Raw genomic sequence first — 144,179 nt, 5'->3', positions numbered from 1 at the left:
TTTGTTTTGTTTTTGTTTTGTTCTTTTGATGGCTGTGCACATTTGGCACCTTTCAGGGGGAGGGAGGAACGGTCCCTCTTCTCCTTCCTCCGCTGCCGGGCCAATTAGAAAGCACGGCGTGCCTCGCTTAATGGCTGCACCTGTTAGCCGATCGGAATATTGGCTGGGGTGACAACATTGCGGGCTCCCTGAACAGGCAAGTGTCCCTATATAAAAAGTCAGCAGCTGCAATATTTGTAGCTGTTGACTTTTAAATTATTTGTGGGGTGGGCGGACCTCTGCTTTAAAGAGGAAGTAAAGGCTATTTTTTTTTTTTAAATGCAACCTGCAAGGCAAAGGCATAATGAGCTAGTATGCATAGCATACTAGCTCATTATGAATAACTTACCTGAGAACGAAGCCCCCAAAGCGGTCCTCCATCTTCGCCGCTGCCATGTATCCCGGAGTGACTTCCGGGTCTCGCTGCTCCAGCCGCGATGATGTCACTCCCGCGCATGCACACGGGAGCCAACACGAGCGGCATATCGCCATGATCTGCGGCCTGCTCAGTGCGCCGTAGACAGCGGTGCCTGTCTTTTTGAAAATATTTCTTGGACCTACAGGTAAGCCTTAATCTAGGCTTACCTGTAGGTAAGAGTGGTTTGTAAGGGTTTACAACCACTTTAACACAGGGGATTGCCAGAAAAATGATAAAGTGGGTATACGACCACATTTAAGGGCCAGTCCACCCCAGAATCGCAAGCACGTTCCCCTGCTGTGTGATATGTCAGGCCATTCATTTAAATGGCTACAAATGACATCAGATCACACAAAAGGCAGTGCATGCATTACTTTTTTTTTAAAACGTGCGGGACCAAATTGCACAGTACTGTGGTACCTTGTGATCTGGTGATGGCAAACAGTGCGTTTGCGTTGCCTTTATCACAAAGGCAGCGTGTTATGAACATAATAACGTGCTCATGCAACACGTTCTCTGGACCACTGAGGATCCCAAATCCTTGCTTTGTACCCCTGGACCGCACAGTAAAAACATGCTGACAGAGGATGTAACGCCCTCCCCATCCAAACCAAGCCTTGTATGTGTCATGTGTGGGCTCACTATGTATGTAGTCCTCCGCTGGTCACACATCAATAACAATTGTGTTATTCTCCTAGTCCTGTCAGAAATCAGATTGCACATACAGAATCATAGCAGGCTCATACCTTTCTCTGATTGCCATATGTCCTCCTCACATGAGTATTGATTCCGGCGTCCAGTTTCCATAGCAACTACCAGTCACATGATAAGTTCTGGCTGGAGGTAAAGCTGACACCGATCTACAGAACGTGGAGTGTTGTCATCATGCCAGGAGACCAAAACACCTCACATCAGTCAGGATCTCACTACTACAAACGGATCATCAACGTACTGCCCTCCTCATCCCATACAGTGTTTTCTTTACAAATGGCGCCTGCGCTCCTCCTCAGACCGGACACACGACTGGCTGTCCTTCCCAACTATAATACTAATACTTGACCACAGAATTCGAAAGCCCCGCGACACCATTCCTGAAAGGCCAAGTTTACATGACGTCAATGGCAACGGACGAGCGTGACTCCGCCCAGGCCTGGCACATGCGCAGTGCCGGGGGAGGTAGGAGAGAGATGGAACCGCGGGAGGGCGCGCGCCGCTTGGTAAGCGGGAATCGTGGCGGCAACAGTGCGGATGAGGAGAGCGGGTGACGTCATCACTGAGCAGTGTGATGTACCGTGACTGAAGTGAGGTTTCCCGGATCAGTACGATGGTGGGAGTGAAGGATTCCATTCATTTTATGTGTACAAAGGCAGAAATACTATCCGCTGTAGATTTTTCTATAGACCGGAAGACTATACCTCCTTACATTTTGAGATGGGAATGAGGGACACCTACTTACAAACGTATGTAGGCATAGGACACACCCCCGGACACACCCCCTTAAAGGAGAATTAACCCCCAAAAAAAGGTTAATTAAGTCCATAAAGACTTTTTTTGCCACTTCTATTCCTTTATATTGGCTTTTAACATTTACAAATGCAGCGATTATGAATTTGGATGAAAGGTTTAGCACTGGGAAAGACTTTTTGAAAGATAAAAAGTGCATTTTATATACAACTATATAGATCCGACCAAAATGAGGAGGGAAGAAGGACAGAGGGACTTTGCTCCAAATCAGGGACAGTTGGGAGCTATGCGAAGACCCCTTTCACACTGAGGCAGTTTTCAGGCGTTGTAGTGCTACAAATAGCACCTGAAAACTGCCCCCTATTTATCTTAATGAGTGCTTTCACACTGGGGGGGTTGCGTTTGTGGGACGGTAGAATAAGTCCTGGAAGCAGCATCTTTGGGGCCTGTTTGGAGCGCTCCAAAAACGCCCCTGCCCATTGAAATGAATGGGCAGCACTTCCAAAGTGCCGCAAAGCAGTTTTTTTTTTTCTTTAAGGTCATGTCACGTGACCTTAAAAAACAAAAGTAACCCAAAAAACGCAGCTAAAGCACCCCAAAAACTACCAGCGCTTTAGCGGCTGTTTTAGCAGCGCTTCAGTGTGAAAGGGGTCTAAGGGCCAGTTAACACTGCTGCGTGGTGCGTAGGGTTGCCACCTCATCCCTTCAAACCCGAACACATATTAATTACTCAGGTTCTGAGGCTAATTGAATGCAGGTAAGACACTAAGTGAGTTTAATTACCACCTTAATCAGCCACAGAACCTGTGTAATTATTAGGTGTTCAGGTTTAAAGGGATGAAGTGGCAACCCTAGTGGTGCGCGATCACATGTGATTCGCACTGCAGTGCAAATTGCATGCAATGCGATTTCAGCCATACAGATAGTGAAGACTACACTTGCACAGGACCCTATTTTTTTTTTGGTCTGCACCAGAATCAGATCTCATGGACGTTTCAAACCCATGCAATCCGATTCATGTTTGAACTGGCAGTTCACGGTGCGATATGCGAGCTGAAATGGGGGTGTCATTGGCACTCCCGGCAGTTGGCATATGGCAGTTTGAACTGCTGTGCGATGTGGGAACCCGCAGTGAATTTTGCAGGGTTTCCGCATCACACAAGTGTGAACCGGCACTAATAGCCTGTACTTTGCCTATTTTCTGCGTCAGGCTTTTATACCAAAGTTCTTCCACCTTCTGTATTGCTCCTGTATGACCTAAGGCTCCATTCACAGCTGGGCGTTCTGGAATTGCGGAAGGAAATTCCGGGTGTGTTTGCGATGCCGTTACTTTTTAATGGCGCCCCAATTGCAGTGCGATTTTGCTGTGTGATAAATCGCAAACGCTGTCGCCCAAAAGAGGCTCCTGCTCCTTTTTTTGACTGACAAGCTTTGCACATTGCGATTTTGCTGCAGTTGCAGCAAAATTTATCGTGGCAAAATTACACCAAGATTGGGGTGCCATCAAGAAGTAACGGCATTCATTTATGCACTTCCAGATCCTTGGATGTGAGCCAAATTTAGGACATGTCCCATCTCGCATATCATATAGAGAATGGAGAATTATTACCTTTTTCCCTTTTCCAATCTAAGCACATTGTCCAATTATTTGTTTAGACATGTGCAGCTTGCGCACACCTTTGCCAGTCAATTTTTTACACAAACCCATACAACTAGAGCAGTGATGGCGAACCTTGGCACCCAAGATGTTTTGGAACTACATATCCCATGATGCTCAACTACACTGCTAATTGCCAGAGCATCATGGGAAATGTAGTTCCAAAACATCTGGGGTGCCAAGGTTCGCCATCACTGAACTAGAGTGTTCAGACCTTGAGCTTTTCCTTCGATCGGACTCTCTTGATAAATCAGCTTGATGTTATATTCCCATTTATTGATGGTGGCATTTCCTGATCTAACATCTCTTAGGAACAAGTGGGCTAGTGACATCCCGCAGCTGAATGATGAGGATTGGACAGATATCTGGGATGATCCATTTTAAACAACTGGTCTCCCTTATGCTGGCCATACATGGGTTCGAAATTTGAAAGGACTTTCTTTTTCGAAAATCTTATCTAAGAATTTTCGTACGAATTTCGCACCATTAATGGGCTGCAGCAACGGCCGATTTTCGTGCAGCCATCAAATTTTAATAATCGGAAATGTTGTAAATTTTTTGAAAAAACAAACAATTTTCTAATCGATGATGGGAGAATCTTGCGAGAAAAAGAAATACGCATGTGCAAGAAAAGAAAATTCCCGGAAAGAAAAGAAGATTCCCAGACACAAATTATTTTCTGTAGGAACATGATTTGAAATTGAAGGTTTGGTTGGTCGAATTTCGAAATCAATGGTGGCATCATCGGATCGCAAAACGCACAAATTTTCTGATTTTCAAAATAAAGTTCTTTCGAAATTCGACCCGTGTATGGCCAGCATTAGAGATAGGCAAATTCAATTTAAAGCAGTTATATAGTCATTTTTGTAACTTTTACCTACAGGTAAGCCTATGATATAATAAAGCTTACCTGTAGGTAAAAAGAATATCTCCTAAACCTATACGGTTTAGGAGATATTCCCCTTGCAGTGAGCTTGCATGCGCACCGGGGATTCTTGGCTGAAAGTCTGGCAGATGCGAGACCCTGCCGGGAAGAAAACTCCCACGTGCATGCGCGGGAGTGACGGCATTGTGGCTCTGGCCACTCACAGCGCCAGAGCCGCGATACCCGGAAAACACGCCGAGGGAACAAGCGCCTCATTCTAAGGTAAATATTTCATAATGAGCTAGTATGCGGTGCATACTAGCTTATTATGCCTTTTCCTTTACATGTAAAAAGAAAAAACGTCAGCAGGTTTACTCCCGCTTTAAAATCCCCCATCGAGGATTCACATCCTACTTCACACCAGCCAGGATGCACCAGCTCAATTCTAGCCTCCCCTCCACGTTTTGGCACTGTAACCAAGCTGAAGGGCCCTGAGATCCAATCTTTCTGAGGAGCAGTCGTTGATGTTATCAATGCACTCACACAAACCTTTTTTTCTCCTTCTAAAACCTACCTGCTGGGACTGGAAGAGGGTCTCACAAACAGCAGTGCTACAGTGGGAAAAAATAATTATTTGATCCCCTGCAGCCTTTGCAAGTTTGCCCACTTACAAAGAAATGAAGGGTCTATAATCTTTTTTTTTATCATAGGTGCATTTTAAATGATAGAGACAGAATATCAACCAAAAAGCACATAAAACAAATGCTATAAATTAAGTTGCAGTTCAGTGAGTAAAATAAGTATTTGATCTCCAAGCAAAACATGACTTCGTATTTGATGGAGAAACCCTTGTTGGCAAGCACAGAGGTAAGACGTTTCTTGTAGTTGGTGACCAGGTTTGCACACATCTCAGGAGGGAATTTGTCCGCTATTTACAAGTCTTCTATAAATCCTTAAAGTCGTTGTATACCCCTTTTTTTTTTTTTTAATATTTTTTACCTACAGATAAGCCTATAATAAGGTTTTCCTGTAGGTAAAATGAATATCTCCTAAGGTGTACTGCGTCGCAACGTTTAGGCGCAGTACAACTTGCGATTCTCTTTCTGGGCAATGTAGGCCCAGTGTGGTTGCCATTGCGCAGGCACAATGGTCGCTTTTTGTCCGCTCCTGATTGGCGCCAAAGATTGACCAATCGGGTGGGGGGCTTTAAAGATAGACGCCGCTAGTCCTCCTTTGTTGGTATATTGGGGCGCTGTTTTGTTGGACTGTCTTCCTGGAGGTAAATTTTTATTCTGGCAATCTTTGTTGTTCTCTTGGCTCTGACCCTGAGTTTTGGATGGAAGTTTATAAATACTATCATTCATTGGGATATGTTTTGTCCCATTAATTAGACTTATGCACGCTATTTGTGTGGATATACCTCTGTTGGTGCTTACCTCCTATCCAAGCCTGCTGAAGCCCTGGACTGTATCTGATTGGTCTCAGATTTCAGGGTAAGCTTTGAACCTTATTTATTGAGGTTTCTCTATGAATTTTGTCTGTATTTTTTATTTTTATTTCTATTATTTTTTCCATCACTGTTTTTTCTTTCATATAAATTCTCCTTTTTTTCAATTTAGTCAACTTCAGCATATTCGCTCTTTTTGGACTAATTATACTTCATTGGTCTCAACAGCGCCCCTTTGTATGACACTGATTTTTGCATTTTGGTATGTATTGAGGCAATTTAGCCCCTTTGTTATGCTATATTTGAGCTGTTTATAGCCTTATGTTTGTTTTTTCCTTTAACACCTTTTATGAGGCTTCCCCTTTAGTCCTCTACAGCCATATAGTGGCAGTGTGGGGTTGCTGCCCCGTTGACGGTGGACCGCATCCTCCTTGCCCTGACGGGCTTCTAGGGTATGTGTGGGTGATTTTTTGTGAATGCAGGGCTTAGTTTCCACCATGTGGCGTTCTATCTCTGGGGGGGGTGGGATGTCTGGGAGGGGATCAGACTTGTTTCACCATGCCGCACAATCGTCTAGTGATGCGCACAGTGTTGATGCTTCATTCCTCAAAATTAATGTTTATATGTGTTCTTTTCTTTTTTTCTTAGAGCAACAACGGTTTCATGTCATGTTCTATTCCCCCGATGAAGCCAATGTTTTGGCGAAACCAGTAGGAACAAATTGACTTGCTGTTGTAACTTACCATCATCTTCCTGGTCAACAGTACACTGTAAAATGCTCCCTTATCATATGTGATTCAGTATGCTGTATTATGAATTTTTAATCAATTAATAAAATTGACTACTTTTTTATTCTGAATATATTGTATCAAGTTGTTTGTGGCACCGTAATAATCCCCTCTTCTCCCTATTGTATTACATTTTTGGGATGAGGTGCCTTATCTATTAAGGACATACCAACCACTATTTCTCTGTTATGTACTTGCCTCCATTCATCTTTCATCACCTCTCACCAGCTTCCCTATCTCTGCTGAAGAAAAGCACCCCCACAACATGATGCTGCCGCCACCATGTTTCACGCCACACATAACATAGCTTTTAGGCCAAACAGTTCAATTTTGGTCTCATCTGGCCAGAGCACCTTCTTCCACATATTTGCTGTGTCTCCCACATGGCCTCTTGCATCTGGGAGACATGGGACTTCTTATGGCTTTCTTTCAACAATGGCTTTCTTCTTGCCACACTCCCATAAAGGTCAGATTTGTGGAGCATGACTAATAGTTGTCCTGTAGACAGATTCTCCCACCTGAGCTGTGGATCTCTACTGCTTCTCTGATTAATGCTCTTCTTGCCCGGCCTGTTAGTTTAGGTGGATGGCCATGTTTTCATAGGTTTGCAGTTGTGCCATACTCTTTCCATTTTTGAATGATGGATTGAATGGTGCTCTGTGAGATGAAGCTTGGGATATATTTTTAGAACATAACCCTTCTTTAGTCTGGGTTCACACTGAACATGGATGCAGCTGACAGCAGGGGGTCCGGGTGCATCCCTGTTCTCCATTTTGGGGATGAATCGGGCCCAAATTTTTGCCTGAATTCGAACCTGAAACTGAGCCAAAGAGGCACAAGGCACCTGTGCGATGCGCTCCACAGATGCAGCGAAACCCAAATCTAATTCGCACTAGTGTGAACACAGCCTTCTCCACAACTTTATCCCTGACCTGTCTGGTATGTTCCTTGGCCTTCATGATCCTGTTTGTTCACTAAGATTCTCTAAAAAAACATCTGAGGGCTTCACAGAACAGCTGTATTTATACTGAGATTAAATTACACACAGGTGGACTCTATTTACTAATTAGGCGACTTATGAAGGCAATTGGTTCCACTAAATTTTAGTTAGGGGTATCAAAGTAAAGGGGGGGGGGGGGGATGAATACAAATGCACGCCACACTTAAGCATTTTTGAAAACCATTTATCATTTTTCTTCCACTTCGCAATTATGTGCCACTTTGTGTTGGTCTATCACATAAAATCCCAATAAAATACATTTACGTTTTTGGTTGTAACCTGACAAAATGTGGAAAATTTCAAGGGGTATGAATACTTTTTCAAGGCACTGTATCCTAGCTGAGAGAAGACATCTCCTTAATGGAAACACAAGAGTAAAAATCTGACAGAGGATCTATCCTTTCCCTGCACTGCCCAAAACTAACAGAAACTGTCTGGTTCTATCTCAATAATAATATTTCTATTTGTGTCAGCTAGATATAGCATTGGCATTAATGAGTTTAGCATGCAAGCTTGTCATCTGATATTCAGTAGGATCATTTATTTTCATTGCCCTGTCATTTAGAAACACATGTATCACATTCCCGGCACATGGCTTTTATCCTCCCATGCCTTTGTGTCATCCATTGCTCCTCAGTAAATGTAGTAATGCACTTTCTCAAAATTCTGAAAATCTTCAAAGGAGCCAAGTGTTTTATATAACTTGCTGAACTCTGCAGAAAAACCCTTGAAGTCTTCACTGTTTTCTTCAGATTTAGCAGTTTTGTACATTTTATTTTAGAGGCATGATTGGTTGAACAGTCCAGGAATAATCCAGTCATTGCTGACACTGACAGACATATGGCACGGTAGTACATTTTATTCTCAAAGAGAAACCAATTATGATCAGATTGGAGAAAATCCCAGGCAACTGCTACAATTTTATGTTTAAATATTTAACTGCAGTAAAACAAGATATTTGAAAACAAAGCCAAGTGATTCATCATTTTACAAGGTGTTTTCGCCGAAGATAGGTTTGACGGTACAGGGTTATTATGTTACAGAAAATACATTTAAAAAGGGTAGAACTAGAAATGACGGGGAGAGAAGAGCTGCAGATATGCTCAACGCTGGATCGAATGAGGGCTCAGGTAATTATAAGGGGGAGTGAGGGGCCAAAGTCGATGCCTAAACTTTTTTTTTTTATCTTAATGTAAGGAATGCATTAAAGTGGTTGTAAAGCCACTAAGATGTTCATACCATATTCTCTGTTAGATAACATGTGCCCCAATGTACATGCTTTAAAAAAAAAAAAAACATTCTACCTTATTTAAAAGCACCTCCTGGCACTCACGTGACTGCTTGCCTTTCTCTTCTCCCAGTCTAACAGCTACAGCGGGTGGGGCCGAGAACTCCCCCTGACATCAGCCAGGAGGAGAAATGCGAGCAGTCACCTGAGGGCTGGGAGGCGCTCTGAAATAAGATGGAAATCATCGTATTTTTTTATAAAGCATATACAGTGGGGCAAATATTTTTATTGAACATAGCGTACGGTATGAACATCACATTGTTTTATAGCAGTGGGGATGGGGGGCAGCATGGCAATGGTACAAGCTGACAGGCGGGGGAGGAGGACAGAGGAGAGCTGCAGATGATGAAGGCACTTAAACTGACCACGCTGTCAGGGCTCAGAGCCATGATAAACCGTGGTCAGTTCACAGGGGAGAGAGCAGAACCAGGCAGGATCAACCAGGTATTTTAGATCAGTGGTCCTCAACCCTGCCCTCAAGTTCCCCCAACAGGCAATGTTTGCAGGTTTTCCTTTATCTTGCACAGGTACTTTAAATCAGTCAATTGCTTGGTATTTTGTACAGCTATTTTATCTAAGCGAAATTCCCAAAACATGGCCTGTTGGGGGTACTTGAGGATAGGGTTGAGAACCACTGTTTTAGATGATACAAAGGGCCAAATCACACAGAACACACTGTGCTGTATAACATGCTTTAAGGGAACAAGAGGTTTTTTTTTTTTTGTTAGGGTTACAAACACTTTAAAACGGAGTTCCAGCCTCAAAAAAAGTTTTTTTTTTTTTTAAGTCAGCAGCTACACATACTGTAGCTGCTGACTTTTAATAAGGATACTTACCTGTCCAGGGAGCCCACGATGTCGCGCCCCCCCCCCCAGGCAGATTTGTCCACCGGCTCGGCTGCAGGCGCAGCCATTATAACTAAGGGAAACCGGAAGTGGAGCCTTCAGGTTTCCTTCTTGGCATGCACGAGTCGCGTGGCGCTTTCTGAATGGCCACCTCATCTTCTGCTGGAACTCCACTTTACGGTAAAAATGTTTGGGCTTTAGAGCCACTTTAATTAAGCAGGTAAGACTGGAAAATGGGTAAGGTAGAAGTTGGGGAAGGACCCTGCAGTAGAATGACCCCCACCCGATGATCCCCCAGCGTGGCTGCCATTTTTTTCATTTTATTAGGTGCCAAGCCATGTGGATTCTGCCCTGTGATATTGTTTGGTCAGAGTATGGTGGTCTGAGCAATAAGTGAATAGTTTAGTTTGATATTTTGGCTTTGGGTTGTAAATTGAACACCTAATATATGTTAGGTCAGAATATAAGGTGTGAGCACTGGAGTGTTGGTAAAAGGGTATGCACAAGTGGTGAAAGAACATTTCGGAGATTTAAGGAAAAAAAAACAAACCCAGCTCAACTTACCAACCTGCCTGCAACAAACCGAATCATCCTAACAGTTCAGGTTAAAAACAGGGGTTTTGTTTGCACACATTTTCAAACACAAGCGTAAGCTAAAACAAACCACTCCAGTATTATCTGCAGTCCTAACTCTATACATTTTGACAGCCGCCGTAGTAGGAGCACATATTGTATATAATAATGGATAGATTGAGGGCAGGTATGCCTGGAGGAAGCCCATCCCTCCTAAAGGCGCAGGGGTGCACTGGACACCCAGCAAATAGCACAATGGCATCAAAGGCGTCAAGTGTGCCCCCTCATCAAACAACCATCAGTACAAACAGCATTTGCCCCAACCTATAACTGGCCAGTTATAGGTGTGAGCAGGTGGCGTCTTTTTGCGACACCTGTGTTGCCATTGTGCTGGGTGTTCAGTGTGCTCCTGTACCTTTAACCCGTTCCCGACCAGCGCACGCCGATGTACGTCAGCAGAATGGCATGGGCAGGCATATTTTCGTACAGGTACGTCCAAGCTTCAATGCCGCCCTGCCATCGCGCCGCCGGCGCCGCTCTCGCGTGCCGGTCGGGACCCCCGTGAGTCCGGTCCTGCCGACTCGATCGCCACGGGCATACCCGCGATCGTCTCACGGGATGGCTGAATGGAGAAATGCCGTTGTAAACAACATTTCTCCATTCTGCCCAGCGACTAGTGACACTGATCTCTGCTCCATGTGATTGGAGCAGAGATCAGTGTTCACTAAATGAAAGCCCAACCCCCCACAGTTAGTAACACACCCCTAGGAACACTTAACCCCTACACTGCCACCCACTGGTTAACCCCTTCACTGCCAGTGTCATTTACACAGGAATCACTGCATTTATATAGCAGTGATTGCTGTATAACTGACAATGGTCCCAAAAATGTCCGATATGTCCGCCATAATGTCGCAGTCACAATAAAAATCGCTGATCGCCGCCATTACTAGTAAAAAATAAAAATAATAAAAAATTATTAATAAAAATGCCATAAAACTATCCCTATTTTGTATACGCTATAACTTTTTACCAAAAATATGTAGAAGAATACGTATTGGCCTAAACTGAGGGAATTTTTTTTTATATATATATATATATATTTTTTTTTGGGGGATATTTATTATAACAAAAAGTAAAAAATAATGCGTTTTTTTCAAAATTGTTGCACTATTTTTGTTTAAAGTGCAAAAAATAAAAACCGCAGGGGTGATCAAATACCACCAAAAGAAAGCTCTATTTGTGGGAAAAAAAGGACGTCAATTTTGTCTGGGAGCCACGTCGCACGACCGCGCAATTGTCAGTTAAAGCAAGGCAGTGCCGAATCTAAAAAAGTGGTCTGGTCTTTGACCAGCAAAATGGTCCGGTCTGTAAGTGGTTAAGAAGGGGTGGCTCCCCTTCAGTCCACCTGCTCTCACCTATCCATCAGAATGCATGTGCCTCCACTGTGGGGACACTTACAAGTTAGTGTTAGGTACCACAGATATTGGGGTGCCTTGACGGGGCTCTGTGGCTTACGCACGCATTTGCAAATGTGTGCAGACTAAACCCGTTTTTAACGCATACTGTTAGACAGGTTACTTGGTTGTCTGTGGGCTGGTGGTAAGTAAAGCTTGGTTTTTCCTCGGTTTATCCTTGGGTTTGTTTGTATCTATAACTGGCCTTAACTGCCAAACAACAACAAAGAAAAATTCCCTGCTCAACTTACCAGGCAGTCTGCAACAAACCAAATTGTCCTAACAGCTCACGTTTAAAAATGAGTTTAGTTTGCACACATTTTCAAATACATGCCTAAGCTGCAGAGGCTGTGACAAGGCACCCCGGTATTATCTGCAGTTTAACTATAAGTTTATATAAAATATATATATAATTTATAGACAGGACAATTCGGTCTGTTGCAGGCTGGTTGGTAAGTTGAGCTGGGAGCTTTTTCTTTGTTGTTGTTTGACATGAATCCCACTTCCATGTGCTCCTTGCTGTTAAGGCAAGGTCTAGATAGGGGCAGGTGCCATTTGTACTATGCAGCACTGGTTTGTTATATACAGTCCTAATTTTTGTCTATCTTTGTTTATACAGGCAGGGGATTTCTTCAGGTTCTGGATTACTTTCCGCATGATATAGATTCCTATTGGTTGTCCAGTGGGTCCCCTCAGAATCCAGGAGTGAAAAAAATAAAAACTGCAGGATAAGTTAGAGTGGGGGTGATACTTTGCTCAGGGTGTGACTGTCAGAAGGGATCTTTTTGGAGTTTTGTAATACAATATTTCCAAACAGCTTTGTATAAATAGGGTAAAAATGTATATAAGAAAAGAGTAAAATACAGCACACACTATTTACTGTATCTCTGCCCCTTTGCCAGTGTCCTGTCTAGGATCTGTAGGGACAGTATTACCTCTGTACCTTCTGTTCTGGATTTTGGAATAACAGATTCTATTCACACATCTTTTAAAGTGAAAAATTCTTTATGCCAAGCTTGGCACAAAGTAATTATCCATATTGTATATCTAGGGGGCCCCTGGGGATGCCAACAACTACATACAGCAATAGGCATGAGCTTGTGTCCTGCTGGCACGGCTTCACTTCTGAACATGGGGGGTAAGTTCCACAATACAAACTGTACTCCGATTGGACAAGGTGGAGATCATGATGTCATACCCTCTTCCTCATCCAACCAGAGAACACCTTGTACACATTTAGTAAAACCACAAGGCATTTTCTGAATGTCAGCAGTGCAATTCAGAGACACCCCCCCCCCCCCCGCCTCCATTGAGTGGGCAGGGGGGAAGCTGCTTGAGCAGGACCCGGGAGATTGAAGCTATCACTGTATGTAGTGCAAATACCACACTGGGGATTAGCATCCATAGCAACTAGATATAAAATATAAATGCATTGCACCAAGCTGGACCAATGTGTAAGTTGGCACTAAAAATAATTCTTGAAGTTCTGTTTTAAATGTAGATAGAAAGCACATATCTTACTGCAGTTATAGATTTATTAAAATCATTGCATGAATTTTAAATGCAATTGTGTAAGTCACCAACTTTGACATAAGCCTCTTGTAAACCCTTTGTAGAGTAGATGCATTAGGGGGTGGTTAGTCTCTGCTTTAGGCACATGGGCTGAGAAGGAACATCCTGCCACAAGGTGAAATTAAAGCTCAACAGCGTGCTTGCTGCTCCCGCAGTGTCCAGTTGCAGGCTGTGGCAAAAAAGGGACCTAATTGTATTGCTTTAAGTGTTCGTGAAGATAATTTTTTTTTTTTCCCCCTTTTTTTGGACAGAGGGGTCTTATACTGTAGCTGCCTGTCCCCTCCAAGGATATTTACTGTCCATTTGTCCTGGTGAACACAGCCATCAAGATTGAGAATAAGAAGAAAATCTAGAGCACTAGTAGGCACATACAGAGAAACCTTCCAATGGGGAAACTTGTTCTGGTGACAGCTGGCTAAAGCCCCTTACACACTATCAGATGTTATGTTGATTTTTGTCTTTAGATTTACCAAAACCATGTAGTGCAAGGACCTGCCTGATTGTATAAAAATCCTAAGGTTTGACCCCATATTATATGGTTTTGGTAAATCTGAAGGAAAAAAAAAAAAAAATCTGCAGAAAATCTGATAGTGTGTATGGGGGTTAAGGCTGAATTTTCCTCACTTAAAAAAGAAAAAGATGGTAACACGGATGGTTGAAGAAAGTGACTTTATCTTCAACAGAGAAATGTCGAGTCACCAAACTGGCTTTGCTGTCTTTCAGGGCTACCAAAGCCAAGAACTGGGGGACAAAAACACCAATCTTTTTCCAGGTAAAATTGCTCCCATATATTTCAACAGTGTACTTGGTTTATATCAAGTTCAGCTTTTTATTGCTACTTCTGTGTCTTTTGGACAGACTTCCCTTCATTTACTTTGACTCTCTGTTGCTTAGACAGAAAAGGGAGTGCCTGTCACCATTTCCACCACGATCTGTCAGTGTGGGGAACATCTAGCAGAGTCTAAAGGTGGTCTCAGAGAGCAACTACAGGGTTGTGTTTATTGTAAGGCAAATTTAAAGAGATCCCGTCAAAAGAACATTTACCTGTAAAAGCTTCACTTGTGTAGATCGCCAAAGGCCCCGAGACTGCTGTTGGACGCCACCATTTTGGATGTGACATCCTCACCACCAGCCGACTCTGAGCGGTCATAGAAAGTTTTGTAGGGGGTGGAGATGCTGGGCTGGCACAAAAGTGTGACTAAACAGAAGAGAGGGAACTGTGGCTTTGCTGGGGAATGGACTCTGTGTGGAGTGGTCAGATGTTCTATTAAATTCAAAGGCACGTTGCAGGCGAATAAGTCATTTATAGAGTAGAAAACTACTGGAAGTAATCATTTAAAATTCTTGATTTTTCTGTGCTTTTGCCTGCAATTTTTAAACACACTCAAAGGACATTTTGGTCATAATGTAAGAATACTTCTACAATACAAGATCTGTTGGTATTTCGGATGTCATGTGAAATACAGTGTGTTGAGATTATATAATCTCATCTCTTAAAAGGATAGAGCACTCCATGAAGTCTTCAAATGTTTTATTCAGTTTTTTTATTTATTATTTTTTTTTTTTTTAAATGTTGTACAATAAGATTTGATTTTATAAATTTTCATCGGATGGATACTAGACGTAAACACTGCCAGATCAATGTTTTTTGAGCTCATGCTTTCCAGGGTAGAGAATATATCTGGGGTCTTATTGACATCAGATGTCTCCGTAAAGAGAACCGGTCATGCTTCTAGTACAAGAGATGTTTACATTTCCTGTAATAGGAATAAAAGTGATCAAAAAAATAAATAAAAACATTTTAAAAAGACAGGTTGTTTTTTTTTTAACCCCTTACAAGTACCTCCCCTTTAAATCACAGCATAGCGGGCACCTGCCCTGTACTCCATGAGTGTGCCCACCCCCCCAGACTATGCTCACGATCGTGTCACAGAGCATCAGAAAGAACGAGGAGATGCCTATATAAACAAGGCATTTTCCTGTTCTGCCTAGCAACATGACAGATCTACTGCTCCCTGTCATCGGGAGCAGTGATCTCTGTCATGTTCTAGTGAGACAATCCCCACTACAGTTAGAATCACTCCCTAGAACGCACGTAACCCCTTGATAGCCCCCTAGTGTTTAACCTCTTCCCTGCCAGTGTCATTTACACAGTAATCAGTGCATTTTTATAGCACCGATTGCTGTATAAATGACAATGGTCCCAAAATAGTGTCAAAAGTGTTCGCCGTAATGTCCCAGTCCCGAGAAAAATCACTGATCGCCGCCATTACTAAAAATAAAATAAAAAATTACAAATCTATCCCCCCATTTTGTAGGCACTATAACTTTTGCGCAAACCAATCAATATACGCTTATTGCGATTTTTTTTTTTTTAACCAAAAATATGTAGAGTACATATCGGCCTAAACGGAGGGGAAAAAATAGTTTTTTTTATATAGTTTTGGGGAATATTAGAGCAAAATATTGTGTTTTTTCAAAATTGTCGAAATTATATATATATATATATATATATATATATATATATATATATATATATAAAAAAAAATGTAATATATAAGGACGTCAATTTTGTTTGGGTGCATCGCAAGACCGCGCAATTGTCATTTAAAGCGACACAATGCCAAAATCGCAAAAAGTGCTCTGGTCAGGAAGGGGGTAAAATCTTCCAGGACTGAAGTGGTTAAAGTGCATTTTTTCCAAAAAATTAAATTGCGTTTGAACTACGCAAATACTGTGTGACATATTGCAATGACCACCATTTTATTCTCTGGGGTCTCGGTTTAATAAAAAAAAAAAAAAAAAAATGTGTGTTTGAGAGTTCGAGTAATTTTCCAGTAAAAATCCTAATTTTGCATGTAGGACAGAAATGCCAGATTTTGCCTGGGCTGGAAGTGGTTAAACCTTCTGGGTGCTTTTTGATGTGTACTTTGGGTCATTGTCCTGCTGTAAGGCCTATGACCTCTGACAGAGACCCAACTGTCTGACATTGGGCCCTACATTGCACCCCAGAATTCTTTAGTAGTCTTCAGGATTACAGTATGGTATGCACAGTCAAGACATCCAGTTCCTAAAGCAGCACATCATCAGTGAACCTCCAGGTTTGACTGTAGGGACTGTATTCTTTGCTTTAAAGGCCTCATTTTTCTGAAACCAGTAGAATGATGGTCATTTACCAAAAAGCTGTAATTTAGTCTAGTCTGTGCACATTCTACCAAAAGGATTTTCACTTCCTCAGGTCAATTTTGATAAATTTTTCTCTTTTGTGCACGTCCAGGGAGATGACAGTGCCGTAGGCTGTAAACTTCACAAGGTTGCGCATAGTGGACATATGAACATTAACTGGATGTTTGACATTTTTATAGCAGCAGTTTTTGGCTGTAGACATTTTTATCTACGGTCATTAACCACTTGCCATCTGCGCTATAGCTGAAAGACAGCTACAGCGAGGACTTAATTTGCCGGGAGGGCGTCCCTGGACGTCCTCCCGTGCTCGAGCTGCCTGCGCGCCGTGCACAGCGCGCTCTGAGACTTGTCTGATCACCAATCGGAGTAGGGCAGTGATGGCAAACCTTGGCACTCCAGATGTTTTGGAACTACATTTCCCGTGATGCTCAACTACACTGCAGAGTGCATGAGCATCATGGGAAATGTAGTTCCAACACATCTGGGATGCCAAGGTTCATCATCACTGGAGTAGGGGGTCGATCCCGAATCCTTACCAAGCGATTAGCTGTCAGCCAATGACAGCTGATCATGTGATGTAAATCCAGGGGAAAAAGCCTATCACCAGTGGCTGAGAGAGGGACATCGGTCACAATCGTAGATGTTTCACCAGCATCACCTACCAGTGCCCACAGTACCACCTATAAATCACGGATAAGTGCGTCATTACCAGTGTTGCTTATCAATACCACCTAACAGTGCCACCTATCAGTGCCCATAAGTGCAGTCTCATCAGCGAATGCCAATGAAGGAAAAAAAGTTACCAGTTTTAAAAATTTTATAACTATGAAACATTTATTTTTTTCAAAAATTTGTCTTTTCAAATGGTGATTAAATACCACCAAAAGCGAGCTCCATTTGTGTTGTGTAAAAGAAATGATAAAAATTTTCATTCAAGTACAGTGTAGAATGGCTGCACAATTGTCAAAGCGTGACAACGCTGAAAGCTGAAACTTGGTCTGGGCAGGAGGGGGGTCTAAGTGCCCAGTAAGCAAGTGGTTAAACTCTCCATCATGTTATCCTATGTGTCCATGCACACATAGGCTGTTAGCAGTTTTGGGCAGTGGTGTTTTTGAGCAGTAAGGGTTCCGAGAGACGTTTTTCAGCAGTAAAAATGCTCTAATGCTGATAAACATTGCTAAACACTCAAAAACGTTATCCACCAGCGTTTAACATTTTTGATCCAATGAAAAAATAAATAAATAAAAATGCGGAAAACCGCTAAAACACTAAAAACCGTTATTGCAAAAACGTTGAAAAACTCACTACAAAGCTACTGACGTTTTTTTATAATGTTATTTTAACGTCCAGTGTGCACGAGGCCTTAGATCTCTGGAGATGGACTTGTAACCTTGAGAATGTCCATGCTTTTCAACAATTTTTGTTCTCAAATCCTCAGACAATTCTTTGCTGCTCTCTCTTCTCAATGCTCCGTGTGGCGCACAGACAAAAAACAGAAAGGTTGAGTCAATTTTTGTACCATTTTAACTGGTTGCCGGTGTGATTTCTATATGGTCAGCACCTGTTAATTGATACAGGGGAGTTTAATTACGAGAGCATCACAAACTTGGAACGCAACTATTTCTCACAATTTTGAGAAGGTACCAAAAATTGTCCATTTTTGGAGTTTTGCATGGAATGTGTCAGATTCGACTTTGTGTTGCTCCACTTTGTGTCATACCGATGAAAACAAAAGAAAGAAATACGAGAATGCCTAAACATTTGTAATTTTAACAATTTACTGGGCGAAGTGGTGCATTATCTGACAAATGCAGGGGTGCCAATATTTTTGGCCAGGACTGTAAATAGTATAAAGTAGGTGTTGGCTGCTAAATTGCAAATAAGCTTTAACCGGTTCTCGACCAGCACACGCCAATGTACGTCAGAAGAATGGCACGACTAGGAAAGTGGGCGTACCTGTATGTCCCTTTAAATTTTTCGCCATGCCATAGTGTGCGCGCCTCTGGCGGCGCACGCGCCAACCAGGACCTCTGAGGATCGCGGGTCCCGCGGACTCGATCACTACAGGGATACCTGCAATCGCCTCATGGAGAGGAAGAATGGGGAGATGCTAATGTAAACAAGCATCTCCCCGTTAATATCGCAGTCACGATAAAACAAAAAAAAAAAAAAAAAAAAAAAAAAAAACACACACTGATCGCCACCATTACTAGAAAAAAAAAAAAAGTAATAAAAATGCCATAAAACTAGCCCCCATTTTGTAAAAACTAACTTTTGCGCAAACCAACCAATAAAACGCTTATTGCAATTTTTTTTACCAAAAATATGTAGGAGTACGTATCTGCCTAAATTGAGGAATTTTATTATATATATATATATATATATATATATATATATATATATATATATTTGGGGGATATTTATTATAGCAAAATGTAAATGCATTTTTTTCAAAATTGTAGATTTTTTGCTTATAGCGCAAAAAATAAAAACCGCAGGGGTGATCAAATACCACCAAAAGAAAGCTCTATTTGCGAGGAAAAAAAAATGACGTCAATTTTGCTTGGGAGCCACGTCACACCACCGCGCAATTGTCAGTTAAAGCGACGCAGTGCTGAATCGCAAAAAGTGCTCTGGTCAGAAAGGGGGTAAAATCTTCCGGGGCTGAAGCGGTTAAGATAAAACATTTTTGCACATAGAACAGTCAGTTGTTACAGTCAATGTTTGAAAAAGAATCCCAAAAATTGTAACATACAGGCAAATGTTTACCATGGGCAACAAGACCAGATATATAAAATGGAAAAGCACCAATGTTAAATATACAGTAGTTTAATGATTTATTGTTAGCATTTACTTTTTTGTTCATAGAAATTTGTAAATACAAAACGTACATAATCTACATGAGGATTTAACATAATTTATCTCTTGCAATAGATTTTAAAAGCTTCACCATTTTCATTAAACATATTTACACTTTCTTATAAACAATCACAGTTGTCAGTCATTTTCATTCCATAAAACAAGCCAATCATTTCTGGACTGGACAGTACATAAAGGTCTTGAGCTCTAAAGACTAATTTAAAAACCATGAAAACATGCAGTTAGTACAACAGAAAAAGGTGGTAAACATTGAACAAATATAGGCAACATTAGTTACAAAGTCTAACAGATTCCTTGGGCTGATGGTATCTGCGGTCTGTAAAATGTTAACATAGAATGTTACAAATAACAGGACTACCCCTACTTAGAACAGAGGAGCAGTTTTGTCAATATGGAATCAACGTATCAAGTGGATATAAATACTTATCACTAAAAGATTCTTCCTTTAATAATGGACTATTCCATAAATGTAAAACATTTTCAATAGGTTTCTACACAAGAACACCTTGCAGATCTCCTTGCATTTACAAATTTGTGAGCACACGCTTCAATATTTATATCCAATTGTAATACTGAATTGAAAGAATATTAAATTATAATAATTGAATCTACACAGAAATAGCAGGGCAGATTCAATCAAAGTCGATTGAAGATGTAGAATTAGTCGTTTTGCCTCGATTGGTGGCACCAAGATACTTTCATGAATACGACTATTTCAACCAGTCAGATTATGAGATTACATGGTGGAAATTTAGATGCGATTGATAACATATGATCACATATTTATCATTTGAAACTCACTTGCCTGTGTTTGACATTTCGTTCAAATGGGTTTTCGGCTATAGATTAATTTTGAACCATCAGAAGTGAGGGATCATAAAAGAAATCGATCATTTATCGAAGTGTGTGTGGCCACCATAACAACCAATGTCAGTTTAGCAAGAACAAACAGTTTGTGAATGGAATGTTGATCTTAACTTCCAGACCAGCCGCCGCAGTTATACAGCGGCAGGTTGGCTCCCCTGCACGAGCCGTCGTAGCTGTACGTCAGCTCTTTAAGGACGCTTTGGTAGGCATGCGCCCGCAGCTTGTCCCCGGCAGGCGTGATGACCTCCGGGCACCCACAATCGCTCGTAACAGAGCGAGAACCAGGATCCTGGATCTCTCAGGGGAGTAGAGACAGATTGTGTGCTCCCAAGTAGGAACAGCGATCGGTCTCCTCCCCTAGTCATTCACAGCCCCCCCCCCCCCCAGTTAGAGCACACCTGGAAACACAGTTAACCCCTTCCCCGTCAATTAAATTTATACAGTAATCAATGGCTATTTTTTTAGCTCTGATCGCTGTATAAATGTCACTGGCCCCAAAAGTGTCCGATCTGTCTGCCACAATGTCGCAGTCACGCTAAAAACCACTGATCACCGTAATTAGCAAAAAAAATAAAAATAATAAAAATGCCATAATGCTAATCACCCCATTTTGTTGACTTTTGAGCAAATCAATATATGCTTATTGCAATTCTTTTACCAAAAATATCTAGAAGAATATATATCGGCCTAAACTGACAAAAATTTGTTTTTCATTTTTGGGTATATTATAGCAAAAAGTACAAAACAGTGGTTTTTTTTTTCAAAATGTTTATATTTCTATCGCAAAATATAAAAACCGCAGAAGTGATCAAATACCACCAAAAGAAAGCTCTATTTGTGTGTGGGGGGGGGGGGGATGTTTGTTTGGGTACAGTGTCGCACGACCGCACAATTTTCAGGTAAAGCGACGCAGTGCCGTATCACCAAAAATGGCCTGGTCAGGAAGGGGGTAAATTCTTCTTGGGCTGAAGTGGTTAAAGAGATCCAGTCACTCTTTTTTTTAAGCTCCAACCTCCAGTTAAAACTTTAATGTATATGTGTTTCAGGTTAATGACTCAGTAGTTAATGAAGAGGATGTCAAGATGTCCTGGAGCCCACACCTTTAAAATCAAGTCAGCAATGGCAGCTCCCATTTCTGTCCTTACAGGTTCACCTTAACAATATACGTAGTATAAATAAAGTTTTGTACTGAAAGAATGTTTAGTTCCATAAAAAGAACCTAATTTGCTGAGATGTCTAATATGCAGTGCTCCACCCTACGGTAAGTGCCGTTCTTTGCAGAAACGCGTGTTTCCTTAACGCCTACATTTGAATCCGGCTTTAACGTAAACCTACAGCCTCGAAAATGAAATAGTAATTTGCAGAGCTATTTCAGGAATGAAGTAAGTAACTTGCCACACTGACCAATGACATACATACAATATTATATATACACACACTTTAGTCTTGCTCTATAACTATTATTTTATATAACAGCAGCAGTCATGTCCAAGATCCCATGGATCAGATACTGAAAAAGTAACCGCAGCCATTCTTCAGTCAAATGTAGTAGCAGGAAAGGACATGATCTTAGTGAAAATAAAAATATACCTAAGCAGGTAGCTTCATTTTTAAGTGTTAATGGATAAGTGTTTTTCTTTCATGACTATCATTATCGGTGATCATACATATTTGTAAAAAATATCCTGCAGTTTTTAGATATATATGTTTTTACACCTCAGTAAAATGATTTTAGTCCTATTCAAAATATATGTATAAAGTTATAAATCTATGTACTTAAATTTTTTCTTTTATTACAGATTACAGTACCAAAATACTCCAATTTTCTCTACTGACTTCCAAGGTTAAATAGGTTTGCATATGGCAGTTTTCAGTAGAGATGCACCAAAATTTCAGTAGCCGAAAATGGTGTTAAAAAAGGTGGCGATAATGGCGCTGAGAACGCACTCAATTCTGCTGCAATTTTACTGTGCTTATGGCATTTTTCATAGGTCATCTGACTCAAAAAGCGCATCAAAAATGTAACACGGGTGCATGATTGTGTTTTTAATGCATTTCAACGGGGAGGTGCAATTTTTTTTTGTTTTACAGACTACAAATGCAGCAAGCAGGATTTTTAACAGATTTTTAACGCAACAGACCAGTGTGAAGACATACATAGAATTTCTTGAGCTGTTCTTGTGCCAATAATGGCCAACAAATGAATATTCATTTAAATTCATGATATTAAAAACTCAAATATAATACAATTATATATAAAAATATATATACACATTTTAAAAATCATTTTCGGCCAAGTGCATCCTGCATTTTCGGTACCAAAATCTTTATTCGGTGCAACTCTAATTTTCAGTTGTGGAAACTGACAAATATGCACAATACCAATGCAATAAATGCTGTATAAGAGGCGCATTCACTGTAGAATCATGCTGCCTTGTAAGATGTGGATCCATCATTTTAACATGGGTGTCATTTTAGGATGCTGCACAACACACTAACAGAGTAATTACTGTTATGCAGCACTCTGGACCGATTATCTTTTTTAACTTGCATTCACATTAACGTTTTTACCCTTGAAGTAAAAGAAAGAAAAAAAAAAAACTTCCCTCTAAATACACTATCTTAGCATAGAGAATAAAGAAAACAGTTTTCTCCTGAAATAAAAAAAAAAAAAAAAAATTTATATATATATATATATATATATATATATATATATATATATATATATATATATATATATATATATATATATATATATATATATATATATATATATATATATATATATATATATATATATATATATATATATATATATATAGGGAATTTTCACAGCACTGAAATATACAAGAAATGGTTACAATTTAGCATGTAACTGTAAATGTATGAAAAACTTCCATGTTCAGCATGTAATACACGGTCGAATTTCGAACCAATTTTCTTTTCAAAATCAGAAAGTTTGTTTTTTGGTGATCCAATGATGCCACCATTGATTTTCGAAATTCAACTGACCAAGCCGCCTTCAATTTCCCCTCATGTTGCTACAGAAAAGAATTTGTGGCTGGAATTTTTTTTGCTCCGTAAATTTCTTTTTTTTTTCTTTTCTTTTTACATTTCTCGCACGATTCTCCCATCATTGATTAGAAAATGGTTTTAAAAAAAAATTCCAACATGTCCGGTTCGTCAAATTTGATTTCCGCCCAAAAATAGTCTGTTGCTGCAGCCCACTAATGGTGCGAAATTCGTACGAAAATTCTTACATACGATTTTCAAAAGAAAGTTCTTTCAAAATTCGAACCGTGTATGGCCGGCTGACTGAATGCTACAACAGTTTGAGTCCTTTCTGTTTGAAAGGCTATGTGTAAACATTACTGATAACACACTATATATTGGCAGCTCCACAAATCTATACTGCAGGGGTCTCAAACTGGCGGCCCTCCAACTGCTGTGAAACTACAAGTCCCATCATGCCTCTGCCTGTGGGAGTCATGCTTGTAATGGTCAGCCTTGCAATGCCTCATGGAACTTGTAGTTTTGCAACAGCTGGAGGGCCGCAAGTTTGAGATTGAGATCCCTGCTATACTTAAATAAATATTAAACCTCTGTACAGACAAGACCTGACATTAGACAAAATAGCCACTTAGAACATCCCACATGAATGGCTAGAAATCTAGATTATGCTCAAATGAAGCTGGTTTGATGTAAGGCTGCATTTTCATTCTTTTAAAGTGGCATCATACCAAATAGAGCATACCTTTCTTACAGTCATAAAAATAAGCCTGCGTTGGTGAAACTTGCCATAAAATAACCGATTAAGTGTAACTGTAGGCATTTTAAGTCCATGCAAAAAAAGTTAAATCCTGGCCTCTATAGACACCACTGATCAAGCACTAACCTATCTAGCCCTGTAAAGAAAAAAAAAAAAAAAAAAGTGTACACATACCTTTTTGTAAGCTGCTCCGACCCAATCCCATGCTGAGCTGTCAGCTTCAGCATCGCTGTGTAGGCGGGTGCAGAGGACACGGACGACAACAGAAGCCCCATAGCAAGTCTATGAGTGACGTCACTCCCCATTCATTTTACAGCAGTTGTTAGCTGTGTCCTCTGCAGAGCTTCCGTAAAAAAAAAAATAAAAAAAAATGTATACCAGTTTTTTTCTTTACAGTGCTAGAGAGGTTAGTCTTAAAATCGGTGGTCACTATAGATGCAGGGATTTTAGTTTTTGCATGGGACTTCCACTTGGATTTTCTTTTGCATGGAAATCATTAGGGTTTCTGCCAGGTTTTCATTGCCAGAATTTTACCAATCTGATGTACAGTATGTGGTTGGGCTGGTGGCATTGCCATAAGGTTAGATTTAGACATCTAAATCTATGTAATCTTTCCTCTGAAGTGTGTTACACTTTTGGTTTGCGATTGACAGGCAGTGGAGGAGACTGACGCCTCCTTAACGCCTGTTTTAAAGTGTTACTAAACCCACAACAGTAAAATCAGTCTGTATATGCAGTAAAGCATGCTGGTTATACTCACTGTGGAACCTAAGGGGCTAATCCTCCACATTGTGTAAAAAGGCTGATCCTGTGTTCCCTGATCCTCCCCTGCTTTTACTGTCCCCAATCCATCAGCTGATAGTACAGTACATTGGAGGCACTTTGCACATGATCAGTTTAGTGTGTATTGCCATTTATTTTTTGGGGAGGATACATGTGATCAGCACTGTCCAGAGGGTCAGGGGTCATGCAGCCTCATAGGACAGTCAGGGGACAATGAAAAATCCTCCTACAAGCTTTCTTGGCTGGACACTGATCAAAGTCACAAGACTGCTACATACAGCTGATGAGAAAAGGTATTTATCAGCTTATATTTACTTTAAAAAAAAAAAATTGCATTTTCATGTACTGTGGGAGAAAAGATATAGTGAATGCAGGATTTAGTAACACTTTAACCCCCTTTTTGCCAACCGACACAGAACAAGCATTTGCATTGCACGTGGTTACGTGGGAGCATTTGCACAGTTTCCAGTTTGCCTCCTGCTAAGTAAATTTTGCCACAGACAAAGCATCACAAACATGTCTTATAAACACTGTCTGCCGTCTATTGCGGCTGAAAGGAGGGACAACAAAAGCAAATTTTTACCGACCCCATGCCTAAGACCCCTTTCACACTGGGGCATTTTTCAGGCGCCTTTGGGCTAAAAATAGTACCTGAAAAACACCTCCCCTGCAGCCATAGTGTGAGAGCCTGAGTGCTTTCACACTGGGGCGGTGTGCTTGCAGAACTTTAGAAAAAGTAGAGTATAGTCATTGGTGGGGAGGGGCTTACTCCATATTACCCTCTTCCTGCCAGCCGCATATATGCAACCTCTCAGTGGATGCGTTTTAATGGTAAATATGCAGCCCTGTGTAAACATATTTCTGTGCTGGGAGTGCACACCCCCAGCACAGGTACCAGAAAGCTCCCGATGCATACTTGCAATTGGGAGCTTTCTAATCATGTTACCACCAATCACAGCGGTCACGTAAATCGGAATACCCGTCTCCTAGCATTTAGAACCTCTTAAAAAGCCAAGAGGCAGCACAAAGGGGTTAATGCTAATGGTATTGGAATGGGATAACCAACAGCCGCATATAGGTGTGTAAATTTGATGTCCACCTTTTTGCCATATTGTGATGCAACAAATTAGCCGTTCATAGAAATGAACAGATTGTTCAGCAGACACTAAATATGCTTAATGGTTTAAAGAAACGATTGCTTCTGAATTGCACCGATCCCAGGGTGTTGCCAGCTTTAACAAGCACAACTCATGATATTTTTTTTTTTTTTTTAACCACTTCCCTCCTGGCCTATAGCAGAATGACAGCTGGTCAGTGGTTCAGTTATCCTGATTGGATGTCATATGGCGTCTTTCAGGATAACAGGCGGTGCGCGCCTGTGGCAATCGATGGTGCAGCGTGTCAGTCTGACACACCGCATCACCAATCTTGGTAAAGAGCCTCTGACGGAGGCTCTTTACCACGTGATCCGCCGTGTTCAATCACGGCTGATCAGTGTAAACAGAAAAAGCCATTTATCGGCTTCTCCTCACTCGCATCTGACAGACGCAGTAGAGGAGAGCCGATCGCTGCTCTCCTGACAGAGGTCTGCACTGATAATCAGTGCAGCCCCCCCTCGGGGATGCCCACAATGGATGGCCACCAGGTATGCCACCCTGGACCACCAGAATGCCAATCAGTGCCCATCAGCAATGCATATCAGTGCCACCTTATCAGTGCAGCCTCATCAGTGCTTGCTAGTGAAGGAGAAAATGTACTTATTTACAAAATGTTATAACAAAGAAAAAAAATTTTTTTTTCAAACATTGCGGTTTTTTATTTGTTTAGTGAAAAAAAAAAAAAAAAAAAAAAAAAAAAAAAAAAAATCAGGAAGTGATCAAATACCACCAAAAAGAAAGAATTGTTTGTGGGAACAAAATGCCAAAAATGTTGTTTGGCTACAGTTTAGCCTAACTGCTCAATTGTCATTTAAAAAGTGACAGTGATGAAAGCTGAACATTGGCCTGGGCAGGAAAGGGAGGGGGGAAATGCCCGATATTGAAGTGGTTAAACTTTGGGTCTATTCTATTAAAATAATACAAAAAAGGCCCCTGCTGCCATTCCCCTATGCACACATTGTTACAAAGTATTTTATGATCGTTCTATAAATGCATCAAAAGAAACAAATGTGATTAGTGTTGTTTTTTTTTTTTTTTTTTTTTTAATTTGCAATAATGGTGGGGAATAATATATTAAACAGACAACAGATGGGTATAGCTTTGTGTTATGCATGGTGTCAGATAAACCTTCTTGCCATGTGTTGGCATACAACCACAGTTTATTCTTGAGAAAACATGAAATCTGTGCCTTTCCAGTTACCCCATTTTATTTAGCTGCAGGAAAGTCTGATATATATCATTTTATTTTTTTCAATAATATATATATACATTATTTTACATTTATTTATTTTTTTCTCTCCATTATGCAGCAAAATAAATGAGAGTATCTGGTTTTAGACCATGTGATTTTATGGGAACAAAGCTCCTTATTTGATAATTCAATTCACTTTCATGCCAGTTTACTAAGTAACACATTAACACACAACCCCCTGTATAACAGTGTTGACAACATTCAAGTTTTGATTTCATTGTATACCGTAGCTTTATGGACTAATACATTCTGTTAATAGCCAAATGGAAAAACAATTCACAAGTACATGCATTTACAAACATTCCATTGTGTTTCTTTTCCTAAACCTGATAAACAATTCAGTAACCAAGAGAAGCTTTGGTAGGCCAAATGAACTATACATCAAGGAATGGTTTGCACAATAGAGATCCACAGGACAAACATAATGATTGTTGATGCTTCATACATAGACTATCCACCTTTAATGGTTCATCTCCTCATAGTGGTCACGTAAAGAAAGGAATCCATTTATGCAACTTTAAGGCAACATATGAATGTAAGCATGCCAAGAGTGGTTCAAATAAACAGTCTACAAATGTAGAAATAAACCCACTTAAAAGGCATTTGAGTCCCTTTAGGAAGTTTGTTCACACAGGAAGGAGGGGGATGTTCATGTTGACAAGATAACCCGTTCTAGGGCACCTACTATGTGGTCCCAGTTTTTACATAAAATTGCAAACAGTGTCACTGCAAAAAAAGTGCAAAAGATGTGGAAACGGCTCTTCATCATTGGTGCTGTGAACTTTGCAATAGTTGACACACAAACCAGAATAACAGTGATTAAGGCCACAAGTATGTTTATACATTTGCCTAAAAGTACTTTGGCATTCACGGTTTCAGACTGCACAGCTAACTGTTCTTGCTGGTGGAGCTCCAGTTTGGAGACACGGGTCTGGCAGGATTCCAAAGCTTCCTATTAAAGACAATAAAATCACAGATAATATTAAAACGGTTGATTAGCATGTTATCACTATGAAAGTCACACTGTAAACCTAGCCCAACATCCACAATGTCTACTCTTGATTTTGCAACACCTTTGTCTTATTTTTTGTTGTTATGTAGTTTGCATTATATATCATTTGGTAGAAACACATTTTTTACTCTCTGTGGCAGCTGCGGCCCTAATTCATTCGCCCGGCCTGTAATCTACATTCAGGGCACCGGATGAATGGATTCCAAGGGGAGTTTTTTTTCTCTCCCTTTTTTAGAAGTACATGATTAGAGCCTGGAGGCAGGTGAATTGCCGCTACCCCCCCAAAAAAATAAACCACCAGCTGCCACTGCTCCATGGTCTCCAATTTTTGCCATTTTAAAAAGGTAGTTTTTATACATAGACCCTTGTTACACTTATGCTGGCCATACAGAGTGAATTTCTGCCCTGCAATCATTGGTTGCAGGAAAGAAAGTCGCTCCACCCCCCCATCAACAAAGTCAGTGTTAAAAAAAGCTGAGACGTTTTATTCAATCACGGGTAGTTCCTAGGTTGGCTGAGGAAAGGGAGGACCTCCCTGAAACGCATCCCTGCAATCGGCAACCATTTCTTGACTGATGTCATCACAGTGGGTGGGCTTTTATTTGGCAGCACCTGGCAGTTTTCTCGTGGGTGCAGCACCCTGCAGTCTCTTCATCCTGAGTCACCCACTGATCCCTGTAATGTACAGCAATGTTTCTCAACTCCAGTCCTCAAGTACCCCCAACAGGTCATGTTTTCAGGATTTCCCTCAGATGAAAACAGCTGTGAAAATTACTAAGGCAGTGAAACTAATCAAATCACCTGTGCAAAATTATGGAAAGCCTGAAAACATGACCTGTTGGGGGTACTTAAGGAGTGGAATTGAGAAACATTAACGTGCAGCACCAGCTAGGTGTACTTATGTGACCTTTGAAAACAATTTGTATAGTGTGGTGCAGAACTCTGAATTTTTTAAGCATATTATCTGTTCTTTAATAAAGGGAATCACACATTTGTTTTTCCTTTAGGGCTTATTGTGCTTTCCCTTTAGTGCTTATTTGAACCGACTGGGCTACATTCCGTTAATATCTGGGAATCAGACGCAGATGAATGTAGCGATTTGGCTTACTACGTAAAGAGTAATTTGTGACCTGCTGTTATAAAGGGCCTCTGGTGAATTATCCACCTCAATACCACGCCACAGCCAAAAGATGGCTACAGCGCGGCTCTTGTTCTGGGAGGACGTCCATTGACATCCTCCTAGAACACGCCTCCTGGGCGCATGCATCGTGCACACTCTGTGCCGCCGTGTCACTTGGACACTGCTGATCACAGATCGCAGTAAAGAGCCAATCACAGCAACCCTTTACCATGTGATCGGCTGTGTCCAATCACAACTAATCACATGTAAACAAACTTGCCTGTTATTGGCATTCCTTTCCTCACACACTGTCACAGCACAAGGAAAGGAGATACTATAACTGACCATTCTGACAAGGCACATTTACACTGATAATCAAGGTAATGATCATATATGCCCGATTATCAGCACAGCCCCATCAGATCCAATCAGTCTGCTTTAGTGCTGCCTCAGTGAACAAGAAAAATTACATAGTTGCAAAATTTTATAAACTAAACCAAGAAAAGAAGGTTTTCAAAATTTTTGGGTATTTTTTAATTTGGCAAAAAATAAAATAACCCAGTGGTGATTAAATAGCAAAGGAAAGCTCTATCTGTCAAAAAAACAAAACAAAAACAAATTTCATTTGGGTACAGTTTTGCATGACTGCGCAATTGTCACTCAAAGCGTGGCTGCAAATTGGCCTGGACAGGGAGAGGGTTGAAAGTGCCCTGTATTAAAATGGTTAAAGTACGGGGGAAGTTAGTGGTATTAAGGATCACACTTTTGGAACCTTTGTGATTTATTGTGGTATCACTTCAAAGGAGTCTTTTTTTGCTTGAACACTATTCCCTTGATATGACACCATAACAAAAGCAGCCTGCTGCTCACAAAATTTTAAACTAGTATCTGATTGACACTTACCTGCATATCCCTGGACCTTTCATAAGCTTGATAAGCAACCTTTTCTTCAATGCTTGCCAGATCCTGTTTTAAATTGCTTGTCTCATGCTGGTGAAGGTCAGTCAGATCATTGAGCTGGTCCTCAAGTCTTTCATACCTATGAAAGATTAATGGAGAGGTCAATAAAATGATAGAATTCATGTTCTTTAAGATTAAGGTGGTGACTGGTTGCACAGTTGAAGTTTTAAGTCTTTCCACAGAAACCAGGCCATAGTGTCATACATGGCACTGCATAGTTCCACTCAGAGGCACTACTCACGTGTTTCTAAACCAAAAACAGATTTTCAGTGCAAACTTTTATGGTATTAAACGCTCTATATGTTTTTGCAGACAAACATTTCATATAGCATAATACAGTATGTCACTTAAAGACAAAACATACATTGGGAGTTTAAATGCTGGTCTACTTTTGGATAGAGATAATTTTGCTCTTAAAGATTTAGGCTTCATATCATCTCTGTTAACAGAAAAGGCATAGTTCAGTGTAAGGGTCTGCTCTTTAAATATCATAAATATAAAAATATTACATAATATATAATAGAGCAATCAGTATTTATAGGAAAACTTTCATCCATGATAATGTTTTATAGGGCAGAAAAGACCATGGTGCCTTCTCCTGGATCCTTGACTCAAAACCTCGACTTATGCCGAGATCAACCTACCTGCCACCCCTATCCAATGAAACAATCTCCATGTATTTTCATTATAGCAGGGGATGGGAATGATCTCTGCTGGGCAGGGCCCAACACCAAGGTCAGGGTTGTCAAGGCCACAAAAGGCTGGCTAACAAAAACGTAACAGCAGAAGACAAAACAAAATTTCTGCCCATCATTCACAGATCAAATTTTGGTCACATCCTGAAGAATCATCCAATATCTGTACTATGTTAGCTCTGCCAGCATCAACCAGCTCGACCAACTTTGATGTGGGGGAAGAAAAAAAAAAAAAAAAAAAAGGGAGCCGGGCACAAATTCTAAATAAAAATATATGAATAGGGACTGCAGACAATCACCTGTAGTTCAAGCAATTTGCCAGCAATCAAACTACAATAGCATAGATTCATCCATCTGCACTGGATGGAGGAATCTGATTTATTTTGTTCGACCTGTGGGCTGATCAAAAGAAAATCAAGCATTTATAATCAGGTTTAGGCAGGACTTTTATATAGTTTTAAAGGTTTTTAAAAGGCTGACAGGTTCATTTACCACCTGCCGACTGCCCACATTACTTTTACTGCGGGCGGCTGGCAAAACACATTTTGGCATAGATTTTGCAGAAATTTTATAATAAAAAAGGTAAAAAATATCACTTTTTCCCCCCCATAATTCTCAGTCTTTTTTCTTTAATATCGCAAAAAAATAAAAAAAACAGTGGTGCTCAAAATGGCACCAATACAAAGCTCTATTTGTGTGAAAAAATGATATCAATTTAATTTGTGTACAGTGTTGCATGAAGGTGCAATTGCCAGTTAAAGTAAGGCAGTGCTGAATAGCAAAAATGCCCTGGTCATAAAAGGGGGTAAAACCCTTTGGAGCTGAGGTGGTTAAATAGAAAGTGTGTGTGTGTGTATATATATATATATATACACACACATACACAAAAAATAAATGCACAATGTGCTGCCACCCTGCAAACATAACCAAAATGTCTCATAATACAAAATTGAAAATGTGGAGGATATTTTTGTACCATTGAAATATACTTACTAGCGTTCCAATGCAAGCTGCGATTGCACATACCATCTCATCTCCAGAAGTGTAGTCAAGTATGTCAGATAACATTTTTTGCATACTGTATTTTGCAATTAAAGTCATAAAACACTTGGCAATTAGTTAAGCTGACCCATTTCCATGTCTTCTGACTCGCATGTTCTAGACACTATGAACTTTTCTGATTAGTGATGTACTGGAACTTGTCATGAAATGCTAATGAAGGAAAAATCTGTTTTCATGGTTTAATATAGCTAAAAGGAGTGAAGACTATGTTCAAACATTAATTATCTCTATGATGACTAGTATTGAAATAAATGATAATGATTCTCTTTCATTCTCTGAACAAAGGTTTCATTTAAATGTAAAAAAAGAGTTGTTCGCTTATGAAAACTGCTAAAAAAGGAAATCATAAGAATGTATTACAGTTTCAAAGACAGCAGGAAAAAAATTAGTTCAGTTCATTAGGCACTGACAACCAGCCAACCATAAAATTAAATTAAATACATTTTAATTTGGGTAGTAGGTAGAGCTGGGCAATTTTCTCAAAAAAAAAAAAAAAAAGTTTAGGCGAGGCCGTGGCTTCTGCCTAGTCCGTGGCGTCCGGCCTCGCGGACTAGGCCAAAGCCTGACCTAAAAACTCCCGCCCGCAGCTCCTCAGGAGCTAAAAAAATTGATTTGCTGAAAATTTGAATCGATTTGACCTCAACACAATTCAAAGCGATTTTTTTCCCCAGCCCTATAGTCTTCACAGTATCTTAATTTATGGTGTTGCAGGTATTCTTTAGAACTTGCAGACAAAGAGCTGAGAACTTCACTGGATTTACCAGTGTTCTTGTTTTAAAATAATTTGGTGATCAACATACCGTGGACTAGCTTTTAATTTTTTTGTATACCGATCTCAGGTATGACTCCGGTAATGATCTATTTAAATCATTTGCATGGGAGTAAAAAAGTCAAGAAGACCTTCTAATATAGTTTAAAGCTAGAGCTGAGAGACACTGGTCATACCTACTGATGTCCTCACCTAAAATCTCCTGCCCGCAGCTCAAGACTGGCGCAGTGTCAACGCTGATCCTGGGGAGCTGCAAGCAGGCGTTTTTAGGCGAGGTCACGGCTTCGGCCTCGCAGACTAGGCCTCGGCCTCGCCTAAAAACTCCTGCCCGCAGCTCCTCGGGACCAGCGCAGTGTGTGGGGAAAAAAAACAAAAACATCGGTGTACGGTTACTTTTGCCAGTAGTTACCAGAACCTGTGTTTCCATTGGAAGGCGTCTCCTCTACTCTATGTGGCAACTTTAATATTTTCCCTCACAATAGGGACACAGAGCGTAATTAATAAAAATTGACAGTTTCTTTCCCTCCCCACTTACAAAAGAAAAAAAGGTATTGGCTGGAGTTGTACTCTAAAATGGAGCATTGCCAAATACAATTATGTGGTGTTGCGTTTAGTTTGTTGAAGTGCTTCTTCGGCCAAAACACTTCATTTTAAAAGAGTGTAGACATATTAAAAGCCTGTTAGGTTTTGATTACTGTCTGTGACCTTTACTGGGGAGATCTACCCTTTTTATTTATCCTGGTGACCACTGTCACTTGTGTGATGATCAATAAAGCTTTACAGCCGTCACTGAAACAGGAAGTGAGGGAAAATCACCCAGTGGGGACACCTGTTCCAATGACAAATGTCTTAAGCCAGCCATAGACTGTTCAAATCTCGGCTGGCATTCAAACCATGTATGGGCAGGCTGATGATCAACTTGGGTACAACTAGCCTGTAAACATTTTCATGCAATTACCGTATTGCTAGCGTTAGTATAGATTCTGAATGCACTTTGGAGAGAATTTCTCCTCTTACCTTCTGTTGTGTTGCGTTGCCATTGTTTCTTTAACCACTTTCCAACCACTGTCGGCATATACAAGTCGGCAGAATGGCATGGCTGGGCAAAGTAACATACCCGTACGCTACTTTGAAATTCCCGCCGTGCACGCCACACAAGCCCATCCCCCAGTCAGTTAGAAACACTCCCCTAAGACACACTTAACCCCTCCCCTAGTGGTTAACCCCTTCACTGCCAGTGACATTTTTACAGTAATCAATGCAATTTTAAAGTATTGATCGCTGTATTAATGCCAATTGCCCCCAAAAAGGTGTCAAAATTGTCCGATGTGTCCGCCATTTCGTAGTCATGATAAAAATCGCTGATCGCCACCATTAATAAATCCTGTATAATAATAATAATAATAATAATAAAAAAAGCCATAAAATTTTGTAGACGCTTTAACTTTTGCGCAAACCAAACACTTATTGCGATTTTTATTTACCAAAAATATGTAAAAGAATACGTATCGGCCTAAACTGAGGGAAAAAATGTTTTTAGATATTTTTGGGGGATATTATAGCAAAAAGTATAAAATGCGTTTTCAAAATTGTCGCTATTTTTTTTGTTTATAGCGCAAAAAATAAAAACCGCAGGGGTGATCAAATACCAGCAAAAGAACGCTCTATTTGTGGGGGAAAAAAAAAAAAAGACACCAATTTTGTTTGGGATCCACGTCGCACGACCGCACAGTTGTCAGTTAAAACGACGCAGTGCCGAATCGCAAAAAGTGCTCTGGTCAGGAAGGGGTTAAATCCTTCCGGGGGCTAAAGTGGTTAATGACAGGTGAACTTTACCTTGAAAGGCTAACAAGGTGCATCAAATGATATGCAGGATATGAAAAAGGAGCAAGGGTACAAGTGGAGAGAAGAGGCACTGGGAGTATTTTCTCAATCCCCATGTAGCAGCACAGGATGCAATGAGATGACAAAAAGCATCTCCATCTGATAAACCTTCAAGGCAAGGGATAATGCCCACATAAAAAAAAAAAAAAAAAATACATCTCTCTGCAAAACATGTAAAGAGTGAAGAAAGGCACAACTGAAAATTCAGACCTTGGGATATGATCAGTAGGGAGATGGGAATGAGGATGGGTAGAAAGGAAGGATCCAAAACCACCCTTTCATGCCTGACTTGTCTCCAATTCACAACATTTTTGGTCTACACCAAGCAGACATTAGATAGGAATATCTACACCAGCCTCTCACAACCTTTTCAACACAGAGGAACCTTTGAACCAACGTTCCAGTCTCAGGAAACCCCTACTAAAATTACAAACAACCTTCATCTCATGGTACATTAGTGTGATGCTCCTTATACTTGTGGTCATTGGGAAGAATTAGCCCGTTGCAGAGAGCAAAAGATCAGTGGTGTCAGCGGGAGCCAATCTGAGAGGCAGAATTTGCTCATTGCTCAAGGAACCCCTAGCAACCTCTGATGGAACCCCAACGTTCCATGGAATCCTGGTTGAGAAACCCGATCTACACCCTGGTGGGCATACCAAAGCTCATGAAAAGCTGGAAGCAAGTATCAGGTGCAGAAGCAGCAAACTATTTAGGGGGGTTCTACTTGAGCTCCCAAGTCTGCACTTTTGGTACAAGCCCCTTTCCTTGTATCACATTTTCAATTAATTTATTTTTAAAACAGAGGGTACAAAAAGGGAGAATCATTCTTTATGTAGCATCTTCACCATTCATGTAAAATTGTTTTCTTTCCATTAGGAGAACACACAAAACGGCAAATGTGGCATCTTGGTGCTTATTTTCCGAGCGATAGGAGAAGCCTGCAGGTCACGCAAGCCACCAATGGAATATCAATTTTATGAGTGGGCCGACCTTTTAAAAGATACAGGTTATTCAAGCCGTTTGTCCAAATCCTTCCTTAAACTCAATATCTTTATACAATGGTCTTTTGGTCAGAATTGCAGCAAAAATCTAAAATTTCTAGCTCAAGGGGGCCTGATAGCTCACTATAAATAGAACTATAGGCAGAGGCCAGTATTTGTTTTCTTCTGATCTTTGATAATTCTCAAATAGGATAGTGTTAATTAAATTTGTTCCTTTTTGATTGAATTTATTTCCACAATTAAAGGCTACTCTAATTACAAGGCACTCCGAACCCAAGAATCACATTAGGAAATGGAGATCAAGAGATTCACTGATGTTACAATTTTTAGGCCAGGTGTGCAGCCTTAATAATCAGAGCACCATCAACGTTAAGGATCAATAAATCTAAAACAGTTGTCCTAGATAATGTTCCATTAACAATATGGGAGGAACAACCTAAAAATATCAGAAAGGATCTAGAACACGGGTAGACAAAAGCAAGCGGCACGTAAAGGCTCTTTTCCTGGCACTCTACTCCGTCCCCATCAGCAGAGCTGCGCAGGGAAGTGTCAGTGAAACACTAATGCATTCCAATTTCAGAATTCCCCACACCGCACCGGCACTGAGGGGGAGGCACTGTGCCCCCACACATTGTAAAAGATGGGAAACATTGGTTCTGTAACTTTGCTGTAGCTGGGATCACTCAAGCTTTTGTGATGTAAAAGATTGGGTGCAGTTATGCTCTGGTGGGGGGGGGGGGGGGGGGGGAGCAGTCCCTGTTTCCAGGAGGGGGAGGACTGGCCACTGCTAAAGCCAATCACAGTCCTGCTAGCCCCGTCCAATTTTGGGGATTTTTCGGGAGGGGTGACATACATTTTTGGGAGGGGGAATAGAGGATTTCTCAGGAGGGGCAACCCAATTTTGGGGATTTTGAGAGGGGCGACCCACATTTTCAGGAGGGGAGCGGTGACCCACATTTTCAGGAGCGGCAACCCACATTTTCGGGATTTTTCGGGAGGGGAGACCAGAATTGGGTCGCTCCTCCCTGCTACATATACCGCAATTAAAGCGGAAATTCACCCAAAATGGGTAGTTCAGCTCTTCTTCTCTGAAGACATTCTCTGCCACATTAATATTTTTTGGGGGTTTGGGGGGGGGAGCAGGTACCGCTTGGATTGCATCGGCGATTTGGGTGGAAGTTCTTCTCCCTCCCTCCTTGGAAACGCGCAGTGAGCACCCGGTTGCTCAGTTAAGATGCCGGTGAAAAAAAAAAAACGAGGTGGGAGAACAGCGCTGGATTCATGGACAGGGCAGTGTCTGTTTATTAAAAATCAGCAGCCAAAGTTTTTGTAGCTGCCAATTAGTAATTTTCACACATATGGCTAAAGCTCCTATTTAACCACTTGCCAACCGCAATACGTACTGTATATATACAAACACATTGTGGTCTGCAAGTGGTTTACCAGGAATATGGCTGAAGATATGTCATAACCCAGGTGCTGTTTTTTTTTTCAGCAGGCAGTTGGCCTTCTCATGAAAACGGTCTAAGCAGCTCATGAGCCGCTGGAACAGTTTCAGAAGCGGCGGGAGGGGACAAGTGGGCCATGTTCGGTATTTATTTACTCGGCGTAACATCATCTTTCACATTTTACAATAAATAAAAAAAGTATAACGTTTGGGGGTTAGACGTAATTTTCTAGTTAAATAAAGTTTTTTTTTTTAACCCTTTCACCACAGCACTATAGCTAAATTACAGCTACAACGCGGTCTCACTTTGCCAGGGGGCTGTCATATGACGTCCTCCCCTGCTCACGCTGCCTGTGCACCCATTGTGGCTCGCATCGGCAGTGATCTGCGATCGGGGTAGAGAATCACGGCAGCTCTTTACCACCTTATCAGCTGTGCCCAATCACAGCTGATCACACGCTAAACAGAATTTGCCAGTTATTGGCAATCCCCTCCTCAGGCTGACAGTGTGTGAGAGGAGACATGATAACTGGCAAATCCACACAGGGGACATCTACACTCATAATCAGGGCACTGATCATCACTGTGCAGATTGTCAGTGCAGCCCCAACAGTGCCCACCAATGATGCCAGTCAGCACCGCCTATCAGTGATGCCAGTCAGTGCCACCCATCAGTGAAGGGGAAAAATTGGTTATTTACAAAATTTTATGACAAACAAAAAAAAAAAAAAAAAAAACTTTCCAGTCTTTTTTCATTTGTTTAGCAAAAAATTAAACTCCCAGTGCTGATTAAATGCAACCAAAAGAAAGCTCGGTTTAAAAAAAAAAAAAAAAAAAAAAAAAATTAAAAAAATTTTTTTTGGCTATGAGTGCAATTGTCATTCAAAGTGTGACCGCGCTGAAAGCTGAAGTTTGGCCTGGCAGAAAGTGAAAAATGCCCAGTAGGCTAGTGGTAAACTTGTAAACAAGAAGTGCTAGAAAATGCTTGGTCGATAATTGGTTAAGTAACACAGCCTGGGCCAGAATAATTCTCAGATTGTTACTGGACAATAAAGGAGCAGCAGAACACTGATGAAGTCATCCCTGTACTCTCCCGTCCAAAGAGTATATTCCCCCATTGAGAGCAATAAGACCCTTTTCACACTGGAGCGTTTTGCAGGCGCTATATCGTTTAAAATAGCGCCTGCAAACCACCCCAAAACAGCTGCCCCATGCACTCCAGTATGAAAGCCTGGGGGCTTTCACACTGGAGCAGTGAGCTCGCAGGGCATCAGAAAAAGTCCTGCCAGCAGCTTCTTTAGAGCTGTGAACTCACCACTCCACCGCTGCGTGCGATACCGGTGGCGTTTTGTGGGTGGATTTAACCCCTTTTCAGCCTCCCCGTATTCAACACCTTTTCAGCAGCCCCACTAGCAGCCGAATAGCGCCGCTAAAATGACGGTAAAACTGCGCTTTACTGCTGACGCCTGGGGCGGCACGGTATGAAAGAGGTCTAAAGCCCAATTGGCTTAGAGCAGAGTTAGGCAACCTGGGGCCCTCCAGCTGATGTGGATCTACATTTCCCATGAGGCATTGCAAGGCTGGCAGTTATAATTACTCCCAGAGGAATGATGGGACTCGTAGTTCTGCAACAGCTGGAGGGTCCTGGGTTGCCTACCCCTGGCTTAGAGGAATAGGGCCAGAACTCGTGCTCTCCAGGGGAGGCCAATACCAATTGCCAACATAGATTCAGGCACTTGCTAACTATATGAAAAACGCAATAATGAATACATAACTGGATGATTGGTAGACGTTTTTTCCTGCATGGAGTTTAGCTTCAACAATTACTGACCCAGAACAAAATATGTAGGCCAGGAGTTATACCTTCACTCCAACATAATTTCTGTAAGCCTTTATGTAAACCCACATTCAAAAGACTGCACAGACACAGCCCGCTGAGCACTAGCCTGGCAGCACATATGCAGCTCCAATTTATCCATTGTATTTTCAGGTCTGTGCTGGCTGTTCATACATAGGGAATTAGGAACACTGCTAGGCCACCAGGAATGGGGAGAAAGTAAACATTTACTATAGTCCAGCTTCAGTGCCATATACTCCCTACATTTTTTTTATTTTTTTTTTTAACCAAGATGAGAAAGCTACATAGGTATATTATTTTTACAAATTTCCTCCCAAACACATGTGGAAAATGTTTTTTGTAGGATCAGCCCAAGGGCTTGAGTCAACGGGCTTTTGTTTGTGTCAAGTTTTGAATTGCCAGTATTTCAGAACAAGCGGTTTTGGACATCGAGTTAGCCTACGGTTGGGCAATAATATTTTTATCGCTAGTGAGTATTGACATTTGTACATTAGAACCATGATGATAAACCCTTTATGACGCAGCATAGGGAGTGTTCCACTTGCTTTCAGTCACAGTATTATAAGACTAAAAAGTACGGGGATTATGAAAACAGGCAACCATTTTCATAATCGATTAATCAGCCAGCCGATTATTTGGCCTGCATACAGAATGCATTGTGTTTACATATCAGGAAATACAGTGCAGCACACATACAGCTCAGTACACTGTCCATATATGTCTGTAAGTGCCCAAGAACTTGTGAATGTCCTCATGGAACATGTAGTCCTGGGCAAGAAGTGTGTAGTTCTAAAAAGGCATACTTTTTTTTTTTACCTTGCTATAGGGGTAAAAAAAAATATATATATTACACTTTGCAGCTTGGTGTTGGGGCTCTCTGAAGGCAGGAGGAGCCAGACGATTCGGTGGGGGACCCCAGAAGAGGAGAATCAGGGTTGCTCTGTGCAAAACCATTTACACAGAGCAGGCAAGTATAAAACATTTTTTATTTTTATTTTAAACAATAAACAGTTTAAAAAGTCTGTGCAGGGAAGATCAGCATCTGAACCCAGAGAAGGTGGAGGCTGATAGACTAGAGGTAATAGAAGGCATTAAAAATTACATTTAGCCTAGGTTCACACTACTGCGAATTTGCCTTGCATTTTGAGGTGGACAGGTGCGCATTTACCACGAATTTCAGGAGGCAGACAGTGAACAATACGCAGAGATGTGAACTGTGTGCTGCATGTTTACTCCATGTTCAATTGAAGCCTATGAAGATAAAATTTGCACTGCACCATAGGACTTTTCATCACACATGCGATCCGATTCTGCAATCCAATTCTCCTGTGTGAGTTTGATGCAAATTCAGCCATACGATCTTCATAGCTGAAATAGCATCGCACAGATCGCATGCGATATTCACTGCAGTGAGGTGCAAATCACATCTGATATCACACCAGGACAATAAGAGTGCAGGGAACATAATGGCTTTCATTTCAATAGCTCTCTGTTCCCCGCTGTTACATACAGCCCCTCCTCTTTGTCCGGGTACTTTGAGAGACAGATCACCCGTCCAATCCTGAGACTGGTGATCTGGCTATCAAAGTTTCCTGGACAGGGGGAGGGGCTGTATTTGATGGAGCGCGGCACGGAACACACTGTTGAAATGAAAGCCGTTCTGGGCGCTCTAATCATCCTGGCGGCGGCTCTCCTCTCTTCCCCTGCACAGGTAGACTGCATTGGGGACACGGATAAAGTTTGTAATATTTAGTCAATTCTGCATAAAACATTTAAGTGTAATTTCATGAGATGAGGGCGTGTTTATGGGTGGAATGGGGGGGGGGGGGGCGGGGGAGCAGGGTAGGGGTTGGGCGGGGTAACCAACTGGTGCCAAGTAACCCTTGAGGCCTGGCTAGTAGCTCAGGGCTTGAAATTTTGAGCCCTGAAATATATATAGGATATATGAATAATATATATTACTTTCACTGTTTCACAGTATAAGAGTCCATTCACACAGGGGCAACTCCTGATCCGACTTCAGGTCGCCCCTAGTCGCCTCAGGTCGCCTCAGGTCGGACAACATTTAAAAATCAATGTACGTGAATGAGAGCCGTCTTAATGCACACTACTGAAGTCGCTCCGACTTCAGAAAAGGTTCCTGTACTACTTCTATCCGACTTGTAGGCGACCGGTACCCATTGATTTCAATGGAGATCGCCTCCAAGTCGGATCTCCGTCTATACGGAGGCGACTGACAGAATTATTAGCTCTGAAGGGGGAACTCCACGCCAAATTTCTGAAAAAAATTTGGCGTGGGTTCCCCCTCCGAGAGCATACCAGGCCCTTAGGTCTGGTATGGATTCCAAGGGGAACCCCCTACGCCGAAAAAACGGCGTGGGGGTCCCCCCCAGATCCACACCAGACCCTTATCCGAGCACGCTACCCGGCCGGCCAGGAAAGGGGGTGGGGACGAGCGGGCGGCCCCCCCCTCCTGAGCCGTACCAGGCCGCGTGCCCTCAACATGGGGGGGGTGCGGCCCCCCCCACCCCAAAGCACCTTGTCCCCATGTCGATGAGGACAAGGGCCTCTTCCCGACAACCCTGGCCGTTGGTTGTCGGGGTCTGCGGGCGGGGGGCTTATCGGAATCCGGGAGCCCCCTTTAATAAGGGGGCCCCCGGATACCGGCCCCCCACCCTATGTGAATGAGTATGGGGTACAATGTACCCCTACCCATTCCCCTGTGAAATAAAGTACAAAAAAAAAAAACACAACACAGGGAAAAAATATTTTAGTGCACAGCTCCGGGGGTCTTCCGTCTTCGGGGGTCTTCTCGCCGGACTCCTCCGCTATCTTCTTGTAGCTCTTTTGCTAGCGGAGGAGTCCGGCTTTCTTCCTCGCCGCCGGCCTCTTCTTCCGACTTCGGGGTTCTTGTCCCCCTCTTCGGTTCTTCTGCCGGGCCACCGCGCCTTCTTATAGCTCTTTTAGAGGCGGTGGCCCGGTCTTCTGTCGCCACCGTCGCCGCCTTCCGTTCTTCTCCTTCTCCTGGAGATGTTGACTCGACGAGCTCTCCGGCCACAATGCCAGGGACGCGCTCCGCTGCCACTTATATAGGGACAATGGGGCGGTGTCACATGGGTTGATGTCACATGGGTTGATGTCACATGGTGACCCCGCCCCTTACCATGTGACATCAACCCATGTAACGGCGGCGACAGAAGACCGGGCCACCGCCTCTAAAAGAGCTATAAGAAGGCGCGGTGGCCCGGCAGAAGAACCGAAGAGGGGGACAAGACCCCCGAAGTCGGAAGAAGAGGCCGGCGGCGAGGAAGAAAGCCGGACTCCTCCGCTAGCAAAAGAGCTACAAGAAGATAGCGGAGGAGTCCGGCGAGAAGACCCCCGGAGCTGTGCAATAAAATATTTTTTCCCTGTGTTGTGTTTTTTTTTGTACTTTATTTCACAGGTGAATGGGTAGGGGTACATTGTACCCCATACTCATTCACATAGGGTGGGGGGCCGGTATCCGGGGGCCCCCTTATTAAAGGGGGCTCCCGGATTCCGATAAGCCCCCCGCCCGCAGACCCCGACAACCAACGGCCAGGGTTGTCGGGAAGAGGCCCTTGTCCTCATCGACATGGGGACAAGGTGCTTTGGGGTGGGGGGGGGCTGCACGCCCCCCCTCCCCCAAGGCACCCCCCCCATGTTGAGGGCACGCGGCCTGGTACGGCTCAGGAGGGGGGGGGGGGCGCCCGCTCGTCCCCACCCCCTTTCCTGGCCGGCCGGGTAGCGTGCTCGGATCTGGAGGGGACCCCTTGGAATCCATACCAGACCTAAGGGCCTGGTATGCTCTCGGAGGGGGAACCCACGCCAAATTTTTTTCAGAAATTTGGCGTGGAGTTCCCCCTTGAGCTCATTCTCTGCTTGGCCACGGCAAAAGTCGCCTGGCCTGGGGCGACTTGTAAGTCGTCCCAAGTCAGCACAAGTCGTGTTGAAGTCGTCCCAAGTCGCGCTGTGATCTTAACTCAAGTCGTGTCCAAGTTGCCTCACTCAAGTCGCCTACAAGTCGTGTTGCCCCTGTGTGAATGGACTCTCAATGAACCCCTTATAGTAGGGATGATCTGCTCTTTTTGTACTATAAAAAGGTCTAATTTTAGTTTAACCCCATGATGACAGACGATACAAATAAAAAGCATGCTGCTAAACATCTCAGACCTGGTTTACATCTATGCATGTTTTGGTGCTCTTTGCAGAAACGCACTACAGTTCATTTAACATGGTTTCATATGGGACATGTTCACATTTATGCTTTTTTCAGCCGTTGCGTATTTGGGAAGGGTCAAGGACTTTTCAAAAACACAAAAAAAACTGTGCTTTTTTCGGTTGAATATACTTCACTGGAGAAGGTGCAGAAAACATGTATGTTTTTCAGCAACTTGCAGTTTTTAATCTGCCCAACAACAAAAGGGCCAAAGAAAAAAAAAAAAAAAGCCAAAAACCGCGAAATCGCAGCAAAATCACACGTGCAAAAATGCAAAACGCACAGCAAAAAGCACTGCAGAAACGGAAAGCTAACTGCATGGGTGTGGCCCGAGCCTTATGCTGGCCATACATGTAACGATTTTCAGGAGAGAATAGTCATACGAAAAATCTTTGTACATTCGCTGAATGAATGTCATTTGAAAATGACATTTGCTTTTAACATGCCGTTTTAAAATGAATGTCATTTCTAAACGAAAACCACATACACTGTCTGTAAAGCTTTCTTATCTGCTCCTTCAAATTTTCCTGTCACCGTGGTCCAAAAGAACGTAGATTTGACCCCACTAACGATTCGAAAATCCAACAAACGCTTTTTTTTTTAAGGAAGACATTGTTTTTGTATGGCCAGCTGATCTGAAGAGTCTGATGCCAATTACCAGATTCAACCTCCTAATAGTATATCTCTTCTGCCTGTTATTCTCAGAGTGGATTGGAGATTTTGCTCCCTAAACATATTAGTTGGTCATTTATATTTACCACTGCATATAGATATTGCCTTTTTTAAACTTTACATGTTAACTAAATTATACACTACCCTTTAAGGTTATTATTCGATTAATCGAAACAATAAATCTACCAACTAATTATTTATGAAAAAAAAAAATTTGTTGCAGCCCTACACAGAACCCCTTTTCAAAACCGTACTGCGGCCGCCCCACACATGTGTGAACCGGCTCAATTGAAAGCTGGTCCAATTTACATTATGCAAATTGGATGGGGTTAAAAATAAACATCCAATTTGCATATACGTGAACCAAGCCTTGGGGGGGGGGGGGGGGGGCGACTATTAGGCATTTTTTTTATGCCTAGTGTTTTATAAACCACCTGGTGTTTTCCTGCCCCCATAAAGTTGTGCATGCCACATACAGCCTGCCATACAAGTGAATACAAGAGTACAGCCAAACGTTGATGCTTCTTTGCCTTGGAATTTGCCAACATATAAAGATGGCACTTTTATACAGAAAAACGCAGCTTCCACATTTCAGCCTGCACAAGTTATAAAAACCATTTTAGTTTGGGAGCATTTAGGAGGCCCAAGCTCTGGTGAACGGACCATGTTATATAGATGCTCCCTTGGAGGAGCTATGCCAAAACGTGCAAGTGGGTAGACCTTCTAAAAGCAGCTCCTCTTCCTCTCAGAGACACATCTGTACGTTGGCTGAGCCACAAATAAAAGTTGCTGCGTTTAAAGAACAGGTAGGACACTGACTGCTTATCGTTCACCGTTGTATGTCATGAATGCAAAATTCCAAGTGCAAACACCAATGCAAAGAAACAGCAGCATTTACACGTACGACCATTCAATTGTGTGCAGGCTGTACAAAGCACATGCAGCTCCCCAGGCATGAGAAAGTGCCAGGAGCAATGACTTACTAAATAATAAATTAGGAATAAGAATGATGGCACTTTTATACACAAAATGACTTCTCCAGACTGAAATGTGGGAGCTGCTAGCAAAAAACATAGGATGCCCAAGCTATGGTGAACATAGCAAGTTGTATAGATGCTTCCTTGGAGGAGCTATACCAGCCAGACCTTCTTAAAGCAGCCCCTCTTCCCCTCACAGCCTACGGCTCTCTTCACACCAGCAGACCCCAAAGCGGAGCGATTTTCAATGCAACTAGGGTCCGACTTTAACAAGACTTTAAAGTGATTTTGATACGAATTTTACGCTCTCTGGCGCTAAAGTTGTGTCAAAGTCGGATCAAAGTAGTGACTTCAGAAGTGTCAATTGGAATGGCTCTCAGAGATACATAGCATTTCACATGTCCTGCGACTTTGGGTCTCACAGGTCGGATCCTAAGTCGCACAACTGTGAAAGGAACCTAAAACAGATAAGGAAAATCATACATAGCTAAATATTTACAAGCCATGTTCGTGATGCAAGCATTGTGTCAATATCAAGCTAAAGAGAGTTCATTCTGAAGCAATAAAGAGAATTTGCAAGAATGTGAAATGCTCATCACACAGATTTTGAAACATGTTGAAAAATTCCTGCAATTGTTATGGATTATTCTTTTAAACACATAAAGGAGGACTGGTTGCTTCATAATGTGTGCCCCATCTGTATGTTTGGTTGAGCTAGCATTCAGAGAACAGGTAGAACTCTGACTACCTACTGTTCACTGCACAGAATCTGTCTATTTACAGCTGGCCCAAGCCAGCTAGACTCAAGACCAGGTACTTTCAGCATACATAGATTGCACAGCATGCATAACACACATTTATGCAGTTTTATCCCTTTTTAAGGGATATTATACAGTATTTGTGCGCAAATTAAACATTTTAGTGTATTTACATTAATGTATATGCCCATTTCCAAATGCTCTTTTTTACCTTTTTGTATCTAAAGTAGGGATTTTGCAGAGTAACCACTAGAGGGAGCTCTGTGATTGACTCATCCTTATTCAGTGTCTTTGCTTAACAGCTGTTGAGATAATGTATTATTTACTTAAATAATACATTGTTTTAGAAGAGTTGGATGATTTTCAGACCTACATTGTGTGTTGGAGCAGTAAAGCTGGCTGCTTTATTGTATATGTATATCTAAAAAATGTCAAGAATTACATTTAGTTGTTAGTCTTGTTAGTCACACAAGAAGAAAGGGTTTTCTTAACAGCTTTAATACAGGGCACTTTTACCCCCTTTAGAAAAATATATACATAAAATGATTTTTCAGAAATAAAATCTGATAATTGGCATGTGCGTATGTATTCACCCCCTTTGTTATGAAGCCCATAAAAAGCTCCGGAGCAACCAATTACCTTCAGAAGTCACATAATTAGTGAAATGTCCACCTGTGTGCAATCTATATGTCACATGATCTGTCATTACATACACACACACACACACACACACACACACACACACACACCTTTCTGAAAGGTCCCAAAGGCTGCAACACCTAAGCAAGAGGCACCACTAACCAAACTGCCATGAAGACCAAGGAACTCTCCAAACAAGTAAGGGACAATGTTGTTGAGAATTACAAGTCAGGGTTAGGTTATAAAAAATTATCCAAATCTTTGATGATCCCTAGGAGCACCATCAAATCTATCATAACCAAATGTATAGAACATGGCACAACAGCAAACCTGCCAGACGGCTGCACACCAAAACTCACGGACCGGGCAAGGAGGGCATTAATCAGAGGCAGCACAGAGACCTAAGGTAACCCTGGAGGAGCTGCAGAGTTCCACAGCAGAGACTGGAGTATCCGTACATAAGACAATAAGCCGTACACTCCCTAGAGTTGGGCTTCATGGCAGAGTGGCCAAAAAAAGGCATTACTTTCAGCAAAAAACAAACATTGCATGTTTTAAGTTTGCAAGAATGCATGTGGGAGACTCCCACAGACCTTCTCTGCCATGTCTCCTCCTCTTCCACCAAGGCATCCAATAGAATTGCCTAATGCTTTTGCCAATCAGGAGACATGCCTCACTGACCTGCCTTCTGATTGGCAGGGAGGAACATTTGTGTGAAAATAGCAAAAATGAATTTGCCATGTCCCACAACAGGGCAGGATCGGGATGCAGTGTTCTGCTCCCCGACCCCACCCTGTTTTGAAGCAGATTAGAGCCTCAGGCTCTAATCATGTTCTTTAAGATACACACCCCCGCCATAGTATTTCATGTGTCCAGTGTCCTGAAAGGGGCCTGGAACATGAATAGGGAGGGCGGCAGAGGTGTTGGGGGGGGGGGGGGGGGGGTACAGCAAAACCTGTACCACTCTGCGTGTGATTTGAGGATAGGACCGAGGTTCACCTTCCAGCAGGACAATGACCCCAAACACACTGCTAAAGCAACACTTGACTGGTTTAAGGGGAAACTTTAAAATGTGTTGGAATGGCCTAGTCAAAGCCCAGACCTTAATCTAATAGAAAATCTGTGGTCAGACTTAAAGATTGCTGTTTACAAGCGCACACCCTCCAACTTGAAGGAGCTGGAGCAGTTTTGCAAGGAGGAATCCCAGTGGTAAGATGTGGCAAGCTCAGAAACTTATCCAAAGCGACTTGGAGCTGCGATAGCCATAAAAGTTGGTTCTACAAAGTATTGACTTTATTGGGGGTGTATAGTTATGCACATTGACTTTTTCTGTTCTTTTGTCCTATTTGTTGTTTGCTTCACAAAAAAAAAAAAAAAAAACACATCTTCAAAGTTGTGGGCATGTTCTGTGAATTAAATGATGCAAATACTCAAACAATCCATGTCAATTCCAGGTTGTGAGGCAGCAAAACACGAAAAATGCCAGGGGGTGAATACTTTTGCAAGGATAGATTATATATATATATATATATATATATATATATATATATATATATATATATATATATATATATATATATATATATATATATTTTTTTTTTTTTTTTAAAGAATGTATACATCTGTCAAAAAACTCCATCTTTTGCTACACTTTGCTATATGTGTCAGATTTGCCCAAGCAAACTATGTCCCTCACTCACATGTGAGGCTGTTGGATGTGTTGCATCAAACTATGTAGCTGAGGCTACATACAGCATTCCACATTGTGTCCCGGGTTGGAGCCACGACTTCCTGTCTCATACCCAGAACACACTAGAGTATCCGATCGGCGCTCAGCCAGCCAATCAAGAGAAAGCGATGAATTCTAGCAATGAATACAAAATTTCCTCCGATTGGGCGAGTCAGAGGTTGCAACATCAGCCTGCCTCTGACTCTGTATTCATTGCTAGAATACATTGCTTTCTCTGACTGGCTGAGCATCGTTCAGATATTCCCAGGACACATTGGAGGCCAAGATGGGAAGTCTCGGCTTGAACCTGGAAGACAGTGCACTATGCTGTATGTAGCCTCAGCTACATACAGTTTATATTGCACAGTGCCAGGACAAGGTCACCTAGTGCCCAGGGTGAACATACCAAACTAGCTGTGTCCCCCCCTCCCCCCCAACACGTATGAGCACTATGTATACTGAAAAATCCCCCCACAAAAACACTGAACACTAATCTGCATGCTTAGCCCCCCAAGCAAAAATTGCCCCTCCTCCCAGTATAAATCCACATCCCTGCTAAAAAAAAAAAAAAAAAAAAATCCCGCCTCCTCCTAGCACAAATCTTCTACCCCTATAAATTATTTGCCCTCCTAGTACACTTCATCCTCCCCTCCCACTTCAAATCCCCCCCCAGCACAAATTACCCCCCCCCAGAATACTTAGCCCTTGCTTCCCCCCAAATTCCACCTTCAAACACAAATCTCACCCATCTCCTTGTTGCACCCCCGTACCTCACATTTTACCACGGTGCCCAGGGAAGCCACCCCTCCTGCCCAAACCTTGTCCCGGCCCTGATACCGCACATTCAGCAGCCTCAGGTCAGGGACATTGTTCAATTGGCCCAAAAAAGTAAATGTAAAGTGTAGCAAAACAATGTCTCGCTGAAAAAAAAAAAAAAAAAAAAAAAAAAAGTCTAACGTGAAGCAAAAGCTGGGAGTTCAGCTTTAAACCATTGCAAATTCCCTTAAAGTCAAACAAACATAGAAGAATTAAAAGAAAACTTGATAAACAAGAAGTTTAACATAAATTAAATATAAATGGTTAATTACCTGTATCTTTCTTCTTGTAATGTCTGTGAAATAAATCCATAGTCTCTTTTGAACTGTAGTTTGAGTGCCTCAATGCCTTCAGCCAGCTGAGTCTGAGCCTCTCTTATTTCTCTCAGCTCTTCTAGAAATACAGCAAGTTCCCCTTGGCTGACATTAGCATTTGCCGGTCCCCCATCAAATGCCTGGTTTCCATTACTATCAGCTGAGCCAGACGTCCCGCTAGAGCACTCATCATCACTTGCATACTTGGGCTTAGTGACCATTGTGGCACTCCCACTTAAGTTCCTAGCATTGTTCTCTGGGTGAAAGTCATCGAGCGTGTTCTTTAGATGAGCAATGTTATCAGCACTTCCAAATTTATTACGAATAAGGTTTGCAAACTCCCGAGATTTGTTGAAGACAAACATTGGCGGAGTCAAAGAAACCCCCGGTACACCCATTTTACTGTGTTCTGCTGGACCAGCAGGTCTAGAACTACTGCTCACATCCCTTAGAGAATGTTGTAAATCTTTAAGATGTTCTTTGGAAAGGTCTTTTGTACTCTTTGTTGCAGAGCCATTTTGCTCTATGTCCTTTAACTTTTTATGATACTGTTCCAGTTTTTTCTGCAGCTGTGCGATTGTATGAGCCGATTTCTGGTTCTTCTTCTCGAAGACTTGTTTAATTCGATTGGCCTGTTGCTTATCAGCACTATTCACAAGTTTCAAGTACTCCGCCACATTGCCGTCACGGGCCGTTTGTTCAATTTTAATCTGTTCGGTGACTTTGAGGATTTTCTGCTTTAGGCTATCAGCAGAAAGTTTGACTTTGTGAAAGTCCAAGATGCCATCAGGTATGTCAAAGTTAAGGTTGGTATCCGATCCTCCTCGTCTGATGTTTAGAGGCAAGCTGAGCGTATTCATATCAGATCTGTCCACCTAGAAGAGGAGGATATCAATTTTATTCATGATCAGAGTTACATTTAGATTCATAAACTTAAACATTTATATATAAATTAAGTTTCATCACATTTTGGATGCCACTAAAAGCTGTGTAATATGAATGTTCCATAGCATGTTTGGATGAAAGGGGAGTTCCATACCATATTGTTTAAAAGGGTCTGTAAACCGCTAGAGACTTTTTTTTTACTTGCAAATATGCATTGTATTCTAGCACATTATGTGAATCTTACCTGAAAACGAAGCATGCCAGCAATGCAATGCTGGAGGCCACTTTCATCTTCACCCTTCTCGCTTCCGGGTTCACAGACCCGGTAATGTATCAAATAGTGTCCCCCATCGGATAGTGTCCGCCCTGTACTGCACTTGCGCAGTACGGAGGACAAGGAGAAGCCAAAAGTTTCCGAAGATAAACGGCGCCTGTGCCGTGAGTCGAGGTTCAAGCCCCACCAGGCAAGTGGACATAGAGTTAGAATAAAAAATAGCCGAGCAAAGCAAGGCCGTGCCCAAAGCGTGGCGAGCAAAGCGAGCCCATGAGGGGCCCTAGTACTATGAGCAATGGTATGTCCACTTGGATGGTGGGGCTTCAACCTGGACTCCGTGAGCAGGCGCCGTTGTTCTTCAGAGACTTTTTGAGTCTCCTTCTCCTCCTGCATTCCTTCAGAACCCTGGGACGTCATCGCAGCTCCGGCCAGTCACAGACCCGGTGTTCTGTCAAAAAGTGTCCGGCCATCGAATAGTGTCCGCCCCGTACTGCGCAGGTGCAGTGCTTGCGCAGTACGGGGCGGACACTATTCGATGGCCGGACACTTTTTGACAGAACACAGGGTCTGTGACTGGCCGGAGCTGCGATGACGTCCCAGGGTTCTGAAGGAATGCAATGGGCAGCTGTTTCTTCAGAGCACATGCGCCAGTGATGACACTGGCTGCATGTACACTAAATATCTCCAAAACGGCGCACGTTTAAGAGATATTTACACTACCTATGGGTAAGCCTTATTATAAGCTAACCTATAAGTAAATTTTAAAGGGGTTGTAAACCCTCTTTTTTTGTTTTTTAACAAAGATGTCATACTTACCTTCGCTGTGCAGTTAGTTTTGCACAAAGTGGCCCCGAACCTCGTTTTGTAGGGTCCCTCAGTGGCGTTGGTGGATCCTCCCCTCATTAAGTGTCCACGCTGGAGAAGGCTCTCCTAAGGTGGACACCCGTACCGGAGCGTTAGAGTCCCACATCTATGTCCATACACACACACACACACTGCAAGACTCGGCCCCGCCCCCTGGTGCCACATCATTGGATTAAATTGACAGCAGTCGGAGCCAATGGCTGCGCTGCTATCTATCCAATCGGGACACGATACACCAGCTAGAGCTGGTGTGCTTGTTCCCAGCCGGAGGATGACAGCGTTCCAAGTAGCAGCTGCAGCACTACAGGAGGTTTTTCACCTTAATGCATAGAATGCATTAAGGTGAAAAAACATTGAGTGCTTGTACCTATAGGTACTATAAATATCTCCTAGGAGATATTTACTGTATACACCACCGATGATGTCATCCGTGTATGCGCTCTGAAGAAACAGTGACCTGTGATGTTTCTACAGAGTCCTGGGCCATAACTGGCAGGCGTGGAATGGATGTCACACAGCTGGAGTCTGCGGACCCGGAAGGAAGACTGGTGAAGATGGATGCGGCCTCCAATGGTGACAAGGACTTTGTTTGCAGGTACGTTTTTACAATGTGCCAGTATGTGAAGCATACTAGCACATTATGCCTTTACTTTGCAGGTAAAAAAAAAAAAAAAGGGGAGGCAGCATTTACTTACACTAAGTATTTTAAAGTGGAACTTTACCCTTAAAGTGTTTGTAAACCCTTACAACACACTTGGACCTACAGGTAAGCCTTAATCTAGGCTTACCTGTAGGTCAAAGAAATATCTCCTAAACCTATACGGTTTAGGAGATATTTGCCCAAAGACAGGCACCACTGTCTACAGCGGATGCGCCGTAGACAGCGGCACGCAGGCACACTGAGCGCGGCACTGTCAACGACGGAGATGCCGCGCGTGTCGGCTCCCGTGCGCATGCGCAGGAGTGACGTCATTGTGGCTTCGCCGAATGACAGCGGCGGAGCTGCGAGACCCCACCGAGAAGATGGATGCGCCGGACTACAGGGGACAGCAGTGACTTCGCAGGCTCCTGTGTCAGGTAAGTGACACATAATGGACTACTATGCGACGCATAGTAGTCCATTATGCTTTACCTTTGCAGGGAATGAAAGAGGAAGTAAACTCATCAGGGTTTACTTCCTCTTTAACAACCTGATAAAAATAATGTTCTTCAACAAGTAACATACATTCTAGGGATGCACAGACACCATCTTTTTAAAGTGGACCTTCAGTCATTTTTTTTCATTTTTCCATCTATTAAATCTTCTGCCCTTGTTGTTTTAACTTTGGATAGTAACACATTTTTTTTTACTGACAGTAAATACATTATACAGTCCACTTCCTCTTTGTCGGCCAATTAGCCTAGGCTTATGACATCATGCACAGCTCTCACTCTTGAGAGTTTGCCAGGAAGGTGGATGAGTCATAGGAGGGCCAATCAAAGCTGCAGAACTGGAGTTGTGCCTCTGTGTGAATCCAGGAAGTGAACAGGCAGCAGCTTCAGCTGCCCACAGTTAAAATGGCTGTAGCCAGACTCAGTGGAGGGAGATTTCTGCAGCACATATGGCAAGTACAGAATCACAGTATATATAAAATATGCAAAGTGGTTGGAGGGAAGCTTCAGAAATGGCAAATATGTTTTTATTACAATTACCAATACCCATTTTATAGTGTCATGTAACAGCTTTTTCATGGCTCGTTTACACCATATATGCATGAAAACTAAAAAGGAAAACCTCATGGATTCCTCTTGCACAGCCATCAGTTTTCATGTATGTTTCAGTGACTTTTTACAGCCTGTTCTCATGTGTGGGTTGGCTGCAGTGAGATTTTGAAATCCTGTGCGATTTCAGTTTGCTTAAGGTGCAATTTCTAATTTCATACACAATTCTCATTGGGATTGCACCTGAGCCACTGAGCAAATAAACCAGTACAAGTACTTGTGCAGATGCTTAGTATCGATACTGATATTGGTGCAATGCTAATGTATTCCACATTAATACAGTAATTATGTTACCAAAATTGCTGTGCACAGTTCCTAAAAAATAGAAAAGCAACTGAGCAAGTGTAGAGCAGGGTAAGAGTGTATTACTGGATTTTAAACTGTATGGTCACTTATTTTTAATGTTTTACATGGCTATACATGCAAAAGGGGCCAGTCTGAAGTGATCCAGCAGGACTTAGTGGAACATTAGTCAGAATTTTAAGTACCAGAATACCTCCATTTTAATAGGATTTTTTATTTTATTTATTTTTTTAAATGCAGCTATGTGAAGATACAACATGAAACGTGCCCCATAGATCTGTTTGCCATAGGATGCCCTAAAACCATCCACCCTTTGTGTTCTATAGCTAAAAATGCACATGGCAATAATGATTTACTGTGGATGACCAAAATGTTTGTGCAGAGGTCTCCAAACTGTGGCCCTTTGCTTGCCTTTATCCAGCCCTTGAGGCACTATTCCTCCCACGACAAATGGGCACTATTCCTCCCATTGACACCAACAAAAGGGAATGGCACCAGAGATTGAGAACTAATTCTCCCACTGACACCAACGATAGGGCACTATTCTACGCCGATTATGTATTTTTGTTATACTCCCACTAACCACTAAGCCTATGGCATGGTTTACTCCAGTTGTCCTCAACTCCTGTCCTCAGGACCCACTAACAGGCCAGATTTGTAAGATAACTGAAATAAGTCACAGGTGAGATCATTTGCTGCTCAGTGAATGCAGTATTCTAGTCTGCAGCTCCCCAAGATAATACTTAAAATCGGGCCTGTTAGTGGGCCCTGAGGATAGGAGGAGTTGAGAACCACTGGTTTACTCCCAACAATGCCAGGGCATTTTCTACTAAGTCCGGCCCCCCTAAAGTCTGAAAGATCACAAACTGGACCTTTGTTTAAAAAGTTTGGGAGACCCAAGTCAAAATGTCTGGGGATGGGCCTTTGTCTCTACCATTTTGCATCACAGTTGGTGTACATACATTGGCGAATGTTCCCACAATTAAACAAAGCAGAAGTGGAGGCAGCGGTTGCAACCTCATATGAAACCTTGTTAAACTTTCTTTAGGGGGGGGGGGGAGGTCCCTACAGAGGGATGCAGGTTAATGCTCAAATCTGCTAAACGCATCTTAGGGATCTGCCTGAAACATAGTAGATGGCCCCCTTCACTTATCCCCCAATGCTCCACTTTGGTTCAACCCGCGTCTGAAATAATTTTTCCATCTGGAAGATGGCTATAAAATGGTCTAAATTTGGACTTGCATATCTCCACCAACTATATGATGTGGATGAACTCAAAACATTTGCACAATTGAGGGGGGAACTGGGAACTCCTGAGCATTTCAATATACTAGACTGAAACATGCAGCACACAGTCAGTTTGGGACCGAATCAATCTCCTTAGAAAAGATGAACTTAGAAAAACTCCTTGTAACCCCTGAACACACTAAATTCAATTTCTAGCTACTATAATGTATTGATAGGCAAGGAGAATCGAAAATCTAAGAAAATCAGGAAGAGATGGAGCATTATTATACCTGAGCTAACCGAGGAGCAGTGGGAGGAAGTATTATCCTCATATATGCCCAGTTATCTCAGCCAGAGACAAAATGATACGACTCCGGTACTTACACCAACATGTACTACACACCCCTTGGGCTGGCCACACATGGTTGAATTTCAAAAGAATTTTCTTTTGAAAAACAGTAAGTTTGCGCGTTTTTGCGATCCAATGATACCAACAATAATTTCCAAATTCGGCCAACCAAACCTTCAATTTCACCTCCTGTTGCTACAGAAAAGAATTTGTGGCCGGGAATCTTCTTTTCTTGCACATGCTAATTTCTTTTTCAATTACACGATTCTCCCATCATTGATTAGAAAATTGTTAGTTTTTCAAAAGATTTCCAACATGACTGATTACTCAAATTTGATCGATTGCCACACGAAAATTGGCCGTTGCTGCAGCCCCACTAATGGTGCGAAATGCGAAAGAAAATTCTTAGATAAGATTTTCGAAAGAAAATGCTTTCAAAATTTGACCCATGTGCCTTAGACTGTATAAAATGGGGAAGAAAAAAAAAAAAAAAAAAAAAAAAAAAGCTTCCACGTCATAAATGTTTAGCGGCGGAAGGATCATTTCTACATATGGTATGGGATTACAACAGGATACGTCCTCTCTCTGATCACAGGTGACTCAATTTATTGCTGATACATTTGATATCCCGAATATTTGTAGACCATTACTGGGACTTCTGGGCATAACTGAGGATGAAGTTATGAGTAACATGAGAATTTTACTACGATTACTATTCTTTTATGTCCGTAAGCTGATTCCTGATCCAGTTGATGGCAAAGACCATCTCACGTTAACCTCTTGGAAGGGCCTGGTCAATGTCAATATATTAAAAATGACTAGTGGAGCCAAGGGATGCCCAAAAAAAATAAAAAATAATAATAATAATAATAAAGTGTGGGATAAATGGATTAACGCTGAAGACATCGTGCCAACTGACACTTAAAGTGGTATTCCACATAAAAATATTAAAATTCCTAAAAAAAAAAAATTATTTTTTTAACTCGCCTCTAAAATTCCTGTTGCTAGGGTGGTCCCTTGTAGTCTGCCTCCTTCAGTGCCTGGGCTGGTGACATCACTTCCCCTCGGTACAGGAAGGGCTCAGCTCTGTCCCCTCCCTCCTGTCAGTCATCTGGAACATGTGATAGGTCCCAGATGACTGCGCCGCCAATCATGGCGCAGTGGGTGCCTGGCTGTGAAGCCACAGCCGGGTGCCCACAGTTGCAATACCGGCGCTGCTGAGCGGAGGGGGAGAAGAGCAGGGCTTCATTCCCCTGCATTGTGCGACCCTGAGACGGGTAAGTGTCCGATTATTAAAAGTCAACAGCTGCAGTATTTGTAGCTGCTGACTTTTTTTTTTTCAAGGGGCACTCCTCTTTAAGATATCTCTTTTGGAATATGTATGACTGGAGATCTTACTGAATCGCAATATGTAAATATGATTTATAGCCACTGGAGAAATAACAGCACACATCACGAGCCTTGATAGGGAGATTCATCTCGGGACTTGCTTCTTTATATGACTGTGTTTTACATTTCATAGTAACAAATACCACACAGAAAACACGCTATTTGTATAATTGACTATTTTGAGTTATGAAGTATGTATGGATACTTGAGATAATAAAAAATAATGATAATTGTTTTATGTCATGTAATCCGCTTTCATTTTCCCTTCTGTGTACGTACACTGGGCGCATACACACACTATAATAAATATATACATACACACACACACACACACACACACACACACTAGTTCCCTGGCTATCAAAAGTAAAGCTCACACACAAACCTTTTTTCCTGAAACATGCTAATCTTGAAAATAAATCTACAGTATACTGGCAATTACACTGCACCAAGCAGCTCTAGAGACATAAAATAGGCCTGCTTGACAGATAAAGAAATCTAAAAGCAGCCCTAAGGTGTAAACAGGACAATTTTATTATAAGGCAGTCTAGAATTTCCCACTTTGCAAAATGTGCTTAAACAGCAACCTTAACTGAGTTTTTTTTTCCCCCTCTTTAATTATTAATCCTCTTCAGTCCACTCAGGAGAATTATGGTCAACAAAAACCGCTCCTGCACTTGCTTACTTTGCAGTTCTTATGTATATTACAACAGGTTACGCCTGAGAATAAACATGGCAGCATGTCTGCAAACACCCCAAACACTGACTGTCTGCACCTTTATTGTAGCTTATGCATAAATATTAACACTGCTAGGCGGATTACAGCAAATACATCCCAATTAAAATTAAAAAAAAGTCACGGCTAGTGTTTCCATATTAAACACAAGACTATTTCCAAGAAAAAGGTGCTTGTGTATGCAGCAACAACTAAAGTAATGCCTGGTGTACACTAGGGCCGAAACTACTAATCGATTAGGAATATAGTTGTCTATTTTCCTAATCGATGAATCCGCTGGCCGATTAGTTGGGCTGCATACAGAATGCATTGTGTTTACATATCAGGAAATACAGTGCAGCACACATACAGCTCAGTACACCATCCAAACATTTGATTAAGTGCATGAGAACTTGTGAATGGGTGAGGAGCAATGCCTCATGGGACATGTAGTCCTGGGCAGGAAGTGAGTGGTTCTAAAGTCAGAAGATTATTTATTTTTTGTTTTTGTTTTTTTTACCTTGCTATAGGGGGCACTCTATACTATAATTATTTGCAGCTTGCTATTGGGGCACTCTGAAGCCAGGAGGAGAAGCCCAGAAAAGGATAATCAGGGCTGCTCTGTGTAAACCACTGCACGGAGCAGGCAAGTTAACATGTTTGTTGTTTAACTTCTTGACATCCGCGCTACAGCCAAATGATGGCCACAGCGTGGACCTGAATTTCTGGGAGTCCGTCATGACAGTCTCCCCTGTGCATGCCCTGTGATCACCGAGTCACTGAGACTCGGGTGATCACCGATCCGAGTCCTGGCCCCTTACCATATGACCAGATGATCACATGATCAAAACAAAAGCTCGGTGATTGTTTTTTTTTCTCCTCACGCTGACAGCAGAGGAGAAAAAAAAAAAAAGTCGATCACCAGCTCATCTGCAAGGGGGGACATCAGTCCCAAAGAGGCAATTATGCCTCATCTATGCCACCTGCCATCCAACAGTGCCACCTATTAATGCCCACTAGTGGTGCTAATCAGTGCCACCGATCAGTGCCCATCACTGCCACCCATTTAAGTGCCCATTAAGCAAGTGGTAAAATAAATAAATAAAAGTCACTTTAAAGACTCTGTGCAGGGAAGATCAGCATTACAATTACATTTAAAGTAAACTTTTACCAGCATTGTGCATTATATTTAAAATGATCATAGCCATGAAAAAAAAAAAAAATAAAAAAAAAAAGTCTCAGCTTTTAGTACTGCTTTAATATAAAAGATTTATATCTCCCTTAAAATATCCATATATCCTACTTTTGCTAATATATATATATACACACACACACACACATATACATATATACATACACACATTATATTTTATATATTTACTTTCACTGTTTCACAGTATAAATGAACCCCTTATAGTAGCTATTATCTGCTCTTTGTGCTACAAAGGGCTCATTTTAGTTTTTAAGCCCATTATGACAAGCGACACAAGAAAAAACAAAAAAAAACGATGCGTGTTTTGGTGCTTTTTGCAGAAACGCACTAAAGTTAATTTTACAGTGTTTCCTATAGGACAGGTTTCCATATTATCTGATTAATCCAAACAATCAGCCAAATAATCCATTATGAAAATAATCGTTAGTTGCAGCCCTAATACACACAAACACAGCTTTGTAGCCCAACAGATTACCTTAAAAATGGAAGGCAGCATGCATTTTTTGTGAAGCTTCCCTGGTTCCTCTGTCAGAACACAACCGTTCAGTGGGGGGTGGGGAGTGGTGATCGCTGTACCAACGTTGGGTTGTTAGTACAGCGTGTACCAGGCTTAAGAAGCCACCACAGTATGCACACTCCTCTGCCTAGACAAAAGGCAGCTCATATATTGCAAGAGAAATGCAGGTTTACAAGAGATCCACCCACTTCCCTGCCCATGTGTGTGTGAATGACCGTTTTTCTTCTCAAACTGTAGTATTAAGGAGGGGGGACCAGCAGAATAACTTGCATAACGCATCATAAAGCCATGTAGTGCCCATACCAGGCATGGGGAGATACAGTGCAAGCGTATCCCAGCCATAAGTGAAGGAGGAAGCATAGGTTCTGAGGAGATCTGCCTGTTGCAGATGAGTTTAACTACTACTGCAAAATGTTTAATTTGGGGAAAAAAGAAAATTATTTATAATGTGTCATTATATTGAAATACCTATTTGGGTTTTCTGTAAATGTTTAAATACTAGAAAATGGCTAACCCAATTAAAATAAATAAATTGCCTGGAATTACGCTTTCATCTTGTGATGCCAACATGGAATTGGGATTTTTCAGTTTGTTTTAGGACTGCCATAGCTAGTAATATCCAGCTAATATCGTGATTTCATTCATTTAGACATTCTATTTTAATGGAGGGATCTTGAAAGTGCTGTAGAGCATCACTGGGAGAGTTACAATGGGTGTGATGTGGCCTTTCCCAACCTTTTTACCCCAGAGCAGGCGTCTCCAAATTATGCCCCCCCCCCCCCCAGCTGTTCAGGAACTACAATTCCCATCATGCCAAGTCATGTCTACGAATGTCAGTTTTAGAATAACTCATGCGATAGTTCCACAACAGCTGGAGGGCCCGTAGTTTGGAGATCCCTGCCCTAGAGGAACACTTGAAATAATTTTCAGGTCTTGGGGTGCCCCTAACAACTTACACTGGTGGTCAGTGGGAATGACTCTTAGGTTTCATGTACACGGGACGTTTTTTACAACCTCTCCTGAATGATTTAACTTGACAAGATGGTAACCTGCGTCGGACCCGATCGCCGCTGGTGTCCCACGATCGGGTCACAGAGCTGAAGAACGAGGAGAGGTCTGTGTAAACAAACCTCTCCCCGTGCTTCCTAGTGTGGCTGTCACTGATCGTCTTTTCCCTTTTATAGGGAAGGACGATCAGTGACATCACATACCAGGCCACGCCCCCCTACAATAAAAAAAACACAATGTCATACATAACCCCTACACTGCCCCCTAGTGGTTAACTCCTTCACTGCCAGTGTCATTTACACAGGAATCAGTGCATTTAAATAGCATTGATTGCTGTAGAAATGACAATGGTCCCAAAAATGTCCACTGTGTCGGCCATAATGTCGCAGCCACAAAAAAAAAAAAAAAAAAAAAAAATGTATGTATGTATGTATGTATGTATGTATGTATGTATGTATGTATGTATGTATGTATGTATGTATGTATGTATGTATGTATGTATTTTATTAATAAAAATGCTATAAAACTATTCTAGATTGTAAGCTCTAACAAGCAGGGCCCTCTGATCCCTCCTGTATTGATTTGTATTGCAAGTGTACTGTCTGCCCTCATATTGTAAAGCGCTGCGCAAACTGTTGGCGCTATATAAATCCTGAATAATAATAATAATAATAATAATAAATATCCCCCATTTTGTAAACGCAAACTAATCAATCGCTAATTGCGATTTTTTACCAAAAATATGTAGAAGAATACGTATCAGCCTAAACAGAGGGGAAAAAAAATAAATAAAAAAAAAAAGTTTTATATATATATTTTTGGGGGATATTTATAATAGCAAAAAAGTAAAAAAAAATTCTTCAAAATTGTCGCTCTATTTTTGTTTATAGCGCAAAAAATAAAAAACCTCAGGAGGTGCTCAAATACCACCAAAAGAAAGCTCTACTTATGGGGGGAAAAAAAAGCCAATTTTGTTTGGGAGCCACGTCGCACGACCGCGCAATTGTCAGTTAAAGCAACGCAGTGCCAAATCGCAAAAAAAGGGGCTTGGTCCTTTGGCTGCAAATTGGTCTGGGGCTTAAGTGGTTAAAATGTCAGTTTTGCCACACTGAGAATTTTTTTTTTCAAACCGCAAAAAATGAAAATGTCTGTAAACAAAAATGCGGCTAAAATGTGAGTTACCGTGTTTACAAGCTGTTACAGGCATTTTAAATGCCTCTGAAGACTCGTCCTGAACGCATTTTTTTGCATTTCCAAAAAATGCTTCTAAACTCCACTGCCTAGAAACAACTATAAAAGACTCAGTGTACATATACTGATAAGAAAACAGGAGGGGAGTTCAGGGGCAGCTGAAAAAATAAATAAAAATAAATAAAAGCCATGCCCAACTGCTCCTAAACATTAGTGTACATGAGGCCTTATAGTGGTGACCAAAATGTCACCTTTACAAATAACCAAAAAGACAAATAGTGTTATGCCGCTAGCTCTGCCAAGTGGGGCTGGCCCCAACACTACACAGCGATCACCAAAAAGGAGGTCAATCAGCCCCAGCACAAGGAACCCCTAAGCTGCCGCTGGAGGAACACTGCAATGTGTATAAATGTCCTCCATTCCAGCTTATCTAATACATTTGGCCATGGTGCTCTCTGTACCTTACAAATGAAGGTACTATTTCTATTAGTCTCATTTCTATTCTTAGAAGCCAAGACTAACACAATGACCAGAAATCTGCAGACAGCAGATAAACTAGTTGTTGAGTCAGGAATCTGTTGCAGTATATCCAAGGAGTAATACCGATAAAAATAAATAAAAAAATTCCATACACACAAAAGAAACCAAAACAAAGTTCAGAAAAATACGTAAGCTGTGTAATAAAATGGAATGACTCAGGGGAAAAAAAAAAAAAAAAAGTATTGAACACACGAAGAAAGGAAAGTGCAAGACACCAGCTGAAATAGTGATGTGTAAAATATATTATATTATATTATATATATATATATATATATATATATATATATATATATATATATATATATATATATATATATATATATATATATATATATATATATATATATATATATACATACATACACATATATACACACACACACACACACCACGTTTTGACTGAAGTTTTACTTTAAGAACTAAAGCAGCATTGCTCTTTGCACAAATAACGTTGTGCTCCATATTACTCGTCTGACAATCTGAGTACATCCCATTAAGATTCAGTCTCAAGAGACACAAATCCCATTAAAAAGTTTTGCACCACCTTCTACAGAATTCTTTACTCCCAAAATTGTATTCTGAGCATAAAAGATATACGAGAGTCACTCTGCACTCACAATAGACTGTTGCAAATAATTTATTATGGAAAGAGGAAATTGAAACACTCCCCGCCATATATAATAGCCAGGTTCAGATTTCGCTTTAAAACAATGATGCCAAAAAGTGACCCTGGTGATTTTGTGCAACCAATCATTTGCATTCAAGAACAATTTTATCCAAACACCTGTGTTTGTATTATGTGAAAATCAATTGAAATTATAAAGGAAAGCGTTTCGCTCTATACAGAAATTGCCTCAAATGCTTTAAATCAGAGTTTGATGAAAAGACCTTTCTACTTCAAGCTGAGTTTCTAGCTTAGCAAACGGAAAATTTCCTTCCTCTTAAAGAACTTGCATATACAAATATAATACAACATGAATTTTCATAAGAAAGGCTGATTTTTAAAGTCTCTTTCCCTAGTAGTCTATAAAGGGAAGATTTACTAAAACCGGAGCAGCTTAGTAAATCCCCCTACTTTGTCTACTACATTTTTTTTTTTTTGGTGGGATAAATTTGGTCGTTTTCACAATATAAAAAAAAGTGATTAGTCAGTCTCTACAACAGTGTTTAAACTTCAAGTCAAAGCACCTTTTAGAATTACGCACAATCTTGGGTCAAACCAGTCAAATTCCCAGTTAGACTTACCAGTAACCTTACTTATAGGAATCTTCCAGGACAGAAACATGGGAGATGATTAGTTTCTCCTCTACAGAAAACACAATTAGAACAGTTGAAACCCCCCTTTGTCTTTCAGTTGAGATAAAGTAGATTACCTCCACCAATGCACAAAGGGGAAAAATATAAAGTCTATAAAATGAAAGGGCGGGAAGTAGGCTTGCTGTCCCGGAAGATTCATAGAATTACCATTACCAGCAAGTCTAACTGGGCATTTCTCCAATCATCCTTTAGGACAGCAACTGGAGAGGAAAAGCAACATATCAAGCCTACCTCAAAGAGGGATCACTGCTAGTAGACCATTATTGCCAGAGGCTAGGTCTTGTCACTAGCAACTTTCAATTCCATAGTACCTTGGACTAGACCCAATAGCTTCCCTCCATTTTTGATGGTAGGGAGGATTCCCCATACTGTCCCAGCATCAATGTCCTTCCCAGTGTGATCAGAAGCACTTTGTTCTGGCCACCAGAACTGATGACACTTCTGAACCCGAAGCTTGGGCCGAACTTATCCACTAGGCTACAAGCCTTTAGAACTCGACACAGTTCCAGCAGGTCCCGAACACAAACAAGCCCCTCGCAAATCCCCACAAAGGAGAAAAACGAGCGAGGCGGCAGGGCGGTCAGTGAGCAGAGCGAGGCGGCAGGGCGGTCAGTGAGCAGAGCGAGGCGTCACTGGGGATGGAAGACCTGCAGGGCTGCCATCTATGCTCCTCTTCCATCTTCAGTTGCTGGATAACCTGTGCGAGGAGATGAGTAGGGTACATGAATGTGTGCAAATGCCAACACTATCTGTGCTGCGCCACAACTGGATTTTAAAGTATGTCTATGACACTATGAATTTCCCAGGATGTCTTCTAGGATTACCTGTACTGACAGTGCTGTGTTCTACATTACCTATAACAATATGCTTGGAACACTGATAGACAACTTTAAGACCATATATGCTAGAGCAGGGTTCTTTTTGATTCAGAACTACTTCTATTCACATACAAGTCTATCAATGCAAAAACCATCTGACGAGAGTCAAGAGCACCTAGTTTGCACAGAGCTTTACAATATGAGGGCATACAGTACAGTTACAATACAGGAGGAATCAGAGGGCCCTGCTCGTTAGAGCTTACAATCTAGTAGGGAGGGACAAGTGATATAAAAAAAAAGTAATAGCTGTGGGGAGGAGGTGATGGAGAAAACTAAAAAGTACAGTTGTTAGGGGAATGCAGGATAGGCTTCTCTGAAGAGATGGGTTTTCAGGGATTGTTTAAAATTAAACAGAGTAGGAGATAAAAATCAGACAGATTGAAGTAGGGAGTTCCAGAGGATGGGAGAGGCTCGGGGAAAGTCCTGGGAGGCGAGAATGGGAGGATGTGACAAGGGAGCTAGAGAGCAAGAGGTCTTGAGAGGAATGAAGAGAACAATTTGGTCTGTATTTTGAGACTAGGACAGTGATGTAGCTGGGGGCCGAGTTGTGGCTGGCTTTGTAAATTGCTGTTAGCATTTTGAATTTAAATTTGTTGGGTTAGCGGGAGCCAATGGAGGGATTGACACAGATGTAGCAGACACTGAGCGGTGTGTAAGGCAGCAGCATTCAGAACGGATTGCAGGGGGGATAGCCTATGTAAAGGTAAGCCAATGAGGAGGGAGTGGCAGTAGTCGAGGCGAGAGATGACCAGGGAGTGAACTTGGAGCTTTGTGGGGTCATTGGTTAGAAAGGGACATATTTTGGCGATGTTGCAGAGGTTGAGGCGGCAGGATTTGGACATTGATTGGAGGTGGGGGCCGAAAGAATAGTTCAGAGTCCAGGATTACACCTAGAACCTTGGCATGCAGGGATGGGCTGATAGTTGTGCCATCGATCTTGGCCGAGAGATCAGGGGAAGGGTCATATTATGAGCCTACAATAAAGTCTCAATCATATTAAATATAGAAAGCACGCTGCACTGTCCACACTGGCCTTAACACACAGCACTGGCCCATTTAAAATTTACATCATTATGGTCATCATTTTCTTAGATGTTATATATTATAAAAAGGTAAGTCCAGGATTCATAAACAAAAATTCATTTTCTCTTCCTCTTATTACGATCAGTGAAAACTGGTTATTAATCATCTCCACAGCAAGAAACATCCATACTAGGAAAGAAATACTGTGCGTTTTCTATCACGGAATGCAGTCATATTAAATTACAATGTCCAAGCAAGGTACCATCATCTATATTAGAGTGCCCTAGTCACTATGAATCATTTACAACACAAGATGAAAAGAAAAAACAAAAACAGGTATGCGTTTTCTTTAGCCCTCACTTGACAATACTCCTGACATTTATCTGGTTGCTAGGAGATGCATCCTGCTTGCCGAGTGTACAAAAATTTTAAAGGAGTAACCAAGATCCTTTGAAACCGTACATGCTGCAATTACACTGTCGCCATCACAACAATGGGCAAAATGGGACACGTCTAGGAGCACTAAAATAAATCAGTACATTTTACATCAGTATTTTTATATCCGGTACGGACAGGTTTAAAACTAAGCGATCATAAAATTTGCAAGCACTACAATTCTGCCAAGGGAATGATACTTGACAAGGGTTTTAAAGCAGATTTCCACCCAACAATGGAACTTCCGCTTTAAGCACTCCTCGCCACGTTTGGCATGCCATTTTTTTTGGGGGGGGGGGTACCTTATTTTTAGTGGTACTTCCTGTCCCACTTCCTCCTTCCTCTTTCTGGCCGCCTGTGCGGCCCCTCCCTGTCAGCAATCTTCTGGGACACAACACAGGTCCCAGAAGATTAGCTGGCCAATAGCAGAGTGCAGCAACAAGTGAACCCAAAAGCTGTCTTGGACAGGTGCCCACAGTTGCTATGATGGCACCGAGTAGGAGAGGAGCGAGGCTCTGGGCGGCCGCATTGCTGGACCATGTGACTGTTTATTAAAAGTCAGCAGCTATGCTTTTTGTAGCTACTGACCTTTAATAAACGAAAAAAACGTGTGGAATTCTGCTTTGGGAATGTCAGGCACAGGATCATTTTTGTGAGGGGAGGGGGGGGGTTTGCACCCACAACAGCCCACACTAAACGGAAGATGAAATGAGGTTTCCAGCTAATAAAGTTAAAAGCAAAAATGCTACAAGTCAATACAAAAACACCCATTACTAAAGCAGATACTACTACAATAAAAAGGAAAATATGTAAGCAGATTAAATAGGCACAGTGCCATTTAACCCATTAGGGCTTATGCACATGGCTGATTAGGAGTGTACACTGGCAGATCAGTGCATTTCCATGGCGGGTACCACCATAGACAGAAGTTTTTACAAACTAAAGACTTCACACATATCCACCGACACCCACCACTATCCTGTCCGCAAAATCCAGAAGGATGGTGACCCCATTTTCCATCTGTCTGACGGCTCAGATGGAAAAAAAAAAAAAAAAAAAAACAGACAGGCGGTCCGTTATCCGATCTCCCCAAAGAGCCCCAAAGGGCTCTGACAGGTTCGTCTCCGCAGCGGAGCGGAGACAGGCATGTCATCCGTCTGCTCAGCAGGGGTCAGGGGACTGAACCCCCTCTGAGCAAAGCGGAGTCTGCTGGGCATGTGAAAGGACCCTAAAAAGGTCTAATCTACACTTGTACGACTTTATGAAAAGCGATTGCAGATTAAGAGGGAGCAGTTGGACGGGCGGTAAAAAAAAAAAAAAAAAATAATAATAATAAGGTCCTGCACGAGTTTGGTCAGAAAGTGATACGACTTCAGCTATACAATCTGTATGGCCGAGTTTGCATTACACAGGCATCATGGTGAGATCTTTTTTACCTAATCATGCAAGATCTGCACAGCAGTGCGATTCACATGCGATGTCTGACGTCGTACCAATGTGAACCCAGGCTCGGTGACCATCTGTGGTTGGGGCAGATGTGCACGCCTGGACATAAACAGTTTACATGCAAGGACATACATTGGTCCTTAACCACAGATAATCAGTGTCCGATTACATGCTGCTACTGTCAGCATAACTTTGCTTTGCACAGGCTTCAGGTCTACAGCTAAAAAATCGGAAATACCTAGCCCACCACACCCAAAGCAGAAATTCACTGATCGAGCTGGTGTACAGCCCCAATCGGCCATGTGCATGACCATTAAAAACATGTTTGATAAATAGGCTGAAACATTTCCTAGGTTAGGCTCGGTTCACACCTATATGTTTAACTCTTTTTGAAGAGACGCACTACAGTCCATTTAACATGGTTTCCTATGGGACACGTTCACATCTGGGTTTTTTTTTTCAGCCATTGCGTGTTTGGAAAGGGGTAGGGACTTTTTTTTTTTTTAAACAAAATGTTTTTGGTTCAATAGACCCCAGTGGTGAATCTGCAGAAAAGCATGTAGTTTTACAGCCATTTGTGTTTAATCCACCCAACAAATTGGCCAAGCATTAAAAAAAAAAAAAAAAATGTAAAATGCGTCAAAAAACGTGTGCAAAATGCACTGCAAAAACGGATCAAAAAGCAAACTGCATAGGTGTGAACCAAGAGTAGAGAACAAAGTAAAAAGGAAGCATAAAGTCAGCTAATAAGGCCTTACACTCGGCAGAAAAAAAATGCTTTTATAGGCGTTTGGGGTTTCTTTTTTCAGCCTGTGTCCATGCACACATAGGCGTTTACAGGCGTTTAGAAGGGGAGTGTTAACAGGTTCATGACCCCTCCTTTTTAGATTGTAAGCTCTAACGAGCAGGGCGCTCCAATTCCTCTTGTACCAAATTGTAATGTAACTAATGTCTGCCCTCATGTTGTAAAGCGCTGCACAAACTGTTGGCCTATATAAAACCTGTATAATAATAATAATAATAATGAAAAAAAAAAATGTGAAAAAATAAAATAAATAAATAACAAACACACACATGTGACCTGCACATTCAAGACCAGAGAAAATGTGCGTGCATTAATGCTGTACGCATTTAGCCATCAATGTATGGTATAGTGCTGCATAAGCGGTCCAACATCATTAAGGCCAGAATAAATATTCTGGCCAACAGAACTCATTAACACCAATTGCACATAAACACACGTGCAAACGCAGCTTTTACCACGTTTAAGCAGCTTTAATCTTTCCATGAGAAAAAGCATTTAGAGGAGCTGAGTGAATGCTCAGTGTGCATGAGGCCTCATACAAGCACATAAATAAAATATGATAACATATCCACCACCTACCACATGCCCGTCATATGAACCAAATTCCACACACAGGTCTAGATACTAAGCATCAGCTTAGGAGAGGGATGCCAAACAGCAAAAAGGCTCCTCCATCCAGTAGCAATCATTCCAAACAGCCGGCTGATCAAATTCCCACTGAACAGCTGATGCACAAAATCGGGTCGCTGCCTTGTAAAGACAGCTGTGCTAAAGATCCATCCACACATACAAGTATTTTATTCTTGCCAACTGCACAACAACTGCTCATACAGACTACAGTACGCAAATCAGGAGTCCAGTCTTTCCGGTGTCTCCACTAACTGCATTCTTGTTGTGTGTCAGTGATACAAATGGAGGCCATAAACAGCCAGGCAACTAGTATTACCAGTTTCCTTTAGGAAGTCTGCACACTAACAGATCAATACATCAGATCTACAGCATTGAAATCTTCACACTTGTCAATATATTCTTGTGGTTACGTCTGCAGAGTTTCGGGGTTCGAGGTCAAAAGTGACCTGTATGGGGGGGGGGGGGGGGGGGAAAGACAGCAGAACTCCAGCATTACCTTCAATCTTGCACAGGTTAAACTACAGGGTTGGCCAGTAAAAGCAGGTGGTTGAGCCTCAGTATTACTGCTAAGCCAAGGCATGCAGGGCTGAACGCCATGCTGCAGCTTTGCTTCATGGTGGAGGGAAAAAAAGTAGAGTATGTCACTTTTGGCAGGCAGCACTGCAAGTGCTGCCTGCCACATTCAAGTGAGTTGGGCTCTGCTGCAACCTTGAGCAAAGCACAATGTGGATTGGCATTCTGAGGGTTAAAAAGCAGGCAGGGAGGAATAAACTGAGCCCCTCCTCATTGCCTGTCGAACACCCTCCGAAAAGTGATCTGTGGCAGTATAGTCATATGTATAAAAAAGCCCTTAAGCCCAATACACACTATTTTATTTTATTTATTTTTTTCGTTAAAGCCAGTGGAGAAAAAAATAAAATAACAAACACGCTGAAGAATCTGGGAGGAGATCCTGTACTAACTGAGGTTAGTACAGCAATCTCCCCTTTTGAGCTATTGTCTTCTGACAGAATAGTATAAAAAGTTTTGTTTTGCAGCACTGGGCATCTTTAAAAATTCTGACCAACTGCCTATCATTTATAAATCCACCCCTCACTGACATGAACTCGCCACGGGAGCGTGGTGCACAATCTGACAGAAAAATGTATGTGTGCAGGCGCCATCTCAACTGTTGTGCTATACCAGCGCATGCGCAGTACAACCCAGGCACTTCCATAGCGGGCATCTCGACAGAACAAGGATCCAAATTGGTACATAGCTGGTTAATGAAGATTATTAAACTTTAACCACTTCAGCCCTCGAAGGATGACCAGGCCATTTTTTGCAGCACGGTGTTGCTTTAACTGAGAATTGCACGGCCGTGTGAGGTTGTACCCAAACAAAATTTATATGTCCATTTTCCCCCACAAATAGAGCTCTTTTCTCTGCGGTTTTTATTTCTTGAGCTATAAAACAAAAAACGACTGACCGTTAAAAAAAAAAAAAAAAAAAAAAAAAAAAAAAAAAAGAGATAGATTATATATATATATATATATATATATATATATATATATATATATATATATATATATATATATATATATATATATATATATATATATAATTCTTTTTTTTTTTTCTTTTCTGCTATAACACAAAAAAAAAAAAAATTATATATCAGTCCAGGCCAATATGTATTCCGCTACATATTTTTAATGAAAAACAAATAAGCAGATATCGGTTTGTGCAACAGTTATAGCGTCTACAAAAATAGCGGAAAGATTTAGGGACTTTTATTGTTTTTACTAGTAATGACAGGGAGATGCAATTTTAGTGGGACTGTGACATTGTGGCTGATAAATCTGACCCCAAGTGACACCAATACAAAGCACCAATCAGTGTATAAATGGCACTGGAAGGGAAGGAGTTAACATCAGGGGTGATTAAAGGGTTAAGTGTTCCCTAGGGGGCGAGCTCCCGCCCGCAGTACCACATGCACAGAATGAAATACAGGTACATTGGTTTGCACAGCCGAGCCGCCTTGCCACAGTATAAATGCAGAAGGCGGTTGGCAAGTGGTTAATATGCCAATAGGTGTAGGCATGGACTTAAAAAGTGTTACTAAACTCCACAACAGTAAAATCAGTCTGTATATGCAGTAGAGCATGGTTGTTATGCTGCTGTGGAACCTGAAGGGTTTATCCCGCTGCATTGTGTAAAAAGGCCATCTGATCCTGTCTGAGGGTGCATGTAATCGGCACAGTGCCAATCAGCACTGTTCAAACAGAGGGTCAGGGGTCCTGCAGCCTCATAGGACAATCAGGGGAGAATGAAAACTCCTCCTACCAGCTTTAACCAGACACTGCTAGAAGTCACAAGACTGCTGATGAGAAAAAGGTATTTAGCAGTTTAGATTTACTAAAAATGTTCTGTGTACTGTGAGAGACCAGATATAGTGAATACAAGGTCCTGGGTTTAGTAACACTTTACCACCATAGCTAGCCGAGTCTTCACTTATTTTATTGTGAAAAAAATTACTTACGTACACTGGTTTAAAATGATATAAGCAAATATATTGCTAGGACATTTTATACAAATTCTTCAGCAGATTTGATGTTTATTACAGAGAAGAATTGTTTGGATTAAATGTAATTTGGCCTGATTTTAACAAATCTAATTGATGTCAAAAGTAAAAACCTGAGAAACGAACGACTAAAAAGCATACCGTTTGCTCCTTCCATTCAGCTGTATTTGCCAAGATTCTAAATGTCAGCATACCTCTAGAGAGCGGAACAGAAGTACTGGCTGATAAAGGACATCCACAAACGCCATAACAGAACATTTCCTCTTATTATGTAATCAGAGAAATACAGCAAACTCCTGACGCCAAACAAGCACAAAAAAAAATGTTCACATGGTGATGAGTGAACAATGTTGTCAGCTAACACAAATAAAACCTAAGTGTTGCACCTTCCGGTCATACAGTACAAGAGACCCCGGTAAGCACCGGAAAATTGTGGCACCAATATAATCCAATAAAGGAGAACACTCTGTACTCATTACGTTTATTTTCAATGAAGATCATTCAAGAAAATTCAACAATTGCACCGCACACGGTATGGTCAAGTTGTAGATCGTTGTCCAATATCAGAATTACCTTGCCGAGTGAGATAAAACCCCGCACTGCATAGAACAGTTTAGGAATTAATAGACTATTGATCAACATGTACCAAGTAGTGAGTGTCAGCTTTGTTTCCAATAATTGCCCTCTCGTGTGTATGGTCAGTTTTCATTGCAAACAGACAAAAGCGCAAAACGGTTAGCAGAACAAAATGCTGGACTGAATCATTGGCGTTAAGTGTTTGAGTGGGTTCATATCACACCTAGAAATGTCCAACTTCAAAATGTACGACCAAGCAGAAATGTCATAATAATTGACTTTGCATGAAATAAACAAACAATAAAAAAAGTTTAATCAACTGCCCGGCCCTGCAATATGCATGCCGACTGCAGCCAGTATAATATTATGCCAAACTGTTACAACAGTGTAAACCTCCTGGTACACCGGTCAAGTGAGTGATTCTCCTCGCTATTCCTGGTAGCACTGATCGGTGGTTGTCTGAAATCTTTTAGGCGCTATTAGGGCTGTAACCGGCCCAGGATTACGCATTTACAGTGAGGCGTTTGCAATCAGCCGCAGACCGGAAGCCTGTACAGATCAATGACTGCCTGATACTGTCCACATGTAATCACACATAAAACCATTACCTGCAGTTGGGGTCAGATGTGTACCCCTAGACACAATTTGTCTGCATCTGGGGCACCCATAACCACAGGTAATTACTTCAGATGCGATTATATGTGACCATCTGTAGACAGTTGCAGACATTGTCAGCTTTTTCATTTAATTGTACTGGAGGTTGATCAGAAACACCTGGCTGTATCTGCTGCAGAAATACACGGGCAGTGTACTCTGGGCAGTGTACAGCCCTCATCGACTGTGGAAGAGACAGGAAGTCATCTATTCAGTCTTCTCAAATATGTTATATTTTTATTCAATTTAAGAGAAAATTACAAAACAAACTTTGAAAAAGCCAATACAGTATTCTAATAGAAAAAAAATAAATAAAACAAACAAGACATAATATACACACACACACACACACACACACACACACACACACACACACCCTCCTAAACAGTAGTAAGAAGAGCCGGCAACACTAATCCGTGTACTTTATTGGTACATCAGAGCGACAATAAAACTGACGCGTTTGGCAATAGCCTCTTAGTCGTAGCTGCACTCCCCTAAACCACATGCATGAAATCACGTGCATATTTTTATTTATTTCAGGTGCTTATATAGCGCTGTCGATTAATGCAGTGCTTTACATGTATATTCACATCGGTCTCTACCCTCAAGGAGCTTACAAGCCAAGGTCCAACTCACATTCGGGGCCAGTTCACACCAGATGCAGTTCCGTGTGCTTTTTTTTTTTATGCACAAAATGCATGCAGTGTTTTCAATGTATTTCAATGCCTCTAGTTCACACCATGCAGCCAGTTTCTGGTCAGTTTTTGCACCAGAAACTGACTGCATGGTGTGAACTAGAGCCACTGAAATACATGGAAAACACTGTGCATGCATTTTTAGTGCAGGAAAAAAAAACAAAAAACAAACAAAAAAAAAAAAAAAAAGCACACGGAACTGCATCTGGTGTGAACTAGCACTCATGTATACACACACACACACTAGGGCCAATTTAGACAGGATCCAATGAACCTACCAGCATGTCTTTGGAATGTGGGAGGAAACCGGAGTACCAGGAGGAAACCCACACAGCCACAGGGAGAACATGCAATCTCCAGGCAGGTAGTGTCGTGCTTGGGATTCGAACCAAGGACCCTTATTGCTTCTAGGTGAAAGTGCTACCCACTACACCACTGCATGTGAATGCATCAAGATAAAAAACTTCTGACTTTACAACCATTAAGCTACATTCACACGACTGCACAGCAGGACCAGAGGGCAGTCACCGGCAAGATTCTTTCTAGCTGTTCTAAACACTGCCTGCACATACTGTGTACGAACACATGCAGCTGTTGAATTTACAAATCAAGAGCCGCCGCCACCACTGTTTCCATGTAACTGCTCATCTGAGTGGTTACATACAAGTGGAACCTCTGATAACCCTTGCAGCAGCCAGTGTGCGTCCAGGGTTGGAATTTCTGCAGAGAAGCACAGAGTTTTACTGCATTCCAGAGGCCGCCTCTGAGCACAGCAAACTATCAGCACCAATGTAAAATGTAGCCTTGATGTGTTTATAAAGCAAATACCAAGGTAATGTCAAATACTTTGGGGAAAAATGTATAAAGCAGTGAATCTGACATTTACCAAACTGTCACTGCAGCCAAATGTGTTTTTAAATGACAGTGATTTTTGCCACCAGTAACTGTTGGCGACAGTGTCATTTATCGATTCCTAAATAAATTCCTTTGTGTATTTATAGTAGTAATTTAAAACCATCCTCAACCACATTAATAGGCGTGCGCACAATGTGCGCTGGATGTGCCTGGGCACACCTTAAATCACCCCGTACAGTGCAAGTTTCTCCTGCTTCCCATCTCCCTGTGCAGTGCTGCCAGCTTCCTTCCTCTCACCAGCAGGAAAGGGGCTGGTACATTTTTCATTAACCGGACTTGCTTATCTGAATGAACAGTATGATCAATTGCTCTCATCTTTGTTCTTAACTGAAGCATAGTAAACTATGCTTACTGCAGGCTGCAGAGAAAGGGACTGTAGAATCCCTGTCCTCAGTTTCTTTCTCTGCCTCAAAAGTGAGAAATCAGTAGTCTGTTTAGACCCTTGATATTTCACCAAGGCCTCATAACCGGGCTCCTAAAAAAAAAAAAAAAAAAAAAGAATAAAAACACAAAAAGAGACAAAAAAAATTATGGACATCTTCCACTGCCCTACTGACACCAATCTTTGCCCTATGGACACCGTCCACTGCTCTGCTAATATACACGCATGTGTATTTGTGCTCTGGGGTGCACACCCCAATGCACTAGGCGATATATAATCTTTAACACACCACCATAAGACAGTGCATATAAAAAGGATGTATAGGTTTATGAATGCCATTAATATTGCTGGACATTTACAAGCATTTGCAGTCTTCTAGCATCCGCCATCTGTACATTTTATGACACTGATATATGGAGCCAGCTAGTTTGAGTTGCTTTGTCACTAGAAACAAGTCCGATATGTAATTATAGGTGTGAACTGCAATATATAAACACACATTGGCTGCTACATTTCTAGAATAGATTACCTACATTAACCCCTTCTCGACCAGCCTCTGCAGATATACTGCAGCAGGTTGGCACTGCTGTGCGAGCTGTCGTAGCTGTAGGTCAGCTCTTTAAGATGCTGTAGCAGGCACACGCCCCATGTCTGATGCGCGTGCCGTTCTTGGAGCGAGAACCCGGGAACGGTGTGTGTGTGTAAACACACAAATCCCGGTTCTGTCAGGGGAGAGGAGAAGGATTGTAGGTTTCTAGCAAGTAGGAACACACAAGATCTCTCCCCTCTAGTCTGCCACATTTCCCCCCAGTTGGGAACACATTTAACCCCTTCCCTGCCAGTGACATTTATACAGTAATCAGTGGCTATTTTTAAGCTCTGATCGCTGTATAAATGTCACGGGTCCCCAAAAAAAGTCAAAAGTTTCCCATGTGTGTGTCGCAATCCCGATAAAAAAAAAAAAAAAAAAAAAAAAAATTTGCAGATCGCCGCCATTACTAGTAAAAATAAAAAATGAATATAAAAATGCCATAAATCTATCCCCTATTTTGTAGACGCTATAAACTTTTGCGCAAACCAATATATGCATATTTACCAAAAATAAGTAGAAGAATAGCCGTCAGCCTAAACCGATCAAGAAATGTTTTTTTTAGCCATTTTTTTTATTATAGCAAAATGTACAAAATTGTGTTTTTCCCCTTCAAAAATGCCGCACTTTTGTTTATAGCACAAAAAAGGAAAAAAAATTAATTAAAAAAAAACAAAAAACACAGAGGTGATCAAATACCACCAAAAGAAAGCGCCATTTGTGGGGGGGGGGGGGGGAGGACCTAAATTGTTTGGGTAAACATTGTACAACCGCGCAATTGTCAGTAAAAGCGATGCGGTGCCATATCGCAAAAAATGGCCTGGTCAGGAAGGGGGCAAATCCTTCTGGGCTGAAGTGGTTAAAATATATTTTGTTTTGATTTACCCTTTACGTTAACAAATCTCCCTGCCTAACCTCCTCAGCGAATTCAAAAAATATAGACAATTCTCACACCTAAAGATTAACTTCTCCAAGTCGGAAGCGATGGGCGTTGCTGTCCCTCCTCATACCTTACTCGACTTGCAAATTAACTTTCACTTTACATGGACCACCACAGCTTTAACCACTTGCTTACTGGGCACTTAAACCTTCCTCCTGCCCAGACCAATTTTTAGCTTTCAGCGCTGATGCACTTTGAATGACAATTGCACGGTCATACAACACCGTACCCAAATGAAATTTTTATCATTTTTTTTCCCCACAAATAGAGCTTTCTTTTGGTGGTATTTAATTACAGCTGGGAGTTTTATTTTTTGCTAAACAAAAAAAGATGCAAAAAAATAAAAATAAAATCATGTTTAATAGTTTGTTATAAAATTTTTCAAACAGGTAATTTTTCTCCTTCATTAAAATGCGCTGATGAGGCAGCACGGATGGGCACTGGTAGAGGACACTGATGGGCACGGATATGTGGCATATGAGGTGCAGCACTGTTGAGGCAGATTGTGGGCACTGATAGGTGGCACTAAGGGGTGGTACTGATGGGTGGCACTTTTACTATATATATATGTTGCACTGGCAGGGGGCAGGTGGGCACTGATGACTTGGACGTGAGAGGGAAGTCCCTCTCACGGCCGCCGGTGTCAGCGCGAGGAGGAAAATAGCCGATTACCGGCTCTGTTGTGATCACAAGATCAGCTGTCATTGGCTGACAGCTGATCACGTGGTAAGGGGTCGGGATCGACCCCTTGCTTCGATCCGTGATCAGGCAAGTCTCAGAGTCGCTGATCACAGAGCGCGCCGCGCGCGCCCCTCCGGGGGGCGCGCAGGCCGCTCGTGCACGGGACGCCGCCAATAGACGTAGTCCCGGCAAAGCAGGTCCGCGCTGTAGCCGTCATTGGGGTATAGCGCGGATCCCTAGTGGTTAAAATACCTGGGTACAAAAATCCCACCAGATATCGTGCGCACATTCGATTTAAATTTTCCCCCGCTACATTCTATAACTCGCAATTTGCTAGAAAAATGGCATACAGGCCTTCACTTGTGGTTCGGGAGATGCCACCTGAATAAAAAATTAAGATGAATTAAGATGAGCATTCTTCCCAAATTTATAAACCTTCTCCAAGCCCTACCTATCCAGATCCCGCCTTCCTTCTTCAAACAGATAAAGGCCCTCTTCATCAACTTTGTTTGGTCCCACAAAAAACCCAGACTTAACAGGGTGCAAATGATACGGCCCAAACACTACGGAGGACTGGCGTTGCCCGACATGACAGTACTGCCTAGGTACCCACTTAGGCCGCATACTAGACTGGAGACGCAACAGGACATCCAAACTATGGATACAGATTGAACAGGCCCAGACCCACATACCTCTGAAAGGGGCTCTTTGGTGCTGCGGTGATTTACCCCCAGACCTGAAACTGAACCCGCTGGTAGGCACAACATTGAGACATGGTCTCTTGGCCACCAACCAAACATCCCTTACATCCAAAACCTCCCCACTTCTCCCAATACTTGGCCACCTGAAATTTGAACCAGGTCTACACTCCAGGGAGTACACCGATCTCAGAGACTCCAACCTCGACCATGCAGTGAAGTTTGTTGTCAATGGGAAATGGCCAACTATATCAGAGCTATCTGACCCCACGGGACTTTTCCGCCTCCCCTTTTGGAAGGCGGCAAAACTGCATCATTTCCTACATTCTATTCCTAACCCCCAAGACTTCGAGCCACAGTTGACACCATTTGAAGACCTTTGCTCAGGTGTTGACTTGATTTCCCACACCCTCTCCCAAACGTATATGCCCTACTGAACACACCACATGACCAGCCACACCTTCCTTGCCTGTCCAGATGGGAAAGGGACCTACAATGTACATTCTCTATGGCACAAAAACAACGCATCATTACTCATGCTCTCGGAGCCTCAATGTGAACTAAAGTTCAAGAGACAAATTTCAAATTGCTCTCACGTTGGTACGCGACCCCCTCCAGACTACATAGATGCTTCCCCACCGCCTCAAACCAGTGCTGGCGCTGTGAAGAGGAGGAGGGTACACTAATTCATATATTCTGGTCGTGCCCCCAGTTGAAAGACTTCTGGAGCACTGTTGGTCGCATTTCCCAAGAATTTACTGATTATGTTGTCCCAGCTGAGGCGGCGTTTTTTGTTACACCATTCAAAGATTCCGACCAAAATATACAAAAAGTCTCTAATACGACACTTACTGAATGCAGCAAAGGCGTGCATACCCCTTTACTGGAAACGCACCCCCCCCCCCCTCGCCCATATCGCATTGGTTGCAGAAGGTGGAAGATGTGAGGAAAATGGAGGATTTAATCCTCACGGCACAAAATAGGCAAGAGACCTACAAGAAAACCTGGGACAAATGGCTGATCTTCCTCTAGTCTGCAGAGGGTCAGCATCTTCTAGGGACACAGAACACCTCACCAACTGTACCAAGCCCATAGCCTGGAGCCCCCGTTATGCTTTCTCCCCCCCCCCCCACCCTTACCTGCCCCCCCTTCCCTACTTTTACCTTATCATTAATCGGAAAAAGAGGAGGAACTAGGGGCAGGGGGCCCTGTCCTCTGCCAATCGATAAGGGAATGCAAGAGAGGACGTATCTCCACGCAATACCCAATACTTGTTTTTCTTGTGCATGTGATTATGTATAGTGAAGTCTGATGTATTGGTACTTACCATAAATGTTATATTATGATTATATATTATATATTATATTATCTGTCTTGTGGTGACCCCCCCCCCTCCTTGATATTGAAAAAATATATATATTTTGTTTTGTAAAATAACGTTTTTTTTGCCATTCCTTGTGTAACAGATGGGGTGGCTCAGGGACATTCCTTCCCCAGATGAAGCATTAAGGGGAAAGCAGCGCTCACATTCATCATGAAGCCATACTGCATAGCAGTGCAGTGAGCAATGGAGATTTAAGAACAGAGACTTCCATTCCCTTAGATGTCAACAACCACCAAGTACAGTGAAAATACAGCCTAATGTTATATTACAAACTGCATGCAGCTGATTCAGGCTTTTTGGCCATCAGTGCAGTGCAGTGTATGGATGGAATGAGATGTGAATTCCTTGTTTTACGAAGGCTTTCCTGTGCTTCTGCGAACATGCAAACAGTTTACTGCAATGGTAACAGGAAGAAATGCTGAAGACTTGTGTCACCTTCCTTGTCCTGTAATTATAGCAGGCAGCTGCCAATGACTAAATCTCCAGAGATTAAGCAACAACGATTGTACTTGGACAGATCCGTCTTCCGATCAATCACCATGAAAGTAGCAACCTTTGGCCCAGTCTCAAGTCTACATACTAAATAGGTCAGTTTTTCTCAGCTGATCATGTTAGGTGGTTTCTGTGATAAACCCGACATTTTTCAAGGCTGACACTATTTTTTTTTTACCAGTACCCATCTACCTATGCACAATACATACATTTCTGATGTACAAGTGTATGGGTACTTTTAGGAAGGCCTCATGCACAGGGTTTGCAGTCAATGGCCTTGAAGGAATGACAAATTGCACATACAATATTACAGCATACGGAAAGTAGGTATTCTTATACTTTTAAGTTCACCTTGTTTAAAATTATTAATATATATATATATATATATATATATATATATATATATATATACACACATACATACATACATACATACATACATACATACACACATACATATATCTTATTTATCGACGTATGACACGCACCCCAAGTTTAGGAGGGAATAGAAAAGAAAATGCCCATCAATGCCGCCTTATCAGCCATTTGCAGCCTTCTATTGCAGTCATGCCAGTCATTTGCCGCGTCGTTAGTGTGTTTGCCATTTAAAAATGGCAGCCTTCGGGTATTTTCAGCCACACTCGGCCAAAGATGGCCTAAAATACCCGGAAACCGCAGAGAGCGGCAGAAGGGTATAGAAACAGTGGGGGGATCAGCGTATAACACGCACCCCCGATTTCTTTCTGATTTTAGGGGGGGGGGGGGGGGGAAGTACGTGTTATACGCCGACAAATATGGTACATACACACTTTACAGGCAAAAAAACAAACACCACACACAAACATGTGCATAAATCTATCCATCCCCCACCACTTATTGTGTTTTTGTTTTTACCAAAAATATGTAGAAGAATACATATTGGCCTAAACTGAAAAAATATATTTTTTTTAAATATATATTTTTGGGGGATATTATAGCAAAAAGTATTTTTTTTTTCAAAATTTCGCTTTTTTTGTTCGCCCGACCGCACAATTGTCAGTTAAATCAACGTAGTGCCATATCCCAAAAAGTGCTCTGGTCAGGAAGGGGGTAAATCCTTCCAGGGCTAAAGGGGTTAAAAACTGGCGCCTTTAAGATGGCAGTAATCCGGGAAGTGATGTCATGACATTGCTTCCGGGCTACTAGATCCAAAACCCGAATGAAGCATTGGCTTTGTTCAGGTCTTCGGCCAGCCAGCGGACGGGCCGGCTGGTGCGACAGGAGAGCTCAGGCGAGTGGCGGTGGGGGTTGTACGTCCTTGCTTTTAACACCTGAGCCGCATCGATTGTTATTACAAGCTAGCCAACCATCCGTTCTAAAGAATGGTACCAGTTTTGTTTGTGTGGTATGAAGTAAAAATCATCATTAAGCAATTTGATCATTTATTATGGCTACACATTGATGGCTAAAAACGTACCATACCACAATGACAGCCAGTTCACGTCATCTACTGAATGGCTAATAGTCACTTATCTGGAAGTTTTAGCGTTACACATAATCCCGCAAAATATCCTTTTTTTTATGTTTAAAAGCATTTTCAATATTCAGCAGTATACAACTGCAGTTTATAACAAAGCACCAAGTACAATATATAAAAAAAAAAAAAAAAAAAAAAAAAAAAAAAGAAGAAAAGAAATGGGTAGGAACGGTTGCAAAAACATACCCAACAATTCACTGCATGTGGCATTAAATACATTAAAACAATTAGAAGAAAATATAAACCAGTGGCGATTTTTACTACTCTAGACTGACAGTCCCTAGCAAGCTTTGTCCAGCTGGAAAAGGGTATTGCTTTGGATGCTTTCCAAAATCATTAAAATCATACAACTTATCACCGCAGTTCAGGACATTCACACATTGAATATGCAAAGAATCTAATATAAAAACCACATTTAAGTCCTACAGGCAACTTTTACAGCTGATCAGTTTGAATGTTTTTGTTATAATTCTGCTAAAAAATAAATTGACTGGTGCCAGATTATGGACAATTATTTACAAAATGTATAACAAGCAGTAAAACAGCTTTAACACAAGTCACCCCTGACTATACCTTCCTATGATGTCAGCAATTCATTCTCAACGATCCTCAAAACATCACAGCAGTCCTTTTTAAACAGCTTAAAGCAGTTCTCCAGTCACAAAAAAAAAAAAAAAAAAAAAAAAAAAGTCAGCAGCTACAAAATGCTGTAGCTGCAAACCTTTTAATAAGACTCTTACCTGTCAAGAACCTGGCCTGGGTGAGTACAGGGCAGGATTTCTAAAGTGCTCTTAAGGTCCCTGGCACCACCACGCCGAGTGTGAAGCCTTGCAACTTGACAGCCATCTCTCCACTGTGCATATGCGAGCCGTGCAAATGGTCCAGCAGCCTCCTGGGACCCATGACATGTCCCAGAAGATATTGGGTAAACCGGGAGGGGGTGAACTTGCCTAGGCGATTCCAGGACAAGTTAGGAGTGGGTACCTGTCAAAACTAGATACCTGCTCTCCACCTAAAAAGTTATGCTCCAAATCTAGGAGGAGGAAAGCAGAACTGTTTTTTAGTGAAATTCTGCTTCAACGTCTGTAGTGTTTTTACATTAGAGCGTTGGTAGGCTGGCAATTTTTGGTGCAAAAAATAAATAAATAAAATAATAAAATTGCAGTGCTTCTTTTGAGTATTCAGAAGACACGTTTCTCCACAATGCCTACAACTACAATGGTAAAGGTGGCTTGTTTTAACATTTTTTTTTTTTTTTTTTTTTACGGCTTGTTCAAATATGTAGAACTTTCATCTATGTGCAGTGCTTCTCCCGGACTTCACTGGCAGTGGCTTCCCCTGCTTTCCACAGGCATTGCGGCGGCTTCAGTTTCCTCCCTCTTCTACGGCAGTCAATTGGCACTCTTCTCTATTTGGCCAATGGAAAACGGGTCTCAGACCCGCTTCTGATTGGCCCAGACTGAGGATCAGTGTTACAACATTGAATGAATAATCGCTATTGAAACACCTGTGTGGGCTCAAAGCACAATGCTCTGTGCCAGAAGCCCATCCTATTTTGAAGCCCATTAGAGCCTCTGGCGTTCAGAGATGTGCTAGAGAGCCTCAGCTTTTCGGGGACATCCCCTCCCCCATTGGCTGAGACACCCATTTCCCAAAGACAAACTCTGGATAGGATGCTGAGAATGTGCACACAACAACTTCTTTGGTCGACCATGGCGAGGCCTGTTCAACCGTTGTATGGTCTTGGCCACCGTGTTGCAGCTCAATTTTAGGGTCTTGGCAATCTTATAGCCTAGGTCATCTTTATGTAGAGCAAATTTTTTTTTTCAGATCCTCAGAGTTGTTTGCCATGAGGTGCCATGTTGAACCTCCAGTGACCAGCGTGAGAGCGATCACACCAAATTTAACACACTTACTCCCCATTCACATCTAAGACCTTGTAACACTAATGAGTCACATGCCATTGGGGAGGGAAAACAGCTAATTGGGTCCAATTTGGATATTTTCACTTAGGGATGTACTCACTTTTGTTGCCAGAGGTTTAGACATTAATGGCTGCATGTTGAGTTATGTTGAGGGGACAGCAAATTTACACTGTTATACAAGCTGTACACTCACTACTTTAGGGCCGGTTCACACTGCGAGCCGCGGCGAGGCGTCTCCGACTTCCTCGCCGCGACTTGCAGGGGGGGTCAGCGGCGACTTGCAGAGGACTTCTGCATAGAAGTCAATGCAAGTCGCCCCCGAAGTCGCCCCGAAGTAGTACAGGAACCTTTTTTCTGAGTCGGAGCGACTCGAGTCGCTCCTCTCAGAACGGTTCCATTGTACTCAATGGGGACAACTTGCGGGAGCGAGGCGAGGCGAGCCGTGTCGCCTCGCGCCGCAGTGTGAACCGGCCCTTACATTCTAGCAAAGTGTAATTTCTTCAGTGTTATATGAAAAGATAACAAAATATTTACAAAAATGGTTAATCTACCTCAATATTCATGATATTAACTAAAACGGTTGAATACAAACCCATGGTCCAACATAGGAAAGGTAATTTGTCAGGTCAAGACTCTAGTCAACATTTACCTAAAAAGGACAAAGGAATTCTCTGGAGGGCAAGGAAGTACAAATTTTCCACTGAAAAGACAGACTATTGTAAGGCCCCTTTCACGCATGCAGACGATATGTCCGTATTTCATCCATCCGTTTGCGGATGAAATACGGACATACATTCATCCCTATGGGATAGCGGGTGTCTGCGGATGAGCATCCGCAGACACCCGATTTCGTCCGCCTCCGCAACAGTCCGATTCTGCAGACGGAGGAAAATCCTATTTTTCTATCCGTCTGCAGAGCGGATCGGATGAACACAGACAGACGGTCCGTGCTCATCCGATCCCCATAGAGGAGAGCGGAGATCTGACAGGGCGGTCCCTGCACAGTGTGCGGAGACCGCCCTGTCCGCAGCCGGCTCAGCGGGGACAACGGAGCGATCCCCGCTGAGCGAGCGGATCTTCACGGGGCGGATCATTACTGATCCGCCCCGTGTGAAAGAGGCCTAAAGATGTATGAAGGAGGTCATTTATGTCACACTGAAACCACCTTCCCTAAACAGAGGTGAAGGCCTACACTACCACCTCACCTGTCTGGTCAAATTGACCTGGGCAGCAGTTTAAAATTTCAATTTAAACATCTGTTTCAGGTAAGTATTACCGACAGAGATTTACTATATTAAAAAATAAATACAGAAAAAAGGACAGGCAGGCTTTAGCTGGAGTTCATAGTTATTGTCGGTTTAAATGGCAGGGAATTTTCACATTTCAGCCATATCAGATAAATGAAAGAAGCAGTTAGGGGAGGTCCGAGACATTTAGAAGAATCAGCAGGTGCAGGAGTGTTTGATTTATTACCCATAATTATCCCATGAATCATGATCTGGATTATGAAAAACAGTTATAGGCTTGCTAGAGATTGGCAAGCAATTCTGGCACTTCAGTGTACACATAGTAAAAAGTAATAAAAGTTAAGATGATGACTAAGGCTCGGTTCACACAGGGGCGACTTGTCCAGGCGACTTCGCCGCCTGACAAGTCATGCTCCGTTCTGTACTATGGAACCATTCTAATAGGAGCGATTCAAGTCGCTCCGACTTAGAAAAAAGGTTCCTGTACTACTTTGGGGCGACTTCAGGTGACTTGCATTGACTTCCATACAGAAGTCGTTTTGCAAGTCGCCGCTGATCGTGTGCAGGTCGCGGCGCTGCAAGTCGTGCCGCCCCTGTGTGAACCGAGCCTTACTTACTATAGGTACTTTGAGATTTGTGCAAATGACACTGGCTGACTTTTCTTAAAGACCAACTCCACCTTTAGCAACATGTAGCCATGCACCCCCACCCCCCTTCCTCATGACAGTGTGAGGGTTCATCTCCTGACGCCACTTTCCCTTCTGAATTTAGCGAACTTGTAGTTCTCAATGGAATATAAGTGCAGTAATTACCACACTCAGTCATTTGACACTTCCCCCAGCTTTCCAACTGAAAGCTAGTACAGAGGTACAGGCAAGGGAGGGAGTAAGGAAGGTATGATGGGGAATTAGATCTAGGCAAATGAACCATCATGATATGAAAGAAAATACACTATTGCCTGGCTTCAAGTTCAAATTAGACGGAACCGTACCAAGGATCATGGAGAGGCAACTTCATCAAAATAAAGCCACGAAGATAACGGAAATCAACAAGTGACTGCAGACATCACTGAATATCAGCAGACATATCCCTCTTAGATTTACGGATCCTTTAAAAAGGGTCTTGCTGACCATGCTGGCCATACAGATGATGACAGTTTACAAGTTGTACACCTAGATCATCTAAAAAGTGAACATTAAAAGCTGGAGGTTTATTTGGATGAAGATCAATTATACAATTCTGTTTCTTGTAGAGTTGACTTTGAAATCAAAAAACGCATGTTCCCAGTAATTAAATCAGCTGAATCACTCCGAGCAAAATATAGAAAATAGCTTAGCAACAAATTGGAAACCTCTTTAGAGACCAACAGCTCAAAAGCACTTTCTAAAACTCGAGAGATACAGTATGTGGCTGCCCAGATCTATGAATTGCACACTGGACAAATAACAGGGCTCCACGTGCTCCATCTAAAAGCGGCTTTCAAAATGCACAGCGTGCAACATGTTTCTTGCTTGAAATATTAAAGTGGAATTAATGTGGTGTCTGCATTAGGTTTTTATTTTATTTTTTTAGGAGTTCTTTATTTTCACAAGGCGATCCAGCAGTAAGGCTGCTATTTTTCAACCAAATAGGCTGTCCTGCAGATGTAGCCGTTTTGCGTCAGCCCTCTAATAATTTAACATTGACAGGGGTGCTTACAAATGGTCAGCTTTTATTTATGCAAAACCTTTATCCCAATATGAACAAAACGGCTCTTTCAGAAAAAATACTGTGGCTGCTGACTTTTATTATTAAGGCACTTACCTGTCCAGAAATCCTGCCATGTCCTCCCCCGAGTCGATTATGAGCACTGACATTGATAAAATAACAATTTTGAATAATTTGTGTAAGCAACAAGAAAACTAGTATGCTATTACATTTTTATAATTTAGGAGAAATTTATACCGCAGTTTGTATACAAAATATTGTAATTAAAATGTATGTAATGAATTTAATTTGCATACATTTACATATTTTAGTGCAACATAAAAATTTGCTATCGGGTGCTGCCGCCTGTTTCCTGCTGCGCTTTGTGAATGGGTCATCTACGGGGAAGGAGGGTTTGAACTTTTGAGCCGTAAGTGGGAGCAGGTACCTGTCAAAACCAGGTACCCACAAACCCCCCCCCCACCTCAAAAAAGGGTGCTAAATGTGGCAGCAGAGGGAAGGAGGCGGGGGGCATTGGGTTGTCAGGGAGACAAGCAGAGCTTCCCCTTTAAAGTGTGTTAGCCTGAGTTAAACTTCAGTTTGTTATTGTATTAAAAACGGCTAGCACATCTAAAACTCCTCTTCCCCAGATTGACAATGCCGCTGTCCAAGGGGGGTCTCTGTTGCCCCTTCACCCAGAGTGTAGGCACCTAAATATAGGAAGTAACTGGCTGGATCGCCGAGTGAACACAGAAGGGGGAAAAGCCCACAAAAAAGAACAAAATGCAGCCACCACAACTAATGATTGATAAGCTTGATCGCATTTTTGGGTTTAATAAAGCTTTTACAATAGTTTGCTTACACTGGCATGTAGGGCCGAAGAAACAAATGGCTTAATTGTCAACTATTCGATTATGAAAATAGTTGTCAACCATTTTCATAACTGATTAATTGGCCAGCTGATTAGTAGGCCTGCATACAAAATGCATTATGCGTTTACATATCCGGAAATAAAGGTACAGCACACTTACAGATCAGTACACCGTCCATATATGTCAGAAGACACAGTGCAGCACACATTCAGCTCAGTACACCACCCATGTCAGTAAGTGCCTGAGAACTTGCGAATGTGAATGTGTGAGGAGCAATGCCTCATGGGACATGTAGCCCTGGGTAGGAAGTGAGTAGTTCTAAAGTCAGAAGTTTTTGTTTACCTTCCTATTAGGGACACTCTATACTATACATTACAGCTTGCTATTGGGGCAATCTGAAGGCAGGAGGAGCCAGAAGCCTTTTTGGGGGAACCCAGAAGAGGAGAATCAGGGCTGCTCTGTGCAAAAACATTACACAGCGCAAGCAAGTATAACACTTGTACATACAGTCTGTTATTCTCAGAGTGGATTAGATAATTTGCTCCCTAACCATATAGTTAGTTATTTATAATTACCACTGCATAGAGATATTTTAAAAAATATATATAAATTAAAAAAAAAATATTCTTAAACTTTACATATTAACTCAATTATACACCTCACTTTTAAAGGTTAGAATCCGATTAATAGAAACAATAAAATTGGCCAACTAAATCGATGAAAATAATAGTTTCAGCCCTACTGGCATGTCACTTACTATTCTGAATTGTAAATACCAAAAAACGTTTCCTGTACACACCATAATATAGCACTTGATGAAACTAACTGAACAGAGCACAGCCAGAATTTTAAAGAGACCCTGTTAACTTACTTGCATGGTTTTTCCTTTCCATAAAATTTGAAATCTACCTTAGGACTTGCTGGAAAATGTGACTACTTCAGAAAGAAGTAATTTTCCTAGCCTTGTCCTCTCCCTCCTTGCATGTCAGTCTTCCTCCATCTTCTGGCAGTATCTCATTACGGTCTGTACTGGCTTCGCACTTGCAACACCCCTCCAACCACCTACTCCTTGCAAAATCTTTTATGTAGTAGTCAGTAGGAGGAACCAAGATGAATTCTATAGTGTCACAAGAATGACAGCCCTAAATTTGCTCGGGTTTAAAGTGGTTCTAAAGGCTGAAGGTTTTTTTTTTTTTACCATCATGCATTCTATGCAAGAAGGTTACAAAAAAAAAAAAAAAAAAAAAAAATCTCATAATAAAAATTAACTAGATACACAATAAAAAAAATAAAAGCACTAAAATCTATACCTTTGTGTGCAGCGAGCTCCGCAGCCCCCACCCAATCCTTACCTGAGCCCAATCCAAGCCAACGATGTGAACAATGGCTTCGGCTCTGTGTGTCTAATGGACGCATAAACCAGTGGCTCGAGAGCAAGCACGTAACACAGATAACACACTTGTTGCTCCTGAAGAGTGGATATAAATACTCCACGAAACGCGTAGAGCCTCTGTACATGCAATGTGTAATATTGATACAATATTGATATACGTAATATAGATGAACTATGAGCCTTTGTATATGCAATGTGAAATACAGATATAAATTTAAATATATGTAATATAAATTTGTGACCTATGTACCCATTTGGATGGAATTGTTCACGTTTTATAATATATAAATTTCTGACCCCTCACTATTGACTGCGTGCTTCATATAAAGTCTGGCCTTTTTCCTACACTTTAAAGCCTAACCCCAGGAACGTTAAGCCTTTGCCAGTGCCTCCCACCGGCTTTTTTAAGGGGTTGTGAACGACAGGAGGTGGGACAAAGTTCCCAATTATGTGCTGCTGTATTTTGCGGTCACATGCTCTGGAGCCCTTCTTTCCACCAGCTCCCCATCATGATCGATGACATGGAGCTGTCTAACAGTTTGGTGAGTGTGCACTCAGCGCTCCATCGGCACATAACAGTGGTGCACCGTAGATGCCTATGTGTGGAATGCTGGGATTAAGGCCCATCTGCCTTACTGTCATACATATGCATTAGGCAGTTAAGAAGCCCATAGATCATGAGATATTCTTTCCTTCCACCACGAGTGGAAGGAAAATAATTAGATTCTTCCCCCCCCCCAAAATCAACACAGTCAGCGTCTTGGGGGAAATCCCTCCCACTGCACCTGTGTTCTGCCGATGGAGAGGCTGTCGGCAGAACACAATGATCACTGCAAGCGTCTATACCTGCTGGCTGTAATCACACAAAAAAAAAAAAAAAAATTCAGGCTGGCTGTACCCAAGTCATTTGATGAATCAACTTTGGTATAACCAGCCTGACCACAGATGGTATGAATCATGGCTGGTCCCGGCTGAACAGAGATTCAATTTATGGCCAGCTTTAGAAAATGGATTAAAAACAAACAATTACATTTGGCTCTCCCCAGAGAGCTAGAACACACTAATACTCAGTACCCATAGGTTTAACCATATGATTTTTTTTCACTTTTTCATGTAAAACCCTAGAAGGCTGCACGATTAGAAACTTTCTGCTGACTGCCAAATGAACTTGGCCCTCATTCTTATCACTTTATCTCAACCCTTAACAGAAAAAAAAAGTATTTCAATAGCAAGGGAAGTAGTCTTCTGTTGTTCCATACTGGAGTGCCAAAGGCACAGGCTGTGTGACTAAAGGAATTTCCCGAGTCCCTGTTTACAAGGATTTTGCAAAATGACCTTGAAAAACTACCCAAATTAATAATTCATATCATCACTTAACATAAAACTTAGTTTTGACATCATAGAAAGACAGGATTCCAAAGGGTGTGTAGCGCCTGATCACCCCTTTTAGTATATTATAATGAAGGGCTTGGCAGATTTATGCAATCAAGAGAAGCATTTGCTTCATTCTGTACAACATGGTGATGAGAATGAATATGCCATTCACCATTCAAGCCATGTTTGAGGATGCCCATTATTATGGCTTCCCTCTAGGCAGGCTACCAGTATCCAAAGCCCATGAGTACAAGATCTTATTGTGTTCAAATACCATAACCATTAGAGAAAAAACAGTCTTCCAGCCAGTTCATGTTATTGGGCATCTGCGGTTGTACTGTCAATGTGTTGGTTTCATTCATGTGCCTTTTATTTTTAATGAGGTTGTTGAATTGGTAACCGCGCAAATATTTAGGAATTCATGTAATCCCATAGTTTGATCTTTTTGTTCTAAGGATGTCAACCCTGTAAAAGAGGTTTAACAATTTCCAGTGGGCAAAGACTCCAATCATCGGTCTCTTGTAGGTTTTATCTCCATTTTAGCTGCAATCTAAACGAATATCAATTAAGATTTAAAGGACTCCAACATTGTGAAATTCAGTGTAGCAGTTCATGCACCTATTCCCAAATAGTTCACGAATTCAGTAGAAAACACAAGCCTTGCAGGCACAGCTATACTACTCAAAGTTGCATTACTGTGGTTCATATGGGAGTAAATTACGAGAGTCTGCTTAAGAACTGGACTGAGAATCTCCTGGGAATCTCTAAGGCTCCACATTCACAGGAAAAAAAAAAATTATGAAATTATGAATTTCATTCAGGAATATCTGGAAGCAAGAGAGTAAGAGCCCTTTCACACTGACAGCGCGGCCGTGTTAGTGGTAAAACACCCCTAGTTTTAGTCTCAATCTTTACTATTTTTTATATATTTGCTGATATGACAGAACAAAATCTGAAGCAATATATAAATGTGTATGGCTTGAAATAGGAGTACTTCTTTCACCTGTATAGCATTTCCTACCCATAATACATTTTCTGTTGAGAGATCTAACATACATACATACATACACACAGTGTTTACTCAATAGAGAGATTTCCACTACTACACTACTGTGACCAGAAAGTCACAACTTTCGGTGCAACTTTCCAGGCAACTTCCTGGTGACTTGAGTGCAACTTTGAAGCAAGGGAGTGGCTACACCACAGGGAATTCCTAGGTAATGTTCCTGTAATTTCAGATCCAAATCACATGGGTACAAGTCAGACAGAAGTTGTCTTGTAGTACAGGAACCTTTTATAAAGTCAGAGTGACTTCAGTAGTGCCAATTAAGACACCTCTCATTGACTAAAATGGGATTTCACAGGTCATGTTACTTGGGGTCTCACAAGTCGGATTCCAAGTCGCAGAAGCGTGAACCGAGCCTAAACTGGCTTGAGAAAAAATGCCACCTTTTGGAAGATTTCTCCTCTAATTCTGCTAATGGGCAACACAAAATATTGGATTTCCCCTTTCATTCCCATGGCATGGATGATCAGGATAATTGGAGTGATGCTAGGTTCACAACTGTGTGTGCGGGGCACAGCAGCCCATTCATTTAAATAGGCTGCCGTGCCAGTGTTTCCCGCAGAATAGGATTTTTATAAAAGCTTAACTGTAAAATCCTTTTCTTTGATGTACATCAGGGGAAACAAAGCCATAGTAATTACTATGTGGGTTATATATCAGACCGACAGGTGCTGGACACTGGTATGCCCCTAAGGTGTGTACTTTCCCCATATAACCCCTCCCATTACTGGGAGTCCTCAGTTTTGTAGCCAAGCAATACAAGTGTATAATAAGAAAGGAGGAGGGACTTCTGTGTTCCCTGATGTACATCAAAGAAAAGGATTTTACAGGTAAGCTGTTATAAAAATCCTATTTTTTCTTCTTACATCGGGGGACAGAGCCATAGTAATTACTATGTGGGATGTCCAATAGCAATGGCAACTGAATGGGGGGGGGGGGGGGGGGGGGGAGAAGAGAGAGAACTGCAGCCTCCAGTATACTGTGCCCAAAGGCAATATCCTCGTGACCTTTAATATTGATTCGATAAAATCTGATAAACATATGAACCGAAGAACATGTCGAAGTCTCACAGATTTGAGCCATAGAGGCCTGATGATGTACCACCCAAGAGGCACTAATCGCCCTGGATAAGTGTGCTCTTAACCAGTTGCCTACCGCCGCACGCCGATGTACGTCGGCAGAATGGCACGGGCAGGCATAAGGGCTTACATGTACGTCCCTTGCCTCCCGCGGGTCGGGGGCCCGATCGGGCCCCCGCCCGGTGCCTGCGGCGGTCGGTTTTCGTCCGGGAGCGATCCGGGACGAGGGGGCGGCCATTCATTCATGACCACCCCCTCGCGATCGCTCCCGACGAATAGAAATCCCCCGTGACATCACTTCCTCTCCTGTAATGTAAACACAGGAGAGGAAGTGATGTATTCTCTCCTCCGTGTCGGTATTTTTCGTTCCGACACGGAGGAGAGCGGATCGGTGAGTTGCACCAACACTCTACACACACAGTAGAACATGCCAGGCACACTCACACCCCCCCTTTACCCCCCGATCACACCCCCAATTACCCCTGCCCCCCAGTCACAGTGACACCAATGTCATTTTTTTTTTTTTGCATTGGTGTCATTTGTGACTGTAATAACTGTTAGGGCAGTTAGAGTTAGCCCCCTTTAGTTCTAATGTACCCCCCTAACCCCCCCAATAAAGGTTTAACCCCGTGATCACCCCCGTCGCCAGTGTCACTAAGGCTGGGTTCACATTGCAGCGGTTTATGAGAACGAATGTGATTCGCACCGCACTGCAGTGCAAATCACATCCGATCTCTGTGCGATTCGAGTTCAGCCATTCGCCGCACCCGCCACACCCGCCGCAAATTCGCACGGGACCCTTTTTTTGGCCCGCAGCAGAATCGGATCGCATGGGTGTTCACACCATGCGATCCGAGTTTGCAGATCGCACTGCGATATGCGAACTGATCTGGGGGTGTCAGTAACATTTCACTGACACTCCCAGCAGTTCGCATAGGGCAGTGTGAACTGCCGCCGGGAGGCATGCGATGCGGGAACCCGCCGCGCATTCGTGGCGTTCCCGCATCGCTCCAGTGTGAACCCAGCCTAATAAGCGATCGTTTTTCTGATCGCTGTATTAGTGTCACAGGTGACGCTAGTTAGGCAGGTAGGTATTTAGGTTCGCCGCAGCTTTTTATAGCGCCAGGGACCCCCATATACTACCGCATAAAGCCCCCTGATTGCCCCCTAGTTAACCCTTTCACCAGTGATCACCATATAACTGTTACAGGTGACGCTGGTTGGTTAGTTATTTTTTATAGTTTCAGGGCACCCGCCATTTATTACCTAATAAAGGTTTAACCCCCTGATCACCCGGCGGGTGTCATTTGTGACTAATAACTGTTAGGGCAGTTAGGGTTAGCCCCCTTTAGTTCTAAGGTACCCCCCTAACCCCCCCAATAAAGGTTTAACCCCGTGATCACCCCCCGTCGCCAGTGTCACTAAAGCTGGGTTCACATTGCAGCGGTTTATGAGAACGAATGTGATTCGCACCGCACTGCAGTGCAAATCACATCCGATCTCTGTGCGATTCGAGTTCAGCCATTCGCCGCACCCGCCACACCCGCCGCAAATTCGCACGGGACCCTTTTTTTGGCCCGCAGCAGAATCGGATCGCATGGGTGTTCACACCATGCGATCCGAGTTTGCAGATCGCACTGCGATATGCGAACTGATCTGGGGGTGTCAGTAACATTTCACTGACACTCCCAGCAGTTCGCATAGGGCAGTGTGAACTGCCGCCGGGAGGCATGCGATGCGGGAACCCGCCGCGCATTCGTGGCGTTCCCGCATCGCTCCAGTGTGAACCCAGCCTAATAAGCGATCGTTTTTCTGATCGCTGTATTAGTGTCACAGGTGACGCTAGTTAGGCAGGTAGGTATTTAGGTTCGCTGCAGCTTTTTATAGCGCCAGGGACCCCCATATACTACCGCATAAAGCCCCCTGATTGCCCCCTAGTTAACCCTTTCACCAGTGATCACCATATAACTGTTACAGGTGACGCTGGTTGGTTAGTTATTTTTTTATAGTTTCAGGGCACCCGCCATTTATTACCTAGTCTCACTAGTGTACCCCTAAATTTAGGGGTGTCTACTTTCCAAAATGGGGTCATTTGGGGGGGGGTTTGTGCCATCTTGGCATTTTATGGCCTTCAAAACTGTAACGCCCTTAGAAAGCCTGAAGGCGGTGCTTGGTTTTCGGGGCCCCGTACGCGGCTAGGCTCCCAAAAAGTCCCACATATGTGGTATCCCCGTACTCAGGAGAAGCAGCAGAATTTATTTTGGGGTGTCATTTCACATACGCCCATAGCATGTGTGAGCAATATATCATTTAGTGACAACTTTGTGTAAAAAAAAAAATAAAAATTTTTTTTTGTCATTATTCAATCGCTTGAGGCAAAAAAATAAAATATTTAATGGGCTCAACATGCCTCTTATCAATTTCCTTAGGGGGTCTACTTTCCAAAATGGGGTCATTTGGGGGGGTTTTGTACTGCCCTGCCATTTTAGCACCTCAAGAAATGAGATAGGCAGTCGTAAACTAAAAGCTGCGTAAATTCCAGAAAACGTACCTTAGTTTGTAGATGTGACAACTTTTGCGCAAACCAATAAATATACAATTATTGACTTTTTTTTTACCAAAGACATGTGGCTGAATACATTTTGGCCTAAATGTATGACTAAAATTGAGTTTATTGGATTTTTCTAATAACAAAAAGTAGAAAATATAATTTTTTTTCAAAATTTGCGGTCTTTTTACGTTTATATCGCAAAAAATAAAAATCGCAGAGGCAATCAAATACCATCAAAAGAAAGCTCTATTTGTGGGAAGAAAAGGACGCAAATTTTGTTTGGGTACAACATTGCATGACCGCGCAATTACCAGTTAAAGCAGCGCAGTGCCAAAGTGTAAAAAGACCTCTGGTCATTTACCAGCAAAATGGTCCGGTCTGAAAGTGGTTAATCTGAGAAGAAAGCATTTTCTTTAAGCTGAAGCTTGAATAATCACTTGACAAATCCATTTGGAAAACAGTGGATCTTGACGCCGCCTGTCCACATCTTGGACCCTCTGGCAGTACAAACAAAACCTGTGTTTTGCAAACCTGACTCTGATCACTCTTACTACATCAAGAGAATGTAGTACCTTCTCTTCCCTAGGATTAAGGCTCTGGGGAGAAAGGAGGAATAATATCTTGGTTTAAATGAAAACCTGTTACCACTTTTGGTAGGAATTCAGGATGAGGACATAAAAATTACCTCATCCTTATGCATGAAGAAATATGGCTTTTATAAAAGACAGAGCCGCTAGTTCTGATACTCTTCTAGCAGAAGAAATGGCAACCAGAAAAGATTATCTCTTTTGTCAAAGAACCAAGGAAATTTCTCTTAAAGATTCAAACGGCTGATTCAGCAAAGCCGATTAAGACCAATTTTAAATCCCAAGGATTTAGAGGTGCCCTGATATTCAGGGGATAACATGGTTTATTCCCCCTGAATAAGTTATGCACCAAGAGTGGGAAGCAAGAGGCCATAGGAAAAAAACAAACGACAAGGCCGGGATCTGGCTCTTGATAGAAGTCAAGGCCAGCTTCATTTCAGATCCCATATGCAGGACATCAGGAATCCTGCCTATGACATACTTCCTGGGGTGCCCATCCCAAGAAACATATGCCTTCCAGACTTTATAGTAAGTGATTCTGGAAGGAGGCTTCCTGGCATTAATCAAAGTAGACACTACCAAAGGAGATCACCCACAATCTTTTACAGAGTGGGATTCAACAGTCAAACCTGTTAAATTTTTCGTCCGTAAGGTAGGATGAAATACCAGACCTTGTGCAAGAAGGTCTGGCTATAATGGCAGAGTCCGGACTTCTGCCATCTTTATGATCTCAGTAAATCTTCTGGGACCCACTGGGGCCACCAGAATCACCTCCTTTTGTTCCTGCTTAATGTTGCAGAGGTGGCGCGGAAGTAGCAGAACTGCATAGATCAGTGAAAACGGATCCCATGGGAAGACTAATGCGTCTGTTCCACCTGCTAGCGGACCCCTTGTTCAAAATAAAATTTGTCGACCTTGTTAATGAATCTGGATGCCAATAGGGCCATGTCCGGAATACCCCATCTTCTGACATATCGCAAGGAAGGTGTCGGGGGTGAAGAGATCATTCTCATCTACCTGATCCCCAGCCTCCTGCATCTCAACAAAAGGGCCCCCGAGGACTATATGGGAATCTGCTATGTTTAGTCCTACTATGGAGAGACATTAGGGGTGCAACGGATCATCACCGATGCGTGATCTGAAAGGGGTCACCTTTGTTTGGATCGGCACACGCCGAGATCCGCAGTCTCTGCCTTTGGAAAACCCGCAGCTTCGGCCTAGTTCCAGAGCGCGTCCATCTTGGTGCACCCATCAGCGTTTACAATGTGATCTCTCCATCAAATGACGGAGCGATCACTTGTAAAACAAACCGGCGTCATGACGCCGGTTCCTCTCCCCCCTCTGTGTACAGATCTGTACAGTGGAGGGGAGAAACCGGATGGCAGTAGTGCAGTCACAGCCATACCCTGCCAATACTCGGTGATACCCAGGTGATGTTACAGTGGGGGAGATTGTGTAATTTTCACAGGTTTTTGAAAATTCAATTATTTGCTGATCCGAAAAATTATCCGATCCATGACTCTGAGCCGAGGAACGATCTGATCCGTGAGTTTTTGATCCGTTGCACCCCTAAGAGACATCATAGCATAAATCAGGGATCCTCAAACTACGGCCCTCCAGCTGTTGCGAAACTACACATCCCAGGAGGCATTGTAAAACTCTGACATTCACAGACATGACTAGGCATGATGGGAATTGTAGTTCCTGAACAACTGGAGGGCCGTAGTTTGAAGACCCATGGCATAAATCTTCTTTCAAATTTTTAAATGGTAGAAGAAAAAAAATAATTAACGTTTGTAGGATAGCTACAGGGACTGAAGTGTTCTACCCTTGACGGCTCAATCTGACTAGCCGTAGCCCTCTCAGGGGAGGATGACATTCTTTTGGAAAGGGTTTTTAGTTTGTTGTGTAACCATTGACCCTTTAGAACCCTTAGAGGAGTTCCTGGTTCGCCACTCATAGCTTACAGCACAAAAGCAGAGGCACTATCAGCAAAAGAATGTAAACTTGCTAGGCTATAGTACAGCACATAGCTGCTATTAATCCTAGCTTCTTACAGTACAATGTGTCAAAAGGCAAATGCCTGTGTCCCCAAACCTGATCCAGCCAACCTCTCTGCTCTGTCCACCGCCAGGCAGCAGCTTCATTCACAGTGCTTTAAAGACTTCCTGGACGTGTGGCCGGCGTCTGACGCCGTTAGCCAAGCCCCCTTCCTTTTCCAAAGGAGAGCATTTTCCCACACGGGCAGCATCTGCAGCATGGCGGGGGGGTAAATCCTCCGCTTTTTCGAGTGGCCACGGCCTGCCCCTTAAAAAAAAAAAAAAAAAAAAACACCCCAAGGCAGATCCCTGAAGAGGAAAAACACCAATCTGGGGGCGCAGGAAGAGACCAGACCCCCCCTTTTTTTTTTTACCAGAGGGTCTGTGCAAGCTGAAGGAGAGGAGACATGAAGGCTTCTGCTGTTTCCAGTGTCAGGATGGTGAGTGTGCAATACAGCCCCCTGTGGTGACACAGACATGACAACACTATACATAGAAGGAGAAATTCCTGAGAAAATCTCCCATACCTTATCCTTGCAGCAGGGTTTTATCAGAGATAAAGACCCAATCTTCACCCTTCATGGTGGGCTCCGAGACCTTAAAGGAAACGGGGAACTCAGGTTAACCCACAATCCTGGACCTGCAACAGCACCCGGCCAGTAAAACTTTATGGCCTTACTACCAAAAAGGCCTGGATCCCAGGGCCCAGCTCTCAAAGATAAGCATTCGCAAGCAAAACCTTGTTTCTTCGGATCACCAGGCCCGGGTAACATTTAGCCCATGAAAAAGACATCAGAATGGTTCTGGTCACACGACAGTGGTTCTAATTCTCACACACTATCCAAATAGGAACATCATTTTGCCTTTAGCGGTATTTTATGGGGTTGATTTACTAAATTCAAACAGACTTTTCATTTTGCAAGTGCAGTTGCACACTGCAAAAGAATTTGCCACAAAGCTTAGAAAACAGGGTGATGGTCTGTTGATTTCCATCCAATCCTGTGCAGGCAAAAAAGCTGTTTTTTATTTTACTTCCCTTGCATGCAATTTGGTAGTTTTTGTACGGTAAAGCTTCAACCCCAATGTCTCTCAACTCCTCTAATGTGACTATTTGTCTCTGCACAACATCAAAAATAGGGTAATCAGTTTTACCAATTCATACATACATACATACATACATACATACATACATACACTTTTAGGAAGCCAGTCCAAGGGATTAATGGTTCGTTAGGATGCTAACCTCCATGACAACTGACGCTTCCCTTTAAAAGTCAGATAATAGATTTGAAATCATTTCAATATTTTTTTATTTATTTTTTGCTAACTGTAGACCGGTTTGGGGTTAGATTTGGGTCATGCTGATGCAGCGTACAAGCATTTACAGGCCTGGAGGTTTTGGAGGCTTCTCCCTCCCCCCCCCCCGATTTTTTTTTTTCTATATGAATGATTCCATATGTTACAGTTGAAGTCTCAGAATGTAGCTTCCTCTTTTTCACGTGGGTTGTAAAAGGGGAAATGTCCCTATATACACACACACACTTAAACATGTGTCAGGGGCACATACGTGAAAATGTTGATTGCGATAAACGTTACATAACGCTGTGCACGCTGGAGCAATAATGCATGCACAAGACCTGTTCCATAACACTAAACTGATACATATAGGGAGCTGTTAAAGTGTCGCCTATAGAAAATATAGGGTACTGAAGTTTGTAGGCATTTCATGGGCACACACAAAATTAAAGGTTTGATATGTTCGGTATTTACTCAGTGTAATCTCATCTTTTATATTTTACCACAAATGTGGGTAGTTTGTTGCATTTGTTTGCCCTAAAAACTCACTTTAGAGCGTTTTTTTACTGACATTTTTATACCTTTGTGTATTATGCGACATAAAAATTGGAACTACCACTTATTTGTTCCCTAGGGTGTTTGCTTTCAGAAAATCATTTTTTTCTCTCTATGGATCGGCGGATATCAGCTGGCAGGTGTCCACTGACACCCACCCACATCCGATCCATTAAAAACAGACAGATAGGGATCCGTTCCCCATCCGTTCAGCAGATCAGACGAGAGTTGGATGGAAACAGGCCGTCTGTTTCCATCTGACCGCCCCATGTCCGTGTCCACTCTGCATAGCAGAGGGGGACAGATCCCTCCCTGAGCAGGTGGATCCACTTGGCAGAGTCCACCCCATCTGCAAGGGGCTCGATATACAGTATATGCATGTATTATGTAAAGACAGTCTAGTCTATTAACTGCTTGCCGACCAGCCACCGCAGTTTTACTGCAGCAGGATGGCATGGCTGGGCGAAACTACATTACCTTACTTCGCCTCTTGGCCACTAGTGCCCGGAGCCGATGCGAGTGCGGGCTCCCACGATCGCTCGTGACAGAGCGAGAGCCAGGATCTGTGTGAATAAACACACAAATCCTGGTTCCTTTGGGGGGGGGGGGGGGGGGGGGGAGTAGGCAGATTGTGAGTTCATACTAAGTATGAACACAGATCTCTCTCCCTCTGACAGTCCCATCCCCCCTACAGTTAGAACACGCCTAGGGAACACAGTTAACCCCTTCCCTGCCATTTATACAGTAATCAGTGCATTTTGATAGCACTGACTGCTGTATAATTGCCAATGGTCCCAAAAGTTATAGGGCCTACAAAATGGGATAGATTTATGGCATAATGTGTTTGTTTTTTCTTTGTTTTTTTTTTTTTATTCAAATTGGGAGTGCTAAAAAATAAATAAAATGTGTCCAATTTGTCGGCCAAAATATCGCACTCCCAAATTTGAAAAAAAAAAAAAAAAAAAAACGAAAAAACAAAACATTATGCCATAAATCTATCCCCATTTTGTAGGCCCTATAACTTTTGTGTAAACCAATATACGCTCATTGCGATTTTTTTTTTTAACATAAATATGTAGATACATATTGGCCTTAGAGGAAAAAATGATTTTTTTTTTCAAAAACAAAAAGGTGGGATATTTATTATAGCAAAAAAGTAAAAGATAGTGTTTTTTCAAAATTGTCGCTCTACTTTTGTTTATAGCACAATAAATAACCCCAGGAGGTGATCAAATACCACCAAAAGAAAGCTTTATTTGTGGGAAATATGTATTTTGTTTGGGTACAGCTTGGCATGACCACGCAATTGTCAAAGCAACGCAGTGCTGTATAGCAAAAAATGCCCTGGTCATTGAGCAGCCAAATCTTCCGGGTCTGAGGTGGTTAACAGATACAGAAAGTGGAACTGACACACTGGCTTTTGCAGCTGGTTCTGAAGCCGTAGTATTCAATATGTGAACATTTCCAGATTCTAAGCAGGAGATTCTAGAATTCCACATGAACTCTATTGGGAAGCCTGCGATTAGTAGAATAGGATTTTCACTGCAGCGATTCTCAAGACACAAAGCCATTAACAGAGTGCTGGTTGCCGTCTTCATGCAGGTTTCCAATCTCAGTGCTTCATATGCTTCAGTGAACATTGGATAGGTCGTTATTATATGTATACAAGCTATGTTCCATATAATGGGCTTCATAGGTTTGTGCTAGTATTTTTTGCCATATGTAAAAGGGAAAAGCAAGATGGGAATAATGTGAAATGAAACCGGTTTTTCTGGTGAACCTTAAAATTCTGTTTGCGATTTAAAAAGCAAGAACGAACAAGTAGATGAAGCACTTAGTACATAGCTTACATATTTCCATTGTACTATAGATTACTGTACACATTCATTGTTTTATATAGCAATATGGCAGCTCCAGAATGAGACAGTTCTTCTTAGGATAGGTGCAGCTTGCTTAAAGTGGTATTAAAGCGGTTGTATAGTAGTTTAAGTTTAACCTACAGGTAGGCCTATAATAAGGCTTACCTGTAGGTAAAAAAAATAAAATAAAAAAATATCTCTAAACCTTTAGGGTTTAGGAGATATTCCCCTCGCAATGCGCACAGGGTATTCTCGGCTGAAAGTCCGGCAGACGCCGGACCCTACCGGAAAGGAATTACCCACGCGCATGCGCGGGAGTGACGACATCGCGGCTCCGGCCACTCGCAGCGCCGGAGCCGCGATACCCGGAAGACACACCAAGGGAACATGTCAGCTCCCTTGGTGTGGATCAGGCCAGATGTCGGGGCCTTGTTCTAAGGTAAATATTTCATAATGAGCTAGTATGCTTTGCATACTAGCTCATTATGACTTTCCCCTTGCAGGGAAGGAAAAAAAAAAAAAAAGATAAACACGTCAGCGGGATTACTCCCGTTTTAAACCCAAAAACAAAAATGTGTTAGACTGCAGTATAAGATGTGGTGGTTGCATTTGTTTTCTTTTTCTGCCTTCTCCCCTTTTATTTATTTTGTTTTAACCTGGTGATCCTGCCAGTATTTTTCAACTTACTTTAACAGGCCAATCTGTCCACCCAAATTTGCAGTTAGAGGGTTGAGACAAACCAAACCATTTACCTCCGACACTTACATTGATCAGCTTTTATTCATTTATGTAAAACCTTTATCCCAGAAGGAAATCTCCCGATTGCAGGTAGAGACCGGGAATTTTCAATTAGCCACTGATAACTGTGCCGGGGGAGCTCTCAGCACAGCTGTTTATTCTTTAGGTATGCATATAGTTGGCCTCTTGGTGTTAAGGCCCACCTGTCGGGAGGGCACATATATGCGTACGGACAACGGAAAGGCATGAATACTGCTTTTACATATGCTCCAGGCCAACAGCGAAGTTTTAGTAGGAACGGTTTTACCTGCAAAAGAATTTTTACATCTCTGCTGGCAGTTTTATTATCTAGGCACCCCTGCCAGATAATTTCTTGGCCTCCACTGCAAAAAAAAAAATAAAATAAATAAAAACCCTCCCCTACACCAGAGAATGAATGGACACTTAGGGCCCTCTCACACTGAGGCGTGGGGGCGTCAGCAGTAAAGCACCGCTAGTTTTAGCATTGCTTTACCGTCGTTTTATAGGCGCTTTTTGGATCCTGCAAGCCCATCCCCACAGTGTAAAAGCACTTGGGATTTCACACTGTAGAGGCAGGGGAAGCGTTTTTCAGGAGCTTTACATGTGCTATTTTTAGCCCTTTAGCGTCTGAAAATTGCCCCAGTGTGAAAGAAGCCTTAAGAAAAAGCAGCGCAGTGATTAGTCGTCAAACTTTCCTACCATCAGCAACTGTGTAATGAAGCAGAGCCTAATTGGTTTCTAGCACTGTCCCAGTTTCTCAGTCTTCATGCCGATTATATCATTTTTATTGAATTCCTAACTGAATTTTTAGATCTGCCTTCAGTTCAGCTTTAAAGTAAACCTTTCCTCCACTCAGGCAATTGAAACAAAGCATACGACAGGATGTATAAGCGGTGAAAAATAAAAAAGCATGTCAGTAATACGGAGATGTAGGTAGCTTATACTCTTATACTATAATTTTCCTGTAAAACGTGAGCTTGGTCCCGCTGGCTTCTTATTGGTAAAGGACACTGCCCATCACATTAAATAACCAATAAGATGGCAGAAATGGTGGGAAAAAGTTAAAGTTTTGCTGCAATTGCAGTTACATGATTACTTTGTAAAATAGTGATTTTTTTTTTTTTTTTCCTATTCTAGCCGATTCCCCAAATGGTCCAAGTCCATGGAGCCTTTGGTCCCCTGGAGATGTGCTGTGTGGTTGGACAGCTCGCACCTCCTACCCCCAATACAGTGCAACCAAGCTGCTCTCAAGGAGACAAATGCATAATTAGGCCTGATTGGCAGAACTCTCCGCTGGTAAGAGGACCATGCTGGAAATGAGTGCTGTCATGGAGCACAGATATGTACAAGAAGGGATCAGCCAACTGCTAGGAAAAGGCAGTACACAGCACTGTTAGACCATACCCCCCATATTCCATAGATACTTGCTTATTCCTCGCCTTTCAAGACTTTGCAGACACTTCCACATTCCCCTGAAGGTTTCCAGCTAAACTCCTCTGCTTTTGGTGACCATTTACTTGCACAACTGTATTCATTCTGAGAAAAGAAAGGGGTAGCACTCTTTGCAGGTCAGAGCTGTCAGTCTAACAGAGATTATGCTTCCAGGAGAGAGCAGCAGAGAGAACTGAGTGTGGTACTCTACTGTCCAATCACAGGCCGGGCTGGCCCCAAGACAGTTAATTGCAGAGTAATCTAGTCTACCAGCCAGGCTGCAGCCTTGGTGTGCCGCTGGCAAGATTATCAAATTCAATGGACAAGAAGAGTACAAATACAAGTCTTCCTGCCAAAAAAATAAAAAAAAAAAACACAAAAAGCACATGGTTATGCATATCAGCTGTGTATTAGCTGGCATAAACTCCTTTTTCAATTTGTTCTTCTGAGCAGTGTGATAGAACAGCCAATGCTTTACCAAAAGCACTGTCACCTTAAAGTGGTTGTAAACCCTTACAAACCACTTTGACCTACAGGTAAGCCTAGATTAAGGCTTACCTGTAGGTCCAAGAAATATCTTCTAAACCTATACAGTTTAGGAGATATTTACAAAAAGACAGCCACCGCTGTTTACGATGCATGCGCCGTAGACAGCGGCGCGCAGGCCGCAGATTGCGGCGATATGCCGCTCGTGACGGCTCCCGTGCGCATGCGCGGGAGTGACATCATCGCGGCCCCAGCGAATCACAGCGCCAGAGCAGCAAGGCCCAGAAGTCACCTCAGAATACATGGCAGTGGCGAACATAAAGACGGAGGACCGATTCGGGGGCTTCGTTCTCAGGCAAGTTATTCATAATGAGCTAGTATGCTATGCATACTAGCTCATTATGCCTTTGCCTTGCAGGTTGCATTTTTTTTTTTTTTTTTTTTTTTTTAACTGCCTTTACTTCCTCTTTAAAGCAGGATTAATACCCAAAAAGCAAAGATTATATTGCAGCATACCAATTCCTAGGCCGGCCATACACACTTTGAATCTCGGCCAGATCCGCAGGAACCGGCCCAGATTCGAACCATTAATGGGCAGGCTGAAAGTACTAAGTTGATTGTTCAACTTAGTTATAACCAGCCTGCTGGATTCTCTAAGGCCCCTTTCACACTGACGTCCCGTTCAGGCCCGCCTGTCAGTTTTTCAGGCGGACCTGAATGGGTGCTCCATAGAGCTCTATGGAGCGTCGGATGTCAGCGGTGACATGTCCGCTGACATCCGACCCGCTCCGAAAAAGTGTAACGGAAGAAAAAGCTATTTTTCCATCCATCTGCGGATCGGGTGACGACGGGCACTGCGGTCCGTCGTCACCCGATCTCCCATAGGGGAGAGCGGCGCTGTGACAGGTCCGTCCCTGCGCAGTGTGCAGAGACTGACCTGTCATCTCCCTGCGACGGAGTGATCCCCGCTGAGCAAACGGATATCCACGGGGCGGATCAGAACTGATCCGCCCCATGTGAAAGGACCCTAATACTGCTTTCATAGATTACCTTTGTTTGAACAATCCATTCTGTAGGCTTTGCCTGAATGGCAAGATTTGCATATTAGATGTTCAGCAGCCGTAGTTCTTCATGAACGAAGCCATAAACAGTACATTCTTCCTAGCTTCATAATCCATCCTAGAAAGATTCTGATAGCTCAGCTTGATCTACCGTTCCTAGTTGACAGATGATGGTCTCTTTTCATCAAAGATAGGGCTGACAGAAAAGGATGGGTAAATTGGCAGCTTGCTAATCTGGTTGATGAGAAATGGGTACTTGACAATTTAGGTCGTAGCTAGATAAGGGCAATGAGGATTAGCAATAGACATGCGATAGTGGTCAGAAGATCAATCGGAAGGTTAATCCCCTGAAGTATCTTTCCTACAAAAGGACTGTTTCCACCAAAAAGAGCAAGTTTATACCCTGAACAGACGTCTGGTACCAGCTTTCTGCAGAGGGACACCCTAGCAGCTTAGAATTCAATTTTCCACTAACATAATCAGCCAAAAGGCATCTACAGTGACTGCAGAGTATGTGAATGCATTAGACTCAATCAGCTTTTTATCGTTTAACATACCGAGCACAATAAAATAATAATTTCCCAGTATACCAGATTAAAATTCTCACCCGAGCATTTGCAGTTTACAATTTTCAAAATGTCATTAAAAGCAGAACTAAATCTAAAAATTGCAAAAGAAACTGCAAGCTCTTTATTGCGGAAGAGAAATGTTCGGTCTCTTCTGCAATAAACGTAAATTTACCTGCCTGCTAGAAATCTAATGAATGTACACGTAGCTGTGCATGCGCAGCTCAGCGTTCATTCCTGCCACACTCCAGCTATGCCAGAATGGCTGGCTGCCATGCCAAATGTATCCCCTACTGGCCATTCAAGAGGGAAAAAAAACTGGCACACAGAAGTAGCCCACAGAGTAGAGGAGTGGCCAGCTAGGGATGTGACCGTCACATTGCTGGAAGCGAGTATTTAAGAGTTTAAATTCCACTTTTAAGAGGAAGTAAACTCTCCCACTCTGATGCTTCTTTTCGTTTAGTCCATTATAATAAGTAATTATCAAACTATAGCCACTGTAATCCAGCCCAAATCACATATTACTTAAAGAAGTTTAAAGAAACAAACAAAAAAAAACAAAACAAAAAAAACACTTGCTTCCAGGGGTTAGGCAGCGCCATCTTAAGTATTGTTTTCTGAGTCCACAGTGGAGTGCATTTCCGCCCTTACATGGAGAACTTCCTGTACTGTTAACCAAGCCTCCTTCTCAATCCAACATTTCTATGGCAACCCTTCTTACCTGTTCATAGCTGGACTTGTTTTATTTCATAGTATTTACTTGTGCCGATTATCTAGTGTTGCCTTTGTCAGTCTGATCAGCTTCAGCCAAGACTGCAGTAATGCTGTCCGATGCCCTGGTTTACACTGCATGTGGTGTCACATGGTCACATGGGGGTGTAGGAGGAATCTGAGCGATTATGAAGTCTCCTAGTATTTCAGTGGTGTGCCATAGGAAGTCCTGATAATAGATAAACTACACAGAGTGTGCTGTAAATCAGGGGAGATCTGGGCATGCTCAGTGAAAGAACAAAAAGGATTACAAAAACACTAAGTAAGGAGATATCTACAGGCAGTGTTCATTAGGGTTTTTTTTTATGCGGATTTACATGGGACAAAGTTGTGGGGGAGAGTTTACAACCACTTAACAAATGGACAGTGCAATCTGGAGCCAGTCTTTGAGTGAGGAGGAAAAGAAAGGAGGAAGATCCTTACCATTCTAGGCTAAGGGGCTGTGTGTTTCTACTGATGCACAGCTTTGGGAGACACAAATCTAGTCCCTGCATGCACGAGGGCTTCTTACGATGCTGCAAGAGAAAGGAACCCCCCTGAATAAGGGAACCCATGGAAGCAGTCATAGCATCAGCCTAAACCGGGAACATAAGCAAGGATTAAAAAGACAAAGAAGCTGCATACTCATCAAGTGAACAAAATCGGTTGCTGAAAGGGATTAACTTGGAGGGCTTAAGATCACTTAGTATGTTTATTGGCAACCATTTCTAGCGATGCATTGGAAGCTTGTAAAAAAACAACAAACAAATACAAATTGGGAGAACACAATTTCTAAACTACCAATTCTACAAATCCTTAAACAGGATAATTTGGTTGGTTGCGGGCTGGTTGGCGAGTTGAGCTGGGAATTTTCTTTGGTTTTGCTTGACATGCGTCACCCTTCCATCTGCTCCTTGCTGCAAAGGCCATATATAGGTGAGAGTAGTGTCCATTTGTTTGTACTGTTGGAATACTGGTGAGGGGGGGTGCACTGGAAACTTTTGCTGCCATGGTGCCATTTGTTGGGTGTCCAGTGCAGCTTTGTGCCTTTGAGGGGTGGGATCATAATGCATGCGTTTCTACTTCAAAATGTAATAAGACTGCAGATAATAATGGGGGTGCCGTGAAGTGGCTCTGCGGTTTACGCATGTATTTGTGAATGTGTGCAAACTAAACCCCTGCTTTTAACGCATACTGATAGACAGGATAATTCGGTTGGTTGCAGGCTGGTAAGTTGAGCTGGGAATTTTCTTTGGTTTTGCTGGACATGCGTCACCCTTCCATGTGCTCCTTGCTGCAAAAGCCAGTTATAGTCGAGGGCAGTGACCATTTGTTTGTACTGTACACATGTGTCCTTTGCACCCACTGAACCTCCCATATTGCCCTGTATTAATGCAAATAGTGCCCATAGATTAGGTTATATTGTGGTCCAATGCCAGTCATTCCTAAGCAAATGTATGGCAGTTTGTTCATATTTTAAATAAAACAATACCAGCCATTCCAGTATACTACAAACTCAATCTTCTGTAGGTCTGCAGGCATCTTGTAGCTTTGTACAATCCTACTGACCCCCAGCATTCTAGGATAGTGCAGCCTTCCAGAGATCTCGATGTGCATCAAATGCCATCGCCTTGCCAAGGGCTGCCAATAGAAAAATGCATTGAGCCCTGAATGTACACAAGCTAAATAAAGACCTCAATCCAATCTCACATAAAGGGGCAGGGACCTTACCAGCTCATATTTCACAGAAAGACAGGATGGCAGAGAAATTGTACCCAGGATAAAACGGCGGTAAATTAAACAGGAGTGACAGATGGAGCCACATTTACAAAGTCCAATTTTTATTTGTAAACATCATACCTCATCACTGAAAATTGCACTCCTAGAAAGGAAAATCGCATGTAATGAAGATGCTGGAGTGATTAGAAATAGGTCAGAAATCTGGCTCCATACAAAGCACACACACACACCGCGCTCATTGACATTCATGAATCTGCTTTATGACGCAGATAATTCACACAGCCCCACATCACAGGCCCACAACTACTTGAATGTACTGCATTTTAACATGGTATAAAAATATACTGTCAGCCCTGAATGCTGTTTCTCTCTGTAAAACCTTAGGCTACATTTTCTCAAGCAATGGATGTGCTCCCCCAGCATAAAACAAAGGGGGTAACCAAAAACCAGTGTATGCATCAAAAGCAAAACCATAAAGGGTCTGCTTAAACTGCTAACCTGACAGCTCAAGTGACATTTTGAGGTGTCACATGATCATGATGTAAAAATAGTGTGCATTTGCACAATGTGTGTTTTAGCAGCACGTTTGCTGCAGTTTCTCTGCATTATACTGGGAATTGTTTAGGCATGAGGGCAGCTCATTTCCTGACAGACTTATCTGTGTGTATGGGGCTGGGCTAAGCTCTGAGCAACAACCACACTATTGTAAAGTGATATTAAAGTGTAACAAAGTCTTTAAAAGAGGATGGAAAGGGAAGAATGCCCCCTTAAAATGTGGGGGGGGGGGGGGGGGGTAGTCAGCAGTAAGAATGCCCCCCTTACAGTTTTTATAGGTCAGTGACTAAATAAATAAAAAAAATTGAATCAGCACAACTGCCAGGCAAGTGGAATAATCAAAAAAAAAAAAAAAGTTGCAGCCTACATATTCCCTTAGGTTGAGGTTTCTTTTTTTAGGGTTAAAGAATCTTTGTAATTATGAAAGACATTTGCAAATTGTTCCTCCTACACAAACAAAATTTTCCAGAAAACGAACAGGGAGGCGTTACTCCTAACAACCAGATCTCAGCTGTCATTTTTCAGAGCAGGTTAGACTATAAACACAAGAGAATAACTCAGCTTTAGCTACCATTTGATTTTTACTTATCAACACATCTATACCAACCGAGGTTCAATTTGCCATCCTCAGTGTGGACAAAACAGTATTTTGTCATCAAGGGAGGGGGAGGGGGCACTGCAGGGTCCTCTTGTATTGAGCTGTACTATATGCTTTTCATTTTGTAAAGCACCAAGTAAACTGTTGGCGCTATATAGATCCCGATTAGCATGAGCTGACGCACATTGTGTAACACTGCATTAGCATCCCATTCTGTATTTTTCCTTTTTTTTCTGTGTTGTGCGTCGCATACCATTCAATTTGAATGGCTCCCTAATTTAACATGTATGGTAGTTCCTGTGTGTTGCACTAATACCTGCATTTTCCTGCATGTTACAGTAATATAATCCAGCCTTAAAAGCATCAGCGCATAGAAGTAAACTAGCCACATACTGTAGGAATGAAGGAGATTTTTGCTTGAAATTAATTTTACGTACTAAAATGTGTAGCAACCTTCTGAGGTCACACATGGCCTCTATAACTAAACATGTTAAATATGTCAGGGGAGGAGCACAGTCTGGTGGGATGTGGTATCCTCAGCAATATAAAGCTTTAAACTAAAGTAGTACACCTAAAATAGACTACTGACTGTATTACGGGGGATCGGACAAACGCAATTTAACATTGCACCTGCAGCTGGTAGCGTAGCCAGAGTCCACCTAAAGGATACCCGTTAGTGGATCTTACAGTAAAATTCAGAAAACAGACTAGTGAGCCCAATGTTACATGGGATTGATTTGGTTAGTTTAGTGAATAAAGTGAAGCTATAATTTCCATCATCTAATCACATACAAAACTAGAGATGCACAATTAAGCGTTAAACTGTGATCTCGATTCAACCCCCCGACGATCTCTATTGCAGAGTTTGCCAATTCACATACATGCAATAAAAAATATACACACATATATATATATATATATATATATATATATACACACACACACACACACACACACACACACATACACACATACATAAAACACACACACACACACACAAGACTTATCTGCTCACTCAGCTGTCAAAAGAAAACATCTTTTGCCAAGTTTTTAACATGAAACATTGTAACCAACTTCCTTTTTAGAGCAAAGGGCTAAACTTCTGTGGGTAAAGAAAAAAAATCCAGCCAGTCTGCCAAGTTGTTAACAGTGTGTTAATGCAGGAAGTTTAAATCTTTTTCTGAAACTTTTTTAAAGTTAAAAATCAATTTTTGCTAGAAAAATTACTTGGAACCCCCAATCATATTTTAGCAGAGACCCTAGGGAATAAAATGTAAATTTCTGCAGTATTGTATGTCGCACTGTTTTTGCCCAGCGGTCTTTCAAATGCAATTTTGGGGAAGAAGAAGAAAGAAGGAAGAAAGAAAGAAAGAAAGAAGGAAGAAGGAAGAAAGAAGGAAGAAAGAAGGAAGAAAGAAGGAAGAAAGAAGGAAGAAAGAAGGAAGAAAGAAGGAAGAAAGAAGGAAGAAAGAAGGAAGAAAGAAGGAAGAAAGAAGGAAGAAAGAAGGAAGAAAGAAGGAAGAAAGAAGGAAGAAAGAAGGAAGAAAGAAGGAAGAAAGAAGTAGTAGTAGTAGTAAAGCTAGCCCAATTTTTTTTGTTTTAAAGCGGAGCGGATCCCCCGCTGTCTGCTGGGAAACACACGGATCCCAGAGACAGCGGGGACCATCCTTATTGCGCAGCGCGACTCGCACATGCTCAGTAGGGAACCGGGAAATGAAGCCGCAAAGCTTCACTTCCTGATTCCCATACCGAAGATGGCGGCGGCAGCACCCGAGAGCCGATCAAGAGATCGGCTTCGGGTGCCGACATCGCAGGCGCGCTGGGTGGGTAAATGTCCATATTTTAAAAGTGAGCAGCTGCAGTATTTGTAGCTGCTGACTTTTAAAAACAAAAAACGACGGAACTCCCGCTTTTAATGCGAAAGATGATGTTACGGCGTGATAATGGTGAGAGAATCGTCATCTCTCATCTAAGCAAAAAAAAAAAAAAAATGTATAATAAATAAAATTCTGATTCTCATCTTAGCCAGAATCGTGCAGCTCTAACACAAACAGAAATCTTTTTTTTCCTCTTGCACATGATTGAGTGGCCGTTCACACTACCGCGACTTGTCAGGCGACTTAGCCGCCTGACAAGTCGCGCTCTGTTCTGTACTATGGAACCGTTCTAATAGGAACGACTCAAGTCGCTCCGACTTAGAAAAAGGTTCCTGTACTATTTTTGGGGCGACTTCAGGCGACTTGCATTGACTTCTATACAGAAGTCATTTTTCAAGTCACCGCTGAAGTCGTGTGCAGGTCGCGTCTGAGTCGCGCTGCAAGTCGCGTCGCCCCTGTGTGAACGGGCACAGAGTTGATTACAGAAGAGTGGTGCAAAACCAAGGAGGAGGGGTGAAAGAGATCTGGACTGGAGAGCCGTTACCTTACTATGCACACCCCCCCCCCCCCCCCCCCCACAGACTCTGCACGCCCGCACCATACAACCATACAGTGGTGCATAGGAGTGTTCCAGTCTGCTTCTGGTATTCAAATATATTACTGTACTGCAATCACTTTAGCTACACGTGTGTCCCTGCCTGGCCCCCAAAAATGAGGAAAGGAACGTGTCAGATTTTGGTATATTAAACTTGTATCACATGCCGTTGCAAAAGATAAATCAGGGCACTTATGTATTTTTGGAAGATGTGATTCATTGAATCATGAAAAGATATATGTCAAGTCAGCCAGAATATAATCCCCTGAAGCCATCATAAATAATATGTAGTTAATGGTCTGGTCTCGTCTGCATGTTTGTGCTCACATGAATGAAGGATGTCAACACTTTCCACGAAAGAACGAAAATCGCCCTTTACAATAACAAACAGAACAAAGCCATTGCACGCTAGTAGAAAGGTAGCAGGTTAGATCTGTACTTTCCAAAACCAGAGCAGATTAAAAAAACAAAAAAAAAAAAACAAACACCCACACGTACATGATTTGTGCTTTATCCAGAGTGCGATGGCAGACCAAAGTGGCTTGACAACACGATTATATCAGGGTGGTTCTCAGTCTGAGGTCATATTACTAAACAGCAGAGATATAGATAGAGATATACACACTGAGGAGTTTATACACTTTTAGAAGCCTGAATAAGTTAAAGGACAAACCAGATGGAGTTAAAGCCATTTACCAGCCTTAAACCCATTTAGACGCATAACATATTGCTCAAAGATGTCTGCAAAATGCATGAGCCACCACGGCCACTGACATTTCTGAAGCTGGAAAAAAAAAAAAAATAATAAAAAAACCCCACACACATACTATATGAGCCATCCAACTAATGACGTGTAAACAACAAAAATGCAACTCCAAAATGAATGAATCAAGGATTGAATTACAGTAATTTACTAGTCTCTTTATAAAGGTGCAGGCTCTGTGCCCATCACCCCGATTCAGGTTTCACTATGTTGCGGAGTCATGGGCCAAGAACAAGCATTCTGCCAATGAGGTCTAAACTACTGTGCTGGGTTCCAGGTCAGTGACTCACTAGGTGGTAAAGCCAGGATCAGAATTTGTAACGGCACAGAGCTTTAAAAAAGGAATGCATGCAATGGAAGCTCAAATACTTCTATCTTTGCAGGTTTACCTTAAATAATGTAGTTCTGCCTTAAAAGTAGTCACCCAGTACATTTCAATACTTCTTCTCTGCCACTAAAAGTCACCAGTCTTGAGGGCCGGTTCACACTATTGCGATGCGAGAACCCCGCAAATCAACTGCGGGTTCCCGCATCGCACAGCAGTTCACACTGCCATAGAACTGTTGGGGAGTGTCATATGTTAACGACACCCCCATATCGCACTGCGAACTGACAGTTCACACATGTGATCCGATTCATGTCTGAACACATGCTATCCGATTCTGGTCCGAACAGAAAAAAAAATAAAAATAAAATAAAAAAGGGGTCCCGTGTGTGTTTGCACTGAATGCGGTGCGATATCAGCCATACTTTCTGTATGGCTGACATCGCATGTAATGTGAACAGGAGTGCGCTGCAAATTACATGCGATGCCTGCCATCGCAATAGCGTGAACCGGCCCTGAATGCCTGCCAACATCACTCAACCCACTTCCTGTTAGGCCAGGCTGTCATGGACCCAGCCCCTGGGGTGGCATCATAGAACAGCCTGTGCAGTCCAACGTGAAGGTATGCATAGCGTTTTTTTAGAAGTGGAAAATTAAAACAGTTTATAGAAATGGTGGTTCTCAACTCCTGCCCTCAGGGCCCACTAAGGCTTCATGCACACGAGACGCAGATGCAAACGCTGCTGGACACATGTTGAAACCGGCGTTTAGAAACGCGCGTTTTGCCGCGATTTAGCGGCGTTTTACCGCGTTTGCGTCTAGAAGCGTTTAGTTAAGCTAACATCATAGACCCTCCCCAGCTCAAAAAAACTGTATTATTAACTATTTCAGCAATTTTGTGAGACCAGAGTGAGTAGCAGCAGCTGTGAGAGCTGCAGTGTACTTGTATTTAGCGTGTCACTTGCCACGGCACCTGCCACAAGTTGTGGATTGTCCACTTGCCACGTCACTTGCCACAAGTTGTGGATTGTCCAACTGCCACAAGTTGTGGATTGTCCAACTGCCACGTGACTTGCCACATCACCTGCCACGTCACTTGCCACGTCACCTGCCACAAGTTTTGGATTGTCCACTTGCCACGTCACTTGCCACGAGATGTGGATTGTCCACTTTCCACGTCATCTGCCATGCTACCTGCCACAAGCTGTGGATTGTCCACTTGCCACATCACCTGCCACAAGTTGTGGATTGTCTACTTACCACGTCACTTGCTACATCACCTGCCACAAGTTGTGGATTGTCCACTTGCCACGTCACCTGCCACAAGTTGGGGGATTGTCCACATCACCTGCCACGTCACTTGCCACATCACCTGCCACAAGTTGTGGATTTCCACTTGCCACGTGACTTGCCACATCACTTGCCACGTCACCTGTCACAAGTTGTGGATTGTCCACTTGCCACATCACTTGCCACCTGCCATGTCACTTGCCACAAGCTGTGGATTGTCCACTTGCCACGTCACTTGCCACAAGTTTTGGATTGTCCACTTGCCACATCACTTGCCACGTCAGCTGCCACGTCACTTGCCACAAGATGTGGATTGTCCACTTGCCACGTCACCAGCCACAAGTTGTGGATTGTCCACTTGCCACGTCACTTTCCACGTCACCTGCCACAAGTTGTGGATTGTCCACTTGCCACGTCCCCTGCCACGTCACCTGCCACAAGTGGATTGTCCACTTGCCACATCACCTGACACAAGTTGTGGATTGTCCACTTGCCACGTCACCTGACACAAGTTGTGGATTGTCCACTCGCCACATCCCCTGCCACAAGTGGATTGTCCACTTGCCACGTCACTTGCCACGTCCCCTGCCACAAGTGGATTGTCCACTTGCCACGTCACTTGCCACAAGTTATGGATTGTCCACTTGCCACGTCACATGCCAGTCACCTGCCACAAGTTGTTAATTTTCCACGTCACCTGCCAGGTCACTTGCCATGTCACCTGCCACAAGTTGTGGATTGTCCACTTGCCACATCACTTGCCACCTGCCATGTCACTTGCCACAAGTTGTGGATTGTCCACTTGCAATTGTTTAAAATATTTTGCTAATGGTTTTTCATCATTTGCAATCATTTTTGAGATTTTTAATGTAAAAAAAAAAAAAAAGGTCACCTTTAAAAACGCATATAAACGCAAACGCGGCTAAACGCGGTAGCGGCGTTTTGCGTCTGAAACGTGGAAATTTTTGCTTCTGAAAAAACGAGATTAAACGCAACTGCATAAAAACGGAAAAAAACGAGACTGTGTGCATGGACACATAGGATAACATTGAATGAGTTCAGGGGCAGTTGAAAAAAACTGTCCAACTGCATCTGAACGCGTGTTTAACTGCGTCTCGTGTGCATGAGGCCTAACAGGCCAGGTTTGCAAGATAACTAAAATATATCACAGGTCATATAATTTGCTGCTCAGTGATTGCAGTATTCTAGCCTGCATCTAAGCAAAGGTAATCATAAAATCTGGCCTGTTAGTGGGTCCTGAGAACAGGAGTTGAAAACCACTGGTCTAGAGGTTAGAACATATATGAGTTATATACAGCTAAATTCTTCAGGAACCTCTTCACCATAATTGAACAAAAATATTGCAATACCATAGTTTGTATTGCAACAGTTTTATAAAAACCATATACCACTTAAACCAAACACCAATGTGTCCTGTCAGCTAATCTCCAAGGCCTACTGTAATCATTTTGTCCATTCAAGTCTTTGCACTTAAAAAATGTAATTAACAATTGCTGTAAGTGCATTTTTTTTTTACATGCTTTCCTGTATTGTGTGTGAAGCTGAATCCATTAAAATTATGTAATTTATTTTATACAAGATACCAGTCATTTCTATATAAAAAATAGACTTGCTGGAAATGTCCAGTCACTAGTTTTTAGAGATAAACTTTCCAATCAGGTCCGCCTGTCAGTTTTTCAGGCAGACCTGATTGGAACGCTCCATTTAGCCCCATGGAGCGGGGGGTGTCAGAGGCGATGTGTCCGCTGACATCCGTTGATATCCGATCCGTGAAATCCAGACAGATAGAAACCCTATTTTTCATCCATCTGGAGAATCGGGTGAATAGCAGTTCGTTTTCCTCCGATCTCCATAGAGGACAGCAGGGCTTTGACAAGTCCAGCTCCACACAGTGAGCGTAGATGGAGCCGTCATCCACCTGCTCAGTGGATCGATCCTCCACTGAGCAAAGTGGAGTCTGCACAAGACAAGCACGTGTGAAAGGAACCTTACTCACTTTTCTTGAGAAAAATAAAAAAAAAACATTCCCCTCTGGGTGATTTATGTACATTACAGGGCTTTTAACAAACTGTTACAGATTCCTACCTTTTGTTAAAGAAAGCCCTGTGTGTTTGTCTGTGCCCATGTTCTGAGTGAGTGTAATGGAAGTGGTTTCATAATCATCAACCCGCTGTGTATCTGCAGGGCACCAATAAGGAATGCAGGCTCAGCAGCTTTCCTCTAGGGCCCTGTCACACTGACAGCGTGGCTGCATTAGTGGTAAAGCGTGGCTAGTTTTAGAGGAGCTTTTCGGCCGCTAGCGGGGCGCTTTTAACTCCCGCAAGCAGCTGAATAAAGGGTTAAAAGCACATCTGCGTTTTGCAGGCACTTCAGCTGTGCTCCTAAAGCTCTCCAAAGATGCTGCTTGCAAGACTTTTGGGGGGGGGGGGGGGGGGGGGGACTATAGTACAGCTTATTTTTCTTTGAATAGAGCGGAAAGGGCAAGCAAGTCAACACTTTACAGGGGCCTGTGACAGGTGGAATCACTTGTATTAACCCCCGCAGCACCAGCGCAGCACCCAGAAGATCACAGCTGCAAGTCTATCTGGGGGTAGAGGAATGTAGATTTCATGGAAGCCACCAGCACAAGTGAAACTTCATTCAATTACTGTCTCTGGTGCGCATAAAATATAAAATACCTACCTAAAATCTTCAGCTTTATTATGGTCATGAACAATACATTGAAAAAGGTTTTATTATGCTTTAGGTACAATCGGAATGCATTCCTCTTGAGCTTCTCTCTTCCACTTCCTACCTCCAATCAGTCCACCTTTAGAGGAGTCCTAAAAACTGATCACTTTAAGGAGGCCTACCCCACCTTCACCTAATGCTGTACTTTATCTTCGCCAACTCATCCTGCACAATTATTACCTTTTGTGTAACCTTTCCTTCCCTCTTAGATTGTAAGCGCTCACGAGCTAGGCCCACCTAACCTTTTATTAGCTGTACTGCAACTTCATTTGTAAAAGGCTGTGGAAACTGTTGGCACTAAGTGATTGAGAACATACACACACACACAAAATTTTCAAGCTTACATTTGTTAGAATTCAAAACTTCACAACTTAACAGGCAGAAATTTATTATAGCGAGAATACACACACCTCAATCAATTTGAATGTCCTAATCAATTAAAGCCAATGTGTGTGAGCACTTTTAAATTGGTTAGCGCACCAATGGTCTTATGCAGTCGCAGTGTCAGAGGAAGTGCACATAATTCAGAGCATTATTTCACTGTATGTCATATCATAGCCGCGTAAATCGATCAGCCTCTATTGCCAGACGTTCCAAACACAGAAACCCTTGAAATAACTCTCCAGTATCAGGGAACCCATTCAAAAATTACTATATCTACAAATACATTAGTATGATGGTCAATGGGAAGAATGCTCCTTACACTTGTGGCGTGGTCATTGGGAAGAATTGCCTTCTTACAGATTGCTAAAAAGATCAATGGTGTCAGTGGGAACTTATCCGAGAGGCAGAAATTGTTCAAGGAACCCCTAGCAACCCCTGGAGGAACCCTGGATGAGAAACAATGCTCTAAGCTATGGTCTTGTATCCATATTGTAAGGCCTCATACAGAGTGTTTTGCTACAGTGTTAGTGTGGGTGGAAAGCACAGTCTCTCCACCCAGACCCAGTGCTGGTAACCAACAAACCTATGAGAGGCCAACAGCTGGATGGGGCACGAAACTGTACCAACATGTGGACCGGTATGCTCCAACAGGACAAATGCCTGGGAGATCATACTGAGTTAATATTGCCCTAAACGTTGGTCCACTTGCTGCACCATCCAGTTGCAGCAGCTCTCAAGTGTGTTGGACAATGCATTATGTCCCTTCCACCAGCACAGAAACGCCAGGGCTAAATGCACATATGCCTTCTACCCACACAGGAACACCAGGGATAAAATGGCTATTACATTAGGCCTTACAGTTCATTTTAAAAGGCACCACAAAAATCAACCCGAGGCACTCAATAGGCAGGAGATAGGAAAGGCCTCGACTTCCTTCCTAGAGAAGAACTGCAACACTGCAGTCGTCATTTGTATTACCTTCCGGCAGGACCCTGCATTGGAGACTGCTCAAATCCGAGATGATTTTTTATTTATTAATTTTTTTTGTTTTTTATTTATTTATTTTTACACATGGGTGATGGCTGGGCTTTTTCAAGCGGTATCTCAGTATACAAGACATTTAACTAGGATGTTTATGGTGCAATTACAACCACTGCCTCTGTACACAGGATGTTTAAATAGTTTAGGTATCATTTTAACTCTGCATAAATGTACACAAGATAAGACAACAAATCTATGACAAAAGCCAATGTGTGTAGGTGGCAAAGTCTGGAAACATATGTATATCCAGAGATCAGAATAATAGCTCCCCCGACTTGGAGTAATTTTCTCCTGCCCTCTCAATGACTCATCCAGTATTTCTCCTATTCATTTCACCGACAAGAAAACTACCAAGAAACAATATCTAATACAGAATCAAAATAAACACACATCTTTAGATTGCAAGCTTACAGGACCAGGACCTTCCTAACCCTCTTGTATTGAAAATATATGGCCTCTTTTTTTTTTTTTTTTTTTTATATATATATATATATATATATATATATATATATATATATATATATATATATATATATATATATATATATATATATATATATATATATATATATATATATATATATATATATATATATATATAGAAAGCAGGAGTGTTGTGCAAACTGTTAGTGGAACACAAAATCAGACAGATAGAATGTTAAGGTCAGTAATTTAGATTAGTAACAAGCAGATTCATATTTTGATTCAAATAGACCCAGTCACCCGTAAGGCTGGGTTCACACTTATGCAAATTGAATGCAGTGTTCCCCCACATCCAATTAGTACAAATGTAGTTATACTGGAATTATGTTTGATTTACAGTTGTATTTCATCCCATCACTTGTGCTCCCTATCCCCCTAGAATTAGGAGCCGACAGAACCCCACTATGAAGACAGTATGTAGGTGTTCAGACGTCCAACACTGCAGCACAGGGAGAAGGAATGCATTCTGGCTCAGGATGGATCCAAATAATTGCACACTTTGCCAGATTAGTGACAATGACAACTATTGTCTGCATAACTAGACAGAGCTGTGACATTCAAAACACAATCTGTGTACAGTGGACTGAAATTAAAAGTTCAGCACAGTCACGCATTTGTTGCTTTCCTGAATGGGATCCCCCACAGATCCAGTAACGGCAGCTCAAAGTGGACCTTCACTCTTAAAATGTACTTTTTATTTACTCTTGCTCACCTCCTGCTTCTATTATTGCCTAGGTGAGAATGACATGTTCTTGTTCCTGCAGCCTCCTGCGATACTCCCATCACATATCCTAGGCAGTTCAAGGACACACCATGCCCCTGCACAGTGGACTTTGTGGCACACCATTGCATGGCAGCGGAGCAGAAGATCACAGCAGGATTAGCAAATAGGTGCTTAATAAAAAAATAAATAAAGGCACTCTGGATACCTCTCAAGCTTCACTCACGCTGGCCTGCTCGATCCCCAACTTGACACACATGGCTGATCTGCAAGTGTCACCTCCGCTGGATGGGTCCCTAGCTTGATTCCCACTGAAGTTTCCCGATCCTTCACTGTCCTTGTTGGTGAGAATCCTGCTCCGGTACTTGCTTCAGCTGGCAGAACCATCACTTTCTGTTGGACTGGAATCCGCAATTCCCAACCCTGCACTGCTGTCTTGCTTCTGGATAGGCCCTCAGGCAGCCTAGCGGCCAGATGTGCCCAGGATAGGCCCCAACTCCGGCCTAGCAACCTGGGCAATACAACACATGTCCACCCAGACAACCGTCCAGGTGGCAGAACACCTGACCTCACCTGAATATTTAGGCTCTACCAGCAGGCCAAGGGATTCAAGAAAACCAATGCCCATTGACTGATACCCCCCATATACCCATAATCTGACCCTTTTCGTATCTAGTACCACCAAGTAACCGACTACCTAGTGGTATAAGAGGAAAGTGTAACAAGGCCAAACTTTGCTAGAGATCTATTGATTTCTCCCTATCAACCAGGATAACTACTCCTGGCAAGTAAAGTTGTGAGGAGCAACCCTCCCTAAACTCCAGGGTGCTATACACGTGATTGGATGATAGGAATCAGGAGAGCTTCCCCTCTTGCCAGCCATGCATGCTTACATTTTTGTCATCCAGCCTGGGGACTGAACAAAACCAATCAAATTCTTTCAGCTACGCTAAACATTTGTGGATACTGAACACTTACAGCCAGTCATGTTGGCTGACTGAAAACCTGTCGAGTGCCTGAACTGGATGCGAGTGCTCTTCAATTTCCCAATCGAAGGATGTTTGGCAGAGTGAGGCTGACAGGGCTAACCACGGATCAAACCAGCTGAAAAAATGCCCAGTGTATGGCCAAATTAAGATATGCATTCACCACCTGGCTGACCTAAGGCACGCAACTGGCAGAGGGATCTCATGATTTTCATGCTGATCGCTCTATGATCCAATACTCAGCCAAGGATCAGGCCATTAAAAGGGTATCCATTGGTCGTAGCCAGTTAGAAAACAGCAGCAATATTGAAAAAAACCTGACAGACTCACTAGACTTCCACAATCTGCTCCTCCTGGATCTAGCATGCTGAGGATATGGCTCAAATAGCTTCCACTGCCTAAGATTACACATTTAGGTTTCATGTACACTGAACTTCATTTACCGCAGGTAAAAATGCAAATTGAGGCAGTTTTTCTGCATTTCTGCCACGGCCAGCGGTCAAAGCGTTCCTGTCCTGAATGCGATTCTTCCGCATTCAGGAGAGGGAGGTTGAAGCTCCCCTGAATGTGGCAGCTCCTAAGCTCTGCTAAAAGCCTGTGTGTACATTAACACACTTTTATGAAGTTGAGTATAGGAGCTTTTGGAAAAAAAAAAAAAAAAGCGCCAAAAGCTCTTAAATTCAGGTTTAGGAGCTACTAGTGTGAGCTAGTGTACATGAAGCATTAGCCATCTCGTTAACTTTTCCCTGAACACACACACACAGCCAGATTTTTTATTTTATTTTTTTATCCAAAGAAAAAAAAAAAAAAAAAACCCCAAGCAAGAACTGTACAGCATGAAACAGCACTTGATATATAACACACACATATTAGTTTGAATAGATTGCTCATGTAGGCCCCCCATTTTACATCACTGTTGGTACATTTTGTTGATCTGACAAATCAAAGTCTAACTTACTGCTGGTCATAAACTTAGGCAGTCCTGCAGTCAGAAGGAGGTAGCAGACATCTTGATACCCCCGGCCAAGTCTTGAATTTCAGACTCATAGCAATAAAGTGAGCATATATGCTTATATACAATATTTTGAAACCCGTGAGACTGTTTTGATGTTTATTTTTGAAAGCCTGCCGTCAGAAGATGGCCGTCGCCACCTTCTGACTGCAGGCTTTCAAAATAAGATAAAAAGATCTCACTGGTGTCAAAATACTGTATGTAAGCATATTATATGCTCACTTTATTGCTATAATGAGTCTAAAATTCAAGACTTGTCTGGGTGTAACAAGATGTCCGCTGCCACCTTCTGACTGCAGGAGTTCTGTCAGTATAGCAAACCTGCTAGCGATTGAACGCATGCGCAGTAAGTTTTTTTTACGCAAGTCAGCTGGTGGAATTTCACTTTCGTTCGCTGATCTGATGGGTTCGTTAATCTGACAGAACACAGGAAACTTTTAATGAAAAATGTACAAAGGGATGGTGGCGCTGTTATATTATATATATATATATATATATATATATATATATATATATATATATATATATATATATATATATATATTTGGTGAGCTACATAAGCACTAGGAAGTGTGTATGTTCTATACACACCTGAGAAAAAGTGTGTGTATGTAAAGTGCAATGTGCATAAGAATAATAAAGTACAGCAAACATATAAAGGGCATCAGAAATATAAAGTGAAAAAATGCCAAATGATCCTGTGTAAAATTATAAATAGCAGGAAAAACACCAAAATTAGAATCTCCAAAAAATGTATTTGAAAACTGATGTGTATATATGAAATAAAAAAACATAGAAAATTAATAAATATAAATGTCCTAAGAGTGACACTGGCCAAGAAAGGTTGGTTTAGAACCATAAGCAACAACAACCACAGTCCATAAGTGAAATGCTGTGCAAACGCAACGGAAAAAAATGTCTGTTCAGTGTTCTCCTCCTTTGTATGCACTCACCAGAGCGCCTCACCCCTGCTGGGGTAACAGGCGTAAAAACTCCTTATCCTGAAGATGGTATCCCTTTTATTATCTGGATATCCCTGGGATCCAGATGGTTGTAAACCGTCAGTGGCTATTCCTCTCACAGGAGAAATTAATCAGCAGTGGGCCGATGTCATTGAGGGCCCTTGCCGGCTGCAATACATGGGCAGGACCACTAGGGCCTTTGCGTGTTCGTATTAGGGAACATAATATTAAAAACTGGGTTTTCCGAAACACAACCTTTCCAGACACTTTGATGAATTCCACAACAAAGATGCCTCTGGTTTAATTTGTTATGGAATTGATATTATCAATGACCACTGGAGGGGATGAAGTAAGAAGATCCAGGTATCCCAAAATGAAACCAAATAGATCTATCGTTTGGGTTCCTTGGTGCCAAGAAGGTTAAATGTGGACATAGACCTGAATTTTTTTTTATCCAATTTTTTCTATTATTTTTAATCACCTACATGTGTGTTACTAGGCCCTAATAATATATACACACACCTTTTTATAGATCAATTTTATTAGCGTGTAGAGCACATTACAGACCATTTACTCTTCCATTACACGTTTTAGTTGCATCCTATATTCCACCTTCTGATATTGTCAATTTAATAACTTTTAACCGTCACTTTTCATGTATTTTGTTTCATGCCTCATTTTTTTTTATATTTTTTATTTTTCAAAAATGTTGATATGCATTTTTATTATTAGCATTTGAAGATGCCGTGCAGTGCCTTCTCTCCACCATCCACTAGATGGCGGATGGGCTAGTCATTTATACACACACATTAGGTGTGGTGGGGTAGGGCCTTGCAGTTTTTCTATCAGCCTTAGGATTCCCATTGAGCAGATTGGCGTCTTTCCGATTGGTCATTGCAGCCTCTTCATTTGCCTTATATTGCGTATGGTGTACCAAGATGGTAGCGCCTCCGATGACGTCCGTGTGACAAAAACGCGCAAGTCTGGACTTTCCTTATTTTATCATATACACACACACACACACACACACACACACACACGTTTTTCATATATAAATTTTTGGGAGATTCTAATTTTGATGTTTTTCCTGCTATTTATCACTTTACACAGGATCATTTAGCATTTTTGTACTTTATTATTCTTGTGCACATTGCACTTTACATTTAGTGCCGTTTACATATATACACACACACACACACACACACACACACACACTTTTTCTCAGGAGGTGTATAGAACACACACACACACACACACACACACACACACACACACACACACTAGTGCTTACGTAGTGGACCTACTATTTTTTAGAACAGCGCCACCATCCCTTTGTAGATTTTTCTGTATTTTTTTTGGCTTCACCTTGGTGCAGTTTTATAGGGAGGCTGCAGTTCACCATCCTTGAGCGTGGAGATTTCTGATTATTTATACAGGAAAATTTTAAGTCACTGAGATTTGAACAGCTTCCGTTGAAATACATGCACCATGGACTTGTTGCACAAGTGTGAAAGAAGCCTAAAAATCCCCAAACCATGTCATATGAGAGCCTACCCAAACAATCCATTCAATTTACACAGCGGCTGGTAGATGTATAGAAGACATGTATGATAAGCTTTAGAAACTCACAGGTAGTGGTGTGACCTCATAAGAATAGCTTAGGTCAGTGATGGTGACCCTTGGCACCCCAGATGTTTTGGAACTACATTTCCCATGATGTGTATGCACTCTGGTGTAGTTGAGCATCAAAGGGAAAAGCAGTTCCAAAACATCTGGGGTGCCAAGGTTCACCATCACTGGCCTAGGTGGTGCAGTGGTAAAAGCTTTCAAAAAGCCTCACAGCATAGTGAAGACAAGAAAATTCCTGGAAATAATAAGCAAACGATATCCTGCTGTTTGCAGCCCCACATCAAACCTAGAGTGCTTTTCTTTGTAGCACCCGCTCTATTGATAAATGGCACTAAACCAAAAGGGCACATTTCTGAATAAATGAATTTCACCTATGAATGCAGAAATTGTTTATTAAATGAGAACTTATCCATGAGAGATTTTTAATTGCCGACATACATACTTGATCATACACAGTCAGGTACATAATATTTATAACACAGAAAACATGCACAGTTAATGATGAGCAGCCACCAGAATAGACTGGCCAGGCACAGCCACCTTGTACTGTGGCTCAGTATGAATGTCCTCACTCCCCGCATTGGTTTGCATTCACACTGTACTGGGCCCCAGCGCATTTCCATCATCACCCTGACCACAGTGATCCTTACTTCTGTGCTTTGTGACTGCTGGGTAAGAGTTCTATGCTTGGGCAGTTAGCAATCACACTGTGCCAGAGTCCACCATGCCCTAGACAAACTTTTCCAAATGGCCCTGAGCACAGTACACTGAACTATATCCAACACTGTACAGGGCAATCACACACTACACCAACTGGACTTTGAGGGGGTGAACTGGGCACGGTTGATACATCCAGTGTGAGTTTAATTTTCTTATGGTTAGTGGGGTACAAACCGATGCGCATTTTCAAAAATTCTAACGGAATGTGGTTTTCATTGGGGGGGGGGGGGGGTAAATAAAAAAAATCTTACACACTAGTGAAAAAGTCTGGTATTCCATTCAGATAGTAGATCTAGAGCAAGGATGAGCTCAGACGTGTTTGGATCCGTGTCCGAAGCCACCATGCCAGGAAGCAGCAGAGGCATTTTCTGCCCCAAAGCCTTAGGATCTGAACACGTCTGAGCTCATACCCAGTCTACATGACTAATTAAGGGCTTTCAAAGCAAAATTAGTTGATTCAAATGATGGCACGAAAGAAAGAATGTTCTAATGAACGATTTTTCAGAAATTACTATCAATTGAAAGAAAATCTGTGTATACACAGCGTGCATTTAAGACACCGAGTCTGATATACTAAAGGATTTGAGATCTAGATTGTGTGAAGAGTCACTCCAATTATCTAATCATGTGACAAAAAATAAATCCATGTTTACTCAAGTCATCTGTACATGATTGAGTAATTGAAGTGAATGTTTACACATTTCATTGGTTGATCATTCTCCAACTCTTCAGGAAATCAGCCGTGTATATTTTCACTTCAATTACCCAATCATGGGGAAAAACAAATCTCTTAAGTCACTTACATGATTGGATAAGGGAAATGAATACCCTCACAATGTATGGTGTAAAGATTCTCAACTACCTAAATCAATCATCCCAATTCACTGATTTGAGTGTGAACCAGTCACCTACAGTATGTCCGGCATATAAAAAAAAATAATAAAAAAAAATAATTATATATAATAAACAAAAACAAATTCACAAGCAGTATAAATATAAACACACACTAATAATAAAGACAAAGCAAAAGATGTTAATCGCTCATGCATTTGAAAAGAATTATCCTAGCCGTCCCTTGACAGTACGAAGAAAAATCCTCCCTAAGAACACAGAATGAATCAGTGGCCGGTATATTTGGAAAGATTAGAACTCAGCATGTTGAGGCAGCTCTGAGACTCACAGCAAACAGCTGATCAGGAATAGTTTGTAAGGGCTGTTTATTGCCTATGTGACCCTTGTGCATTTTATACTGCTGGGGGAAACTGGGCTTGGCTGCCGGTCTTTTGTGGTTCTTAATTGGTGTCACCGCCGACACAGAACTCAGGACCCTGGAAAGTAACAGCAGTTCTAACAGATTCATCAATACTAGCGTGTCCTAATCGGGCAAACAATTACAGTGCGATATTCTGCATAAGATTATATGTACACACACATATTTACAACTATTATGAAACAGTGTGTGAGAGATATATATATATATATATATATATATATATATATATATATATATATATATATATATATATATAGGGGGGCGGGGGTTTAGACACACACACACACACTTTTCATTTTTTTTCCCCCCCTTCACATATATTTTTACATCATTGAAAGCAATATTATATAAAATATTTTTTATATTATATAAAAGGGGGGAGGCATACATACATACATAATATATATATATATATATATATATATATATATATATATATATATATATATATATATATATATATACACATATATATACATACACATATACACACACACATATACATATATACACACACACACACACAATTTTTATTATCGCCGAGCTGTATTCCTAAGAAGTGTATTGTAAGTAATCGGAATTCTAACTGCCATTTAAACCTGCTGGATGAGTCATTAGTACTGTATTAATAGCAATGCTAAGGTTTACATTTGACAGCATCGGGATGCAGTGCATGGAGATGCACAAACACAGAGCTCTCCATCCATCCATCGGAAGGGGTGTAGAGAGCTGTCAGCAGTGTGCTCCATAGTGGAGATGTTACCGGTGTGCCCCCTCAGGTGTGATGTAAACACTGAGCAGTGTAGAGGAATCTCCTGGTTATCCAAAATCATTACCCCCACCCATACAGGATCAGCCTGTGATGAGCCCCCCCATACACTGTACATAACACACACTGTACATAACACACACTGTACATAACACACACTGTACATGGCGCCCGATCGTCCCCGCACAATAGGATTGTGTGATCCCCGGTGATCATGGGGTAATGGACCCCAAACATGTCCTGCCCGATCAGGTGCTGTAGATGATGGAGTCAGTAGATCGGGGTAGACGAGTTGTATAGAGGCTGTCAGTCCATGCTGGGACTTGTAGTGCTCTTACCCTGGTCTTGGTCCTCTGGTGCCTCTCCGGGTCGGAGTAGGTCCTGTCCACAGCTATCCCTGTATCGCTGCCCGGCATGATTGCTCAGTATATGTCCTCCGTCCGAGAGAGAGATAATGAGGCTGTTATCACGGCCACGCTGGCTGCCACATAATAGAGGAGCCCGGCCGGGGAACCCCGCACACCGAGCCCTCCACCGCCTCTGTGCTCAGCGCTGTGCGCGTGTGTGTGTATGTGTGTGTGTGTCAGGGTGGGTCATAGACACGCCCCCAACCGCACACCCCTTCACTGCCGACACACACAAACCTGTGGAGCTTCCAGCAAGAGGAGAGCGCGCTCTCACTGACTGACTGACTGACTGACTGACTGAAACACGCCTCAGAGATAACAAAACATGACACACGGTCCAGGCACTGACCCCAAATAAAATAATCAATACAGATACCTCAGCCTGTTGTCATAAGCCTGCCCCATGGGGGGGAGGGGGTGGCTGACTTCACTTACTGCCACACACATGTCACTGATAAGTTTCTGGCTGGAGGCCAAGAAGATACACCAGGATAAACATGTGTGATTCATGTCTACATACCTCCCATTACATGCCTTTTATCCACACAGAAGGAAAACTTGTTTAACCAGTTCACCCCCTTCACCCCTGGCCAGTTTTCTGATTAGTTCTGTCACACTTTGAATGACAATTACTCAGTCGTGCAACACTATACGCATTTTATCATTTTTGAGGCAGCTAGAGCTTTCTTTTAGCGCTATATAATCACCACTGGGTTTTTAATTTTTTTGTTATATGAATAAAAAAAAATACAGAATATTTTCAAATTGTATTCTGCTACATTTCGTTGGTAAACATAACCCAAAGCAGTGTATATTATTTAGCCTGTTAAAACACTGTGGAAAATAATTATTTGATCCCCTGCAGATTTTGTAAGTTTGCCCACTTACAAATTAATGAAGAGTCTATAATTGTTATCATAGGTATATTTTAAATGATAGAGACAGAATATCAACCAAAAGTCCATAAAAAGCACAATACAAATTGAGTTGCAGTCAGATTCTTCACTTGGAAATGTGATAACCCTAAGTACCAAGACCTGAGGTGTGCCTTGGCCTAGCTGATCAGTATGCCTAAAAAAGGGCATACCCTGAATGAATATGTATAAAATGTAAATGAAATAATGAAAGTATGGGGTGGAACGGGTGGGTCGGACCCAGAAATGAGCCGACGAATGATCTGATAGAGGAGGAGGAGGGATATATAGCCCTCAGACTCCTCCTACAAATTCAGGTTAGCCTCCAGCCAGCCTTCTAACTTGCAGATCAGTGAGTAAAATAAGTATTTGATCCCCTACCAACGAACAATAATTCTTGCTCCCACAGACTGGCTACAGTTTGTGCTCATGTGGTACAAAGATTAGTCCTGTCAATTTAAAGGGATTGTAAAGTGAATAATAACAAACATTTTATACTTACCTCCACTGTGCAGCTCGTTTTGCACAGAGTGGCCCCGAACCTGCTCTTCTGGGGTCCCTCGGCGGCTGTCTCGGCTTCCTCCCGCAGGTGCTTCTCACATTCATGCGAGCTCCCTGACATGGTGAGAAGCACCTGTGGGCGCGCTCCTGTGATACAGCTGGCGGCTATAGCCGCTCGCTGTATCACACGGCCCCGCCCCCCGGCGCTCCACGTCAGTGAATGTGATTGACAGCAGCGCGAGCCAATGGCTGCGCTGCTTTCCATCCATCCACTCCAGGCAATCAGCGTCCAGGCTGAATGGTGGAAAGGACGACGGGGACGAGCATGGGATTTTCGAGGGGTCAGGTAAGTAAAACGGGGGGGCTGGGGGCGCAGGCACTGTCAGATGTTTTTTCACCTTAATGCATAGAATGCATTAAGGTGAAAAAACATTTACCTTTACAACCCCTTTAAGAATGTGCTCCAAACGACAACCCATTATGTGTATAAAAGACACCTGTCCACAGAATCTCTTTCTTCCATTCAAACCTCACCATCATGGGCAAAGAGCTGTCAAAAGACATCAGGGACAAGATTGTAGACAGACACAGAGGGGCACATAGTTCAAGGAGCACCTTCAGGCTTTCCAAGGGCACAAGTTACACATCTAATTTCCTGACTACCTATCACAAAGGGTGAACAAAAGAGTTCCTCTGGTTCTAGGAGTGCAGTTGTCTGCAGGGGATGGCTTAGATTTGTGTCTCACAGGAACAGTTCATGTGGCAGGCAGAGACATGGTCAGCAAACAGGCAAAGGATCAAGCCAGACAGCAGACAGAAACACAGTCAATGAACAGGCCAGGGTTAGTACAGATGACAGGCAGAGGCAATACTGCACTGGGGTGGTTATAAGGAACACTTGCTGGCATACACTGGTCTGGTGACACTGCAACTGATGTGGCAGTGATTAGGAAAACTGTTGCTTGCTGTACTGGTTTGGTGTGGTGGCAATCAGGAACACTGTTTCTAGCTACAATGCTGTGGTGAAAGTCACTGACTGGTGAAGTGGTATTCGGACACACTGTAACTAGCTGCACAATTAGGGCTTGTTCACACGTGGGGTTGGGGGCAGTGAAATCTCACAGTTGAGCTGCAGTGTAACCACCCCAAACTACTCCCCAATTTAGCTGCAGAGCCAACGGCCGGAAGTGTACACCTGCCATGGTTGCGATGCTTTGCTTCACAGCCATTGCAAGAATTATCACCCCTGTTGCTTTCAGCGGGCACGCCGATCATGACCCATTCAAGTGAATATGGGCTCTTCTGCGGGGTCCAAGTGGTTAAAGCAGGCAGTGTAGAGGCAATACAATGCCTCCCTACCGCCTGTCAGATGCTCTCTGAAGATCAATCCCAACACTGATCATTCTTTGGAGAGAACTGCACATGCGAACGAGGCCTTATGATGACATTAGGACTGGTATAGTAAGGACTGGGGACATTGTGGCTGGTGTGGTGGTTATTGGAGACATTGTCACTGGTGTGGTGGTGATTGGGGACAATGTGATTGGCTGCACTGTTTGTGCTTGTTCACATGTGAGGTTGAGGGACAGTAAAACCCAACAGTAGGACAATAAAGAGTAACTCAAAGGTATTGAAACCTTTGAGATGTTATAGCATTCCAGTAAACACCACATTAAAAAGTTTGCTCAGCTTATTATATTGATTATTACTATAATGTATTTAAAATTGTGCAGCCAAATTAGAATAACATCTACCGTACTTTACAATTGTTACATTTTCCATTAACATAGCATAGCGTAAGAAAACAGTAAAAATTGCTTGTTACCTTTTTTTAAGTGTAACTAAAATAGAATAAAAACACAAAAATCAGCACAAGGGACATAACTGTGTGTTCCCCCTCCCCTCCCTCCATTCCCCCCCGATCTAAAAAAGAATCCTGTTGTTGATAATTCTCATTATAATCATTATAGGCAAGGGGTTGATACCTATTTTGTGTTGGTATTTGGACTCTCGGGTCAGGGAATTGATTCGGGGGGATATTGGTGCCATTGCTGGTAATTAGGTTGTGAATTTATAATTTTGTTGGTAACTGCCTCTATCTTGTTGGGGTTGTCTAGGTGATGGGTAACTCCCACCATATTGATTTCCTCTATATTGTTGAGTTATATTGTTACGAGCCTGTCTTGGAGTATTAAGTATTCCCCCTGTTCGGTGGGCCTTTCCCTCCCCTCATTTTGGGTTGGACTAGTTTTGGGTGCGAGATTTGTTGTCGCTTCCTCCTTATTGTCATTTTCAGATCCATTACTCGTTGAGTTCAAATTCTGCCATAAATAAATGTTATTCGTTTTAAAATCATTAGAGTCCCTATTATATTTCTTAACCTTCTTTTTTTGGGTCTCCCGATCTACCTTCTCAAATTTTTTCTTCATATTATTGATAAATTCCTTGAATTGATTAGATTCACGTATAGGTTCCAATTTGCTCTGCAATTCACTAATCTTTTAATTTAATTTATCCAATTTAATCCGATTCCATCTTAATACGGGAGTTCTCTTCCTGTTCTATTAAAAAATTCAATCCATTCATCCATAAATTTTTGGTCATTCAGACCATCCTGAGGGGACACTACCCATCTCAGGCTTCTAAAAATAAGATTTTCCTTTTGGTAGTGTTCAAATGTGAACACATCCCACCAGGTTTTAACCTGTTTTTCAAGTAGATTTTCCAGAGATTTAAACATCACCAAAAAGTCCTCATCACATTTGGTCATCACCTGGGTAGATGAGAAAATGGTCTTAGGGTTAAATTGTCTATTCAACAAAAAATGAATAGTTTCCATGGGTGCAAGTGGTTAAAAAGTGAAAATATGTATAACTGACGGTCAGCAAGTTTAACACGCCCACAACTTTAAGTCCCACCACTACACCAACATGAAAGATTGGAGATTTTGTTAAATAAATGATATTGAAAGCTGTATTTACCCTCTACCTAAAAAATATATATAAAAGTAAATAGTGGTACTGATATTAAAGTATTGTAAATCATAACAATCAATACTATAGCATAAACAGCATTAAATATAATAACACCTTGTGACAAGTGAAGGTCACTGTACCATCAGTCACAGAATTAAAGTCCATAAAATAGTCTAGATTTTGACTACCCTCCATGTGTTAAAACATCCCACCGATATCCAAACTGTGCATATGGTAAAAGATCTCTCCACAGGAAAATAAAATAAGTGCTCCAATAGTGTGATAACATTTAAAACTATTTAATGAAAAAATAAATCTCCAACTATTGCACTCACTTAGATCCAAATAAAGCATATATTCTTTACTTATTGTTTTTCTTTATGAATTGAAGATATCATAAATATTCATACTACTTTCTCCTGATGAAGAGGAATAACGCATGACCTTGAAAAGAGTGATGTAAATTTGTGTTTTTTGATCTCATTATGAACAACATGTTACACCAATCTTAATTTAATTTTGTAATCTGTTGATACAGTAAATGTTGTGTCTATACTTTTATACTTTGTATTATTAAATTTATATATTTTTTTATATATATTTTTGCATATGCAATTTTTAGAGTCATTGCCCTTTAAAGTCCCGCCAGAGGGTCTTCTGTTGTTTTTTCAAACCCATTGAAATCCATGCGTCTGGCGTCCCGCATGTAGATTAGGGTGCAGTGGATTAGGATGCATGGATAGCGGTGGGCCACCACTGACAGACTTATTGGCATGATAACTAAGTAAAAATAAAGGAAAAGTCTAAAAAAGTTAAAAAAATGCAGTCAGCACATCAAAGAATACGTTTTGTGATCAATACAACATAATCCATTTGGTCATTTCAAATACCTATCCATTAATCTTTGATCATATGGTATATGGAATGCAGCTTTGAGACAATCACAATCTTTATAATGCATGGCTATTTAATTTTCAGTTACTACCTTTCAAGGATAAAAATAGTCATACAAAACTACTCTTCTCCACTAGTGCATGTTTCCTGGATTTTTTTCTTTCTTCCTTATTTTATATATAGGACATTTACTGCATGATAAACTATGTAAAACAAAGGTCTGCTGTTACAGTATAACTCTGCATTTGAACTTCCTGCTTTGACTCATATACAGTAAACTATCTTCATGTTATGAGTTTATCATTTTAGTAATATGCATTACCATTTATGTACACATCACTACACATCTATCTAATCATAAAATACAGTATCTATAATGTTACAATCTAATCAACCAATCTGTTACACTGAAAATTAATAGAATTGAAAGCTAGACATGAGTTTTCTCATTTAAAATCCAATGTGCTCAGACTGTATAAAATGGCAATTTAATTAATATAATATATAATTGTTAGTATATTTTTATAAGTAGTATTTTTTTTTAGAGCTAAGAAAATTATAACGTTGCCCACATACCCTACATATTCTTCTTAAATCCCTTCTTTTAAATTAATTGTAAGGTATTTTCAGTTCTGTGATCAAAATTGTTGTATATATTAACCAATTGTAGCATATTGTACTCATATTTAATTATCTATAAATTGCGGAGAGCCTTGGGGCCACCCTAAAACGTATTAAACAAAACTGAAAATGTGTTTGAGCCCAGGTTCACATTGGTACGATTTGACTTGCAATTTGACATGTCAAATAACATGTAAAATCAGCGGCAATTGGCGGCAATGGCACAGTGCTAATCGGTGCGACCCTGCATTTGCGGCGCCGCACTGATTTCAAAAAGTGGTTTCAGTACTACTTTTTGCGATTTCAGGCTGCGATTTTCATTAACGTCTGTGCAGAAATCTGCGAAGATGTCTCGGAAATCACAGCCAAAATCGGGACTGACATTCAGGAATAAAATTGTGCGAGTTCAGCTGAACTTGCATAGATTCATTCCTGCAGTTCAGTGTGAACGTGGGCTTATAATGAGTTTTAAAGTCAGAATTCTGAGATTAAAAGTCAGAATTCTGGATCAGGTCTTGGAAGTAAAGAGAACTGGCATGAGGCTAGCCTTGTAGACTTCTGTCCAATAGTCCCATAGACACAACGGGTAGAATGTGGAAATCTTTCAAAGTGATGTAAACCCCCTCTTAGATTAGTCATTGTAAAAAAAATTCCCATTGGTCCTGAAAACAAATGGTCAAAATTAGGGAGCATAAATCTGCACATCAGGGGCAAGGACAGCAAAATGGTACAGGAATGCAAACCCTTCCATACTCTGTCCAAAACTAAATAAAAAAAGTTATGCCAGCAAAAATATTACATTTATTGGTTCCAAAGCAGAGAAGGAAGGTATTGCCGTCTGTGACGTCTTTGGGAGTTTTTGTTCATTTATTATCCCTCTATTACCGAGAACAAGAAATAAGAGCGTTAGGAGACCCTGGGATAGGTGAGCACAAATAGCAAAACTAAAACTTCACAGAGGTTCTATCTCTTCCCAAATGTATTAAAATAAAAGCATCTTTGTAGTTGTCTCTGCTCCCACTGGTAAGATTTCCATTCCCTTTAACCCACTGTCTGTTAAACATTAAGTGGTTGGGAATCTCTTCTTTTGGGACACAGAGAACGATAAAAATGTAACCAAAATTATAATTCCGCGCTTTTGGTCATTGGAAGTTTGGTGTAAACAACATATTGTAAGAAGTACGATCTGTATTCCCCATTTAATGCTGTTTTAATTATCTTTTCCCCTTCAACAATTCACACATTAAGTCATGTAAATTGAATGGTTAACACATATGTAGAACCCCTAGCACTAAAGATGGGACGATGTAACTCCAAAAAGGTGGTTCCACAACTTTCACACCTCCCATTCTGTTCTTGGGCAATCAACATCTGTCTTGACATATTCCATGGTGATTGGATTAGGATGACTGTGTTACCTCAATTAATGGAAATATTTGGGTATTCCTAAGGCAGGCCAAAGATGGCGTGGATTTCTTTCCTGCAACCACCAATGCTGTGACGGTGCTGACAGGGGAATCCTTCCCGCCGGGGAGAAGATAGGTATTATTGCTAGTGGCTATAGCAGGCGGTAACAATAATCACAAGTAAATCTGGCAGGCTGGTTGTACCCAAGTTGATCAACCGATCAACTTGGTACATTCAGTTTGCCCATACGCAGTTTGAATCTCAGCCGGTTCCTGCTAAACTGGCCGAGATTCAAACCACCTATGGCCGACATAACACTCATTCGTACTGAAGAAGCGGCTGGGCTAAGCTACAGAATGCCTTCAGCCTTACAGAATGGGTAGAGTTCAGTGTGATTAACTAATATTGGCTATACTGTACAAACACTTATATGTTTCCTTAAAGTAGGTCTATCAATTCTGACTTAACATCAAATAATATGGCAGATGTCAGCATTACCAAAATACATTATTATTAGTAAAAATATATATTTTTTGTTATGAATAAAAATATATATGTTCTTCCTCCCCAAGCCTAGACAGCCTTGATCACGTGACCTCTGACCGCTAAAAACTACTGTAGAGAATCAAATGTTTTCAATCGGCAGTAAGATTGAAGAATAAGGGGTGAAACAATTTGCCCTTATATGCATAGAATAAATAAACTTGATTTTTTTTTTCATGTATACCTAAAAACATTTTTACAAAGACTGTAGTTCTCCTTTAGCTATACCAAATGCATCTTACATTCCTTTTACTGGCATAAAACATGTAGGAACGCACTTACAGTATATTAGTAAAACCTGTTTGTTACATCCACTCGCTAATGATACCCAGATTTTGGTGAGCTGTGAACTATGTACACTGACCTGCAAATTCCATGTGTCCTTACTATTTTACTGTAAGCTAAATCTAAAAAGATTTATAAGAAATTAGCTATATGATTGTAGTGGACACCAACCAAGACATCTGCTGTTTTGTGTTAGTGCAAGATGTAGGCACATTTCTGTAAATTAGTAAAACCAGGTAGAAAAGGTAATGTAATGTAAAGGCATTACAATAGTAATAAATAATAATACATGACATAACCATGAAATAATCATCAATTATCAGATTTTCTTGCTAACTTTTTAAAAAGATGTAATCTAGGAAATGGAATTGTTGCAGAGGCATTAATTGGTAATGGGATGTAATCCTTAGCCCTTGTAGACACGGTCGGCCATTCTGACAACCAAATCCGTTGGATTTTGTCCGACGGATTTTGTCCGAAACTGTTGCATACACACGGTCGGACAAAGTTGTCGGAAAATCCGATCGTTGAGAACGTGATGACGGAATTTTGTTACGATGGGACAACGTTCAGGCTAGTAGCCAATAGCTTTGGTCTAGGAATTTGATCTGAGCATGCGTGGCACTTTGTCCGATCGGAATTCTCTACACACAATCGGACAAAGTCCGATCGGATCATGTTGTCGGAAAATTTTATAGCCCAGCTGGAATACTTGGTCCATCAGATACTTAGACGGAAACAGTCCGATGGAGCCCACACACGATCGGATTATCCAACAACGCGGTCCTATCGGACATTGTCCATCTGAATATCCGACCGTGTGTACAAGGGCTTAGGGTGAGCTTTGCTCTGCAAAACACTCCACATGCATGTCACAGGGACACTATGGGGCCATTTAGCTTTATGGTGAAATGAAGAGGTGCTGATCTCATTAAAGGTTTCCACCAATGGCACCATAAGTATTGACCTCCATTTAATTATATTATATTATATTTATTGTGTCCAGCTTGTTCACAGAACTTAGAACCTATGTCTGCTATTAATTCTTATTCATATTATTATTATGTTACTATTATTATTTTTTATTAGTTATGAAAATACAGAACATTTTTGACTGTTTTTTATTAACCAGTAGATAAAAGCCTAAAATTGCTCGGATTTTTTTGAGATTTGTGTTCACAGAACTTAGGCTGGGTTCGCACATATGTGGCTGCGGTTTGCAGTGGAGTCCGGTGCTTTTCTGTTTACTGGTTGAGGTGCGAATCAGGTGCAAATTTTTACCTGAATTTGCACCTGAACCGGACCCAAAAACGCACAGGACCCTTTTCAAAACTGCACCACGACCGTCCCATACACGTGTGAACCGGCTCCATTGAAAGCCGATTACATTCACGTGTTATGCGAATTAGATGCGGTAAAAAATGCATCCAATTCCCATATATGTAAACCCAACCTTAGTCAGTCAGTGCCTTGTTTGAAAATGTGTTTTTTACTAGCTGAAACAGAAGCAATCATATGATGTCTACATTCAGAACTACTGTTCCCGCTCATGATTTTTAAAGCGCAATTTACCCTGCGTTTCCCTGTGTCACGCATAGGGCAGCCCTTGAATGTGAATATGCGTTTGTCGCCCAAAAGAAGCTTGTGCCTCTTTTTGGCCGACAAGCTTTGCGTGATTTTTAAATATGTGTTTCGCCATGTTATTCTTTTGCATGACATTCATGGCAAAATCGCCCCAAGTTTGGGGTGCCATTAAGAATAATGACACTCTTCTCACTAGCCAATGCCATCCCTCTACTTTAACTCCCTTTTCCTCCTCTCACATACCCCGCCCCGGGAAACCATCTAAATTTTTTTTAGCGAACTCCAGCTCTGACAGCATGGCTGATAGATAGCACCAGCTAAACAAATGTATATTTCATATCGCAGCACTGACAAGTTTTCATAGCTGCACCGCACACACAAACACCCTTCGATTAGTAAGTTGTCACACAAATGTAACACTGTATGTACTACACTTCTGTTTGCCGCCTCCGATGTTTTACAAACTACTTATGTCATTATTGTCATTTTTGGATGCAAATCTTCTAAATAAAGAATAAAAAACATGCAGAATGACACTTAAACGCACTCACTGCAATTCTTTCCACAATTCCAAATTGTCTAATGTGAACTGGATCCCCCCCCCGGTAACTATGAATCATTTAATTTATGATTAGTATGTACAATAGGCAGTACTCTTTGAACTCACAATCATCTGGAGTACCCTCCTGAAGTATCCTAGGTAGGGTCATTACAGTCTCCTCAGAGGCAGGGTCTCAAGTCTCTGGTCTAAGAATCTGACAGCTAGAATATCTGTGAAAGGTACAAGTGTAAGAAGAAAAAAATAAACTGCGCTCAGGTAAAAAAGTGAAGAGCAAAAAGAATGAAAAAATACTATCAAACTAAAATGAAGGCAGCAGCAATAAATGTGATACAAACACCCAACAACAATGAAAAAATACAAAAAGCTGCGCCAACGTGAAATTAACCTCTAAAGACAAAAATCCTCTAAAAAAAGAATTGTGTGATATATAAGTGAAATGTGAATAATTGATATATTCAAAACTTCCCAAATACATAAAAAATCAGAAAAATTAAATTAAAACAGCAATTATAAAGAATTCATTCTTAGAAAGTTCATAAATGAGTCCATAAATAATCGACAGTTGTAATCTTAAATGGAAACACCCCAGTGGTTGAATACACTCCGATGCGCACAAGTGCCCGTCACCATATAGTGGGTGCGCTTACCAGAAAAGACTTAGGTTGGAACGTTATAATTAGATCGTTTGGTCACGCCAGAATACTCCTCTCTTTAGTGGGTCAGCTCACCGCATTAAAACAGCATTCTTACGAGAACATCCTAATCCATGGTCCCAGAAATTACACTCTCCTCTGCTGCCACTTCCAGCAACGTCTCCTTTGTGTAAAGTGTAAGCTCCTAGGAGGCCAGGACTGACCAAGTCTGCTCACCTAGTCATGGTTGGCAAGCTGACCTGAGAAGTCTACTGACAATATCTTACAGCTGGTCTACCTGAAGTAGGGATATTAAGCTCCTTTTGTAAAATTTGTATTGCTAGTTCATGAAAAGAGAAGCATTTGGAGTGTAAAAACCTAAGCCCAGAAGCTCCAGATGTCAGGCTTACTCAGGAAAGCCATATTCCTGCAGCTAAGACACATACATGCCCCCTGAGCAAGAGCTTAAGAGTCTCATCGGTCCACACATTAATCCTCAGATGGAAAATATCTCAGTAGAGAGAAAACCTTGCATAGCATATAAACTTTTCAAAACAGCTTAATTTTTATTTAAAACTATTCCACTCACATGTTAAGGTGCCTCCACTGACACAGATAATTGCACATATAATCAAAGTAGGGCTCGCTCCGACATCAATCGTGGCCTCGAGCAAATAACCGGCATACGTAGTGACCACACATCTGGTCCCCATGGGGAATCTGCTGCATCGGCAGATGATTATGACTCAGTCAAAGGTTCCTGCAGATGATTGCTCCCTAAAGGAACTGTGTAGTTTGCGGGTTTATGATTTTACCAGCAGCTACTGTAAATTTGGTGAGTTATTATTGACATAAATCTTGGTGGATTTTTTCACAAAGGTGGTGGAAGTATTATATGAAGAAACGAGCAAATTGAAGAAATTATTTAATCTCTCTTATTTTTTGCTGGATTTTTGTTCTTTACTTTTGGACTTTATTATTGAACTTTAAATGAGTAGAATCATAGGGGTCTGATAATGTTGATATATATATATATATATATATATATATATATATATATATATATATATATATATATATATATATATATATATATATATATATATATGTATATAGAGACTGTCACTTTAAGAATTTATAATATGCTTAGTTTGTTTTTTGTTTTTTTCCTTCTTAGATGGCTTGTTTCCCGAGAAATTAAACTAAGGAACGCCTGCGATGACATGGACTACTCATAAGGACTCAAAGACCGCTCAAAATAGGCTTTCGTACCAACCAGTCTGAACTGACCATATACTGCTGAAATCTCTTTTTTTGCCAGTCACATGATGTAACCACCCATTTAACTGTTCCCTTGCTACTAAGAAGATATGAATTCTGATTGGACTAAACTATACGTCACACCTATAACACACCTAGACCTTATTCATATTCATAAAGTATACCGTATATACTCGAGGATAAGCCGAGATTTTCAGCCTCTTTTTTGAGGCTGAAAGTGCCCCCTCGGCTTATACTCGAGTCACCGCTGTCTGACTGCTCGATCAGCGTATCGAGCAGACAGACGGCGGACATTAAAATTCAAAAGCCGCGCCTCCTTCTCCGCCTCCGCCTGTGATAGGCGGAACACTGAATTTCCCAGCAGTCAGTGTTCCGCCTATCACGGACATCCGTTCATTCTCATACTACGGACGAGTATGAGAGGATGTCCGTGATAGGCGGAACACAGGCTGCTGGGAAATTGAGTGTTCCGCCTATCACAGGCGGAGGACGGAGGCGCGGCTTTTGAATTGTAGAATGGCCGCCGAGAAGAGCGGCGATCCATCGGCACGACACGGGACGGAGGAGGCACGGGACGGAGGAGGCACGGGACAGAGGAGGCACGGGACAGAGGAGGCATGGGACAGAGGAGGCTCGGGACAGAGGAGGCTCGGGACGACGGCGGCTCGGGACGGAGGCTTGGGACACAGGTAGGCTGGACACACACACAAGGCTGCACGGACACACACACACACACACACACACACACACACACACACACACACACACACACACACACACACACAGGGATGGATGGATGGATACACACACACACACACACACACACACAGGGATGGATGGATGGATACACACACACACACACAGGGATGGATGGATGGATGAATACACACACACACACACACAGGGATGGATGGATGGATGGATACACACACAGGGATGGATGGACGGACACACACACAGGGATGGATGGATGGACACACACACAGGGATGGATGGACGGACACACACACAGGGATGGACGGACACACAGGGATGGACAGCCATGTCTCACCCTCGGCTTATACACGAGTCAATAAGTTTTCCAGTTTTTTGGGGGTAAATTGGGGGCCTCGGCTTATATTCGGGTCGGCCTATACTCGAGTATATACGGTATATTGTTAAATTTGATGTTTGTAAGTCAGATACACTCCCTTCTTCATTCCGCCCAGTAGAGCTGGAAGTCGGTGTGTGTTGTGACTCTCCACTGCATTGTATGAATAAAGCACCTAATATTCTTTTTATTGATTTGGACTCACTGTCTCATCCATCTGAATGTCTTGTTTTGGAGACTCCCTAACCTGATTTAACACACATAAGAGCCAACAGAATTATTTAGGACTTTGATTATTGATGGCTACGACACAATTGACGTTTTTGGAGTGGCATTTTGCACAGTAGCACATTAGCACTTTAAGGGCTAGTTTACACTTGCTTCAAAACATGGCATAGGACAGGCTTTGTTAAAGCTCTCTGAACACCAGTCAAAACTCCTGTCACTAAATAAAATGGTTAGCTTACAGTCCTGTTTACACCTTGCTTTTGCTTGGTGCTTCGATGAGGCTTTGGTGGAGCTTCGATGGGGCTTTGATGAGCCTTTGGTGGGGATTCGGTGAGCCTTCGTAGGGCTTCAGTGTGGCTTTGAGCGAGCTTTGCCATAAACTTCTATGTAGCCTTTGAGGACGCTTTGAAGCACCACTAAAGCTACATGAGGTATCATTTTTGAAGCAAAGCAAAGCATAAGCAAGGTGTAAACAAGACTGTAAGCTAACCATTTCATTTAGTGACAAGAGCTTTGACCAGCATTCAGAGAGCTATAACAAAGCCTGTCCAAAGCCTTGTTTTGAAGCAAGTGTAAACTAGCCATTAATGTGTGTTGAAGTTTAAGCAAGTGTAAATGAGCCCTAACACTTTTATTGGTCATGAATTGTTGTGCTCTTTATATTTGTTTATATTTGTTATGCACTATAACACTTAGAGATTCACATTACATTTCTCACAGCGCTGTCACTTAATACATATAAATTAGTAAAATACCAAGCTAAGCCCAAACTAGGATCATAGGAAGTAAATACTTATTTATTATGACTATCTGTTCCATCTAGTGACCATAATGTGGTCATTTCATGATTCACTCTATGAAGAACATTCAACCCATAGAGAAAACAAATAAGTATGGTGTAAAGGTAATGGTGCTTCACCATGTGAACTCATAAATAAACATCCAAATTTCCATGAGGAATCTGGAGATGTGTGTACAACATATTCATATATGTGAAAAAATATATATATATAAATATAAACATGAATTAAGTAAATTAGTAGTATGCAAATATAATTCCAATGTGACTGTGCCCAACACCAATAATATAAAGTGTTTCAATTGTATATGTTTTCTGTTTGCTTCACCATGGGTGCTCAGAGAGTAGATAGCAACTCACCAGAGGGGTTCGATCCCTTATTACAGGAGGTCAAAGTACGCTTTTTGAAAACGAAATCGGTTTCTGGACTTCTACCATTCCACTCCAATGAGCCCCTCGGGTTTATCTATGGACGTAAAGATGTATCCCACCGGGGACACAAAGAAGGGCTTTATAGTGTAGTAGGTTTATTGGTATTTTAAAAAACAAGCATAGAAAATATTGCACTCACATGTAACAGTGCCCGACCTGGCACTTGGGATCTACAACATGTGTGGATATAGTCTGTTGGTACAACGCCGGTGTGCTCTTCACGCCTCGTTCTCAATGCTAGGCCTGGATAGGGGTCACATGGGAATCTGGAAGTGACGAATCCCTGCTCCAACGTACATTTCACCATACTTGGCGTCTTCAGGCTTCAGCCTAATAACATTTGATTTTGCCCCCTGTTTGCACAGAAAAAGTGTAAATGAGCAGTTTTACAAGAAGAATAGTTCTGCAATTTTTTTTATGAACACACCCATTTAAGTCCACTTACAGACATTTTTCTCATTCACCTAATGTGTAATACTTGCTGAATTCTGTTCAATCTCTGCTCACAATGCAAAAATCCCCATGAGTCTGACTAACTGAACAATGAGTATACAGGATGTTGTAAAGTTACCTAGTCATAAAAACCCAAGATAGCAGTGAAAGCAAATGCAAAGTTACACACAGAGGTTAGATAGCATTTTAATATGGCCTTGTATCTTTTTAAAAGTTTATTTTAAACAGTTGTCAGGTTACCAATATGTGAGGATCTCTGGTGGTGTAGGGACATCAGACCTTGTAAACATACCTTCAATCAGAGTGCATGATCAAGTCTTATGACCGTCCTAGTAGTTATTTTTCAGGTTCTATTATCTGTCTGTGATGACATCCTAATTAGATGGAGACCATTATTTGATATGTCCAATATGAATATAATCTTTTAATATTTCCTATTATATTTATTAATATGGGTCCTGACCAGATCCCTTGGACTGGAGCACTCCATACCCCCGCCATTACCTCTAATTAGCGTCCACCTGTGCGGTGGAGAAGTCCTTTAGTTCTCCCATAAAGAGGAGTGTATTTTTCCCATGGTTGATAAGCAGGATCTTTCATTCTATGAAATAGTGTAGGACCCACTGATAATGGGGAACTTTGACACGGTAGTGGGCTTAAAGCACTATATGACCATATAGTGTGACCAAATCCCCATATTTTTGAATATGTTCAGGTATTTTAACCACTTGCCGTCATTATACGGCGGCAGGTCGGCAAATCCCGCGGACCGTCGTAGCTGTACGTTGGCTCGCGGGATTGGGATAGCAGGCACGCGCACTCCCGCTGCACAGCGGGGGTGCCGATGCTCGTGGCCACCAGCCGCAATGACCGCCGGCCACGAACGATCGCGAGCACGAGGGACAGAACACGGAAGTGTGTGTGTAAACACACAAATCCGTGTTTTGTTCTGAGAGGAATGACAGATCGTGTGTTCCTATTAGCTAGTAACCACGATCTGTCACTTCCCCTAGTCAGTCCACTCCTCCTTAAGTTAGAATCACCTCCCAGGGAACACAGTTAATCCCTTGACCGCCCCTAGTGTTAACCCCTTCACTGCCAGTGACATTTTTACAGTAATCAATGCATTTTTATAGCACTGATCGCTGTATAAATGTCAATGGTCCCAAAAATGTGTCAAAATTGTCCAATGTGTCCGCCATAATGTCGCAGCCATGATAAAAATCACAGATCTCCGCCATTACTAGTAAAGAAAAAAAAATATAATAAAAATGCTATAAATCTATCCCCTATTTTTTTACCAATAATATGTAGAAGAATACATATCGGCCTAACCTGAGAAAAAATTAGCTTTTTTTAAAAAAAAAAAAAAATGGGGATATTTATTATAGCAAACAGTACAAAATATTGTTGTTGTTGTTTTTTAAATTGTCGCTTTTTTTGTTTATAGCGCAAAAAATAAAAACCGTAGATGCGATCAAATACCGCGACCGCGCAATTGGCAGTTAAAGCAGTGCAGTGCAGAATTGCAAAAAATGGCCCGGTCATTCTGCAACCAAATCTTCTGGGGCTGAAGTGGTTAAATAGCCTTGCAGGATTTAAATGAAATTGTATGTGTCGATGTAATCTTTTGTTCTGTTTGTATGGTCTTCTAGCTGCACCATCTTTAATTTAATGCAATTTTTGGGTGTGGCTCCCAAGTCTTTGTTTGTCTATGGTTGAGATTTAACCCCTATACGCCCCAGTAAGCCAAATATGCGGTGTCAAAAAGCTGAGCCTTAATGCCCATATGCCACACAATTGCGTCACTGGACAGGCAATGTTCATGTGCTGGGAGTGTGCTCTTAGTACAAAGACCAAGCTGCAATAAATGACTCTCAGTCCTGAGAAAACATCGGTAGCCATGCGAACTGTCATGTCAATCGCAGTGGTCAAATAATCACTGATCCTTTCTGCCCTCCTGGGTGTTAAGAACTTATACAGGGGCGCAAGGGCAGGCAGAAAGGGGGTCACAGCCAATCACAGTAGTCAAATGATCACTGATCCTTTCCGCCCTTCTGGGCTTTAAGAACTTATACAGGGGGTACAAGGGCAGGCAGAAAGGGGGTCACAGCCAATCACAGTGGTCAAATGATCACCGATCCTTTCCGCCCTTCTGGGCTTTAAGAACATATACAGGGGGCACAAGGGCAGGCAGAAAGTTGGTCACAGCCAATCAAAGTGGTCAAATGATCACCAATCCTTTCCGCCCTTCTGGGCTTTAAGAACTTATACAGGGGTGCAAGGGCAGACAGGAAGGGGGTCACGGCCAATCACAGTGTTCAATTGATTACCGATCCTTTCCTCCATTCTGGGCTTTAAGAACTTATACAGGTGGCAGAAGGGGAGGCAGGAAGGGGCTAAAGTGATGACTCTAGAGCTGAAAGGGAGATGTGCTACCCACTGAAGCCTATTACACACAATCAGAAAATCAGAAGGAAAATACCGCTTTCAAAGCGATCATATGATAATCTGATTGTTAGTACACAGACAGCTTTTGGGAGTCAATCATGACAGTTCACGCAAAATTAGGTACAAACACGAACATTTTTCTTGTACAATAACAGAATTTTAATTAGTACAGTATTTGTCTGAAAAAAATCCAAGCTCACCCATGCTCGGAAACTAAAGAATACAGTACATTACAATACAACACATGGGGGTTATTTACTAAAGGTAAATCCACTTTGCACTACAAGTGCACTTGGAAGTGCAGTTGCTGTAGATCTGAGGGGGACATGCAAGGAAAAAAAAAACAGCATTTTTGCTTTCACATGATTGGACGATATAATCCCCTCATTTCAGAGATTCCCATCAGATCTACAGTGATTGCACTTTCAAGTGCACTTGTAGTGCAAAGTGCAGTTGCCTTTAGTAAACAACCCCCATAACATCACTTCTAAAGTTGTATTCTGTCATACGATAATTTTTATAACTTGAGTAACCTCTTAATTTTATTTCATGTTAACCCATTTAGGCTTTAGCCACTGGGTTTATCAACCCTCATGATGTAGAACTAGCATGCTTTTATTTGGGTATGTTTAACTGGAATATAAATGGTCTTGTGAACCCACCCAATGTTCTCTAGCTGACATTTATTTTGGGTACATGTAACATGTTTATTTTAGGAAAGTACAATGCAGTCACATGAAAACATGGCACAAATTCGGTTATATTTCCCGCTTCCAGTGTTTATGTTCCATCTACTTATCTCTTTGTAACTGAACGTTTGTATGTGCTTACAAGAAGTGACGTAATAAACAAAATAACTCCCCAATGATGTGGACTATTTTTAAAACATGTTTGTTTAATGGCACACAACAAGTATAATCTCCACGATCAAGGTGTCTGAAAGAAGAACTGT

The 144,179-nt window shown here is 41.9% G+C and overlaps 2 protein-coding genes across 4 annotated transcripts in view; both read right to left on the bottom strand.

Moving 5' to 3' along the window:
- Positions 1–1,849, bottom strand: part of CEP83 (centrosomal protein 83) — an 84,186-nt gene extending 82,337 nt beyond the window's left edge. The window contains exon 1 of one of the 2 annotated variants that reach the window (XM_077470607.1): positions 1,204–1,849. The gene's annotated coding sequence lies outside the window, so the exon portion shown is untranslated. The remainder of the gene's footprint in view (positions 1–1,203) is intronic. The other variant, XM_077470606.1, reaches the window with a different exon arrangement.
- A 25,226-nt stretch (positions 1,850–27,075) lies between these two features.
- Positions 27,076–125,774, bottom strand: TMCC3 (transmembrane and coiled-coil domain family 3). 2 transcript variants are annotated; one of them, XM_077470582.1, is made up of 4 exons: positions 125,507–125,774; positions 49,216–50,132; positions 30,343–30,478; positions 27,076–28,259 (listed from the first exon to the last, which is right to left on the bottom strand). In XM_077470582.1, the coding sequence occupies exons 1-4, from the start codon at positions 125,582–125,584 to the stop codon at positions 27,957–27,959; spliced, it is 1,434 nt and encodes a 477-aa protein (XP_077326708.1). In that variant the 5' UTR covers positions 125,585–125,774; the 3' UTR covers positions 27,076–27,956. The 2 variants fall into 2 exon arrangements, with proteins under 2 accessions (XP_077326708.1, XP_077326709.1); XM_077470583.1 differs by lacking the exon at positions 125,507–125,774 and adding an exon at positions 86,714–86,837.
- Between the last annotated feature and the right edge of the window lie 18,405 nt (positions 125,775–144,179).

The sequence above is a fragment of the Lithobates pipiens genome, unplaced genomic scaffold (genome assembly GCF_037356315.1).
Source record: "Lithobates pipiens isolate NorthernLeopardFrog02 unplaced genomic scaffold, aLitPip1_a1.2 Scaffold_8, whole genome shotgun sequence".
NCBI classification, from domain to species: domain Eukaryota; kingdom Metazoa; phylum Chordata; class Amphibia; order Anura; family Ranidae; genus Lithobates; species Lithobates pipiens.
Note: the sequence above shows the minus strand (reverse complement) of the source record. Positions and strands in the feature narration are given on the sequence as shown.

What these genes read in the sequence shown, in the direction of transcription:
- TMCC3 (XM_077470582.1), bottom strand. Translation starts at nt 125,584, where the DNA reads ATGCCGGGCAGCGATACAGGGATAGCTGTGGACAGGACCTACTCCGAC. An exon ending in TTACAAGAAGAAAGATACAG is followed by an intron (nt 30,479 to 49,215) that starts GTAATTAACCAT and finishes AATCTTTCATAG; the next exon opens with GTATGAAAGACTTGAGGACC. An exon ending in AAAGGTCCAGGGATATGCAG is followed by an intron (nt 28,260 to 30,342) that starts GTAAGTGTCAAT and finishes TGTCTTTAATAG; the next exon opens with GAAGCTTTGGAATCCTGCCA.